General features: G+C 43.2%; 3 protein-coding genes and 2 long non-coding RNA genes across 5 annotated transcripts; 3 read left to right on the forward strand and 2 right to left on the reverse strand.

Moving 5' to 3' along the window:
* Positions 1-22,146: 22,146 nt before the first annotated feature.
* Positions 22,147-32,014, forward strand: LOC117002141. The gene is made up of 3 exons (XR_004419219.1): positions 22,147-22,194; positions 30,267-30,492; positions 31,699-32,014. It is a non-coding gene; the product is annotated as an uncharacterized LOC117002141 (long non-coding RNA).
* Positions 32,015-38,660: 6,646 nt separating this feature from the next.
* Positions 38,661-40,705, reverse strand: LOC117002140 (talin rod domain-containing protein 1-like). The gene has a single exon (XM_033070981.1). The coding sequence runs from the start codon at positions 40,497-40,499 to the stop codon at positions 39,432-39,434; it is 1,068 nt and encodes a 355-aa protein (XP_032926872.1). The 5' UTR covers positions 40,500-40,705; the 3' UTR covers positions 38,661-39,431.
* Positions 40,706-41,934: 1,229 nt separating this feature from the next.
* LOC117002217 lies at positions 41,935-48,454 on the forward strand. Its single transcript, XR_004419233.1, has 2 exons — positions 41,935-42,018; positions 43,434-48,454. It is a non-coding gene; the product is annotated as an uncharacterized LOC117002217 (long non-coding RNA).
* A 2,203-nt stretch (positions 48,455-50,657) lies between these two features.
* LOC117001892 (LRP chaperone MESD-like) lies at positions 50,658-57,538 on the forward strand. Its single transcript, XM_033070581.2, has 3 exons — positions 50,658-50,913; positions 55,551-55,783; positions 56,417-57,538. Exons 1-3 carry the CDS (start codon positions 50,749-50,751, stop codon positions 56,679-56,681), a joined length of 663 nt encoding a protein of 220 aa, XP_032926472.1. The 5' UTR covers positions 50,658-50,748; the 3' UTR covers positions 56,682-57,538.
* Positions 57,539-65,569: 8,031 nt separating this feature from the next.
* LOC117001893 (cell migration-inducing and hyaluronan-binding protein-like) lies at positions 65,570-120,034 on the reverse strand. The gene is made up of 29 exons (XM_033070582.1): positions 118,764-120,034; positions 113,472-113,579; positions 110,454-110,606; positions 109,716-109,854; positions 108,739-108,975; positions 108,075-108,254; positions 103,994-104,064; positions 103,196-103,291; positions 102,455-102,576; positions 100,209-100,350; positions 99,195-99,386; positions 91,304-91,479; positions 90,520-90,729; positions 85,053-85,258; positions 83,110-83,179; positions 82,202-82,330; positions 81,438-81,523; positions 78,623-78,754; positions 76,702-76,737; positions 76,356-76,511; positions 75,050-75,230; positions 73,605-73,820; positions 72,438-72,649; positions 71,799-71,984; positions 70,764-70,968; positions 69,953-70,039; positions 69,489-69,646; positions 67,966-68,066; positions 65,570-67,371 (listed from the first exon to the last, which is right to left on the reverse strand). Exons 2-29 carry the CDS (start codon positions 113,545-113,547, stop codon positions 67,244-67,246), a joined length of 4,083 nt encoding a protein of 1,360 aa, XP_032926473.1. The 5' UTR covers positions 113,548-113,579; positions 118,764-120,034; the 3' UTR covers positions 65,570-67,243.
* Between the last annotated feature and the right edge of the window lie 10,585 nt (positions 120,035-130,619).

Here is a 130,619-nt window from a genome sequence, read left to right on the forward strand (position 1 = left end):
ATATTATTTCTCCTAATATTTCTGAAAGATGGTGCATATCCACAGGACATGCATCCCATGGTCTGCTAAGCAGATGCAATGACAAAATAATACTAGAAAACTTCAAAACACTGCATAAATTCTTCCTTAAAAAAAAAAAAAGTGAATGTTCCTTTTGTACACCCCATCATTCTTTTGGAGAAAGTGAATCAGCAAAGCTTACAGACATGAATCTCTATCAGTAAAATAGTCAACCCTAGGAAATTCCTCCTAATATGCTTATTTGTTGTATTGCACAGTTTGAGGAGGCTCAGGTATTCACAGCACTTATTATTTCAGACTACCCCATACAAAGAGAAACACTATCTCACAGATAGCATAAACCGAGCTTACACTGAATCCAAAGGATATCTGCATACTTACAAAGGTACTGTAGAATTATGTAATACCATGATTCACTTCCAAAATCTTGTTGACATCACCTTATTTAAAAGTAAACTTCCACTTTTAAATTGCAGCCCACAGACCTTACAGCAAGCGATTCCTAGCTAGGAAAGGAGGGAGGATGTTCTACCTTACCTTTCCTTACATATTTTGCACCATAAAATATACTGAAATTAAGAATTTTCAGTTATGTTTATGTTTATGCTGTTTGCCTATAAATTTTAGAAAAGTAAGTCATCAATCCATTCACCTCCCCCCATCCCCAGACAGCAGTAGGGTGACATCATATAAAGGGAATGAACACAATGCTGAAAGTGTCCTGCTGGTTTGTATTAGCCTCCCTCATCAGGCACATCCTGTGTAGCACCAGTTCAGCCTTACCAGTTTTAAAACAGACAGATAGTCCCTGTGAACAAAGAGTGAACCAAGAGTTCACTGGGTAAGGAATCTTCCTTGCACCCAGCAAATAGAGAGCAAAGCTGTTGGGAACTTTTCAAAGGTCAATGCACAGTCATTCCTCTTCAGACACAGCACACTTTCTGTACAAACTTACCACGTCCTCCTCCTTTAAAATACTAACACAGGAATGTGCAGGATGAGGGATAAAAGAGGTTAAAATTATTATTACTTAAAATTATGAAGTAGTCTTTCTAAGTGACACCCTTCATCCTGTCAGATGTCTAAATGCTTGCTGAAACAGATGGAGCAATTAACCTGGAAACTAAGGAGAAAGTGGGTCTGTAGGCAGGGAAGGGAAAATGAAATCCTGTTGTTTAGAACAAATGGGGGACCATGTTCAGGCCCAAAAGCAGAAACTGTTCCCAGTTTGGTTTTGTGGGATTTTCATCAGGGTTTTCTGCAGCTCCTGTTACACATGTAAACAACAAACCCACCTATATCTCATTAATAGTAGTGAAAACTTCGTTCTGTGAGGATGGATTTGAAAACCTCTGTGCTAAGAAGGGAGGGTGGGGTGGCATTTCTTCCCTCAAATTCCCTCAAATTTGGACTCTGATACTGTTAATAACAGCTGTGTGTGTACCAGTGGAGCTGCAAAAGTTGAAGTGAAAGGCAACTTAAATATTTTTTCCTTCCTGAGTCCAACACCTATACAATTCCTTTTGTCTATCCATTCTGTGTCTGTGTGTGAAATATGTATATGTTCCATAGCAGCTGAGTTATTTTTAAATGCTGAGCACTGCCAAAAGAAATTTCTATTTTCCCTTATAGAATCCCTTCTTGAACCCTTTGATAAATTAACTGTGTGAAAGCATAATCTTCTCCTTAATTTATAATTTTTTTGTCAAAAGTTTGAGTAACACAGTGTTTATGTGTCTATGAGTGATGAAGGCAATAGCAATTTAATAGTAACTCATTTAGTGTGTGTGTTACTTATATCTCTACAATAATTAACTGAAATGGAGGTGATGTTCAGCTACTGGTGATAATAAAGGTACTTGTATCACTGTAGTTAACCAATGGATGCTTTGAAAATTAAGGTCCTAAGGAAGAGTAGAGAAAAGGAAGGAAAACAACAAAAAACCTTGTGTTTGAACTGGGTATTTGCTGAAAGATCTCAACCCACTGGCAGGAGGCATATGGAACAGGTGGGCTGGCAGAGATGTACAGACAACTGATTTTGTCTGGCATGCAGGTGATTAACTTGGCTGCCTGCAGGTTAGCTATGAGCTGCCAGATATTTTGAGGGGATCACCTTGTTTAGGAAGAAGCAGCTCTTGTCCATTCCCACAGTGAGTTCAGTGAACAAGGCTGTGTGGCTGTTTTCACCTCTTTGACAGCCCAAAAACCCCATTCACCTTCTGTTGGATTTAGGTGGGAGAGAAAACAGTCTTTGCAGGTATGGTGGGTTTACCTTTTCTTATATTAGAAACAAAAGATGTAACAAAACCAGATGTTCCTGTGATGTTTAATATTGAAACTAGTGTTAATGTTATGTCATTCTTCAGAGAATTCTTTTTGGTTTGATTTTGATGGACTAACAAACATTAGCTGAGCTCTGTGTGCTTTTATTTGAAATAATGTTTTTCAGTAGTTCCCAGATGAGCTACTATAGATTGTGAGTATTTGGGATTTGCTGCTGTGAAAGTTTTGGGGTCAATCCAAAAGTTAAACTGCAGAAATAGCTCTATAACATCAACAAAGGCAGTTTGCTCCTTTCCTAGTTGTAGTAAGCCATAAAGTAAATGTAATGCACTAGTAATAGATGCCAATTGAGAATCCTCATGAATGGTGTCAGATGCACATGATTAATATGCCATCTGTTAGAAGAGTGTCAAATACAGACTTGTATAAGAAGGTTAAATAAGTTTGCCCTCAGCATAATGTTGTCATCAGTGTACTTTTCCTCTGATGCTAATTGTAATTGCAGCCTGACTGATCTGGGACTGCCACTGAAGGCAAAGTTCTCCTGTTGCATTTTTGTTTTGTGACCTGACAGCCCTGTCAAGCAATCATTTGATTCCTCTTGCAACTTTTAGGTTTCTTGTATGGAATCAGATCTGTAAGAGTCCAGGCAACCTCTCTTAATGTCAGATGTTGAATGTTGATCTGACTTTGCACAAAATATAAATATATGCAGAGTAAAATATTTTGTTCTTGCTCCACAACAAAAGCTGCATTTCATTACTTTAACTTATAAACCCTCAAATGCTATGAAGAACCACTAATACTCTTCTTTATGAATGCAGGTTGTGCACTCAACCTCCCAAACAGTGCACTGGAAATGTAATTCCCATCATCAAGATGCACTTGGTCTGAAGAACTTGCTGCAACATTTGTATATTGTGCTAAGGAAAGCTGTGTGAATATTCTAAGCTTGTAAACTGAATTTTTTCACATTAATTCTTGTTGGCATGACACTGTTATATTCAGTTATATTCAGTTAACAAGTAGCTCCTAAATTATGCATGCATTTTTGTGTGGGTATGATTAAATAACTAAACTCAGGAATGACCATTCTGTATATACACAGCCAGGTAATTCTGTTGTCAAGTTTTCAGACATTACAATTTAAAATAATGCCAACAGAGACAGTCACTCTTAGGTACTCTATGGGTATGATTGTTTCTTTAAGGATTTTTTTTTTTTTTTTAGAAAAGAGGGAGGTATCAAATAACTGTAGAAAAAGGAATGTGTTTATGTTTGAGATGAACAATCCTGTTATGATATTTCCAAGCATCCTTCTAATGCAGCATGTTTTCATTAAATTGCAGAGAGATTAAAAGGAAAAAAAAAAATGAAAACAAAATAAAATCAATGAAAATGCAAGCAGAGCCAGGTAAGAGGGAAATAAAAAATGAATCTAGAGATGTCTCTGTGTAAAGAAGCAAAGTGGGAAAATGAAAATTTTAATGCAAGTAAGTATCTGTGCCAGCCTACTTTGAAGAGACGTCTCTGTTTCAATGGAAGTTTAGTTAGCAGAAATCCGGGATTATTGAAACTAAGAAAAGGGAGCCATTCTTTGAAAGTAATATGAATTTAACTGATGGAAGAAACAGGTCCATAAACTGTAGCAATCTTTATGAACAGTAAATATAATTTGAGAAGTTTGAATTGCTCTTTTAAATATCTTGGTTTCTATTGTATACTTGTAAATCATGACAGTTCTCCATTTATGAAACTTAGTGGATTTCTCCTAAAGCTGAAATGCTGATTTTTTTGAAGTGCTGTCCATATTCCTATTTATTCTCATGTGATATCATTGACTAAAGCCTTACACTTAATAATTTATCTCAAGAAGTGTTGTGGAATCTCTTGACCTATTATGCCACAGTCCAGCAGTGTTAGCTTATTTAGCCAGGATGTATCTGAGGTGTTCCAGCATCTGCCTTAGAACATGCATATAGCTGTAATTGAAATATGGTGTGTGGGTTGCATTTTAGACATCCACAGTGCTTTATCTTATCTAATCAGTCTGCTTCTGACATGCTTAGTTACAGCCATATTACAGTTTTTCTTAGGTGTGGTGGGTGCAAAGCTATTAAGACATGTCCTGCAAATCCAGATCAGCCACTGAGATACCATATGAAACCTGGATGGAGTACTAAAGGTATTAGACAAATGAACTGGGAATTTTTGGGGCAGATGTATTGATTTTTGTGGAGTGGGCAGCTATTAGGAGTGCTGTGGGTCTTAACAAATTACCTCCCAAATGAGCAGTGCTGTTCTTAGGGCAGCGACCTGTCCTCAACCTGAATGGGTGCAGGTGCCCAGGGCCAGCAAACCAGGGGCTCAGAAGAGTCAGAGAGTAGTTGTAATAGAGAAAGCAAATTGTGAAATGATTGGCACCTTCTTCTCATAGCTGGCACCACAGATTTACCACACTGAAGTTCCTCAGAAGAATGCCATGCTGGAAAATGTGCAGTTCTGGGAGAAGGTAAGGAGAACCAGCTTCTCACCACAGTCCAGAACCTCAGAGAAGTTTGCAAAAGTCAATCCCAGCTGGAGCTTGTACTCCCAGCCTGAGGTAACCCATGACATTTTGCTCCTGAACAGTCATTTTAATCAGTTTTTAATCAGTTTTTGCCTCTTAATCAGTTTTTGCAGCCATGCCAGAGAGCTAGCTGACAGTCAATCAGCTTAACTTAAAAAAGAGGGTGCGAGCTTTGCTGTCCTCAATCCTGTGAGGCTGTTCTAGAAGAGACAGTGCCTGCTTCAACCTTCTTCCCTGGGCTCCTGCAGCTCCCTGTAGATTCTAACTGGTGGCTGAGCAGCACAAGTTCCACGTCTGATTGTGTCATTACTGGTGTTTTACTGCAGTGACTGGTTTAGTATGCAAGTCTGTGGTTGCACTGTAATCAAAAATCCATATGGCTTGGGGAATACAGGATAGGGTAACAGTCATTAGTGTAAGGTCAGCTTGAACCCCTAGGTGTTGAGTTGTCACCAAGAATATTTGGTTTCCCTTTAATATACTACACAGCAAATTGCCTTCTTATTCTAAGCGAAAAACTGATATTGAATTAGAAGACCTTGTTCTATATGAAAGAAACTCAGAATACTTAAAAGAAGGGAACATAAGGGCAGTCATATAGAATGTGATATATGAAACAAGAGCCACGTTAAAAAATGATTAGCTATTTGCCAGCCAAAGAAAACAAGAGACTGTGAGACCTAACCTACCTACTCCTCTCTTGAGTCTCATATACCAACTCATGGGAGCTCTGCACTGGAAATGTACATTTAATTTTGATTTGTTTTACTTGGCAATTGCATTCCTTCAACCATACTAATTTCAGCATTCAATATTTTAATGATGCATCTCGATAAAAAATACCTAAGATCTTAGTCAATCAGTCCTGAAAAGCAATAAAAATATCACTTCCATTTAATGGCACATGGCATTATTCCCAGTGATTGACTCAGAAAAGCAACCAGAGCTGTACATAGTACTATAGGTGTAGGTACATAATATATTAACATGGTGGCAAAAAGATATTTCTTGGTTTGTTCTCTATTCATTCCTGATTATTCTTTCTTAGGCTTTTATGTATGAATTTATTCTCAGAGATGTTGAGTGATTTGGAAAGAAAAAGTTAAGAAAACTGGTCAGTATTTTGGGTTTACTTTAAAAACCTTTGAGCACAGTAAAACTTAGATGCCCTTGCTATCCATGTATTCTTCAGAAACCACACAGGTTTCACTTTGGACTATATAATTTGGAAATGTGGGTCCAGTTTTCAGACAGGCATCTCTGCTTCAATTCATTTTATTTCCAAGGACTGTGCATTGATACAAACGTTTCAACAAGATGCTCATCACTTTCAACTGAATGGATTTTTTCCTTAGAGGAATGCCATATACGTTTTAAACCTCTAGCTTAAAATAGAATGTAATGTAGACTATAGACTTAATGCTTAGAAAGTCTGTGTACTTAATATTGTCTTACATATGGCTTATGAAGCACTTTTAACTACTTCATGTAATGGGGGAAAAATAAGATGCATTTTTTTTCTTTTAGCATGTTCATTACATTACACAGGATGTTTTAGGAATAGAAAAATTATGTTCTAATGTAATCAATTCTATAGATTTTCTTCCATAATTGGTTTGCTGTTATTGAAGCCACTTGGTGAAATCATGTCTGCTACCATTTTCTGTGTCTTTTTATGATCTTTTTCTTGTCCCTGTTTCTCTCAGACAAACCTATTTTTTATCAAGTTGCATGCCTAAATTAGATTGTCTTCACTGCAATCATATATGCAGAGCATAAACAATCAAACTAGATTTACCTAGTTAGTGTATTTAAAAATAGTAATTTAGAAAACAATTTACTGAATTTCACCTGCAAATCACAGATTTGATGAGTCCTTGAACAATCTTTAGCACAAAAATGTAGGACTGGTGTGAGGTATGACTACATAAAGCTGTGACTATGTATTTGGATAGATTTTCCACAGCTCTTTGAAAGTCTGGCCTCTGGTTTATGAAGTTTGTGATTTTTTCAGTCGTGAGAACGAGAGAAAAGAAAATGGTTTGGTATTTACCTTGCTCCTTCACATGCCAAACATCTCAAATTGAAATATTTTCTGTATTGTAGTGACTCATTCAGTCAGAGAAACTTAATGCATGAGTATTTTCACCATCATAATACTTTTGTCAACTGGTTAAGTGTTATTAACCCCATTTTACAGCTAAAAACCACAGAGATAAGAGAGATGAAAAACTGTACTTTCAAAAATAATCTCTAAAAACCCTAAGTGTAAAAATTCAGGAGCCTCTTTTGAATGCAGATATCAATAATTTTGAAATTTAAGAAATTTAGCAATTTTGGCAAAATCGATCTTGTGATTCTTACTTTTATATTTTATTTGCACCTTCACCATATTTTTTCAAAATGAAAACAAATGTATACTTTATTCATCAGCCATCAGATCTACTAAGAATAAATAATACAATACTGACTTTATTGTGCTGGTGAGTGCTGTGCTTCAGCCATTTATTTAGTAGTGATGCTATTTATAGAAAGCTCCTTCACGTGATGGTGTTGCCAGTAACACAGATGTCCCTTGAATGCACTCTATTTTAAACAGAGGTGAAAGGCTAAGGAAAATATAAAAGAACCCACCTTTAATATTTCAATTTAACAATAACAAGCAGGGTGTGGCCACCCTGAAACTGCAGCTTGTCGAATGCTTGGGAGAAGGGAAGGGTGGGAAAGCTCTCTGCTTACCAGTTCCACAGTCTCGTTAGTAAAAACACATCTGACACCAGTGATTGTGGCCTGAGAGATACAGTGAGAATGGGTGGTGCTTTCAGTAATTGCTGTGAATAAACAGTCTTTCTAGTATGTGGAACGTAGCCATGGAATAAGCAGTTTGGGGAGTGTTAATGTACTTGTATTTTAGAAGCTGTGAATGAAAACTCAAGAATTCTTGGATGTTTAAAAAAATATATATATTTCTTTAAAATACTGGTTTTGCCCCCAAGGATACTGTGAGACTCTGAACATAAAGCTTATCCAGAAAGTTTCTTCCTCATGCTCAATTTGCTGTCTTTAAGCTGGACACTGTGGTATTTTCGGTGTTCAGAATAAGACTTACTGGCTGCAAGTTGCTGTTGCTCCTATGTGACAGTGGTTTAATAGTCAATTAAATTCACAGGAACATGGGAAGGTCCAAGACAGAAAAAAATGCACATTTAACGCATGCATAATCCTCCCTGGAATAACTTAGACTTCTTATTCATTTGGTTTTGGGGTGTTTTGTGTGTGTGTTGTTTGGGGGGAGTGTTGGGGTTTTTGTTGTGCATTTGTGGTTTTGTTTTGTTTTAATTAGAGAGTAACAATGTGAACTTCCGTGAACTGAAAATTTAAGGCTTAAATAATACGTATTTACCTGGAATCAGCTTAGTAGAAGCTAAGCTAACTTCATCCTAGCCCTGGAGAAAAAAAATCACATATATTTCCAGCAAGAATAGACTTCCAGTAACCCACAGTCACCCAGAACTTGCTCTCCAACATATGAGATCACCTGGAACAAACACTTGATTTTTTAAATTCTCCTTTTATTGGGATTTATTCATTTAGTTCTGATTCAAGATGAGTTAGAAATAAAGAAAAAACACGAGTGCTGTATAGAATCACAGCTAATGTGTTCTGCTATTCCAGAAGACTCTACCAAATAACTTCCACTCTGTTTTATCTAACTATGAAGGAATTTTATTCTGAGAAAAGGGAGTATTTTTTAGTGTGTAGCATGGTTGAGTGTCTGCCATAAAATAGGCTGTTCATTCCTCCAAAAATGCTACAAGCAGGTTGTAGTGAGTCTAGTATCTAGACAGATTTTGTCTGGGCTCATTCAACACATGGAAAAAATATTTCATCTCATTTCTTCCCAAACTGACACCACAAAGCCATTTCATTTATTTTTCCTGACATGTTGTGTTGTTCAGTACTGGATATAGTCTCCCCTGACTTTGGAACAAGCTGGTAGGATTGAGCAAAACTCTTTCCTTTTCCCAGTTAGAAGGAAAAATAAGATCGTAAAAGAGAAAGTTAACTGCAGAGTAATGACTGGGCTCCTTGCACAGAAATGTCAAGCACACCTGAAGGAAATTACTCTGGTAAGGCTTGCTAGCCACATACTATACAGCTATTCTTGTTGCTTTCTGTACCTTAAGGCTTCCTACAATAAATCCTCACCTAGTGAGAATCTAGTGGGCTGTCAGCTGGAACAAATTATAATGCTGCTGATGGCACAAAATACCTGTACCTTCCCATCTGAGTCATCTTCTAATCAAAGCAAGAAAATATCAAACCCCTTCCAGAGATTAGCAGCACTAAAAATCTTACAGGGAAACTAAATATTACAACTTTTTGCTCCTTCTGGCGGGGAGGGGGTGGGGGAGGAAGGAAGCCAGATCAGAGAAGGCTGCAGTGTTTCTGGAATGAATGGGAAGTGCAGGGGTGTAAAACTTGACTGTTGTCTTAGACAGGAGTCAGTCTTGGGAGATCTCTTTCAGAGTTCACCACTGATCTGTGGAGGCAAAAGGAGAACAAGGTGCATGACAAAGATGTTCGAAAAGTGCAAAAAGCTTGACTTACCACTATTCTTTTGTCTCTGTGACTCTCTTCAATCTCATACCCATGTCAGCAGCTAAGAAGAAAGAAAAGTCTGTTTTTACACTGATTCAGTTTGCTTAACGCCTTGCTCAAGTTGCTGGATAAGCAGCACCTGAGAGAAATAGTAGGGAATATGTGAACAAAAAAGTTAATCAGTGATGGGAAAATTCAGGAAATGCAATGATGGCAGAGGATCCTGATGACAGCAGAAAATCTGCAAGCAGAAGCAAGTCCATCATAAATGTGGGACCACCAGAGCTTCTTCCCCTCTCCAACAGAGTCTACTTTGAAGGAGTTAGCAAATAATCTATTCTAGGACCATAGCTTTTATTCTTGTCAAGGACTACTGCAAAGGGATCACAGTTTTCCCAAATTTATAGCTGACAAATCAAAGGTCTTTTCATATAAATCTTATCAGAACTGGGACTGCTGCTTGCTCACAGAGGCTCAGATGAGTGGCAGGGAATTATCGGTCTTCTCTCATGTCTTTTGTCATCTCTTGTGAACCAAAATATCTGCAGATGCTTCATTATCTGGGTCTCAAAAATAATTTCTGCAAAAAAGAGTGCCAGTAAAATGTGACCCCTTAAGCAGTCCTAGAAAATGTGAAGGGCAGAGGAGATGGGTGATCCCTCCTAATTGAAATCCCAATTATCATTAATCAACCATGAGTTCACTGTGAGTCACAGCACATCAGGGGTGCAGCCATGGGCCTCAGGAGATCTGAGCTTGTTTCCTGCTTTGTGGCAGATCTCAGTCTCTGAAGCTGGACAAGTAATTTAATCACTGTTGGCCATCTCCAGCAGGGGTGATCAGCTCCAGCCTTTTGCCTCTGTTGGCTCTGCAGACTAAAGGCTCCCAAAATGTGGCAGTCTGTCACTACAGTGCCTAAGCTCTGTACAGCCTGATTAGACATGGGGCCCCTTGCACAGTCATCTGGCAAACACCATAACACAGTTCATAAATAATAATGTTTTACAATAGCTCTTTTCTTCAGTTCCCAAGGAGAAGACATAACACATTGTGTTAAAGGAACAACTCTCATCTGGTAATATTAAAAATGTTCTCTGGTCACCTAAGAAGGCAGAAGAAGTTGGAAAATCCCTTTCAGCAAGTTGGTGTAATTTTAACCTGTCTTCAAGTCCGAGCTTGGAAATTCTTCCTTTGAAGAGAGTTCCTTAGAACAACTAAGGTATGAAATTAATTTCTCAAAATGTTCGTGGTCTTTCAGGGTTCCAGGTTTTGTTCTAATATTTATCAATGCCTTTCAGCTTGCCAGAGCCTTTCTGGCTTGAATTCATTTCAATTCATAATTTAAGAGGGGAGGACAAAGTCAGCTATTGCATGTGCCTTTAATGCAAGGTGAGTTATTGTATGTGCACTGCAAAATGACAGCAATGGCTGTCTGAACTGTCCAGGCACAGAAAGCTGTTTTTTTCAAATACTTATGGTGTGACTGAACACATGCTCAAAGTAAGATCTTTGTTTAGTAAATATTGAATATTCCCTAGTCCTTTATATCCTGTCGTCATTTCCTTTGTACAGCTTGCAGCTGTAGTTTCAAGCAAATGTACAAAAATAATTGGCTGGGCAGAGTTCAGAAGTGTATTTAAGTATGTAACAGAGATATTTTTGATATTTTTTCCTCTCAACAAAATTCTTGAAGTTCTGTATCCTTCATCCAAACTGGCCTACACCAACATCTTCTGTGTAGAAGCCAGTAGATCCATTCATTATTCATTTAGTGAATGTAAATATACTGTAATGCACATATAAATCTATGAATATAAATATAGACATATATACATAATTACATATTAAAAAATAGGGAACTTGGCTGCCATGTAGTCAGTTTGTGGTTTTGGAAAACCACAGGCTTTAGGGTGGAGATAGCCATTGTATTGCATTAGTTATTTCTCACAGTTTAAGATGCAGCAGCTCAGAACAGTTTGGTCCAGACAGTAAAACACCCAACAGGAAAGCAGTTCCTCCACGCAGACCCGTGTTTTCACCAGGCCTCTGAAAAGATGTGGGTGAAGGGGATGTTGGCTAATTCATAGGTGCTCACAGGTTCCTGTGAGTTGGGCAGGAATGGGAAGAGGGAGGCTGTGTAGAGGTGAAGGAACATGTGAAGGAACAAGCTGTGTGAGGAGGGTAAGGAGGGCTCTGCTCACCCTCAGCCATCACTTGCTCCACGGTAATGCCTCTGTGTGTGCTGGGTTTCAGAACAAACATGGAAACCACAATATTGCAGGGTGGTTTTGTCAGTTTTGAGTTGTGGGCAGAGCACACAGGTTTTGGATTGAAGCCTTTATTTTATTTTCTGCCCAATTAATATTGAAATGGGTTCATTTCCTTGTGATTTTTTTTCTGTTGTGTCCCACCCCTCCACATGTTTCCATTCTCTGAGTTGAACGTGCCAGTGACTAAAACTGACAAAGTTAATTAATTGAATAGTAAACATCTGTGTCAGAGCTGCTGCCTCTCAATTCTGTCTCTTTTTAAGCTCTGCCAGAGGACTCAGGCTGTGTAGGGCTAGACAGAAGAGGAGTTTGGATGTTGTTAACAACTCTAAGTTAGGAAATGTATTGAAGGTATAAGCACCACTCGAATATGCTGCTGAACAACACTTACAAGGCAGCATGATTCAGCTCAGTGGCCTACAGGTGCAAGGCAAACCATTATTTTCACTTTTTCTGCCTCGTAGAATTCATATGGGCTTCAAAATCAGGACACAAAACCTGAAAATTCTGAAAATATTTCAACTCATTACTTCCTGAGAGTTGTTCTACAAATGATACCAGAAAAGTCACAGAAAAAAAAGTAATTAAAAAAACCGCAATTGACCAACAACTTAGATGAGGTGGAATTCATGCTCAGTTCTCTGGAAAGACTCCCAGCCTATGCACGGCAATCCTGAACTGTAGTATTCAGCAGGCAGCATCCTATTTTCCACCCTTACCACCTCCAATTGTTGTGATTCATCAGAGATGGTTTTTTCCAGTGTTAAGATAATGGAACAGCAAAATCTTCCATGGAAATGAAAGTCAGAGCCTCTGACTGAAATTGAAATTATTCTTTTGATGGGGTAGCAAAAGAAAGATGATAAGTAACATTATCACACCAAGGGAAGCAATACATTTGTGGTGTCAAGAGTATCAAACCAATGATTAGCATAATCAGTTTCAAATTAACCTCATTATAAATTGTTACTATATAATCTCTTTTGAAAAATAACTTCAAAACTGAACCTTACTCCAGACAAATGGCTGGAATTTGACCTCTTTGTAATAGGTTTTTTTTTCCCATTTTAATTTAATTCATTATGATGTCACCAGTAAATACAATAATCTGTCTTCTGCCAAAATACTTCCCAAAATATTATCAGCCTTCCAGAGGGAGTGGAGAGAGGATTTTTGTTTGGGTTTTTTTTAAGTGAATTAAAAAATAAAATAAATATTATAGAACATGTATTTTATGAGTCAACAGTCTGAGACCATGTTAAGAATTAAGAATTGTTTTATTGGTGTTTCGGTGCCAATTCATTTACATTGCCAATTGTGTTACAGAAATAACTCTGCTTCAGGAAGGCTCAGGCCCTGGATCACAGCCCACAGCTCCACAGTCCTATTTCCTCATGGGAATTTTAACACAGTATTTTCCCCCAGGTGCTGCAATTGGGTCAGCAGCTCTCCTGGAGCTCGGGCAGAGATGGGGTTCTGTGGGAGTTGCACAGCTTCAGCACTGCTCACAGACACCAGCCAGACTGCAGGAAGGGAATATCCACCTATTTTCTTCAGGCAGAATACAGAGTAGGAGCAGATCTGTATAATGGCTTTTCTGCTGCACAGCTCCCCAAGGCTATTGCTCAGCTGGAAGCAAGGGTGGGTGAGTCAGCAGTCTGTCTGTGTCCTTAAGGTGTCCTTATCCTGTGCACTACTGAGGCAATCAAACTGTTGGATTTTTCATTCAGATCCATGATATGTGATGGTGAACATACTGCACTGCTATTTCCAGAATAAAAAGTTGTCTGTGTAGCAAGAAGGGTGGCTCTAGCAGCACAGATTTTGAGAACTAATTCTTTCTTTCTTTTCTTAAGACTCTGGATTAAGCTCTTTCAGTGTTATCTGGCTCTCTCACCTGTTCCAGCTGCACTAGCAGGGCTGTATTTAGTTTGCAAGGTTCAAGGTTACCTTGAGATTGGACTCAACCATGGTCAAGAAATGTAAACATGTGAAAGGCATGTGAACACGTTTGGGAAATGCCATATGGTGTTCCTCCTCCCCATCCTTGCTAGTGAAAGCCTGTTGACATTCTTGCATTGAATTCTCTAGGAAAGAACAGATAAACACCAAGACAAAACTGCAGCATAGCCAGGCTCAAGATCAGATGAGGCTTTATCCCTCCTCTGAAAAGCTTAGTCAGGCCAAGCTTAGTTGGGACTGGCGTTTGCTCACATTGTTTGTGCCTATCCCTTGTGAATCATGGAAAGAAAGGTATCCCAGTGCTGTCAGAGATGCATCCAGGCTGCTTTAACCTGTTTATAATGTTCTTGGGCTATGTCTGCACTGCACAGTAGAGACACCTGTTTTGGCTACAAGCAAGTTTCCTCCAGAGCCTGAACCAGTACTGCTGTGCCAGTGGGGCTTTGCATAAAGCTAATTGTCATGTGCTGCTACCTCTGTGTGGTCATGCTCTGGGCTCTGCAGTCCTGCTGCAGGAGAACAGAGGTAACTCTCACACAGTTCTGCCTTCTGGGACACAAAGCCTTGCTGTCTTCATACATGTTTAGGATTTCTTCTAATTTCAAACTTTTTAGTCTCTGTAAATGCTTCAGTTTATTTTTGCCTTTCATTTTGACAAACTCACAAACTCACAGAAACAAACTCACATCCTTCCCACCAGAGAAATCAGCCCTCACTGTTGCTAGCAGTGCTGAATTATGGTCATTAAATGGGAGGAGCTGGAGATCTCCCAATATCTTTGTTTCCAACAAAACAGACTGCCATCCAACAGTCAGGAATGCTGCAATGCTCCTGGTTTTGCTCTAGAGATCCTATTCTGATGATCAAAAAGCCCAGCATTGTGCAGAATTGCCCTGGAAGCCCCACTGCTTACCAGGAATGGCTGCTCTCAGCCCTTTTCTCCCCAGCTCCCCTGCTAGCCCAAAACCTTCCCCTTTCCACCTCACTGCTTTCCAGACAGCATCTGCTGCTCACCAAAAGTGTGTTGGATGGGCTCTGAAGAGAGGGCAAGAGATACATGTTCTAAATCTAATAGAAGTGCATCATTCACAGGGCTATTGCTTTGTACATCTCCAGGGAATTCAGAGTTGTGTTGCAGTGCCCAATTTCCATAGCTGATTGGCCAATTTAAGGGACTCAGCTCCACTCAGCTCCCCTGTGCAGCATGTCACTGGCTGGATGGTACCCCACATACCAATTTTACTTTGAAGAACTGAGCACTCTTCTGCAACTTCTAAAAGTTTAAATTTAGTTTGCTATTATTTGGTTCCTCTTGTCTGAAAATATGCCTGGTAAAAACATTGTGCTTGCTTTTATCTCCTTTCCTGCTTCCCCAGCTGCCTCCAGCCCATTTGAGCTGTACCTCTTGCCACCCTGGTTCATGTGAATAAGTCACAGAGGTGACCCAGAATCACCTAAATCAAGGTTAAAATTTCTAGTTGTAGCCACATTTTCTGAGGTAAAACTCATCTACTTCTTTTCCTTCATTCTTATCCTTGCTTCTTTTTTCACACGTTCAGGCTCTATGAAAGCTGGTTTCAGTGTTGATGTAAAACTTTAACAGTTGGCATTTGGTCTCACTCCCACTCAACATTTCTTTATTTCTTTAGCTGTGATCCTACAACTGTGTGTGGGCTTGTGTTAGAAACCAGATCACTGGAATGGTACAACATTTATCGAGGCAGGGAAGGAGGCAGGGAAGGAAGGAGGGAGGGAGGAAGAACAAGCTGCTTAAATTGACTTCACCAAGGTCTCTTAGAGGATACATCTTCCTTCTCTCCCTGCATGGCTTTCTCTCCCTCCTTCTCTATCTTTGCCCACCTGAGCAGTCCCACCTGCCACTTGTAGATCACATTTCCTGCAATCAGCTCCTCACACTCTGTGTTTACAGAAGTTAACAAAGTTAACATAATTTTAACTAAGTTTTCTGTCTTCGTCTTGTGCACCTTTTCACCAGTGCAGAGAAGAGTGTGCATTTACTGCTGGGGCATGTAGCACACAGAAAACAAGCAGCACAGCAGGTTAAACCAAAAGAGAATGTGTTAATGGGGCTTTTCAGGCAAGTCTGTTCCTTCTGAGTGCTCATGGGGGATGCTGGGTGGTATAATGATAGAATTTTCACATGACCAGAATTTCATTACATCATTTGTTAGCATATGGAATGCCACAAGGGAGTTTTACTTTGTTTAACATAGTAACAATGAACAGCTGGCTGCATTACAGTCCTCTGTGTCAGAGAGGATACAGTCAAAATATATTAGTCTAGTTTAAAACATTCAAATTACTTTTTGTAGGCTGCCCAGTATGCCCCATGAGTGAGCAAAAACAAGGAAAAGACAACTCAACAGTGGAAATAAAATGTCAAACATAATGAGAGCCTGAGCTCCAAGCAGAAGAAATGTTGCCATGAAAGGTGTTAGAAGGATTTAACCTATTTAAGGGACATGGATTTTAAAGGTATCTAGTTTCCAGGACTGCTCTGGTGTCTACCAGGACTTTTAAGCCAAGAGTTATATATGATACAATGTTGATATCACTATTCTGATAAAATTATGATTTTACTTGCCTGAAAATTCCAGTGTTAAAAATGTCAGCTATTAGCTCCTTTTGTAGCTCTGTGAGTTTAGCAGGGACATTTGATCATTCCCAGCTACTGGCACAGCCTTGTCTGCAGCACCTCTGTTCCCTTCCCCTCCAGCCATGTCAGATAGCATCACTGCAGCTGCAGTGAGGGCACTAGACAGCTCTGACAATTTGGATATGTATTATATAGGGAATTCCAGAACATTCTGCACATTAACACTGTGTGATGTGTCCCAAAAGCTGGCATGTGCAGTTGCAGTTAATGGCTAACAGACTGAGCTGCTTCTTTCTCTGTGCCTTAATTAAATTTCCTAGTTTTTCCAAGTCTCAGTTCACCAGCTAGAGAATTAGGATTAAACATAATTTTCTCATGTGTTTTGATAGATGGACAGAGTTCTGTGATTTATTCCACAGCAAAACAGAAATACTCTGCACAAACTCCCATTCATGTAGGATTTTTGGGGAAGTTTACTCGAGTACATACAGTATTATACAAGTTAATAATAGGAAGAAAGATGTCACTTCTTGACAGTTTGTGGTATTACCCACAGACCTTTTCAGAGTGCTTTGCAAATGTAGTTTTACAAGCTGAAAAGGACATTGTGTTCCCACAGTTGCTATAAAAGATCTTTTCGTAGTGTTAAAACGTGGGATTGACAGGAAGCTTTCTCTCACAATTGGCCTGATTTTTTTGTTGTTTTAAGTATGCATGGTTATACCTTGGCATTTGTATTTTTCTAATAGCCAATAGAATAACACTGCCATTAGCTTTTCTTGCCATTAAGCACAGCTAGGCACATTCAGCATGTCCAGCCTTACAGGAGCTGGTGTCTCTGGGCATTGGTGTTTGCAGTGCTTTTTCCAGCTCACCTGCTATTCTGCTTTGGAGGCAGATGGCCAGAACAAAAAGAGTTTCCAGATTTGACCTTACAAACTGAATGAACAACTACCTGAGGTTTTAGTACACAATTAAATGTAACTTAGTTTTACTTAAATAGCCAGATGAAAGGGGATTCAAAATTGGAAGGGAAAAGAAAGAAGAGCAAAACGCAGCAATAGTCTTGAGGTATCACCTTCAAAGGAGGTTTTCAACAAGATGTCCATGTTCAAAGTTTAACATTGGATAAAGGACTGAATGATATCTTACAGATTATTTTTTGCTTGAGAAACACTTTTCTGATCTGTCAAAGACATTGAGAAGGAAATGCTTTCCTCAGCCCCAAAGTAAAATGAAACAAAATTCATCTTTATAGTTCCTCTGAAACAAAGAGATTAACCCTGTCTCACATCTTATAGTCACTGATGGGGAAAGTGAGGACTGGAGGTGGTCAGGGTGGGTGAAATCTGCTCCTGGGTCCATAACTGACAAATGCACTTTTGGAAATGGACTGGAAAACACAAAATGCAAAGGTTCTGCCAGTCTGCAGCAAGAAAATTGCATTCCTGCCTTTCAAGCAAGAGATGTAGAAACACAAAGCTGCTGTCTTAAACACAGCTCCTTGTGCAGAGGTGTTAAATCAGTTTATTTAGCTAGCACAAACATGACTAGAATGTGTGAGGAGGAAGGTGCCTGCCTCCTGCAGCATCCCAGCTGAGCAGGCAGGCAGCAGGACATGCAGGCAGTGCTGGTGAAGGGAGGGATGAAAACAGCAACTGCACTCTGCTCTGTCTTCTGATGGGAACAAATGAATTAGAGTAAGAGATGTAGCATTTCATGTAGACTTGAACATTTCAAGTTACAGAGAGGCACAAATGTAATAAAAATTTTATTGTCTTCAGAATAATGGGGAGATTTATTATGGTTTTTGTGTGACAGAAAATGTTGTAATTAAGACTGCACTATAAAAACAAGTGTGGCAAGAGCTATTTTTAAGGTTCTCAGACTCTGAAAAATTCTCCTTTTAAGCTTTCTTGCTTCCCTCAACAGAGGAAAAAAAATCATATGATGTAAAGAAATCATAATTTCAAGCCCTTATAAAGCTTGTTTTTAAAAAGTCGAAAATAAAATAAAATATATATTCTGATTCCAGTTTGCATACTTTAACAAAAATAAGTTTAGAAGCAAAACATTAGGGCTCAATGGCAAAAAGTAGCTCCCATAAAGCATTTTGTATGCCTTCATTTTTAAAGAATAGCCTGACACAGTTGTTGCCTAAAATTATGCATCCTAAATATTTCAGCACTGAAGAGCTAACATGAAGAGCTTGATATTCCGTTTTTTTGCAATTTAGCATTGCTCTTATAATAAGGCTTTGATGTATTGTAGCACTTTAAAATGCCAGTCACTCTTCACTATTTAGTCAATGCCTGTTTTGCTATATAGGGACAAACTAAGGAGTGCTTAACTGATGATTCAGTTTATCAATCTGCAGTTTTTTTGTAAATGCTGTGCCACAATGGACACTTCAGCCTGGAACATTCTGGTGCTGAGCAAGAGCTGATCCCAGGTGGGCTCTCCTACCTGCTGGGAGGATACTCAGGAGTTAGAGTTGTAGTGCTAAATAGCCTGCAAGTAAAACATTTTATAAACCAGACTTTATTTATCCTCTGTGTTTTCATTATCACTATTTTCCAGACACCAACAGTTGAGTTTATTTTTTAAAAGAGACTCCACAAGTATAAACTAGAGCTTAACTTTTTATTATTTGTAAATGTTACATGTTTTATTCCTGAAGAGCTGTATCCAAACTTGACACAGGACATTGAGTTCAGTGCTGGTAAGGGAAAATGATCCATCCTCCCTATGTAGAAAGCATTACATCACGAAGGGAGGGAAACAAAGAGCTCTGAGGGGCTGGGATAAAACTTCCCTCCATTCACAGGAAATGGGTGAAGCCTTGCTTGAAATTAGTATTCTGACATTTTGTGCCTGTGAAGGAAATGTCTCCTGATAGCACAAGCTATTGGTTTCCTGTTGTGAACTAACAGCTTTGGCATAACCAAGAATGGACAGGAAGGGCAAATGATTGGGGGTCATTGGAAGAACTTATTTTAATGAAAAGACCAGACCAAGTAAGTGGGAAGAAATTTGGCCTGAAAAAAACCCTGAAATTGAAACGGGGGTGGGGGAAGGGGGAAGAAAAGGGCTCAGATGCTGATTGCTACAGTGGAAATAAATCTTTGTGGAAATAAATAATAACCAAAAAGTGTCCCCCATGAAATGTTCCCAGGGTTAGCAGGGGGAACACTGTCGTTGGGCAGGAAGTATTGCAGGGGGAGAAAGCCCTTTGTGTCCTACCTAATCAAGAGCCTGATTCAACAAATATATATCCGGCTTCTACCCTGAGGAAAGCAATTTTTGGAAGTTTTCACAGATGCGAAATTGTTTGGGGTTTTTTTTACAGCTAGGACTTTATACCAGAGGCACTCTCCAGTGTTCTTTTTCAAGCAGGGTGTATAAATAGCAGTGCCAGCAGGTCCCTGCACTGCCTGAAGTGAGTGAGACATGTTCCTTCCCAGCCTGCTGCGAGAGCAGAGAGGAGGAGGAGGAGGAGGAGGAGGAGGAGGAGGAGGCGGCGGCTTCCCTTGTCCCTCCTGAGCTCTTTGGGGATCTGTGCCACCTGCACAGGGCTGCTGATGCCGAGCCAGGACTGCCCTCCCAGGTGTGCTGTGTGTCACTCTGCCCTTCTCTCCAGGGCAGAGCTGGTGACAGCTCCAGAGGCTGGGACATGCCAGGGGCTGGGGGATGGCAGGGCATGGCAGGGAGCACTCACTGAGCTCTGCCCTGTCACTCACAGGGTTTCACTGTCAGCAGCAAAAAGTAAATCTAAAAATCTCTCCAGTGTCTCAGACTTCTTTCTAAGATTGTGGCCTAAGTTTCACTTCAATCATTCAAAATACCTAAAGACTATTTCTAAAAATCAATGAAATCTGCTTTTGTGTTATATACTTTCAGAGCAAGCATTTTCACCCTTGCTAAGATTATTTTGATTGTATGGAAATTCAGGTTGTAGAAAATGGCTGCCTGGTTCAGATAAAACATGAAAAGAATCAAAAGAGTCACTTTGTTTTTCCAGATTCTTAAAAGGCCATTCCTAAAGAGTGTTTTATGATGCCAAACCCAAAAGAGTTTGTAAAAATGTGTCTGAATTTGTTTTTGGATTTAATTTATATAGAACTTTGAAACCCAACTACAACATTTCTTCTTTCTACTCTTAGAAAAATACAAACTTCAGTCACATTGGAATCATGCTTTTTTTTTTAACATCTCCTTTTAAATATTTTTGTTTCCATTTAGGACTGCCAGCATTACCATGGAAACCCCCAAAAATAAAGACTTTCCCAGCCTTGTGAGAGTACACCTGCAAGAGCAAAAACTGCCTATCAGAAGTGACTTCTTCATTATGGGTGTCACCTAAGGACATTTTGTGTGGTCAGTACGACTTTTTCTCTCAAAATATATTTAAATTATATTCTTAGCATTGATACAATTTGGTATCTTGCCATGGACCAGTAACAACCAGTCTGTTGCTATCCAGCAGTGCTCTCTTTAATATACTACCTCAGTTTCAAGAGAAAAACCAGCTCTTGACAAACTGTAGAGTTGAGTTTGGAAGCTCTGAAATACCAAGATGACATAAGCACTCATCTCAGTGAGACAAACACGTAAAATGAAGATCTAATAAGCTGTTTTAATATAAATCATTCCACTGGCTTCAGAAGGACTTGGATCAGAGTTACAGAGAGAATTGCAAGAATTCATCTGCTGTTTCCTAGTAGAGAGGTGGAGCATATTTACTAGTGAGCAGTTGGCTACTATCAAAGTAGATCTGTTTAGACTTTTCAACACTGCTAATTTTATATATATTTTTTGTTACAGAATTAAACAGTTTGATGTGAATGTTTACAATTGCAATTAGCTCTGTGCAGTTTTCAAATTAACAACAAAAAATTTTTAGTTAATTACAATAGCTTAGCACATAGTTTTTTCCAAGAAGAAGGCGGCTATGGTGGTAGGGCTGAATTCAGCTAACTTGGCAGTATCTATGAATAATATTTCAAGACAATGTTCTTATAATAACAAGCCCTCAAACCAACAAGATATTTCCATTCTTTTGGTGCCTACTCTCTTTTCTCAACTATATGCATTTTATATTATGCTTGCCAAATTATTACGTTTTCAGTATGTGAAGGCTTTTGATTTGTGTACCTTTCTGCAGTGTAGTGGCAATTTGACAAGTCTGCATCTGTAATGAGCACCACTGGGAAAACAGAGATTTTGTTGTTTGTTTTTCTCTATTAAGGACATTCCAAAACCAATGAAAAACTGACCTCTAAATGATGCTTGAAATACACCTTTGTTTTATTACCAATAGCATAGGAAAATCACCTACATATTTTTCACTGTTAGTTAAGAATACTGGAAAACCTGATTTAAATGCACGCAGGTGTCACAAAGATTTGCTTTTCACTGCTATTTTAATGAGCAAAGTCCTTGGCAGAGCTGTTTTTCAGCATAGACAAACCTCAGAAATGCTATCTGTACCATCTCCATGGAATGTCTAATACCAAATGATCCTGTTCAAATCAATAGACACCTTGGGAAATTAGATTGCACATGAAGAGGAGCATCAGCCCTCAGCTCTCTGGGAGTATTGAAGCACTAAAAGAAAGAACAAATTCAGTCCTCAAACCAAATGTTTGCAGTGCAGAGCTGAGTCTAAAGAGGAAGGGATTCATTCAAGCAGAACATTTAGCTGTACATGACAAATTAGTGTAATGCCTATTGATTGCAGGGTCTCCAACTGTAATCTCATGAGAATATTATATTTTTGCAGGACTGGAGCCTCCTGTTGTATAAATGAAAAAAATTCCCAAAGAAGTCTGGTGTTTGTAAGAAGAAATCTTTCCAAAAGTGCACAGGTACTATCAACAAGATACTAGAGTACTGAAGGAATTTTTGCTGAATTTACCAGCTTTAGGTACTGCACTATGAATTTTCTGTGTGTTTGCAGTCAATAAGGTATCTGTGTCACAAGAGAAATGTTTCCTCAACAAATGCTGATTCAAATGTTATACATTCCCACTGCTTCAATTTTTTGCTCTAGGCTAAGTAGATGATTATTTAGTGTTGCTACAAGCTGTCATATTACTTATGCTGCTCACCAAAGAGGTGGTTGTGTTCAGCATTAGGCAGGGAGTGCTCCTCTGTGTGTGCATTTGGGCCCAAAAGGAACATTTCAAAAGGTTGTTGTCTGTGTTCGTTGATACCCTCTAAGGTTGATTGTTGTTGCAGATGGCAGCAGAAGATGAATTTCCCTGTGAAGATGGGCAGGAGTGGCAGTCAGATGGAACTGGGAAATGGTTATAAGTGTTTTAAATTCATCTGTGGCAAAAAGTGTGGAAACTGCAGATAGGTTAAAGAATGATAGGTTACCATGCAGGGTTAACTTTTCAGGAATGAAGGGGAGAAATTATAATGACATTAATTGTAGTGGAATTTGTAAACTGGCATAGAATTGAGGTCAGTCATTGTAAAATTATTCCTCTTCCTTTGGCTGGATGCTCTGCACAAGCTGCTATTCCCCCTCCTACAGTGTTAAAATCACTTCTTTTCATTTGTGTGTGCTTTCTGGAACTGATGAGATTAAAACAGCATAATACCACTTCAACTCAATAGGGAATGATTGCAATTGAAAAGCATTTATTTATTTGATGTGAATCATTCTGTAGCACATTTCAGTTCCATACTTGAGAGGAGGGTTTTTGTCTTTTAAATGTTTACTTCAATAGGAGAAGCAAGAAGATGTCCCTGTCCCTGGCACCTTTAGTTTGCTGATGGAGGTGACACACACTTCATAGTGCTGATGTATTGCAAGGGGACATCTAGGATAGTTTCAGTTATTCTAGTGTTTGCTTTTACCACATCAAGTCTTTGCAGTTGTATATGAGGATGGTGGTCAGTGTAAAAAAGAAATCATAATGTAATATAACAGAAAAGGTTACAAACAAAAAAAAAAGTGGGTTTTGTTGTAATGCCACTGGCTGTTGGCTCCACCTTGCAAGTAGTTTTTAAAATGAGCTAGACATTAAATAGCCACAGTTTTGTCTAAAAATAAAGTAGATGCTTTTTTATTTGTCCTAATTAAGAGGACAGGTGAATTGTGGGGAGAATGACTTAATATTATGGTAATCATAACATTTGACTTTTAATTGTATTGAAAACCACTGCCCCTTTAACGATAGCTTTCTTACACTAATGCATAGCTTTGCTTTTTTTTTTTTTTTTTTTAACTTAGTTAACAGTTCAGATCAGATCCTTTTATTCTAATTTACATACATGCCAATCATTCCAGGATGGAACTAACAATTGTATTCTAGCAAGAACAAAACAGAGTTTGTAGAAAAAGAACATAAACAAAAAAATCTTTTTTTAGGCCAGTTAATATAATTGGAAAGAACAGGCAGGCTTTGGGGCTCAGTCTTTTCTCTGGGTCTGAAAAGGAGTGGCAGAATCTGAGACAGAGACAAGATTAGGCCAAATTCCTCTTAGTTTAATCTAATTATGTTAGTTAGGACACTTGAGAGATAAGGGTACTTAGCATGTGTAGAGCAAAGCTCCCTTCCACGTTACAGCAATCATACTCTGCTGGGAAAAGCAGTGTTGCAAGGAGAGCTGCACAAGGCTGTACATCAGTTTGCAGAGACCTGCTGGTGTCCCTAATTGCTGGCATGCACCCAGCCCTCTGGCAGCACACACAGTTCTCAGGCACTGGAACACAGGGTCTGCAGGGGCTCTGTACCAGCCAAATTAACACCACGATCCCTCTGCACACAGAGCTCCCCTGGACCTGTGGCTTCCTCAGCCACTCTCTGACAGCTGAGGAGCCTGAGTCCTGCTCAGAGAGCAGCTCAGTGCCTGGGATCTTGGGAGCCCCTCTGGAGTGTCCCCCTGAGCTGGTGAGGACAAGATTCCACCCAGGGAAATGGATGGATTACCAATATTCCTTGGATTCCTTGGCCACCTGGACGTACTGCTACCACCAGGCTCACTTTTCAGCTTGATGAATGTAATGATTTTGGCAATGGTTGTGGCTGCTCCCAATCGTTCTTTTGACAATTTCCATTACCCTGGCCAGTTATTTTCAGGGTCTTGGCCTTTTCCTTCAGAGCTATGCATTTTTATGTTTCAAGATTTCTGAATAGCAACTTGTACAAGTCTGTCCCTTTGTGTCTACTCCTCATCTAGGAGCAGTTTACATACAGCAAATGCCTTTTAAATGGGTTTGTGACAAAGTGACTAGGCAATGCTGTTGTAAATGACCTTCCCAGAGACACTGAGTAAAAAGGAGACAAGTATCTCTCCATTTTGCTGGACAGGGCACACACACTGAGCTTACAGTCAGGTGGAAAGTAATGTGGGTTTCATAATGGTGTCAGACCCCAGCTGGTCCCTCTGATACAGCACACATAGGGACTCCCCAGACAGGGCTGGTTTCAGCTCCATTTTACTCTACAGTTCTGTCTATCTGCAAGTTTCTCAGCCCCAACAGGCATCTTCTTGTGTATTTGAAGCTGAAAGAAAGTCAGCAAACAAAAACTGAGTCTGCACAGGCACCCAGAAACAAAGCTGTCATTATGGATATGCAACTGCTTTTTCTGAAGCATTGCTAAGTCTTGTTCTCTCAGATCGTACACACTGTCCAGTTCACATCTCAGATCACTGGGGGAAAAGAAAGTTCCCAAACGTGCTTGATATAGTAAAGAAGTCCCAGGAGGAAAAACCTAAACAAACACTATTCCCCTCACTGAACACACCCAATCCTCCCCAGTCACTGACACTCTTATCACTTTCTGCCAGCAACTCTGACTGTTCTGTTCCTCACAAGGAAGGCTTACACTGCTTGTGCAGTTTTTTGTCACCCCTGTGCATTGTATGCCTCAGTAACTGAGCCAGCTGTTCTGCTGATTCTTAGAAGGGCTTTCACAGAATGGAATTCTGTAAGAAATGCTGCTGCCCTGAGACTAGGTGGTGACTAGTGGTGACTGGTCATTAGGTCACCCCCGGTGGCTTGTGGTGACTGGTGCCATTCGTGACAAAAGGGGCCAAACAGCAGACAGACATTTGGGCAGATTGGCTTCTGAGTGACAACTTTCCTAGTATCAATCTTTACCAGTGTATGTACATATCACAGTAAAGTAGACCATGCATCTCTAATTACCATTGCTAACTCACAAAAGTAGGGTTGGCTAGTCTTAGCCTCTTGACAGAAGAAGTTATCATAAAAATCAAAAGCTGCTCTTGGTAAAAATTATCAGTCACCACCCGAAATAGACATTTCAGATGCCATTTCCTTGAATATATGGTTAATAGTTCAAATCTTAGAAAGCACGTGCCAGCTCTTCCCTATCATACAGCTGCACCAACTCCACAGTCTTTGGATTCAGTTCAAATCTTTTTTTCAGTATGACAAGAACTTTTGCCAACACTGTAGTTAAGCAACAAGAATTATTCCAGTAATAAGACTGACAAACAAAAATATCTTAGCAAGCAGGTAAAGATCTAAAGCCTTGGGAAAGGCTGGGTAAGCTTTCAGCACAAGTAGAACCATAGCAAATTAAGCAGGTTTGCTTAAATTGTACCTGAGATGGCCACTCCTAGAAACAGGTCTTGAGCCATAACTTCTCTTTTCCAGGTGAACCTTGCAGACAACCTGAATCCAAATGGTCTAAAACTTGTTCTCACTTCACATCAGCCCTCATCAAAAAGGCCACAGAACATCTTGTCTGGCTGGACTCAAACTATGGTCTTGTCACAAGGACAGTGGGGAGGTGACAGGGACAGGTAATGCTCAGGGCTTGCCAGCACTGCAGGATAAGGGTCAGATTCTGGGAGTGAATTTTAGTTTTTCTCCAAGTGTACTGCTTAGTTCAGCAGTCCCAAATGTGATCCTGGGAAGTGATAAGGAGTTTAATTCAAAGCAGTAAATTTGTTCTTTAGGCTGCACTCAACTCACGGAGTTTCTTTATCCACTGGATCAAGGAAAGCCCAAAAATTACACATTAGGTAAGCACAATTTCATAGCAAATGCGAATACACATTTTAAATGTCATATGAATGCAATGGATTGCATCCACAGCATGCTGGTGGCCTACTTAAATACTAGTATTTTCTTCTCTTCAATGCATATGTAATTTATAATAACCAGCTAACATCAGGAAGCTCTTCATGCTCCAAGGCTGAAATACTTGTATATTATACTTGTATACTGTACCACCCCCAAAGACTAATAGTAAAAAAAATAGGGAAATTCACTCCCTAGAGAGAAGACTCCTCTAGGCTTTAAGGACACATAACTTGCAATTAAATTTTACAGAAGAGCTGATAGTTGCAGTGTGATTAAGGCTCAAGACTACCCCAATGTATGTCTGTCTGATGAGGTGCCTATGGCACTGCTGTGGCTTTACAAACTTGCACCAGTAAATCCACCTCTGAACACAGTTCATCTCTCTTGGGAATGAAGTTCATCTTTCACAATACAACATGGTCTTCTAAACAGAAGGAGAAAGGAAAAAACATTTATCATTCTTGTGCCAGGCAGAATTCAACTTGAAAGAAACCGGATGAAATGTGTATCATTCATCTAAGGAACAAATCCACAGCACAGATTTGTCTGAGAGACAAGTGAATGCGATCCAAAAAAGCTATCCATTTCAGAATGGGAGGCTTGAATTCAGTCCAACCAGAAAATGCAGGCTGAGTAGCATCCATTTATTCAGACTAGTAATGGTTTCTTCTAAGAGCACATTGCCTTGATCATTGCGTTAAACATAGTATATATAACCAACAAAAATTCCCATCTTTGCAAATGCAGGCTATCTGCCAATTCCACAAAGGGATTTTTTTTCTAAATAGCTACTGCATAAGGGCTGTTGCCTGCAGAGCAGGTTTTGTGTGCTCAGCCTAGTGCGATCATCAGGTCTGAGTGCACAGTAAATGGAATTCACGAGCCTTTCCAAGCCACCTCCTGTGTAAAGCCCTGAACAGACAGTCCCAGAAGTGAAGTAAGGAACAGCTTCCCTCCCCGCCCCTTTGGGCAGCTCACACACATGCTTTTAGCAGTACCTAAAACAAGAAAAACACCTACAGCCACTTCACTGGGACTGGCGGAAACAGAACGGAAATGAGAAGCTGATTAAGTGGAGAGCCAGCTTCACATGCAGAGAAACTTCCAACTTTCGTTCCTAACGACTTTTTTAAAAGTGCTTCAGTTTTGCTAGTATTCCCTTTGAAAAAAAATAAAAATCTTGGCCCGTGAGCTCTCAGTGCCTACACAGATGAAAGCTGAGAGAGGCCTTAAATGACTTCAGCAGGAAACTACTGGGAAGGGGAGGGGTCTGTTTTCTGACAGTCCCATTACACATTTCTAGGAAAAATCTTTTCAAGTTCTGTGGACAAAAACGAAACAGAATTACAGCACTGCCTCTCTTTTGGAGACAATCAAAACAACACTTTTCCTGCTCCCATGCTGGAGTGCTGCAAAGTAATTCCCTTCTTTTTTTTTTCTCTCTCCTTTCTTTCTCAGGATCTTGGGGACAGGAATAGCACTTCAGATTGAAGAAATTGTTAGAATCAATGCATTCCAATCTGCTCAAATAGGACCCACGTTTGTTTCAGCTAAACTTTGTTCTGCAGTTGCATTCATAAACCCTTCTGCCATTTCCCAAGCCCCTCACAAACTGTTTTGTGAGCTCAGGAGTTTTCTGTTTAATAGCAATGACAAAGCACTCGACTACTGCAAAACCACAGCAGGGAAGCTGAGCAATAACAGACGTCAGCCACCATCACCCCCAGATCACTGGGGTGGAAGGTCATCCTCAAACACTATTTCCATTTTTCCTCTCTTGGTAAATTGCTCTGGGAAAAATCCTCCTTTTTAGTGTAACATAGTTAAAAATCAGAAAGTCACCGCCACTTACACAAAGCTGGAATTCCTGGCCGTGTTGGGAATTTTAACTGATGTCTCCACCCAAGCAGCGTGTGGAACCAATGTAATGGCTAACACAATTCAGAGCTCAAAATGGAGTGATGTTGCAGCTCCAGCTGTTTTTTTAAATCAGTACAAGAGATCTTTGGAAGCATTAGAGAAGAAATAGAAACAGGGGTGAATTATGGCTTCTAGTCTGCTGTGCACTAAGGAATACGTGAGTGACAGTGTAAAAAGCAAGAAAAAAATAAAGCATCACTGGACAGTGTTACTTAGTGCCATGCTCAGGACCAAGACAGCCACAAAAAAGTGATGACTGTTGGATATATCTCATGGGAAACAGGTGCATTGTTTCTTATCTGTGCTTCTAGAAAAGGCACAGTCCTCAAAGGTGAAGATACATGACAGCCTGGGCTAGACAATGCAGCTTTTGTTCTGATGAAGAAGAAAGGTTCACTGTGAGCCCAACTGCCCTTAACAGTTCCTGTGACTCGATGTGCTCTGCAAACCCCTCAGCTATCAGCAAGCTGCAGCTCCCTATTTATCAGCTCATCCAAGCTAACTCTGCAAGGGCTTTTCTGTTCCCTGAGAACTGAGCTGTACTGTTTGACCAAACAAGTTTCCACCTTCTTTCCCAGCTGGAACATGCAGAGACCCAAAATCACTGCAAGGCACAATGATGACAACCACTTACCTTATTACCAAATGTATTTCCATATAGGTGCCTGCTTACAAGCAGAAGTCCTCAACTAGCTGCTAGTTTAATAATTACTAAATATTTAATGAGTATTTATTAGTAATTTGGTAGATCTGCTGTCTATCTGGAGATGGTAGAAATAAAGAATTTAACCAGTGAAGAGAATCATGGTATAAACCGTATCCCCACTGAAAACAGAAGCTGATTTGCTGCCAACATCACCACTTCATATTTGCACAGGGTACTGTGTTGTGTACTTTAAAAATAATTAAATAAATAGATAAGCAATGGAACTATTTGACAGGAACTCAAGAAGGGTGAGGTATTTAATAAAACACTTCTAGGGCTTTCATCTCAAAAAAAAAAAATCATTTAAAGGGTTGCTTATAAATAATAAAAGATTCTGTATTTCTTTGAAGTCAAAATACCCAAACCTCAGGTAATGCAGTTCTTCACTAACATTACAACAACCTCTCTAAGAACATGTTAAACCTGTACATCCCAATTTCATATCTGCAGGTAGGACTCACTCTGCAAACTAGACCTAACTAGGAACATTTTGCTAAGCACATTCTAAAGGGCTATAATTCCCCCCCTAAAAAAATAGTCTGAGAATTCTGTACTTGCTGGAGTGGTAAAATTAAGCAGTTTGAAAATAATATGCTTCAGGCTCACAGGAGTCCTCAAACTCTACTACAAATACAGCACCATTTAAAATTCCTAAGTTGAAATTATCATCAATCTGACTTCAGCTCAGTGCTAGCTTTTTCCCTTAGAAATAAATTTAATATCATTTCACTCTGTCACTAACCAGGATTATTTGATTCTGAGGACAAATTCATATAGTCGCTATCACTGAAGCACACAAACAAGCTGAGAACTTTTCTAAAATAAAACTCTAGGACGTCAATGCAAATCAACAGTAAAAATATATTTTAGAACCATGTAAGAAGTAGAATAACTTAGTTACAGAGCATCTTAATGAGTAAAAGAAATACTGTTTTGCAGCCCACTTCTGAAAACTAAAGCAGTTTGCTTTCCCCCCATTGATAGAAAAAAACTGCTATTTTTTGGCATAAACCCTCCAAACATTTAACCTGTTACACTTTGAAAAGAGCAAAATACGAAGGAAGGCTTTTGTGAATAATGTAGATCATACATTTTTTGGTAGTTGAAATTCTTTAAATTTTGGAATAAATAGTCCTGAGGTAGAGGGGCTAGTTCAGAGTTATTGAAAGAGAAGTGTCCATCTTACAGCATTTTCCTACAGCTGTACTGTGAACATTCTTTATGCTCTATTCTCTTGACAGGAGTGATTTTCCTTGGACATCAGAGATTCATGGAAACTCCAGATCACTTCAGTAAAATGCAGTCTCACAAGGAAGAACCTGCAACATCTCAGAGATCACAGTCTTAAAAAGGATTCAAACCCAGTGAGCAATTGCATCTTCCATAAGTGAAACCCATCAATCTTCTAAAATCATCTCATGGGGAGGAGATGTCCACAGTCAGTAAACGACTGTAACAGCAACCCAGGTAAAACTGTGGTTAAGGCAATGCCTTTGGGAAAAGCTTTTAAAAAGTACTTTGACTCTTTTTAATAATGTTTCTAATGTTTCTAGGTTTTAGAAGTCTGTTTTACTCAAGCTTCTTTCTGATCACCACTGAACATTTCCAAAAGTGTATTTATCATCCAGGGAAAGTCTTCTACAGACCACCATTATTTTCAAAGGAAAAGGGAAAAATACAGCAAAGGCTTCAAAGATGTGAGTGAATTATTTCATTCACAAATGCAGCATGTGCTCTCCCTTCTGTAATAACACAGTACAGAAAACAAGAGGTAATTAATTCAATTCCTTTGCCAAATGAGTGGGATCTTATAAAGAATTGGCACAAAATTCTGATTTGAGCTTTCTTGTTTTAAACAAGACCAAACCTAATACAGAACTGTATAATGTACTACCACGGTCCTTCACCATATTTTTCTTTTTCCCCCAAAACAAGTGCCTGCAAAGTGCTGGGCCTGTAATCAAAGGACACTCAGTGTCCAAACCAGCACTGTTGATGCAGCCAGACATTTCTGTGTGCTACAGTACAGTCAGGAAAGTGAAACAAGTAAGAACATTTGGTCTTTTGTTGTCTTACATACCAAGACAGAAAAGCATGGCTCTTCCTCTGTTCTATCCAATGAACAGATGTGGGTTTAATCACATACAAAAGAAAATGCTCACAAGTTTCAGACTGTGATATTTAGGAGTAAAATTACTTTCTCAAATAAAGTAATTTTCATCTAATTATCTTGAAACTGTCTATAAAAGGAAGATAGGTAAGGAATTTGATAAATACACCACATAGGGTTTCCTTTGGAGTTATTTTCTTCAGCTGGAGAGAAACCAAAGGTAATTTTCATAAACAAAATCTCATGGCAAGAAAAGAAGCCTCAGGGTCCAATATAGGAAAGTTATAGGAGATTCTTCAATAAATACATATAAGAGAGCAGTGGAAATTCAGATGCCTCCTCTGTCTTGCTGAACTCAAAGCTGCAGATCAACTCAATACACAAGGTTAGCAAACAGCAGAGTTAGGTAAAACAGAAGCAGAAAATGCCATACAAAAGCCCAAAAGGACACCTTAAGGGCTATAACTTTAAGCTGACCACTAACCTACTACCAAGCTGCTCTGCCTCCCCCCCAACTCAAATCACCTCATAAATACCTAAGGCAGATTACCCTTCCTTCTGAGGAGCATTACAGCTCTGACAAACCGTGAAATGCAGATCCAGGGAACACAGATCTGGGGCAGCTCTTCAAGACACATTTTGAGAGGATGTGCATGGCATGGAGGTGGTTGGAATTTGCACCCAGAGAGAACAGGTATGTTCCTAATGCCATGTGGCCCTTGGTTACCAGGATCTATCCTCATACACGTGGCCTCCACAGGGATAATGTGTGCAGAGTACAAAGGGATCTCTTTTCCACAGCTGGGTGCTGCACCAGGAGCAGAGGGTGGAGGGACAGAGATGAAATCTGTGATTCTGATGTGAAAATAAGATGCACAATGCTGGCATCTGGCAGCCATAAAAGACACATGAGCTAGAGCTGGGTCTCTGGCCTGCTGCCAGCCAGGGCAAGGATAACCAGAGCCTGGAGCCCCTGCAGAAGGGTCAGCATGGCAGGAGCACAGTTATGGCCCATGCTGGTACTTAACTGCAAATTCCCTGGCTTCCTAGAGTTTCTCTAAGAGTCCACCCAACATCCTAGATTCATTTTAAAACCACAGGCATTCAAAGTTCATCACAAAATATCCAGACATACACCTCCCACTGAAAATCAGTGGGAGCAAAGCCCCTAAATACCCCTACAGTTCTGACCAAATATTTTCCTTTTTTCCCCATTACAAACTCCAAATCGTGTCGTCCCTTTGAGCCTTTCTTGCTCAGCTTTTTTCAGCCCTGTATTTCACTGTAATTTCTTGAGTATCACAGCCTGCAGTGCCCAGCCAGCAGCACCTATCTGGAGTTTCAGACTGGTGCTGGTGTCTCTGGAGCATGTAGTGCTCACTTCAACAAGTGCTCTTCAGCCACTCACGTGTTACCAGCTCCATTTACAGGCTGCTGGACAAACTCCTCCAATGCCAGCCACAAGACAAGATTACAGATCCTGAATGAATCCATGTCTAAACTCAGTATTAAGGAAATTTAATGCAGGCAGTTTCACTTAGACTTTCTTGCAATGCTGAGGACCTATGTGAGTTTCTAAAAAGTGAGTTTTTAATTATGAGCAGAGAAACAATAGCTCACTTCAGCATGAAAAAGAATACACCCACTATTCTTCCATGCTCTGTAATTTAAAAATAGGTCAGCTCATTAGCTTTAAAACTTTCAAAAATACTAAAACTGAAATACAGGGCTCAATTTCTTTTTGTTTTTTAAGCCAGACTCAGAGACTAAAGAGTTTTAGACCAATGACTACTTTAAGATGATGAAAGAGGATAAAGTTTTTGAACTGTGAATCTAATATAGCCAGAACAGATTGATTTCATAGTAAATTTTTAAACAGAAAGTAAATTTTTAAACATTGACTAAATTTGAAGCATTTAAATAAGACCAGAGCATTAACTGCATGCCAATTCAGAAGTGCTGCAGGGCCTGTAATTTGTCACTCTGCACATACAGATCGAGATGACTTTTCTCACTTTTTTCCATCGTGTGCATGTCCAGAATGCAAACAGGGGCCAAAGTGCACCTGAACAGCCAATTGAGAGACTTCCTATATGTAACATGAACCACACAGGATCAATACATACTGCAAAAAATTGACTGGGAAAGGGCAATTTCTTACTCTGTACTTAAAAACATAACCCTGAGGGCCAGAATTGCTCTCTTGACATTTTCAAAGTTGACAACAACAGAATTATGATTAGTGGGACATTGACTCTCAGTGCCTCCCAAGCACCTTCTGCAGGACCTGGGGGAACACCTGGTGTGCATTCAGTATGAAGCAAGTTCATCAATGCCAGTGCCCAACAGGCTTCAGGGCTGTGTTCTCTATCCCCAGACTAAAGTTCAGGTTCCTGCTGCCCAAACAAAACTGGAGAAAAACTGCTGGTTTAAGATCTTAGTAGGCAAGTCAAACCAAAACCCAACTACTCTGAGCCATCTCATACTTCCAGTCACTTCACCTGAAAATAATTTGATTTTAAAATTGAATTTAAGCAAGTTGTTAGTAATCACTTTTCAAGTATTTATTTTATTGAGGGAGGGAGGAGAGGAAAATCAAGCTATTTAGCTTTCCAAGCATTTAACATAAAACCCAAAAGAGCTCCATCTGGCAACCAGCAGGATTTCTAAATAATCTAAATAGTATCTACATAAGAACCAGGCTGTCTATGGAGTGAGACAACTTCAATTTTTACAGCCACAAGAAGTCTTTATTAACATAAAAGGAAATTATAAAGAATTACGTTAGAACAGGAACAAGAGCCTGGCAAGCTGACAAAAGACCCCAGGAACCTCTGCATTAATCTTGAAATGCTGCTTTTGACTTGTTGGAATATAGCATCATACTCTGCGTGGTTTTAAAAAAACAAAATAAAAAACCCTCTAAGGTTCAAAGGACTCCAGTACAACAAAACCAACTCTAGGAAAATATTCAGATTAATGAAAATCAATATGTAATTCCTTACTTTGCCACACAAAAAACAACCCTTAACATTTGAACATAGTTTGGAAAACATTAGTATTTAATTAAAGTCATGGACAAGGCTCTTTATGTTTATAGAATGTCTGTCTTCATTAAGAAGATGGTTCTGAGTACTGCTGCTAATTATGTAAATTAAATATACTTTTGAACTAGTCTTACATATAAAAAATATGATAATTCTAATTCCCAAGTAAGTAAACACCTGATTATACAGCATTTCATTTTCTGAGTTATTCATATGAAGGATCTGGCCCTGCACTTCATACCTAGCCCATGTACTTTTTGGATCATTTGTGAGCAATCCAAACCTGGTGGTGGTTTGGTGTCATATGGGAAATATTTAACTGGTCCTCAATGCCCCTGTCAAGTTGCTATTGGGATTTTCTGTCAGGTTCTTGGCAAAAAATCAAAGAGTGAAACAGTGGGCCCAAAAAAACATGTTATGGTGATTCTGTGAGGATAGGGCAGCCTTGAAGCTCTGTGTTTTCCGCTATCCCTGGGCTACAGGAAGAGAATTTCTATCTTTATCATTGCCCATCTGGCACCTTTCACAGGCAGCAAGAACAAAGAAGTAAAATGTACTGGCCCCTACCATCTGCTTCTGCTTGTGAAGTCTGCAAAGAGCCCGATAGGGAAGAAAGCAAAGAGAGATAAAACTGCAGCCCTTCATTTCCCACCAAACTGTTCTGGCAGGTACACGTTGTGCCTGTACTTCTTGCATATCTTAGGGCCACCCTAGAGACCTCTGGCTCCCTAGAGCAGCCCAGCTGCTGAGCACAGAGCATCCCCAACACTCCCAGCCCCACGTCCTCGCCCAGAGCTTCTGCCGGCCCCAAAAGAAACCCCGTGCTGTCTGAGCTCTGCTTTATTGGATCAGCCACTGTTTTATCTAGAATAGGAAAATTCCTGTGGGTTTAATAAGAGGTATTACCCTACAGATTTTCTCTGGTCCCACCTCCTTTCCCATCAGCCACATCCCCCGTCACTGCAAGGCTGCCTACACCATGTGTTGGCTGAGCCCCTTCTGTCTCTGACAGAAGTTTGGCCAAAAAGAGCAGATTTTCTGCTACTTTGATCATTTCCTGTGGTAAAAAGTGAAGGGAATTATCTGACCCAGGGTCTTTTTTTTTCTTTCTTAGTTTTGAAAAATAACATGGCTTTACATTTGCAAGTTCCCTTAAATAGTGTACTTGCTTTCCAATAGCATTTTGCTGTTGGTTTACTGGTTGCCTTACAGAACTTACTCTTTTTTAGACTCAGAAAACACATTGCTCTGATCTCAAACTCGAACCCAACTGCTGTATTGCATCAATAATGACCTCCCTATGCTGAAGCAGCAACCACAAGATAGTATCAAATTTACAGACAATACAGAGGTGGCAGCTTCTTCCCTGTTAAAAAATTATTACATTTAAAAATCAAGCTTACTTCTCTTGTGTGGGGACAGCGGTTTTTTTGGCTACAAATGTGCATTGCATAATGTTTTTAGAAATAAGTTAACCATTTTATTAAATGCACTATTACAGTAGTCTTTGACATATGTGATATAAGCACCCTAAAACTTTTTTCCCCCTCAAGACTCCACATCAGAAAACATCTCATGCTTGTGCAAGCCCATGTTGAAATAGTCACAGCATCTGCTGACTTAAATGGTGTGGAAGCATTTGGGAACAGGGGGCCAAGTGACAATCACTGACCTCTCACCTGCAAGTGCACCCTGAAAACTCATCCATTTTGTATTTTTTTCTGGCCCAAAGAGTAAACAAGCAGCATGAATCCACCTACTGAGATAATGTCTTGTGTCAGAATTAATATTCTATAGGAATAAATTCCAAATAAATTGTCAAAATATACATTGTCTATAAATGTGGCACTACAGCATTTAAAATAGATACATATATTCACACTTAGTAGTGGGACTCCACCTTTTTCAGCTCAGAAAAATGCCACACTTTGCAAGTTGTGATTGTTGGCATCAAAACTTTTCGACTTTGCTGTGCTAATTACATGAGTAGCAGAGATTTTGACAGCTACACAGTTGAGCTGAGGCCAGGGTGCAGTGTGTGCCTCCTTTTGTGTGAGTTGTACTTTCAAAAGAAATGATTGAACATTTTGAACTGTTAAAATTACAATTATTTTAAAATGCTACAGGAAGTTGCTTTGGTGAATTTACTGTTTGTGTATATGTTTGGTTTTTTTTTAAATCATACTGTTAAAAAATCATGGCCTGGCTATATTTCCCACTTTATTTATAAAACTGAATCCTTCCAGAACTCACACAGGTCAAAACCAGAGGGAGATCTAGGGCAATCTGGTTTCTTTCAGTATTAAAAAAGAAGATACGTACTTATTTATATATGTATGCATGTACCTCACTTAAAAATATAATAAGAAAGGCGATGAAGAATCCATAGTAACCTTGTTAAAACAAAAATTGCACTAAACCACTTCAAACAAGATCTTACCACAACAAAAATCAGCATTATCATCGTTAATAACACAGTGCCTTTCATATGCAGAGGTAATAAGCAGGCTGTGCTGTGATCCATATAACCTCAATAATGTATAAATGAATCAAAAAGGATCTAATTAGTTCAGCAGCACCAAAAACTATTAAGTAGAAACATCAAAAGAGCCAGTGGGACATTATTTTTTTTTGTCAGAGCTGCCCTTCAGAATTGTCTGGTTTGCATGTGGAAGGAGGAGGCCTGAGCAATGCAGGTGCCAGAAGAGAGCTGGAGCTGAAGGATGCTCCCCAGAGCTGTGCCTGCAGCATCCCTGCACGTCGCACACGAAGCCTGCCCCACGCAGGAGCTGTGCAGAGGAAGGGTGGAGGGTTCCTCTCCTCCTGTCCGCACAGAGACTGCACATCCTGCACGCCTCGCTCCTGCCCCTTCTCCTTCAGCAGGAAAAGGAGGAACCTGCCTTGGGAGGTGCCTCAGCTCCCAGGGAGACACCCGCCAGGGAGGGAGATACAAAGGACAGCAGAGCAGACACTCCACCAGCACCTCCCTGCAATGGCCTTGGTCTCCTCCGGGTCCCTCCGATCCTACAGCTGCTCCTGCCATACACACGGGAAAAGGCTTGTGTGCTCATGTGAGAGCCTCTTGGGAAATACCTGTGGAGGCATCTCAAAGTTAGAACACCGAGTGCTTGTATTTATTTATTACAAAACAGTGAGAGGAGTTCTACATTTCACCATAGCTGTGGGTACCCGTGCCTCTGCAGCACATGGTGAGAACATCACACCCCGCAGGAGGGCAGCCTGGGCTGATTACAGCAAAGAAAAGTCTTCATGCAATTCTCTAAAGTCAGAAAAGTTCCATTTAAATATAAACAAAACCTAAGACAAAGTCCACTGTAGATAAGGAATTATTTTTCTCTAACCCTGAAGATGCAGATATTGCTTGTATCTCCTCCAACAGATGTATCTGTCCACTACCCAGTAACGTCTTGCTCCACTTAAGTAAAAGCATCATATGCAAGAGAAACAATAATGCTATAAAACAAAGACCTTTCACTACCCCAGCTCCATTCCATACCCAAAGGTTTCCTTCTTCAAAGGAATAAATAGTATTTGTTAAGGTTTAAGCCACAGTAACAACATTTTTAAGGTGCTTCCTCCAATAGCTCTAAACATAGTTCAATCTGCAGACCTATAAAAAAATCCCATAATTATGCAATGGAGCGGGACAGAGAAACAAAACCTTTCCAGAAGACTTGCTCTTCTATTTATCTTTAACAGAACACAGAGAAGACAACAGATCTCACAGGGCCACAAAGACCAGGCTGACAACATTCATCATTGTAACTCTGGGAACTCTGCAGTGTGCACTGAGCTCCACTCACACCTCCCAAGGAATTCAACTGGAGATCAGCTGCACCTCAAAAGTTAGCCATGGTCTCCTGTAACCTACAACATCCAACTGCTTTGACAGAAATCTCTGCTGAGGAGCTCCAACACAAACCTCTGAGGAACTAAAGCACCCACTCCAACAAACCTTCACAATCCCAAGAAGACACACGGCACACACCACGCTAAACAGCGGAGCTAAGTTTTTCAATAAATAGTACTGAAACTCATAGATTGAGCCTACAGATGGCCCCCAATTTCTGCAAGAATTAAAATACAAAACCTTCTCAAAAGGTAACACAGAATGCTGATAAAGACAAACAAAGCCAGGCTGTGCCCTGCTGCAGTAACCAGCAGCGCTCTGCAGAGCAGCCCCAATGCCAGTGCACAGCAATGCCAGTGTGTGCAGCACTGCCCAGCTGTCCACAGCTACAACTGCAACAGCTCTGTCAGAGCCTCCTGACGAGGAGGGGTAGTACTGGGAGAGGGACAGTATTTATGAAAATAAAAGAACTGAATCGAAGCCTGTATGCTGCTGTCTAGAACTTACAGTTACGTTTGTACCACCCATTCCCGGGGGGAAATGACATACAATACAAACAGGCCTAGTTGTTCAATTATTCAAGGATTAAGAGATTCACAGAAAGGCATCTGAGAAACATAACATTTTAATAGATGAAATAAATACTCCAGTACATGCAAGATAAAAACTGACATTGGAAAAAAATTAAAAATCACTTTTGTTATAGTGTAATTTTGTTTGTTTGTTTAAACACTCACAGTAGCTTTTCCCCCAGTTTGGAAATCAACACATGGAAAACATAATCACAACCTCCAGTCCTTCCACTCCTACACACCAAATGCACTTCTAACCTAACACTTGATGCAAAATAAAAAAAGTCATACAAAACAAAAACAAACAAAATAGTAGCTACATCCATCATCTATGTGTTGTTGGGTTTTTTTCATTTCTTTAAATGAGTAAGAACTGAGGTAACCTTTTTCCTGCACAACCGAACAGCAAAATTTAGAAGGGAAATTTCGGAAGACAAGACAAGACAAACTTTAGAAACCGCACCCAGCGCGATTAAAGCTCTTTTTTTTCTCCTTTTTCTAAGATACCCCCACCTCCCCAGATATAAAAAAACTTTGAAACAGTTTTACCACTTGTGTGAAGACCTTGTTGAATAAAGGAAAATTTATCTGCAGATACGTGCTTAACTTTAAAGTAAAATAAAAAGAAGCCAAAACTGGCTACTTTTATTAGTACATATAGTTTGAGTATGTTCTGCTTCTTCACCACATGAAATCAAAGGATTGGGCTCATCCAAGCAAATTCTTTGGTATACAAAAAAGGGGTGAGGAGGTGGGATATTATTTTCCTTTAGCAATGACTGGGATCTAAACAGAAGATGTGGGGGTTAATTCACAGAATTGGAGTTCACTGGCGGTAAAGTCCTGGGTGAAGATCTTTCTCTTAGTGCCTGAGATAGCAGGTTGCAACCATCCGAGACGGCGCAAGCCGAGTTCCTCAACCTTTCCCTGTAATCGCTCATTTTGGTGCTACTTTCGGGGTGTTGGGCTATATCCCTGAGGCATTGGGTCAGGAGCACACAAGCAGATACCACACTCATGGCTCCTCCTAGGATGGCAGTTTGCACAGCTTTGCCCTCTGGATTAATGGTGGCAGCTTTACCCAAAAACTGGGGCTCAGTGGCAAAGCCCACCAGAGCATAGACGGACTGCACCAAAGGTCCACTGAACAAGACGCACCGGTTCCTGGTCAGCTCGCTGGGTGAGGTCTTGACCTCCTTGACACACGCCAAGAGGGCAGAGGCGCTGGTGCTCATACATTTGACACTGAGTTTGAACTGCTCCTTAGCAAATTTATCCTTGGATTTCTCACTGGCCAGCACGCAGGCGTCTGTCAGGAATTTCAAGTTCTTGGACATGTTCTGAGAAACCTCCAGCAGGAGCTGAGGGCTCATATCTGCCAAAGGGGTGGTCTTCAAGACCCCGCAGCCGTGCTCCACCTCGTGCCTACATCGGGTCACCTTGTAGCGATCCACCAAGCCAGGCATGGCAGGCTGGGCGCCCGGAGTCTCCACGGCGGCCAGGTAGGCAGCGTGGGCAGAGCACTCGGTCAGGGACACCACCAGCTCCCCCATCTCCATCAGGCTTTCTCCCACCTCCCCGAAGCGTCCCATGTTGAGCTGGCTCTGGACGTCATGGGTCAAGATGGAGAGTCCTTTGGTCCTGGCAATGATCGTGTCCCTGCACTTCTCAAAGGACTCACCGAAGACAGACAGACTCTCGGTGTTCACCGGCCTGGTCTCGCTCGACAGCAAAAGCAGATCGGCCACCAGTTGCATCTTGATCTTGCAGTGGTCGCAGATAGAGATGAGCTTCTTCCTCTGCACGGAGCTGCTGCTGGGGATGCCGCCGCCGGAGACCTCGCTGCTGGACTTGCCGGAGCCACCGCTAGCCATAGCGCCGGGGGGGCACTCGCATGCCGCTCGCTACCCCGCTGCCGCCGCCTCCGCCGCCGCCCGAGCAGTCCCGACTGAGCCCGGCAGGATCGCTCTGCCTTTTCCGCAACATCATTCCATTAATCGCCGGGAGGCAAGAAAAGGCTCTGGGCGCCGGGGCTGCCGCTGCTGCGGGGAGCGAGCTCGGCCGGGGCGCCCGCCCCGCTCCGGCGCCAGCCTCCGCTCCTACGGCGCTCCCGCGGCGGGGCGGCGCTCGCCGGGCGCCCCCGGGCCCCGGTCTGGCATCCTTCAGCTAAAAATACGTAATGATTTTTTTCCTTTCCTTTTCGCACACTGGCTCCTCTTCCTTCCACCGCCTCGTCCGGCTCTGTCCCCGGCTGCGGGATCCTGCGCGAAGTTCCCTTTAGCAGCCGCAATACCTCGGGGACGCGCCGCCGCCGCGCGGAGTTGGGGCAGGGGCGCAGCCCTTCAAGTTGCTACCGCGGCCCCGGCGCCTCCGGTCGGGGAGCGCCCGCCGGGCGCAGCTCGCAGGGGCCGGAGGGGCGGCGGCTGCGCACCATGTGCCGCCCCCGGCGCCCGGCGCGGCCCCGGCTCGCAGGAAGCGCCGCGGAGGGTGTGGCCCGCCCGCCCCGCACGGCCCCGCCGCGCACCCGCGGGGAGCCGGCCCGGGAGGGGACAGGGGCACGGCGGGGAGCCGGGACGCGGGGGACAGCGGGGGGAAGGGAAAAAAAAAAAAAACGGAGAAAGAGAGGAGGGAGAGGAAAAAAAAAAAGCTCCACCGGATCCGGGTGCTGGGGCGGGCGGGCGGATCCGTTCCCCTTCCTTTGCCGCTGCCTCACTCCTTCCTGCCGCGATCATTCACGCGGCCGCTGCGCGCTCGCTCCCCGCCGCCGCGGTCCATGCCCCGCGCCCGGGCCCGCCTCGCCGGCTCCGCTGCCGCCGCTCCAACTTAGGCTCTGCCCGCAAACAAGGGTGGTGGCCGCGGGCTGCAGCCGCGGATGCTGCGACCCGCCCGGCCTTGCGCTGCTCCTGCCATCTTCCCTGGCTGAGCCGCCAACTCCCAGGGAAAAAAAGAATTAAAAAAAAAAAAAGAAAGAAAAAAGGAGAGGAAATCTTCGTTTAAATTCCCTTTCTCAGGCTTTCAGACAAACTACTGGGAAGCGGCGGCTGCGACGGCGCTGCCAGCCAGACGCCGCACGGCTCTGGGGGAGCTCCCCCGCCCCGCTGCCTTTGCTGTAACCTCACTTGAGCCTATCGAAATCTTTTGTGCGGTGTCACCGCCCTTCGTTTAAATCCTGCCCTCCCCCCGCCGCCGCTCCGCGCCCGCCGCCGCTCGCTCCTCCCAGGCGGAGGGGGCAGCAGAGCCGGCACCGCCCGCGGCCCCGCTGCCCCGGGGCTCGCACTGAGCGATCCGCGGGCTGCGCAGGGAAGGCGACAGCACAGCCAGGAGCCGCCCCGGCAGGGACACAGCGGGCCCGGGTCCCGCTCCCGGCCCGGCACGGCCCGGGCAGCCCGCCAGGTGAGTGCGGCGTTCCACTCGGGCTCCCGTGCCGTGCCGTGCCGGGCCGTGCCGTGCCGTGCCGTGCCGTGCCGGGCTGTCCCGCTCCGCTGGCAGAGCCGGGTCAGAGCCGGGCTGTCCGCGGGCAGCGCTGAGAGCGCGGGATGGGGGATGGCTGCGGCTCTCTTTGCACACAAATACTGCTCTCAGCACCGGCCTTGACCCACATTTTAAACCAATGAAGACAATTCGGTCTGTTGCTTTCCCGTTTCTGTCGCTGTTTTTGAACGCTGGTTACTGTTTATTAGACTTTAGCAGGAAAATGTAAACCTACTGACGCTGCTGTGTAATGAAATCCCTACGAAGACTTTCTCTGATCTGTTTCCATTCTGCAGCACACCGAGAACTTTTTCAGAGGATTCTTGTCTAGAGCAAGTAAACCTGAGGCACACATCAGATTCTGTCCTGTTGCACAGTCTCTGCTTCAATATAATATATATTCAAAGCCCATGTTGAAACCATATCTTACATATTTGTTACATATTTTGGTGTAGCTTAAGCTGCAGCTAAATAATATTATTTTGCTCCTTTCAATCAGAATTCTCTTTTTAAGTCAGCAATCTAATTCTAGGCATTTACAATGCATCTAGCAGGGTACAAAACTCCAGAAGTACATTTGTCCAAATTCACAGTTAACATCCTGCTACATTCCTACTACTGCAGGGGTATAAACCACCTTGAAATGAATGAAAATTGGACCAGATTCCTCACATCCAATGATGTCCTGGCACAAATAGAGTCCACCTAATGGATTCCATACATTTAAAGGGCTTCAGACAAGTTTATTTGCACATTAGCCGGAAGAACCTTTGACCTTCTACTTGTAGAGCAGGATGAACATAGATGTGAAAGTGAGGGGTTAACAGGGTGCCTGTATTGGGGGGCAGGGGAAGCCCTTGCCATAAAGCCAGCCTTGAGGAAAGGGGTAGATACTGATCAATGGGTGTGTCAAAAATAGGGCAGTTCTCCACCCATCCCTCCTCACAAAAACAGCACGAGGGAAATTCTGTTTACTTGAGTCAGATTATAGCAGTTTCAAGGAAGGTCATGATTTGGGCCTAAACAATTTTGGCTTACTGCCAGCAAATTATTTTCAAAAGTATAAATAGGAATGATTTCAGAGTACTCTGAAAAATAAAAATCAATGGGCAGAAGAAGCCAGCTGAACTGTATTTCAAAGTATTTCCAGATATGTCCTTACATGAGGTGATAGTATGCAGCACGAGGAATGTCTCTCATAAATATTAACCTAGTTTATCTTTAATGAGGATTGACTACATTTAATTAGGGTTTGAAAGATTTCATTTTAGAAGATGTAGGTCTCATCCTTGGCTAGAAGAGGTGTTACATGACCTAATAATCTTTTCCACTTTTAGATGCTGCTGCCTGCCATGATGCTCTGTGTGATTTGTGCCATTCCCCAAGGACAAAGCAGAGAGATCCTTGGTTTGGACAGGTCCTGCAGAGCCTCCTCCACCAGTCTCCCTCCACAGAAACCCAGCTGGCCCTTAACTGTGGCAGCTCCTACAAGCCGACAGGGCCACTAAAGCTCTTACTAACTGCTACAATATCAAGCAAATATTTTTCTAGCTCTTTTAACCCATCCACAGGACTTATCTGCCTCGGTATTAGCAAGGGGGAAATCTGGTAATTTTTGTCCTTTAGTTGGTGTTGCATGTGGAGAGTGCCCAGGGAAGTCTTGCCAAATGCCATTCTCCTCCCATAGTAGCCCTGGGTGTTTAGCTTTTCGGCTTGTTAAATGTTTGGGGAAGTGTGACTTGGCTTTTGCTTTTTGAAAAAACAATGTAGAAAATACCACTTTCATTAGTAATTTTTACCATTTCCTGGAGCAGCTCCCCTTGGAACCATCCTGCAGACTGCAGGGCTGCTGCCTAGGCACCCCTGGCCTGGCTGGATTCCCTGAACATACAGTCCCATTCTAAAAGGCAGCCTTGGAGGTGGATTTGGGTTGGTAATGTGAGCAGAGCTGAGAGTCAGCAAGGTACATGCTTTAAAGTGCCAGTGCATGTGATTGAGGAGGAAACTTGCACCCAGTGGTGTTTGGGGTGAGTATTTCCTTTGTAAGTCTTCTGCACATCTCTTCCAAGGAGAACGTGTCCATACCTATTTATTTCGTGGCTGCTGAGTGCAAAGGTGATCCACAGGACTTGGGCAGCTCACTGAATTCGTATGAAAACTTGGAAGAAAATCAGGTGGCCATGCTTGGCTTTAAAAAGATTTCACTGACAGAGTCGGAATGAATTAACTCTGGGGTTCAAACCAGCAGGCATTGTCAGATACAAGGGATTAAAAGGCTTTTTAATGTGGCTTAGTAGTGTACAGAAGATTGGCTTACTTGTATGAGCTCTTCTTTTGTCACATTGATCTTTATTTTGCATTGTGCTTAGTACAACAGAAACTGGAGGCTGAAGTCTTCTTTCCTGAATCATCTGACAGGACTTGGCCCTTTTATTGCTTAGTAAAATATTTTTTGTGAAGGAGGAATTGATTTTTGCTAGTGTAGCCACTGTTGAGTAATAGCTGAAGAATACCAAGTTGTAATAATTTCATGAGCACTGTATGTGGCCAGGTCAGTGAGAGGAAGTTACTGTATGGTGGGTTGTACTTCTCGATATTACTTTGCTGTATAGATGTATTGATCTAACCTAATAGGGAGCTAGCTGATGAAGGAATAAAAGGCAATTCAGTGGTTCCCCTGTGTCAGCTCTATGTGACTAAACCCGTGAGGTGGTAATTATGGGAATGATAGCTCCAGATCTGAGGGATGCAGCTGGTTGTCAGGCTGTAAACTAAAAATCATAGGAGGATAAAGTTGGCAGGAACTGATGGAGGAAATGCTTTAAGACAAAGGCTTTGCAGAAGAGGGTGGATGAAGATGGCCCTTCCTCTCTGCAGCATTGAAAGTCACACAGAAGGAAAGGCAAGTGTGTTGACCAGCTTATTGCCCTTAAGATCTATTTTGTCTTAAATGTTTTGGTGCTGAGTAAGTGTTCTGTGGTCAGTACTTACAGCCATTACTTCATGGGAGACTAAAGCTGTGAGGTCTGGGTCTGTCTCGGGTCTGCAGAGGTAGCCGTGGTTGATGCACTGGGGATGGAACCTGAGAACTGGTCTGCTTGTAGCCAGAAACACATATCTGGAGAAACAGTTAGCCAGGCACTTGAGACAGCAAAGTGGAAATTCAGTCACAAGTTTTGTTTCTTCTTTTGTCTATAAATAAATAGGTTTTAGAATAGTGGGTGTGTTTTCACATACAGGTTTAATTAACCTTGATGTTCTGATGTCGTGGTTTGTGTTTGTTCTTTTTTTAATATGGCATAGGCAAAAACACAGTATCAAAGGTAAGAACAAATTTATTACATAGACACCATTAATGTAAATATCCTAGTAGTGGGATGCTGGTCAGTTCCTGTTTCTCAGCTGAAAGGTAATACAGCAAAAGAGGTTTTTCTGTTGTTGTCCTTTTATTCACCATTTATTGCACTGTTTTCACCACTTGCCATATATAATCGATTGGTTGTCCCCTGCTGTTACCATGGATATTTAGTACATCAACATGGGAAAGAGACACATTTTTATGGAAAGGAAAATGCAGCTACAAAACTCCTCTTGCACTGAATGGACAGCTGTGCCATATTTTATGTGAATACAGCCAATAATGGCTTTTTGCTTCTTGTTCTTGCTTGTATCTACACACACATCCCTCCTGCACCTCGTGTGTCGTGAGGCTGGTGCCCAGGAGGTGCCTGTAGCTCCTGTGTCCATTCTGCCTCCCTGGAGCAGGTGAGAAGGGCCAGAGGAAGGTTTGTAGCCTTTGAACTCAGGAGCACTCCATGGAAGAATGGCCATTGCTGCTGGTTAGAGTGGTCCAGCATAAACAGGAATCCAAGACCCTCCCTTAGACTCTTGCCACTGGGTTTTTTTGAGATCAAAGGAGAACACGGTATTTTGAACAAAATGTGCAAGGGCCCACCCTTCCTGAATTGCACTTTTGGTGGTATGTTCTGTCCTGCAGCTGCAATACTCTACAGAGGGGTTTGGGTTTTTCCCCTCCCTGCCCTCTTTTAATATGCATCATGAGAGAAATTTAATAGATGTTTTCACAGGAGCCTCTGATCCTACACTGCTCTCATTGTGCCTGTGTTCTGTGAGCAGGGCTGCTGATCATTAACAATATAACCCTGGCACCTCTAATTCATCTGAAGTTCATGTTATGTATTACTTACATTAGATCTAGGTGCCAAAACTGACCTGTAAACCTAAAATGAAATTGGGACTACAACATTAATTTCATTTAGATTGTGAAAAGTAGACTATAAATAGAATTCCTGTGGGAACTGTGTAAATCTTCTTTGACATTGATTTGATGTAATTCTTTTCCTAATAGGGTAACTTTAAATTGTGTAATCAGTACATAGTTTAAACCAGCACAGATTTGTAGCAAATTTTGCAGTGAGATGAGTACTAAGAAGCACATTTGTGGTGTTTCTGAATTTAAGGATAACACTGTACAGCTTTAATGCAGTTGACTAGACAGTCAGGCATCATACCCTCCCCAGCCCTGAGCAGACATGTAATGACACAAAGCTGTGATGTCATTTGTCAAACATCCCCATCCCATCAATAAATTTTAATTTATAAAATGCATGTGCACAGGATAACGCAAATTCAGGACGAAGATTTATTTTATGTTCAAAACTCAAGTCAGAGTCTGAATTTCAGGGTTAGTAACTGAATCAGAATTTCATGTCTAAATCACAATAATTAATCCTTCATCTGGGAAAATTTTGAATTAAAGACTTAGGTTTTCAAATTGGATCCAGGAGTTCAAGATCTGACTAGCTCTGGAACAAAAATTTGTGTTCTCTTAATAGATGGCAAGTAAGTGTGCTTGTCTGATGCATTAAATTAAACCAAGGACTGAAATTATTCTGAATATTCAAATGTTCATGCTCTAGATGACAGCATATTCTGCTTGCTGTGCTGCTTTTTTTCTTAGGCATGTTCTTGTTTTTAAAGATAACATGTTCAGGTCTGATTGTTCAAGTTTAATTCTGCCTGTGAGTAAATTCAGAGGGTTGGATTAACACATGCACTGTCTGTGCATGAGAGCTCGGGCATTAGATTCTCTGCAGGGGAACATTTAAGGTACTTGAGATAATTTGATCTATGAAAACAATAATTTTGAATGTTTTACTGCAAATAACTCATAATATCCTGACATTCTGTAAAATGTATGATAGTGCTTTTAAACAGGGAAGATTATGCTGAATGTTGGGACATCTCAAAACTTGCTTGAAGTTTTCTGGGTCTCTTACTCAGCAAGTTTTCTGTATTGTTTAAAACAATATTGTCCTGGTCCTGCTCTAAGTCAGTAGGTGCAAAAGCCTGTTAGGTTGTGTAAGTCAGATCTCAATCAATTTTGGTATTCAAAATTACCACTGCAAAGCTGCCTTGCACAACACTTAATTCATCTGGGCCTCTGTTAAACTTCCTTTTGTGTCAGTAGAGTTCTTGAAATGAATTGATTCTTCCAGACACAGCAGGTGCTGATAGCAGGCAGCCCTTGCATGTCCATTCTCCCTTCTGCATGCTTAGGGCTGATCTTCTGTCTTAATTGTCTAGATGTCCCTCCAAGAAGGCAGGCACTGCTTTTTCCTTAATGAAGTCAAGTTCCTTGTTCTTTCTAAGGTTTCATTCCAAGGAATGTCAAGGAACAAGCTTTAAGATTCTGCTATACTGTATTTGCAAAGAAAAGTAAAATGTGACAAATAGGAATCCACTTTAAAACAGAAAATTGCATATAAACTCCACCAGCAGCAAAGACTTGAGAGAGTTTCGGCAGTTAAAAATTCACATTCTTCTCCCAACTACTAAGAAAGAATGATAAGGAAAATACGTTTTTTGCACAAATATAGTTCCAAAAATGGGGGAAAAAAATCTCAAACTTCACTGACAGAAATTTAGAACATTCTGAATCCTCTCATATTATAGCTTGACCCAGCCCTGCTCAATAATAAAAAAGTTTACAAGGGAAGGTAGATTTGCCTTTCTGATAAGGTATAATTAAAGGTACTGCTAATAAAACTTGAGTGTTGCAGAGGCAGAAATGACAGTCACAGCTTGAGACCTTCCCTGGCATGACTAGATGGGACTTTCAGCTACAAGGTAAAGCATTTACCACCTTACTCTTGCAATCTACAGTGAAAGCAGCCATATATTGTCCAATCCATTCTGTACTGCAATCCTAATAGTGTTGGTTGCTAGGACTATAAAAACTGTTAAGAAATGTGAAAACGCTTAAGCTATAAAAAGCATATTGGCATGACTCTGATCATTACACAGTGTGCTTCAATAAAAAGCAAATGCAATTTAATTTGCTCCTGTCTGTGGTGTGTGCGTTTGTTTCCTGCAAAGAGGAACAGCAGAGAACAGGGCTGAACAGGTGTTTGTCCTGCAGCTGACCCCACAAGCAGCAGACTTGAACCAGTCTAGCCAGACACAGAATTTTGCCTGAACAGAGGTAGTTGTGAAGTCAAAGCCAAGCATGAAAACCGCCTCCTTTTCAAATTAAAGCTTTTATTGGCATGACAAGGAAATGTATAGTGTTGTTTGGTGCAGTCCTGGGTACAGTGAATGACTTGTTCACCTACCAAAGGGAATCAGGTTACTTTTGAGATCTGTATCTGAATGTAGTATCAGACATTAGAGTAAGTTGGTTTGGTTTATTCTAACAAGAAAAAACAGAATTGAAAATATTTCCTAGTAGAATTTCAATGAAAATATTTTATGCTGCAAGTCCAGCATTCCAAGATAGAATTTTTTTTTCAGTGAATGTATGCACAATCCAGTAATAACAAAAGTTAGCAGAAAGCTATTTTAGTAAAACCTCATTAATCATGGCAATCTGATATAGTATACCTGATGTTCATTATATTTAATGAGAAATCACCAAGCAAATGTGCTCGTTAGTGGCTCTGGTATTGGACAGCTCTGTGAGAAGTACTTGTCTAAACCCTGTTTCAGTTATGTACATTTAACAAGCTCCACGAATAGCTCTGGGCTGCTTCCTGTTCTCAGGCACTGGCAGTGTGTCTGAAATGTTATAAACCATGGAGGCTGCAGCCCAGGCTGGTTGTTTATGGGGGTGCTGAAATCTTGGATCCCACATCCTCCTCTGCTGTTTCTCGTGGTGCGTGTGCTTGGCAAGCTGCTGCTTCATGTGCTGTGTGTGTGACTTCAAGAGTCACTTCAAGAGTTAGTCCAGGCTTTGGAGAGCCTCCCCAAACCCACGCCCCAGCATCCTGACTGCTTTTATTTTATGTTTGCACACCTTGCCCATAAAGGCACTGGGTTCCTGCTTCATTACGTGGCCAGAACTGGATCATCTGGGGTTGAACTTAATGATCTTTAAAGCCCCTTCCAACCCAAACTGTTCTATGATTACAGGATTCTATGATACAGTAACAGAATAGGGGTTGGAGAGTTCTCCCAACAGAATTAGTTCTCTGCTCTGAACCTGGTCTGTCTTCAGTGCTGGAATGGAAAAGCAGCCTGTTCGTAGTCAGCCTGAGTGCAATTAGTATCTACCACTAGCAGTAACAGTGCTGCTTCCTTGAATTCCCAAGTTTTAACTTCCTGAAATCCAAAGTGAAAGGTAGAAGAGAAGATTGTGTTGCTTGTAATTAAAAAATGCTACCATGAGGAAAAAATGAAGACTGGAGTGAAATAAGGCTGTGCAGACATCCATGCATGTAATTTGGATTAGATAATGGAAAAACAGCCTGTACAAAGAAAAAAGCCCATACCTCGCTCTTTTTTTTTTTTTTTTTTTTGGTGGTGGTCAGATGTTCTGGAGTTGTATTTTAGTAGCAAACAGCATTAATTTTAATACTTTTCTTTTAGAAACCTAGTATTGCTGAGAGAGTAGTCAACATCAGAAGACCCATGCAATGGGCCCAGTTCCCATCACACAGATCAGCAAACCCGGATACTTTCCATCCTGTTTTTACAAAAAAGCAACGAGAAGCAACCACATAGCTTAGATCCCAGGCGCTGGGCCCATCATTTATTTACTCGTTTTAACCTCCCAGTGCCCAGCGTTCTGTCCCTGCCCGGGCCCTGCAGGACCGCGCCGGGGGCTGGAGCGGGGCTTCGTGCGGGGACAGGGGGACAGCGGCACCGGGAGTCGGCAGAGCCCGGCAGAGCCCGGCAGAGCCCGGCAGAGCACGGCAGAGCCCGGCAGCTCGAAGACCGGCCCGGGGACCGTCCAGCTCCTCCCAGTCCGATCCATCCTCTGTCCGTTCTGCCCGATCCATCCCCGTGTCCTTCCAGCTCCTCCCTGCCCGATCCATCCGCTGCCCGTCCAGCTCCTCCTCCCAGTCCGATCCATCCCCATGTCCTTCCAGCTCCTCCCTGCCCGATTCATCCCCGGCCCGTCCAGCTCCTCCTCCCAGTCCGATCCATCCCCGGCCCGTCCAGCTGCTCCTCCCAGCCCGATCCATCCCCATGTCCGTCCAGCTGCTCCTCCCAGCCCGATCCATCCCCATGTCCGTCCAGCTGCTCCTCCCAGTCCGATCCATCCCCATGTCCTTCCAGCTCCTCCTCCCGGCCCGGCCGCGCTGCCCCCGCCCATGAGGGCCCGGGCCGCCTTCCCGACAGCGGCAGAAGATGGCGGCGGCCGCGGGCTGGGCGCTGCTGGCCCTGGCGCTGTGTGTGAGCGCGGCGGCCGCGACCGGCGGCTCCGAGGGGAAGCGGCGGGACGGGCCGCCCAAGAAGAAGGACATTCGGGACTACAACGACGCGGACATGGCGCGGCTGCTGGAGCAGTGGGAGGTGCGGGAGGCGCCGGGGCCGGCGGGTCCGCCCGCAGCACGCGGAGGGAGCGCCGCGGCTGCCGGGGGCGGCGGGGCCGGGCCGGGGCCGCTCCGCGGGACAGCGGCCGCTCTGCCCGGCCCCGGCAAGGCGGGGGATCCCCGGGCCCGGGCGGGAGGCATCCCCGAGCGCCGTGTTCCTTCCTTCCTCCGAGGCTCTGGGTCCGTGTGGGGGGGTTTCAGAGTCGGGGCGAGGGCCCGCAGCCTGCCCTGCCCGCTGGCCCTGGCCCGCCTTCCCAGAGCCCAGCACCCAGCTCGGTGCCTGCCAGCAGCCTCGTCTGCCTGAAAAGTCTGGTTTTTTCGAAGTATTGAGCGATACACATTATGTGACCGAGGGGTGGATACCAGGAGGAATGTTCATTTCACGTTTACAGGGTAGATACGTCGTTGTTTTGGTTTGGTGTTTCTTTCCTATCTTTCCTCATAGTAACAACTTCTAATTCCAGCTCTCTCTCATCGCCTTCATCCTTCTCAGCCCTCTGCCTTAACTTTCCTTGGCGGTTTCCCATCACTCCCTTCTCCATGTGCCTGTCATGCCACTGTTAGGTTCTTTTCATTGTGTTATGGTCCATCATCTTCTGCTGAATGCCAGAGCACTCCTCTCTGTCATTTATTCTTTCCCGTGAGGTTTTTCCCTGGAATAGTTTGCAAAAAACCCTGAAGGAAATAATAGAGAGAAGACTTCTGTTTTTTGTAACACCAGTTGCAGCTGTAAGTTAAGGTGGAGAAGTGAATTTTAGATGAAGTAACAGTATGGATGCCTGCCTTGGTCCTGGTTGGCAGGTTATGGACTTGTTCATCCTATGGATTGTTACTGCATACATCCTTTTAGGAAGGGAGGTTCTTAGAAAATTATTTAAAATTTTAAATAAAATTATTAAAAGGCTAAAAAGTTCACTTTTCTATTAGTGATATCAGCCAAGGACCGAGCAGGCCCAGCTGCTAAAAAAATCAAGGCTTAATATTGCCCAACTTGAACCAAATTTGGCCTTGTAAGGAAAAAAATCTTAAAAGATGAGCAGCTCTTCTAAATGAGCTGGCTGAAAGGGAGGCTCAAGTTAATTCTGTTGTGACTCTTGACTGTATATTCTGCTCCCAGCCCTAGTGGGCAGGTCAGGAGGCTGTTGAGGATTTTCCTTTTCAGCTGGAGCAGGTCGTGGTGTGCTGCACAAATGCAGATGTGGCAGAAGAGCTGGGGAGTCACGGCTGGGGCTGGGGTGTCCTGAGGAAAGGCACACGGAGCAGAGCAGGGACTGAGGCAGGGCTCAACAACTGGGGGTTGTTTGGTCTCCTGGGCTGGTCAGCTGCAGGGCATTTTGCCTGGTGGCAGTCAGGACACTCAGGGAACATGAAAGCTTGAGGGGGTGGTGGCTGGAGGAGAGGAAGAGGCATGAGTGCACTTGTTGGAGTGGGATGAGAAACAAAGGAGCCACTGTGAATTGGGAAAGAGCAGGAACTACTCTGGGGAATGGGGTACAGGGCATAGATCTGTACAGAATCTAATGTCATTACTTTCAACTGAATGGAATTACTTCAGATATTTTTTATCTCCCTGGCAATTAGCCTAAAACTGTTGGAGGATGGTGGTCGTGACATGCTTGTGTTTGCCACAAGCCTGAGCCTGTGGCTCCAGCAGCTTTCCCAGCAGGAGCAGCCACCTCTGCACATCTCATGCTGCCCCTTGCACCATGTGCATGACTGCACAGGAGAGTGAGCTGTGGAAAACAAGGATAGGCAGCAGGGCAAAGAGGCAGAGGTGCTCCAGTAGCTCAGTTGCACAGCTAGAGCTTGGAGGAACCACCAAGGGATTTTCCTGATGGAAGGGGACTCTCCTAAAGCCCAGAGTCCTGGGCAGCTGGACACAGAACTGAGAATGTTACTGAAATGTCAGGTGCTTTAAATAGTTCAGTACTGTTACAAGCCCAGGGTTTCTCAGGCTTGACTCTGGTCATTGAATAGGCAAAGCAATTTAGTGGCATATGTTAGTCATGTTTTTAAAAATCAAAATGCAGGGCATTTATGAGAAATTTCTGAGAATGGGAGCTGAGGGGAGGACCAAGTGAAGGAATATGCAGTTTTTCCTGTGTCTATGTAATGCTTTCCCTCTGGAACTTCATGTTACTGTTTAAGTGAGTGAGTCTGTGTCCTGGGGTGAAATGTATCCCCATTCCTCTGTTCAGTCCAGAAATAAGCTTTGCACTTTTAAAACTAGATCTGGGAGTGAAGGCAGGGAGAAGGAGAAGCAGTGGAATGTCTGAGGCGGCTGTTTTCAAAACACAGAGATAAGAGCTTCAGCTTTTCCTTCTCCTGACTGTGTGTGCAGCACGGACAGACACAGAGAGCTCTCCTTTGCTTTTTAGTCAGTTTTTAGCTAGCTGGGGCAGAGAAGTTCCCCAGACTGTGGCTTTTCTTTTTCTCAGAACTGTTCAAACCTGCTTTGGACTGAAAACCCAGAACACACCTGTGGCCCACCAGGGCTGGGACGTGGCATTTTCCAGCAGGAGGGACTGACAGAGACTGAGCACCTGAGCTACAGCCCACGACAAGGACTTTCTGAATTTGCCAGCTCTTCAGAACAACAAGAGCTTTTATTGTTTAATATTATTCAATTTTTTATGTTTGTGAATGCTTTGCCTGTTAAATAAACAGGTTTTTTTCCCGCTTTTCTCCAAGGAAGTCTTTTCCTGAACCGGTTGGGAGAGTGGCCAATTGAATCTGCTTTCTAGAGGGACCCCTTTGGAAGTTTCCTCCCTAATTTGCCCTAAGCCAGGAGAGTCTGCTAGACTTTTCAAAGCAAAAGCTTACACTTTTCCTTCACATTTTACCTTTTAGATGGCTTTAAGCACACCTCCGTGATATTTTGTACAGAAAATAAGAAAATAAATGTCATCTAGGGGAGCTCTGATAATACTCCCATTCAAACTGTAAGGATGCAATTTCAGGAACATTTAGTTGAACAGTGGAGGAAAAAAAACAGGTAATACATATTAGTGGCTCATGTCACTAAATCCAAAGTCAGTTTCTCTATTTCACACAGAGTATTTGGAAATATTTCTTTCTGCCTTTTTCTTTCAAAACTGGCTTTGCTCTAGCCAAACCAGACTTAAGCTGCAATTTGCTTTTAGTTGTGGAGAATGTTTTTCAGTGATTCACATGAGATTTTGTATTTTCACTTACCAGTTTGACCATTCTTCAGCTTCCTCTAAGTGATGTTCCCACTTAGTGACAGCAGGGTTTTTCCATGGCCTTTCCTTGCCTCGCAGGTCACTCATTTCAGAAATTTCAAGGCATGTGAACTACTGGAAAATGTGTTTCAGACTTGTAAAATTGAAACAAAGACATAATTAGTAAGGAAAGAAAGGATAAAATCTAAGGCTCCTACAGCTTCTATTCTGTGGTTCCTAAATTTTAAACTCTTGTCAGAAAGACAAGAAACTGTAGCAAAGAGCTGGGGGAAGAACATGGGTCACTTTGTATGAAACCTTAGCCCTTGAGGAGTGTGGGATGCTCCATGGGTGTGTAGGAGGATGCTGCTGGGTTTGTGTACAAGCATGTGCAGAGATGTGAAGGTGATGCATTCTGAGGTCTGGAAATCAAGCTCAGCTTTGAGGCCTCTGAAGGAGAGTGTCTTTATCTGCTGCTGCACGACCACCCCTAAAATATCTGCCTTAATTCCTGCTCATTTAGTGCTGCTTGGGTGGATGCCAGCATAAGACTTCCGGGGGGGTTTTGTTTTTTGGGGTTTTTTTTGTTTGTTTTGTTTTGTTTTGTTTTTAATTCTATGATACAAACACTGTTACAGAAGTCAGGTTCTGGCTTAATGTAAGTAGTCCCCATGTTCAGCTCACAGTTGTGAGCTGTTTTAAGGGGCAGCAGTCTGATTGTATCTTTCCAAATATTTAAATGGCTGTCAGCCTCAGCAGAGGCGTAAAGAGGTTAATATTTTTCTTTTTTTGTGAGAGTGATTTACTCTGGGTGATTATGTTGTCAGGCTGCGCACCTGTGCATTAGAAAAGTCATGAAACCTTTAATCAAAGTCTTTCTGTGGCATAACTACACAGAAAATCTGAATTCTTGTGGGTTTAATTGTTTAAAAACACAAAGTAAGGAAACTTAAATTCTCAAGCAGTCACATGATTCCCAGAAGTGAATTTTGACCTCTGAAAGCAATATCAGATGAATGTTCATATATGTGTGTATGAGGCTTTTTATTGCAACTTTCCCATTTCATCTTGCATGCATAATAAATATTTGTGAAACTGTGACAAAAAAAGAAACTATTTTATGAGTTTCGTAGGTGGAATTGAATTAGCCTTAAGGCTGAAGTGTTTCTCAGTATGTGATAAAATGAGATTCCACCTGTCAGTATGAAAATGTGCATCATTTTCAGGGGAGAGTTATAAATGAAAAGGAAACTCTTGGTGAAGTATCTTGAAACAACAATCACTATTTCTTTTGGCTTCACAATCTCCATCATTCAGCTAAAAATATTTTATCAAAGCACAGTTATTTTCTAAAGAGAAATTAGCAAAAAAAAAAGACCCGAAATATATTTGTGGAACAATTGAGTTTAAAACTTCCTTGTCATTTTCAAAACAGAAAGATGATGACATTGAAGAGGGAGATCTCCCTGAGCACAAGAGGCCTCCAGCACCAATAGATTTCTCCAAAATAGATCCAGGCAAGCCTGAAAGCATCCTGAAGCTGACAAAGAAGGGGAAGACTTTGATGATGTTTGTCACAGTGTCGGGAGATCCCACAGAAAAGGAGACAGAAGAAATCACCAGCTTGTGGCAGGGCAGCCTCTTCAACGCAAACTACGACGTGCAAAGGTGAGCTGTGCACAGGGATAAAGCTCTTGCCTCTGCAGAACCCTTTCTTTCTTCCTGAAAACCTTTTTAACTGTTCATCCTTTGCTGTTCACCTCCATCATCCATTACTATTTCTGTGTTTCTTTTTCAGTTGTGACAAAGCTTGTGGTGTGTATATAGCCCAGATTATTTTTATCTCAGCTATTTATCAGTTTGCCTCTATGTGCTTGATGGGAAACATCCCACTCTGAAGACCTGTCACCACAAAAGGCTTTTTGTTCCCCTGCTGAAAAATGGGACTCTTTGAGAGCATCATTTTGAAACAGAAGAATGTTGTGCTCTTTTATGGAGGCTGAGAAGGGTTGCACTAAGTGTATAAAGCAAGTGTAGTGCTCATTGGTGGATTTTACATAGTGCCAAATTAGTTCTTAGTTTGTTTTCTTATTCTTGCTTTCTTGGTTACTTATTGATATACTTCATACATTTCTTTCTTAAATGTCCTAGAAGATTGTTCTCCTGTCCTCATCCCCAGGCAACAGCTAGAGCAGCTTCTTGCTCTTAGACACGTGCCTCAGTCATGGAGGCTCTTTGAACAAAAGCTGAAGTGTTTGAAAAGCAGAGAGTTAACTGAAAAAATATGGGTTTTTCCTCTAGGTTTATTGTTGGCTCCAATCGGGCCATCTTCATGCTGCGGGATGGTGGCTACGCCTGGGAGATCAAAGACTTCCTGATAAATCAGGAAAGGTGTGCAGATGTTACTCTGGAAGGTCAGGTTTATCCTGGCAAAGGAGCAGATGGAAATGACAAAGTGAAAAACAAAACAAAACCTGAGAAAGCAAAGAAGAAAAAAGACACAGAGAAGAAATCTAACGGCATCAAAGAGGACAACCGAGCAACCAACCAGAGAGAGGAGCTATGACAGCCACGGTACCAGACTGAGTCCTGCTCTGCTGCTCCTTGAAGGGAATCTGCTGAGGAGTCCTGGGCTTTGGGGAGGAAGGAAGCAGAGACTAATGAAGCTTAAATTTGTGTCAAAATTCACCAGTTTACTCATTGCTGTTGGCCATTTGTTTAGTTACAGGAAATGCTTCATGTCCACAATTGACTGCTTTGGTTTGTAATTTTTTTATGCTTTTGTTGTTTAAAACTAGCATACAAATCTGTGTGTCTAACATTGCAAATTTAATTTAAGTGGAAAAGAAGAATTATGGTTTCAGAATACAATGATGTTCATCTGTAGTAGCTGTGTCCATCTTGGGTGTATAAATCACGGATTCACAGCTGCTGCCAGAGAGCCAGGTGCAGTGTGAAAAGATTCTCTTGGAAGATGGTTTGATAGACACAGTTGGCACAAAACTGCCCAAAGTTGCAAAGAATAGTGGCCAGAGATGCCTGAAATTACAGGCCTATTTCTTTAAATTAAATTCAACCCATTGTGTCCCAGTAAATCTGTGGCAGTGCTTAGGAGTGTGATGGACTCCCGGTAGGAACTCTGCTAATGCACTCCAGATCTGTACAGGAGGGACACTGTGCCCTTCAGAAGTGAAGGGAATTGCAGCGCCTGCCTGAGCAGTGTCAGGGTGAAAACTGAGGATGAATCCAGGGCATTCAGGTTGTTCCTGCTGCTAAAGGACTGTGCCTGTGGAAGCAGCTGTTCTGTGTGCCCTGTTACTCATGCAGTGAGCTGGAAGAAAAAGCTTTAACTCTGAAGTTAATTTGGTTTACTGATTGAACGGTTTGTTTAAATATTTGAAAAAGCGCTAGTTACAACACAGAGTCTGAGTTAGACATATCACTTACTGATGCTGATCTGGTCAGATCTTGGTGGGCTTTTTTTCTTGGCACAGATTCCTGACTGATGTGGTTGATTGTAAATGACCATTTGATTTGAATACTATGAAGCTGGACATATGGGAGCCAATACTTTGTATAATTGGGGGAGGTTTTGTTATTGCTCAGATTGTTTTCAAATGCTTTGCTTAGAATTGTTTCCCTTCTGCCTTACTACCAGTTAGGGACTAAAGGCACCTAGTAGTGTGGTCCACATCATTTTGCAGAGGATGAGCACAGTATCAACTGTCTTCATTCAATCCTGGGATGGTGTTACTTTTTCTTTAAGGTGCTAAAATCCAAGTGTTTTGGATAAAAGGTCCTAATTGAACCATAATGGTTGATCTGTGGAATACTTCAGTATCAAAAGTATGAAACTGTGACTGAGTCCATGTTCTAAAATAAAAAGATGTCACTAAACTTACTGTTTTGAAGAGTAGTAAAACCTTTTAAATAGATCTGCATTTGGTTATGTATTCAAGAGGCAGACTATTGGTTTCTGTATGTAAGGAGTAAGTGATGTTGATGAAGGTTCCAGTTGATTCATTTAATTTAATTTTAATTATATTTGTATGAATTTAGATTAAAGAAACCTTTGTAGCTACACTTCATTAAACAGGCCTGTACCTGTTTGAGTGGAAAATTAAAATTTGTTTCTTCAGGATTAACTATTACCTCTTATATTCTACTACTAATGCAGATGTGCAGCGGAGTTGAGAAGAGTCTCAGTAGATATTTGGATAGTTGGGATGTGCAGTCCAATTCTTGTGCATAACTAATTTATCATTGGGTCACATATTCTGGCTTAGCACCACCCTTTGTGAGCAACACTGCTTCTCATCTCAAGGGAAGAACAGGTCAGATGAAACTATAAAAATGAAATATAAATGAGTTTTTACTTTTCAGAGTTTTAGTATAGAGGTGGTAATTCAGATTTTGATGAGAAAGACATGGAAGTGCAGTTTTGTATTTGTCCTAATGTTATTTCCTTTCTGATCAGGTTGAGTTTGAGACTGTTGGAGAAACAATTGCTGCACTATAGCTATAGCCCAGCTTTTGAGTATAGATACTTCAGTCTCATAAATCTACATTTACAGGAGATTGGGTCTTTCCCCTTTGCAGTTAAAAGGAGCTTTTTTGAAATTGAACCAGCCAGTTGACCTTTTTATTTTAGTTGACTGGTTGGTTGTTTCTGAGTCAGTTGCCAAATGCAGGTGTGTCTTGTGTCACATAGCTTAATCAAATTTCAAAGTGTTAGGGTTTGTTTGGTTTGGTTTGATTTTTTTTTAGGTTTTAATCTGTGTGATGGCTTGGCAGTTACTTTCTGATATAAAACACAAAATGTTGCCTTCACAAAATAAGTTTCTTTTGCTCTTCTGTTTTTCTTCTCCCTTTTCCATGCTTTACACTGAACAAATACTGGAATGTACCAGTAAGTGTAGTATGGCAGTCAGGCAGGAGCTGCTTTACCTCAGCCAGTCTTTCTCTGCTATCACAGTTCACTACTCAAGAATAACTTGAATTGCCTTTTAAAACTGGTAAAGACAGTTGCATTGTCCTGGGACAGTGTTACATAACCAATGTTTGGTGATGGTTTAAGAATCCCAAACCCTATTGCACACATGAATATATATCTGTATATGTATATAAATAAATATCCTCCAAATAAGACCAGGAATGTTCTATGAGTACCTCAGAAGATGGAGTCTCCCTTGGAGGCTTATCAGGCTTTCAATAACAGATTTTTTGGTTCCACATACAGGACATTCAGATACCTCCTTTAAAACTAATTTCAACCAGTAGGATGGTAATTATAGCTCTTACTATTTCTTTTTTTTTTTTTTTTAGTTTTATACAGAGGTACATGGAGAATCATCTGTTTTCATGACAGTGAAACATCTGCTGCCTTTCTCCTCCCAGCATAGTGGTTTCTCTGTTCTAGTGCTATAACTAACTTTTCTGAGCTACTGTTAAATTTTTAACCCAGCTGTCCTACTCAGAAAAAAGAGTTTGTCAGTGATGCTACACGGGATATGGTTGCACTTTGTGAAGAATTTCCAATGGACAATCAACTTTTTATGTAATAAAATACTGGGAAAATATTCTGGGTTTTGTTGATTTGGGGTTTTTCTTTAAACTGTTCTGACACGAACTACAACAGGATTTCTGCTCTTAACTTAGAGTGCTCTAAGCATTTCTCTGAACAGTCAAGTCAGCTTTTACTTCCAAGAGAATCTACTTTTCTGTCACTGTTCCTGAACTCTTTCAATTTTGTCCCAAAAAGGAAATCATAAATTAAAACACCATTTTGTAAAGATACAGAACAACCTACTTTTATCTGATATTTGGCCACTGTTCTCGACGGGTTTCTGGTAAGGCTTATGAAGTCTTTCCATTCTTTTATCTCATTTCCTTTTTTAATCAGGGAGTAACACTGCCTTTTTCCAGGGGATTTTTAATTGCACTGGATATTTATAGAAATTCAGAGAACCTGTGCCTGAATAGAGAGGGATGCCTCTGGTTTTAAAACGCCTAATTTGTTGGTACTGTCATGTTTTTCTTTATTAAGATTGCCATCCTACTAGGTCCATTGATACCCTGCTATTTGATAATTCTTACTCTGGGATAAAATGAACTATTTTTGAATATCACTGTTTTTTATCTTTTATACTGTGCCCTTTCAGCAGTACAGATCCCACTGAATTCAGATAGCATCAAATTGCCAGGAAGGAAAAGAAGGAGGAAAACATTCCACTGGGATTTCTGGGTGATGGGATTTTCTCCTGCTGCAGTGAGGTGGAGGGGGTTGGACACCGTGGCTCCAGAGCAGGGAGCTCTGTGCAGAGCAGTTTTTGATTAGCATTTAAAAAGCTGCTGTACCACACAACAATCAGGCATTGCACAGGGCCAGGCTGTAGGACAGATGGGAAATGCTTTGTTCCTTTCCTGTGTGACACTTAACAGACCAGTGTTGATACTGGCTGGGTTGTAAGTGCCATTATATCCATTGTTTCTGTGATAGGAATCTGTTAACCATCATTTAACTTAACAGTAATCATGGTAATAATTATTTTTAAATTGGTGTTCTATGTGTTTATTATTATTATTAATATTATTATTACACAGACATTGATATTTTGGGAGGGGAAAATGGGACAGTTAAAGGAACTTATGGGCAAAGGCTGCTCCTCAGAAGCAGAACCTTTTTCCTTTCTTACTGCAGAATTGTTGTGTCTTTGTTGCAGAGGGACAGAAGACTCTACCTTTGTTTTTTACAGAAGAGCAACTGGAATGCTCTAATTCATGGAGTTTATTCTCTTAGATAATTTACTGATACCTCCAAAAACCTGTGGACCCATCTTTACTGCCTGTAACATCTGCTTTTAAAGGTAATTATCAGTTGTGTCTGATCAGAGGCTGGACTTCTGTGCTGGCACCCTGCCCACTAATTCTGTGGGAAACACTGACCAGAGCAGTCATTAAATCATTAATATTTAAATCAGCTCGGCTGCCTTAATTGGTGGCAGAATTACATGTCATCAGGGCTCTGTGTGCATTGGAAAGAGGTGAACAGCAAAGCCCTGGAATTTGCTTGCAAGGTGCAAGGATTGAAGTGACCTGGATCTTGCTGTAGCTTATATAAAGTTATCTCTGTAGGGAGGAAGGCTGAATTATACAGAAATAATTTTAGTGCAAGGGTGTGTTGAAAACAAGATCATCATTGAACACTTGCTGAGTGAATACAAAAATAAGCAAAAAGGTTTAATAGGTGTATTTATGTGACCATTGCTATTATTTTGAGATTAGGTGTATTTATGTGACCATTGCTATTATTTTGAGATTCATGTCTGCAGGTCATCTTGTCTATTTGGGATTTTTCTAACTTGTCCTTCCTGCAACTCTATTTAATTCAACTTCTTTTTGCAAAAAAGTTAGAAAGGAGTCAGTTTGCATCCCCCCATCTAAGGTGATATTTCAGAAGTGTCCACAGTAGTGCACATTTGAAATAATGTAAGACTTTTATATGAGTATTTTAATATTCATCCCACCAGTTGTATCCACAGCCATACCCTGTGCCTTGCCAACCCTTGATAGTCAGCTGCTGTCTTTCAGGTGCTGTGCAGCATGTTAATCACTGTGTGGACTTCAGATAATTGCACTTACAATAGGATGGAGTTGCCAGGAGCTTAATGGAAGCACAGACATGCAAATGCTTTGGCATTTAAGACAGCAGTTGAGCACAAGATCTTGAAAAAACAACTGTCTTTCCTTTAGTGTGGGTACCAGGTAGTTTGTTGTGAACTAATGAGCTGTGTAACCTAATGAGGGTAGGACCACTTTCCTTTTTATCAGCACTGCTCTCAGCCTCTGTTCCCACACAGCATCACCATTTAAACCATAGTGCTCGGTTCTCAGATAGCCCAGCTAAGGCTGTAATGTATTTCAGCCACGTTGCTATTTCTGGCAGTAGTGATAAACCAGGACAGCCTCACTTTCTGGGATGAGAAAATCAAGTTTAGATTTGTAATCAGAGCAGACTGTGTTCAAGAGATGTAGCTGTAGCACTTGAATACTGGAGCTGGTCTGCAGGAAGGCAGAAATAAATGAGCTGCATTCATTTCTTAGGTGTTGCTATCGACTGACAGGCCCTTTGCTTTCAGAGGAGGTATCTGTGCTCTAAGAAACATTATCCTGTACTACTCACCCACCCTCCACTGACACAGCAGGAGAGGCGATGGGGTTGTGGTGGGGCTGCTGATTTCATTGTCATCTCACATTGCACCCTCTGGCAAAGGAAAAGACATTTGTAGGGGATTTCCTCCCCAGGAATCCTGTCACTGCTCCCTTATCACAGCCTGGGACACTCCAGCTGAGCCTCGCACTCTAAATTCCAAATAGCTGGGTCTGCAGAATGCTGGGGCTCAAGTTAGTGCTGGGCTCAGGTGCAGTGCCGGGCTCAGCTCCAGGGCTGGTATCCCCCCAGCAGCAGCTCCTGAAGGTGTTTGCAGAAGAAGCCACGCAAGAAGGAAGGGTGTGGCTGCAGCCGGGGTTTGAGTCCTTCCCCACCCTTTGGTCAGAGCGGGGTGGCACAGGAGCCCCTGATAGAGCGGTGCCATGGCCCTTCCAGCCTGGGAAAGCCGGGACACCGCAGCGAGGTGAGGGACTGGTGCTCTGCAATCCGCAGGGGCTGCAGGAAATGCATTGCACTTAACGCTGGGACACGGACAGACAGAGCTCCCTGCGCTTCCCGGGCCTGGGAGAGTCAGAGCTGTGGGGAGCAGCGGAGGAGCATCCCTGCCCCAGCTGCGAGCAGGAGCTGTGACGGCTCGGCTCGGCTCGGCTCGGCTCGGCTCGGTTCGGTTCGGCTCTGTTCGGTTCGGCGCTCCATGCCTGGGAGAGACTCGCGGGAATGTCCCAGGAGCGGCCACCAGAGGGCGCGCGCGGACAGGGAACGGCCTGGGACCGCTTAAAAAATTATAATGTATAATTATAATATAATATAATATAATATAATATAATATAATATAATATAATATAATATAATATAATATAATATAATATAATATAATATAATATAATATAATATAATATAATATAATATAATATAATTAATATAATATAATATAATTAATATAATTAATATAAAATTTCTGGACATGGTTTAGCAGTGGACTTTGGAATGCTGTTGGACTCAATGACCTCAGAGGTGTTTCCCAAGGTAAATGATTCTGTTCTCCTCTAGTCTATAATAATATTTTAATAATTTGTATTATCTTCATAATATATAATCTAAATATTAAAATAAGTTATATTTTATTAAACATATTAAGTTATGTTTTTTTACTTTTCAGTCTTAGGTACCATATCGACTCAACCATCCACCCCTAGTCCCAAATACACATACATACACACACAGAGCAGCAATAGCACAGCAGTGGCGTCTGCCTGCATGCTGGCAGGAGTTGAGGTGGGTGGGAACCCTCTTCCCATCTCCCTTTGAGTCCCTTGTGTGCATTTCCAGTTTCCTGGGCTGTCACCCAGGAGTGCCCCACCTGCCCCAAATACAGGCCTTTCCCATGGCTGTAATATCCCCATTTCCCTTCCCTTCCCTTCCCTTCCCTTCCCTTCCCTTCCCTTCCCTTCCCTTCCCTTCCCTTCCCTTCCCTTCCCTTCCCTTCCCTTCCCTTCCCTTCCCTTCCCTTCCCTTCCCTTCCCTTCCCTTCCCTTCCCTTCCCTTCCCTTCCCTTCCCTTCCCCTGCAGCTGTGACCAGGCAGTGAAAGGTGCTGTGGTCTGTCTGGACCAGCCAAAAAATGCAGCCAGGGGCTGCTTGGCCCCTTGGGTTTTGCCTTTTGAAATAAGTAGGGAGACAAAAATAAAATAAGAAATTTGCACTGAATATTTATTTTGATAAACACTGTGTACTCCAAACAACTACGTGTTATTTCAGTTGTAAGCCACAATCTTTTGGAAACAACGTCCCAAGAGCTCTTGTCATCATAAACCAGACAGTCAATGCACCACCACGGTCTGTGGACATAGAGAGCTTTCAAGTGCAAAGCAGATTATCAGAAAAGACACATTGCCAACCTCCTTAACAAACTGGACAATGCTCAACTGCAGTGAAAATGCTTCATATGTCTGCAATTTAGTTGTCTTAGTGCCATTGTAATAAATTAATAGAAAATATATCTTTTTTTTTTTCCCCTTGGAAAGTCTATAAGAAAATGTACAAACATCTAACTCCGAAAAAGGACCAGCTGTTTCGGCAACAGGTAAAACAAGCAATTGAACAGAGGCAATAAAACCCAAACATCCGAACAAACAAACAGACAAACAAACAAAATGCAATCAAAAAAACCTCACTCCACCAATGGCAACTGTGCAGGCAAACATGGAAACATCTGCAGATACAGAACCTTACACTGCTGCTGGTGCAGGGACTGTGTGGGGTGGGCAGGGGGTGAGCACTGGGAATTCACTGCTCAGGGTGTGCACATGCAGTGTCTGCAACAGCCAGAGACCAGGCAGGAATGATTTATCACCAATGGCCATGGCACCAGCTCCATTCTGTCTCCAGAGGACACAGGGCTGGCTCCTGGGCATTTCCCTGTGCCTGTCCCTGCACACCCTGCTCTCCCTCAGGCTGGCAGCCTGCAGTGATTCCCTGCACAGCACAGACCCTCCCCAGCTCCAAAACAAGCCCCATGTGACAAACTCGGCATCACAGGACGAGCTGCTCAAGTTTGCTCTCTTAATAAGGTGAGCTGTTTTAGGAAAGGAAAAGAAAAAGGTTTTTCCTGGAGCCAAGTCTTGTATTTTCACCCTGAGAATTCCCAAAACAGTAAAATCAGAAGCTACACTTGAGCACAAAGGCAGCATGCTGCTAGAAGCTGAACAAAGCAGTCCAGAGGACAGACCCAGCTGCTGGGATGCTCCTGGGGGTTTGCACACTTAGAGGGAAATGGCTGTGCCCAGTGGAGCTCTGCAGAGGGCAGCCCCAGCACTGGGGCTTGTACAAAGCCAATTCCCACAGCCCAAGGCTGCCTTTCCTGCCCCCCACCTGCTAAGTGCTGGTGAAGGAAGTGCTCCTGCTCTGGTCCATCTCCTGGGAGCAATGTGTTCCACCAGCACTGGCTCAGGGCAGGGAAAAGGTTTAGACAACCCAAACTGACAGACAAGGGAATTCCTGCTAGCCTCTTCCCTTGACTCCATGGATCTGGCACTCTTTTGGCCATCACAGGACATCAGATAAAAGTTTTGAATGATCATGGTTGAAACACCAGTGAGACTGACTCTTTCATGGAATGATTTGTGAAATTCCCAAACTATCATAATTTTGGGGAATAAACAACCCAACTTATTTCCCTCTTACAAATGTTGCCCATTCAGTCTGTAAATGGCACAAATGCCTGAGGAGCATCCATTACCAGACTCTTGTTGGGAAGCTGGGAGGAAACACTTGGCTCTTTTTTTTAAAATAAAATACACATGACATTCAATGAATTCAAAACAATTTTGTAGTAAGTCTGAAAAGAACATTTCCAGTTTCAAAACCCAGGAAAGGCTTGAGGGGAATGTAACCTACAGTACTATCTAAATTTTGTTCATGCTTGCTTTGACATTCAGAGCAATTGATTTAAACCAGCATCTGCCCAGCCTTTGGAATGACACACAAAATCCTTGCTTTTTAGTCTAACTTCAAGGTAGCATTTTTGATACTGTGGTGGGGAAAAAACCAACTTAATTACATAAACAAAGTCACCATCAGCAATTGGAATAATTTATGTGGCAGTGGGGACAGGCAGAGATAAAGTGGGAAAAAAAGTCCAAATCTTACTGGCAAGACTGACATTCTTTGGAAAGCTTGTCACAGTGTCTTTCACACTTCCCCCCTGCCCTTAGATTTCTTAGAACAGTCACAGCCTCCAGAAACGCCTTTGTGGTATTTCTGGGCAACTGACAGAAATATCACTGAGCACCAGAAATGCTTTCAGTGTTTTACAAGATAATGTTTAATTTCCCAGTTTCAAGAATTGTCCCTGTGAAGTCCTGATTCAGTCTGATCTGCCTTCAGTGTCCAGGTATTGCTCTGAGCAGGGGGAAAGGAGGTACAACTAGTGCATTGGGCTTCCCACTTTAGTTCTTCAGCCACCTGGAACGATCTCATCCATGTAACTCTTACAGGAGGACCAAGACATGATATCATGAGCCTGAGGACAGGATCAGAAAGCAGCACAGCAGAGCAGTCTGATCCTGTTCCCTCTGATGTCCTGGGAAAGGTGAGGGCAGCTCACCCTATTTGATGTGAATAAGGTAAGTCCCAGTATTCCTGGTCAAAAATTGGGATGGCTTTAGCTGGCAACCATAAACTGATCCTGAATATTGTTATACAGAGGGAAAGGCTGAATGGGAAAGGCTGAGAAAATACATGTGCTAATTGACATTGCTCTCCTTCTAGCCTGCAGCTGCTTGGTGATGGAAAATTTTCTGTTTGCATAACCACTACTAAAACTCCTTGATCCATAGGAAAAACGCAGCTTTCTGAGGAAGCAGAAATAGGTGGTTCCATCAGTCTCTGCTGGCATGTTTTGTCCACTCCTGTCATTTCTTCCCCAACTATGTGCCGTGGGCTGCATGTACAACACACACCCCAAAGAGCTTGATCAAACCTCACAGAAGCTTCAGGAGAAATGCTTACTGTCCCAGCATCCAGGAAATCACTCAGATCCACTCCTTCTACCCCAGACTGCCAACCAGTCTTTGAACTGGCATCCGTGTCAGCTAGTTACACTATGGAAAAGAAAAAGTCTTCAGACAACGTAGAGGCTGGTAGAAGCAACAATCCTTGATGGTCTTCAGACCAAGAACTCCCCTTGAGAGGCAGCAGTGACGTCAGTCTGTCCAGGAGCGCTGATCCAAGCCCCTGCAGGAGCAGCTCAGCCCCTGCTCAGCCCCAGAGAGCAGGGCCAGCCTGGGCACTCCTGGCACGGGTGGCCACTCTAGCTACTTACAGTGAGATTTCTGTTTGAACAGCAACAACAACATCAAAATGCTACACCGGCAGCACGGAGCGGGCGGCAGTCCGTCCGTCTGTCCGTCTGTCCGTCCCAGGGGCAGTGCTGGCGGCCAGCAGGCACAGCAGGGTGTCCTCACAGCTTCATTTTCTTCACCACAGGGACTGGCAGTGCTTGGTAGATCTTAGCTGAGTCCTCGCTGGTGACCAGCCTCACCCAGACGGGGCGGAAGCTGCCCTTGAAGCCGACAAAAGCCATTTTCTCTGCAAAGCAGAGCAGAAGTGTTTGGAGTGTGCCAGAAACCCACCTGTGTGCAAGGCCACAGCTCATGGCTGGAGGGGTGCAGGTGCACAGGAGCCACGTGTAAAACACACACACACACAGATGGAATCCTGCCAGAAGCTGATGGAGCTGATTGCAGCAATGTGCTCATGGAGCTGCGTTCTAATGCAATGTGAAATCAATATGCTTTGTGCTACCAAGTCAGGAGCAAGAGAAAAACAGCTACAAACAAGTTCAGACAAGTAAAACATCCTGGTTTGGGGCATTTAGTGGGTGAAAAGGCTCAATAGTTCCATTATTAAAAGGTCTTTTTATCTAAAATTAATCTGGAAAATCAACCTCCCTGAATTATTTACTTCTAAGAAAAACTGGATGTTTTTTCTATTTACAGTTTTAAACTGACCATGTTACCCAAAGCTGCAGTGGATACAACCTTTCTGAATAAATAAATTACTGGTTCCAGGATGTTTGAGCACATGCTGATAGAAGCAAGCAAGGCAAAGTTTAGAAGCAGAGAAAAGGTCCCTTTACTGGAATAATGGGAGGTTAAAGATGAGTTTTTAAAAACTGGTTACCTTTTAACCTGAAACCCTCTCCTGCTCCAAGTTTCTCCAGTACTTTAGTCCATGGTCCTCTTGAGATGAATCTTCCTTTAGATGTCACCAGCACTATGGAGCTGAAGGAAACAAAGAAATGTGTAAATGGATGAAGAGTCAGAACACATTCCTCTCCTGTTTGTCCTGAGCACTGGTAACTCCTGCCTGTGCTCACACACCCATGAACTACAGTGGCTCCAGCTTTAATGCTTTTCAATGCTCTCCAACAGTTTGGTCACAAATTATTTTTCCAGTCATGCAAAATCCATTAGAAAGCAGAGAAATCACATTTTTTTATTTTTGAACATGGTTTTCTAGGAAGATTTTAAATGTTTCCAACCTGTAGCTCCATCCTGCTTTGCTCAGAGAGATCCATCTTCTCTCTGGGATGCCCTTACAAAGTCTCAAGTAATTCCTTGTTCTTTCATTAGCAGAGAAAAAAAACAGAATGAATTCACTTCTCTGAGACTTTTGTTGGCCTGATGCTTTTCCTTTCAGTGTCCTTCTGTTTAAAAAGTGTGATAATATTATTGCTGCTATTTCTGATCAGGAACTGGATTTAGCCAGGATTGAGATTTTTGTAAAGCAGGATGATGGCTTCTCTGAAAAAACTTCTTATTTTTTATATGGAAGAAAAGTGAGATATTACACACTTCCCCAAAGTAACTATGTGATGTGGTTTTTGAAACCACTAGAATTATTTAAGACCATAGAAACACATCTGACTGCACCTGCATGGCACCCAGCTCAAGCTTCCCCAAGCCTCTGGAGTAAATGCCAGAACAACATCCTGTCAATCTGCCCACAGCTATTCCAGATGATTTGTCAACAAAGCACTCATATTTGTATTAAATGTTCCACATCAGCTTTCAAATCCAAACAGATTAAATGACAATTAAATATATCCACTTCCCACGAGCTCTCCACAAGCTGATGTGGGAACAGCCCCTTTGGTTAATGGGTTTCTGATGTGGTTCCAGTTCTCCCTCCAGCAGACACAGGAACATCTTTGGGCCATTTACCACCTATTTCCACAACTCTGCATTCCTGGCTGCCCAAACTGAAAACACAAAATAATCCAGCCTTTAGGTCTGGGCAGGGGAACATGCAAAGGGGAATGTATTTTATTAGTGGAATTATCTGCAATTTGAGAAAACACACATGCAGTAAAAAGATGCAAGCTGTGCACATCTGTACAGATCAGTGCTTTGTGAATTTAAGTCTGCAGTTTGTCTATAACCACAACATAAATGTAGCTCTATAGTTTATTAATCACATGCAGCCCTGCAAATTATCTGGGGCTCAATCAGTGCCTGAATCAGAGTGTGCATCCTGCTGCTGCCTGCATGGCCTGCACACATTTGGGCTCTTTTGGAGCCATCAGGCACAGAAATACATTGAGTGTATTGCTCTGCATGTTGGGTGATAAAATCCAAGAAAAAGATGAGTGTTATGCAGCATTCTTGTACACTGCACTTAGTGAGAACAGATTATTTACTCACTGATCTTTGATGTTGTTGACATAGTTCTCTATCTGTGCTGGGATTCCTTGTAGAATGGAGTTTTTGAACGTTACTCGATCAACAACTTTTCCATGGTGTCCATCAACCACAACCAGCTGGATTCCCTCTTCAGTGAGGAAAAACCTGACACCCTCGACCTGGGCAGGGGGAAAAATATTCTTGATCTCTCACAGTAACACAATTGCAAACAACCAGCTGTAAGAAGCACTGATAGCCTTGAGTCACAGGACTGCTGTTCTCTTCAAAGGGCAGAATTCCAGGTCTCTGAAGTCCTGCTATCCTGCCTAGCAGGAGAAGACACAGCCTTTTTTTCCCCCCAAATCCAAAGCAGAAATGACCTGAATTTAATTCTCCATGGTATCTTTGTAAGCAAGTTCCCCATGAAGATAAAGCAAGTGGTGGAGAATTGCACCCCATTAAGTTTGTTGAGAGGATTTGCTCACCTCAATGTATGCAAAGTCATCCCTCAGGTGGAAGTACTGCTTCTTATAAGTTTCTATTTTCACTTCAATTAGGTGGTCCTTGCTCTTCTGTTTGCAAAACGAAATAAACAAGTTTTTAGTGAGAATGTCCATTATCTGAATGCTGCATTTTCAATGAAAACATTTCAAACCTTGAAATTCAATCAACAAGGAAGCTACATAATAAGCACTGACTTGCCAAATTAACTTGCTAATGAAACTGGGCACAGTGGTGACCTCCCTGCTCATCCTGCCACCAGGTAAATTGTTTCACTGAATGGCAGAGTGGTTCTTACTTTGCAGACCTGACACATAATTCTCTGATGTGTATTCCTGGTTCAAGGGTGATGAGTGAAAAAACCCAAATAACAGATAAATACCCCACTTCCTCCCCCAGAACCAGACTGGGCACGGGAGATTGTGTTATGCATTATATAAATGAGAATAATTCAATTCCACTGTTCAGTCCCCTGTCTGTCACTGCTGTTCTTACAGCTTGAGGAGCTGGAGGCTCCAAAATCACATTCACTGGACCAACCTGTCTTCCAGCTCATCAGTTTTCACCCTGTGCTTTCCAGAGCAGCATGTCACATCAGAGCTCCAAAACACCAAGTATACAGCTTGCAAAGGCTCCCTGCACGTTGCAAGAATCTGTTTCATATTATTTCACCTGCCTGAAAATCAGGCACAGCTTCTTCTGACCCTGGCACAAAGTTTTTCTAATGTCTGTGGGCACAATATGTGCCAGATTTACATGAGCAATGATTCTGTGATAAGAAATCAGCTGCTTTACCAGTTGTGCAGCAGAGAGCTTCTTTGGCATTGGCACTTCCACTATTGGAGTCTCGATGTACTTGGGATAAGCTGTGGCTTCACAGTCACTGACACCAGCTGTCTTTGGGATCACAGCTTTGATTCTTATTCGTTCACAGCCCTTTACAGAGCAGAAAGCAAATTTCTCCTTCTCATTTTGAGCTTTGAGTTTCAGGAACAGCAGCCTGCAGGCAGGAGAAGAAAAACCAAACAGGAGCCTTCAAATTTTTTGTGCAAAAACATACTGAGTTTTGGTGGGTGCCTTCCTATGCTTTGCAATAGTTTTCATTGCAGCCCTTGGCACCATGTTTTACAGTGCCCAACATCCCACATGTAAATAAAAGGGAATACTCATCTCAGAAATGGTTTAGGGAGCTCATGGAAAGTAAAACAGAGAAATCAGATAGCACCTGAATGCCTTCTGAGCTCTATTCTGTAGTGATACATGTATGTAGAAATACATGCTTTGTATTTTAGATATTTCTTTTCCTTCCTTCCTTCCTTCCTTCCTTCCTTCCTTCCTTCCTTCCTTCCTTCCTTCCTTCCTTCCTTCCTTCCTTCCTTCCTTCCTTCCTTCCTTCCTTCCTTCCTTCCTTCCTTCCTTCCTTCCTTCCTTCCTTCCTTCCCTCCTTCCTTCCCATTACTTTAATCCTTTAAAATAACAGGCTTTACACTTAGTTCCTGTGCATCCCTGTCATGGTGTTTATAAATAGTTGTTGTTCAAAACAATAAGGGCTGTGGATGTCTTCAGTTAAGTTTCATGGTCTTCACTTTGTCTTTTATTTTATTTTTTTTCTGATTTTTATTTACTTGGAAAAGCATAGAGTAATTGGCAGTGCAACAGAGGCTGTGAATGACTGGCAGGCCTGGGAGTCCCAGCAAAATTAAACACTGGTCACATTCCCAGAAAACCTTCCTGGTTTTGTTGTGATCCCCTCTAGTGGCATTGGCCAAACTGCTCACAATTCCAGCAGCATTCCCAAAGCAATTCCCAAAGCAAGGCCTGCTATCTTACCCAGTGTCCTCATCCCAGTAGTAGTATCCTTTGGTAGGATATCTGTGCTCCAGTTTCTCCATTTGGGAGGTTCTGTAGAAGGTTCCAGTTTTGTATGTTTTCTTCAAGAGACGGTTGTGGATGTCTGAGAGAATGGAAAACGTCGTCCCTTTAGGATAGCAAAACCCTACTTGGATCCAGTCATTCCTAAAAATAGCAAAGACCCACATTGTAACAAGTTATAACATAACTATTATTTTCCTCGGCATGCTAGAAGCCAAACTAAATAATTTACAATGTGTTTTCCTGTCCAGTTAAAATTTTCATGGTTTAGAAGGAATAAATGCAACATAAATTAGACTTAACAACCATGGGTGAGTTAAGCAATGTGGGGCAGATCTGCTCCTGACTTCTACACCTGTGACTTCCATGCACCAGGAATGAATTAACTCTGAACTTCCAAAACTGGGCTGTGTTATCTGACTGGGCTTCCTGGGGGAGGAAACAGGAACCCGAGATGGCTCATGAAAAGATGGTGAACTCAGTGGACTTCCTGTAGCAGGCATGTTCATTCTGGAAGAGCTCGCAAGGTGGTGACCTCACCCAGCAAAAATGTGCAGCTACATGACTGTACTGGAATGCTGGATGCAGTTCACTCACTTGTTGAAGTTGATGAGCCATATGGCCAGCTCTTCAGGGGCTGTCTTGTCCCAGTGGATGGTGTAGCCTTTCCTCAGAGTTATAACTGGCTGATACTGCTGGTAATGAGTGCTTTTGCTCAAAGCCCCTTCCAAGTAGAGTGGGTGATTGTGGTAGTCATTTTTTATTATTTTCATTTTCAGGTTGGCTGGCTTGTAGGCTTGGATGTATATCTAGGGAAAAAAAAAAAAAAAACAACAAATAAAAAATCACCAAGGGTTTATTGAACTACAGTGAAAGGTTCAGATACTCAATAGATGTGAGCTAGTGCAAGTCCTGTGTGCTGGCTGGGCAGGGACCTGTGGGCTGTGCACTTATGTTCAATTCCTTAGGCTTCCATTCCAACAAAGCAAACTGTTTCCCAAAAAAAAAAAAAAAAAAAAAAAAAAAAAAAAAAAAAAAAAAAAAAAAAAAGTGATTTCCTCATCCACTGAGTTCAAGCACAAGTGCCAGAGGCTGCAGCAGGGCTGAGATACTCCACAGCATCCTGCACCCCTCAGCAGCAGGACAGTATCTACCTCAGACATCTGACTGGTGCTGAACAAGGATCCTTCTGTCTGCATTTCAGAAGCCTGAAACCCAGCTCCGTGGTTAGAAACTGGCTGTAGTGGCACTGCACACAAAAACCCCCAACTGTTGCAACACCCAAAACAAAACCAGGCACTCTGAGCAGAGGAAAGTGAGGACTCTGGTGGCAGCAGCACTCAGGGCTCCTGTGGTGGGAAGAGTGGTTTGGTGGTCACACACAGGATGAGAGACCATGAAAGCTGAAGTCTAATTTCGACTCATCAGCACATTTCCCATAACACTGTGGGCAACACTTCCCTCCATAAATCAGGGAAAAATAACTAGCTGACAGCCCACGGATTTATGAATATTAATCTGTGAATGCCCATGGAGCTCTCAGGAGGCTTCAGGCAGAATTTGCTGGAGCTGTCAGCACCAGGGCCAAGGTTTCAGAAAATGCACCACAGTATTTCTCATGTTCAAAGCCACCTGTGCAGACGTGCTGATAAATAAACACTGAGCACTCTGAAGAAAGTCCATTTCTACAGGTCAAGCTTTAAAGCGCCAGGAAATTTAAAATAAACCCAAGTGCTAATGGTACTGCAAGGCCAGCAGCCTTACCTGTGCAAAGTGCCCGCTGCAGATGGAGCCTCTCCAGTCGGGCACGTCAATGCACTCAGGGTGTTTGATCAACCAGTTATCCTCCTTGATCAGGTATGAGCCCGGGTATTCTGACACAGAACCATCCACATCATGAAAAACTGATGTTTTGTCACCATCCATATCCAGATCATTGAACCACGGGCCAGGTTCTCCAAAGAAGACTCTCGAAGTAATCTAAACAGTGGAATAAATTTACATCTCCAGAAAGGAATTCATCACTTAGAGTACAAGAAAAGAATGCCCTTGGTCACCACAGTGGCTCAAATTACCAATTTTCTGACTTAAAAGATGTGTTTGACTTGTCAGGCAGAGCAGACACCCATTTCCCTGCTGACCCTGGGGGAAAGGCTAAAAAACCACAATTTCAGCCTCACCAGTGGGAAGGTTTGTTTTAAAATTGTGGAGGAAGGTTCAGGAGACGATTTCATGAGAGCCATTTGCTCATTGTTTGCTAACACACTTTTAAAGTTCCAAGCCACATGAAGTCATACCATTGTGGGAAATAGTCAGCCCTGGGAAATGGCTGCTAAGGCAGCTTCTGACTGGTATTTTTATCCAGCATAAATAAATGCCATGTCACCAGCCTGCCTCGTGCAATGTGAGAGTGACCAGCCAACACTTCCAGGGGAATTTTGCCTTTCCCATCATATTTGGCACTGATCAGCACTTTTCCTGACCTGTGAGCAAGCCTGCTAATTTTTTGAAAATTAGGCAACACAAATCATTTCAGCCTAACCACTTTATTTATTTGTTTGTTTGTAATGTTTGGCAGCTGGATTTAACAACTGCTAAAGGTGAACCTCAGTGAAACAGTTAGGACGTGTTTGTGCAGGCAAATCCAAAAATAACTCAAAAGAACAGGCCCCAGGACAGGTTCAGACCAGCACCCAGAGGTTCATACTGTAATTCAAAATTTGGCAAACCCCTTTTGGCTGGACTCTGTTCTCATTTATGTCTGCAGAACTGGAGTGTGGAATTACCCTGGTGTGCAGGGCTGCAGAATTATCCTGCATCAGCTCAGTTTCACTGGCTGCTCCCCAAAATCAGTATTTTCTGCTTCTAGGTCAGTCAGGCCTTTCAGAACAGACTTCCTTCTGTTGCTTTAATATTATACCACTGTTGAAAATAAAGGGGGGGCTGATTCTTCAGTTTCTGAGTCGTACAGAAATGGAAATTATTTTCACTTCAATATTGCTATTTTTTTTTTATTTTAACTGATGCCTTCACCTGTTTTGCTGCAAACCTCCAGACAATCTCCTTGTTATTGCCCCATCATATTTCCTCTTTCTACTTTGCTGTTAGATTTCTGGCAAAGACAATCGGCACGATCTCACATTTTCCCCTTTTTGCCCCCACCCCCATTTCCAAGGCACTCAGCAGGGCTCTGTGGGAAGGTGACTCACGGGGACATCCTGGAAGTGGATGCTGGTGACGTTGTTGTTGGGGCAGCTCTGCCAGGCGTTGTTGAGGCGGAAGGCGAGCGCGCTCGTGTGCCGCCCGTCCAGCGCCGCGAACTTGCGGAACGTGCAGTTCTGGACGTTGATGGGCCCGTCGTAGAACTGGATCCCTCGGATGGGAAAATCCCTGAAACACATCCAGAGGAGGCAGAGAGACTTGGTCATGGCACATTAGCATCGGCAGGAGATGTATTCTAGACACGCACAGCCCCACAGCGCTTGTTTCGTGGCTGCTTTCATTTCTTGCAGCCCATGGGATGACTCCTAAGTTCCTGCTTTGGAAGAGAAGGGATTTCCCTTCTTTCCAGCTCTGTAAAGTTCTCTTATCCTTGCAAGTTCAGCTCAAGTTCTCTCGTGCTGAACAGATCATCTTTATTTAGCCTGTACTTCTCCAGGGAAGGAAGTAACAGCAATGCCAAAGGATTGACCTAAAGATGAATAAATTCGTGTTTGCCATCAGAAATGAGTTCTGCAGCAGTGAAATGTGAAACTCAGCAGAGCTGTGCAGACTCCTTGGGCTGAGTAATGGCAAGACTAAAAGAAGTCCCACCACATCTTTCAAAGGGATTTGGAGAGAAGCATTGCAAATCAACTGCAATAAAAGAGATGTTTTTGAAAACAAGGAAAGGTCCTACAATCTATAGAGCTAAGAAGAGTTGAAGGGGCAGATTAATTAATCTTTATCAGCCTTTTCTGATATCACCTGCAAGGTAAAGAGGACACCATTTTCACACCAATTACACGAACAAGATGCTTAAGGTCTTTAAGAGGCTAAGATAAGAAATTTCATATTTCACTTATGATACATAAATTTGATCTCTTGTATGATCCCTTAGAGAATTCCTGCCTGCTGCAGTGCATTTGTTCTACATATACATAAATATATATATATATGTGTGTGTGTGTAAAGGATATTAGGACAGTCATAGCAGAATGGGTTTTCATTATTGGTGTAGTTTATAATAAACCTCCAGCATGACTGCTGACATCAAAATTGAGGTCTGCAATATGGCAGAAAAGCATCAGTTGAGCTGTTTGCTCACTATGGGGCTACTGTTAGGATAACTGTGCTTTTAGGAAAAAAAACATTGCACTTGTAAACCAGTCTCTAAGACTGAGGTCTAGAAAGAGGCCCCACGTGAAGTTCACTGGCCATTTCAAAACTGCTGGGAGCAGGAGCAGTGAGTGCTGTGATGTGCTGGGGTGTGCTGTGATGTGCTGGGGTGTGCAGTGATGTGCTGAGCTCACTTACGGGCCGATGGGCAGGGTCCTTCCCCTGTGGTCCAGACCTCCAGGCCCCCAGATCTCATTGTCCATGGTCTCGGTGCCCAGGTTCCCACTCTCACCAACAAACAGGCTGTTCTTGATTTCCTGCTTCGAGCCATCATCGTGAGGGAAGGTCCCACCGCTGGAAAAAAGGGCTGGAGGTGAAAGGGCTGCTATACCCAGACACAGCCCCCTGCCCAGGCTGTACCACACATCTGTACCACACATCTGTACACACACCTGTACCACACAGCTGTACCACACATCTGTACCACACATCTGTACACACATCTGTACCACACAGCTGTACCACGCAGCTGTACCACACTCACCTTGCCAAAGTCAGCCCAATGCCATTGTCAGCAAACCTGCCAAGAGAAGAGAGATGCTTCAGAAGAGATCTGGGATGCTTTGGTTTGTCATGTCAAACTGTAACAAGCAAACTGGTTTAGGACAGCGGGGATTAATTACTGCACAGTGCTCAGGGGGAGCTGGGGATTTTCCAGACTTGTTCCCTGTCCAGGTTTAGAAGATCTCTTTTGGCACATCTTGCAGAATATGCAGATCACATGAAGCAGCAGACACACACCTGATTGCTGGGGTTAAGATGATGATTACTAGCCATAGTTTACTTGCCTGATAAAGCTTTATCTCTTTGTCTAATGATCACACTTTTCTCTGGTAGATAAAAAATCGTGCTCATCTCCCACTCCAACCAGCTGTTATTATTTAATGGTGCTTTGCCTTACAGACTGTGCTTCCCTGTCTTCATGTTTCCTGTTTCCATAAAAGAGCTTTTCAAGGGGATAAAAAAAGAGCAGCTTGGGTTCTCTTTCCTCAACAGGAATATGGAGATCAGAACTTCCATATTAAAAATAAAAACAAAAATTAAAATATATTTCTATTTCGCTGAAACCTCAAGATAAGATAAAACAGAGATGTTGGTCCTTGACTCCTGCCTAGAAAAATCCCACAATGGATTGACAGTTTGAGTCAGTCTTGATGGTGTCTTCACACCGGCATCATTCCCACATCCGTCACTGGTCCTGGCAGCGGTTTGGGAGCAGATCCCCTCCCGTGCTGCTGTCTGTAGGTGGCAGCCTTTCCCTCCCTATCGCCTCCCTGCTTCCCTGCAGGCCACATTAACGCTGGCCTGTTAATGGGATACATAAGTCTTTCTGTAGCAATAGAAATGGAAATGGCTCTGGCTATAAAGACAATTACAGCTTGATGGCTGCCTCCTCCAATTCACACACACTCAGAGATCTGCTGCTGGAAACTCATAAAGCACTTGGTGTTTGAGCACCCTCTGCCCTGCCTCTGCTCCATCAGCACTGAAAATATCCCAGTGACCTGAGTGGGATCTGTGAGGAAACACTTGCTGCCCGTGGACGGGGTGGATTCTCGTGGGTCATAAGAAACACAAACTCTGTTGCTCAATATGACATTTCTGAGTTTTGATACAGCCCCATTCTCACCAGGTCACTCTTGGCAGCTTATCCCACTGGGTGCTTTGAGAGGTTTGGGTCACTCGAAGGTAAGGCAGCTCTGGCTGGGAATTGGACACCAGATATCAGCGTGGCAGCCATTCCCAGCAGGGTTATCACAATATGCCTTGGAAAGGAGCTTTTTCCTTTTTCTCCTCTTCGCTAGGATTGATATCAGCCTGGCTCAGAAACAGAAACTGCAGCAGATCATCTGTTTTCAAGTGCAAAACAAATATCTGCTCTGGCCAGGGCAGGAAATGGCCTTCAAAGAGCACAACATGCACTTGCCCAGACTCTCTCCCTTGCTGCTGTGATGCATAGTTTTATGTCTGCTTCATCAGTACCTGCTTATTCAGCATTACACTGAACCACATAAAACTGATCTGTGACCAGGCTGAGCCAGCAAAGGTGGTGCATTTCACTGTTTTCTTTTCAAAGCACCTCATTTTTCACGTAAAAAAAAAAAAATAAAATTAAAATTAGGTTTTATTTTTAGTTATTTGCATCTGCCTGTCTCTGTGTGTGTATTGTGTGACCATAATGAATGCTGGTCAGCATCACACAGAGAAACAACCTGAGGGATCCTCAGCTCAGACAAAGCAGGTTTTGTTTGTGTAAAATAATGCCTGTGGTGGCTTAACATTTCATCTTCATTTCCATCTTGGCCATATGAAAGGTGCAAAGTGATATAAATAGTCTGAACCACAGCTATGCTTGCCATAAACACCAGGCTGAACTCTGAGAGTTGAAATAAGGCAAAACTCACTGGCAGTTGTCCAGCCACACATCTCCACCTCGCAGCCAGGCCCCGTGATCCTGATTCTTGAAGGCAATAAAGCGCTCGATTATTGCAGGTTCCCTGGGCTTCAAAGGATCAGCATCCTTGTGTGGGCTGTACCTGCAAGCAGGAGAGAGGAAAGGCTGGTGAGGGAAGGTGGCCTGGCTGCCTGCATGGCCCTGCTCAACATCTGGTTCATGGTAACTCAGGAACAGCCCTGGGACCACAGTCCCTCCACGTAGCGTGTCTGCTCGGGCTGGGATGGCCAGACCCAGCTGCCAAGGCAAGGAAGGTCCAGGCTCAGCTCTTGTAAAGACCTGCTCCAAGTTTCCTTTCACCTTTCCGGTATTGTGTTGCTGATATATTGCTGAAAGCATGGAAAGTTTATTATTGCTCCCAAAAGTTCCAGAGATTTTTTAAAATCCCTTACTGCTATCCTTTAGCATGTTCCTGTTATTTAGATAAATATCCTTTTGTTTTCCCTTTTGAGCATTCTTATCTCTTCACTCTGGCTATACTGTGGCCATGAGTACCACTGCCAAATTCTTCTTGCTGTGGAAAGGAATTAAAAAATCTTGGAGAGGGGCTGAGAGTATGTCCTTCACTACTCCCACTACACAGGACACACGTACAAGATTTATTAACCCTGAAGTTCTCAGTATGATTAAATACTGATTTGGTGAAAAAACAAAGCAGGCAGAAGCAGAAACTGCAGCAATGTGTGCCCTCAGCTGCTCCCTGCTTGGGCCACAGGATCTGGGCGAGGTGATGCTGAGCTTGGCTGTCATTTACCCCGTCCTGAGGCACCACGCTCCTTTCTGCTGGTGGAGGAGCATCCTCCATCACACTGCACAGCTTAGAAAACCTGACAGATGAGTATCCAGCTCAGTGCCAGCAACGGATGGTCCAGAGATTAAAATTCATTCCTCACCATGGATAGCGAGGCCAAGCTGTCAAATTGTTAACAGATATTCAATAGCACTTTGCTTTGCTTAATAAGCCATCATATCAATCTAAAACTGAGCATCAGGCTGATAGGGTTCCAATAAATGAATATTGCTTTGGCAGCTTCATCACTGTGAATTTACTTCAGAGACAGATTTAGTATCAGCTCTTGTGAATCCCCCAGGCATTATTAAGTACAGATATTTTGAGAAGGATTCCAATTTCATTCACATCCATGATAACTGCAGGAACACTACAGGGTCCAGAACTTGACTTGGACATTTAATGCTGTAACAGAATGCAGAATAAACTCTCCAACGCTGTCACTGTCCAGCCTAGCTCACAGTTTGCTCCAGCCAGCCCAACTTCAGCCATTTATTCAGTTCAGTCTTGACACATGAAAAGTGGAAAATGGAATAAATAATCTGAGCTGCAGTTTATGCTGGTGGGCAATCCCCGAGCACAACCATGAGTGCATTATGAATTGTTTGGCTTCCAAGGGCCATTCCTGCCCTTGTATGGCAAGGGAGAAATTGCCTTTTGTAACCACTGACTGTGCCTGTGGCAGCAGGCAGCTCCCCAAGGCACGAGTTCAGCTGCATGGAAAAGCAGCATCAGGCTCCCAAAAGCAGGCTGCTCTTGAGTTATTTTTTCAGCAGCTACTTTTAGATTTGCACTAATCTCTTCAATTAACTAAGCATGAAAATAATGTAAATAACATTCACTTTTGAACATTTTTTAGCATCAGCTGCTAGCCAGGGCTCTGGGGTGATGTGCACTGATATCTGAGCGCCTGGCTGGGCTCTCCTGGGGAGGATGATGGATCCCTGTAATGCTTGCCCAGTGCATGACTACTGTAGTCTGGGTAACCCACACCCCCAGAGACCAGAAGGAGATAAAGTTGTCATTCTCCCCTGCTGAGCAGAGGCTTTCAGCACGTTTCTCTTCCTTACAAAGTTTCTTCTGTCAAGAAATGCAATTGTGGGGCAATGTAGGTTAGGGTGCAACTGGAGGCAATTTGTCTGTTAGGAAAGGAACGATAAAATTTGAGAGTAATTAAGTCCTCTTACGTGTCTGGGGGTTGGCAACTAAGAGCCAGACTGAACCTGTAATGAGATACAAGGGTGCAAGTGCAGCCCTTTCATCAGCCTCCTCTGGGGATATCTCTGGGGAAAGAGTGGGTTCTCAGAATCCACCAGACCACAGCAGGTCTGCTGATACGGTACAGCCTATAGAGAGGTTTCCACTATTTCTAAATTACTCCATTACACCACAGAGAGGTGTGCACAGCATCAGAAATGAAGAATCACTCTATGTATTTAATTGTGATTGTTACTGCAGTGTCAGATTTGGAACGAGACTGAAATCTGAAATCAAAGCATGAGCTCCATGGCCTAAGCACTCCCTGTTCAAGCAGGTTCTAAAAGAATGAACAAAATCAATAGCATTCCCAAGAAATACTTAAGTTTCTTATTCCAAAGAAACTCTTGCAATAGGTTCTGCCCAGAGGGACTGTTGACCAGGCAGTGAATTTTCTTCCTTATCTAAAAAATTCAAAAATAAATGGAACACCCTGGACAGATGTAATATACATGCCAGCTCAGCTCAGAGCTAAAGAATGAGGATGAAATCAGAAGAGTGTGGGTGTTGAGGGTCCCTTATAAAGGAGAATGGAGAGATGAAGCCAGAAATGGCAAGGTGTATCCTGGAAAGGAAGGAAAGCGAAGACTTCTCCTCAAAAAGAGCCACCCCAAAGGCATTGCAATGATTCTTGTGAACCTCCTTGGGGCAATTTCATAGCTTCCAGTCAGTGTTTTAGAGACGTCCTTTCCAAATCAAACTGTGCAAAACACTTTACCTCCCAGAAATCAGTGTCAGGATAGGTCTTTTGTCCTTGGCAGAGGCTGGGGTGGTTTTAACGCCATTATCAATGATCATTCCAGCCTAAAGGAAAACAGAAATGCAATTATCACAGTATATTTACAAATTGTACAGCTCTTTCCATGTTCAGACTCTGCCTCCAGTTGTTCTAAGCCCAGGTCAGCTACATGATGCTGGGAACATCCTCCGTTAACAGCACGTGAAACAGAGGGCTGCTAGACCTGCACATATCCCCAAAATTGCTGCAAATCTCCAAATCTGCCCTTTTCTCTAATTGCATGTATTCCCATGCAGCTAATCCTTCTGCTTCAGCCTAAAGCCCCCAGTAACACACAGCCCCACAGCACAGCAGGTTTAGGAGTAAATAAGCAGAGAGGGCGAGTAGACACCGTGTCCGTATTTATCCCTCTAGAAGCTGTTCAGTGGATTGCCAGCACTGGCAGGTGAGGTGTATAATCAGACACGCTGCCAGCAGGTGCTCCTGGAGGCAGAGTTTGAGGAGCACAGAGGCAGGCAGCAGCCTGAGCAGAGCAGAGCAGAGCAGAGAGCTGCTCTGGCTGCCCAGAAGCTGAGCAGGTGCCGGCTGGCTCCGAGCGCTCCCGCCGTGTCTGCAGACACAACAAGCGTGCAGGGCTGAGTGGAACACAAGGCACAGGCAGTGCTGGCCTGCAGGCCCGGGGAGCTGGAGCCAGGGGATGGTGCTGGCTCCAAGGGCAGCGTTCCCATCGCGTGCAGACTCACCCGGTAGTTGGAATGCGCGCGGTTGTTGGAGAATTTCCCCATCGGCATGTGCTCGGAGTAGCCAGGGGAGTACATGCCTGCCGAGGGGCCTGTCGGCACGTGGTGCAGCACAAACCAGAATCCTGTTTCCTGAGAGAGACAAGGGACATCTGAGGCTTTGCTAGCCCCAGGAGAGCTCAGCAAAGCTCAAGACACACACCAGAGTTCAGGACAAATCACAGCCGTTGACCCGCGTAACGCAGAGAAGTTTAACAAAGTTAAACACACCAGAGTTTAACGCACATGAACACTGACATTCACCCTTCTGATCTTCAGCGTGCCTTAGGTTACGTTTTGGCATCAATACTGCAGCATAAGTGAGACTTTCCAAAGTTAAAAATCAAATATTTTTTATTTAGTTGCTTAAAAATTTATCAAGGAGTCCCAATATAGGTATTCAAGATTTGGAGGCTTTGGAAAGACCACATCTCTCTGTTTTAGGATTGATTTTCTTGTTTTTATGTCTTTTCAGGACAATAAGGGCTCCTGATGTGACCAAAAATGCCTGTGGAATTAGCATTAGGGCTGACTGAAACTTCAGAGCACCACTACTGTACTGCAATCAACGATATCATTGCCAAAAGCTTCTCTGTGACTCCAAAGTCACATTTATTTAATTTATTCAGGCTACACACTGTGGAATTTTGTTAAATCCAGCTCTAGAAACAGCAAATGACAAGAACTGTGGAACAAAAGTAAGACCATTATTTTTATTGGTGGCACCAGCCACATTAATATGTGTCTCAGTCAAGCAGCTTCCAAAATGTCTGTGTCACAAAAACAGGTTTTATTCCAGTGAGAGCCTCCCTCAGCCCTGCAGGGCTGTCACTGGCCTGAGCTGTTACCAAATAAGAAACTTGTGCACTCACTTCAGATCCAGCAGCTGCACAGTTTATGAGGTTGTTGTGTGGGTTGGCTATCCAGAAGGTTGATACAGCACTGCAGGTTAGGAAAACAAAGAATAACACAAAAAGGACACTTGAGCACACAGCAGAGTCACCCACAAACTCCCCCAGCTCAGGCAGAGCTGATACCTCCCAGATAAGGGGTCCTGCCCAGGGGCAAGAGGAATGTGTTTTTTCTTTCTCTTCTCATACCTCGTGTCCTCTGTGGTTTGACAGAGAACATGGCCTTATCTTTTAAACCACTATGTATTAAATGAGGAATTTTGACTGCAATTCCAAGCCTGCTATGAAGCTGTCAGATGTCAATCATGTTTTATGATAAGGTAAATATGTTGTTGCACAAGTCACAGAAAAGAACTTTGCCCCCACATAAGCCCTTGGGTTCATTAGAGACTTGTTTAATCAAGGAACCCAATGAATTGCCTATTCAGGGCTTTCCAAGTGCACCCCTGTACCTGCCTTCTCCAAGAGCTGCTGTGATTGACCAACTTTATTTGCTCCCACCCTCCTACACATTTCTTTTGGGACAACAGCATTCCATTTATCTAATGCACATAAAAGACTCTTAATTGAAAGATTTCCAGCAAGGAGGACAGATCAACTCATCCATCACTGTCCATCCTGTGACATACAGAATTCATTAACCAACAGGCACAGGAAACATCCAGCACATCCAGCCAGGTTGGCCTCTACATTTCCTGGGTGAGATTTGCCCTCCTGCAGAATAGGAACCTATGGAATCCTTATGTCTATTTTAGTTTTGCCATAAGGGACTTCAGAGGGGCTTTAGGCGAACTGATTTTGCTGATGCATTTCCATTTCTCTGACTTTATCATGAAAACATAGCAAAATTTTTCTATTTGGGGCGTGGGACTGGCCAAGAAATAAACAAATTTGGATTATTTATAGACCACCTCCTGCTGCATAGGCAAGGGCAAGGACAGTGTATTTCCACAGTGACCTGTCTTTCATCCTAATCCCCTTCTTCAGAGCCACACAGATTGGGCAGGTTATGGTGTCATTTGGCACAACCACAGTGTTTTAATTCCTAGCAGCAGCTCCCTGCCTGCCTCTCCCAGGCTGATGGAGCCACAGCTGGTGCTCATCCCCTGTCCCTGCACTGGAATTAGTGTTTGTATACTCATTCCAGGCTGGATGAGCCCAGTGCAAAACAAGCTGAGCTGTTTTCCTGATCAGACCTTGAATTCTTTTGTGAAGGAAGACAGGGCAGATCAAAGTACCATAACACTGTTCCATTAGAAAGTGCTCGTTCATGTAACAGTCTTCAAAATGACGCACAAAATACGTCCCTATGACTATTAATGAATTACCAGTGGAAACTGAGCACAATAGCTAATTAACCCTTATTTTAAGAATGGGGACATGAGGTGTATTTTATAAACAAACATAGATGGAAAAAGAGCATTGCATGAATTCCTCTGTCTCTCTTCCCAAACAAAAAAGTTAGAAACACCTTCGCCTGGACAAAGCCTATGTTTGTTTTGAGGACAAAATGGATGATACTGAATTTTTTTCAAAATCAGCTGCCATCTGAGATGAGCACACCAATGTCAGAACGTGGCCCATTCTGAACTCAGCAACTTTTTGCAGAACCATCAGGTTCAAGACTCCACAAGGCACAAGGCAGGGCTGTGCACTTTGAAAGATTTGCAGTGTTTTAGGTGGGAATCATCTCAATGGACTTCATGCAAAAAGTTAAAAGCACACCCTAATTCTGTAGGCACCTGAACAGCACAAGGATAAAGACCCCAAGGAAATGCTCTCCCAAATTTGGGGCAAACAGCCCAGACCCCTACAGATGTCCACATCAGCACATACAGAGGATGCTGTCTGTCATGGCTGAGTCCTGCAAGGAGAAGGAAGAGAAAAGGAAGGCTCCCACTCACCTGCAGTCCTGCCTGGGCTTAGGGATGTAGCCTGGGTAAGCTCCCTCTGTGATCAGCTTGCACATCCTGCTGTCACGGTCGGAGGGCAGCAGGGTGCTGGGCTTCACCAGCAGCCCAAGGCAGTGGTCAAACGTGTTGCGCTCTTCTGGTCCATCCTCCGTGAAAAAACAATGGCCCAGAGCATCATAACCCACCACATCCTTCACCTGTGTGCACAAAACAAAGGTCAGGGCTGAGGCTTTATGCTTCAGCCACTGCACAAATTAGAACAAATGTTAGTGTGGTGGCACAAAGGAGCCTCAGTGCCCTTTTGAACTCAGGGTCTGTAACCAAAACCAAAAGCCCTTAAGAGCTTATAGTCTAAGCAATAACTCTAACACTTAATTAGAATTTGTCATCACCTAGAAAATGCTCATTCCATTCTTTTGTTTGCCTGTGAAATCAGAGACTGTCTTAGCATGGGGCTGGAAAAAAACACAGGGTGGGGGGTGAGGAGAGGAATTAGACATTCAAATCACATCTGGGCTCATTCATCTTCATGTGGAGTTACATGAGCAGCTACGTAAAATGCAACTCAAAAATGCAGCTGAGATGAAAAAATATTTTTCCAGGCTATCAGAGAGGCAGAAAGTTGTTTTCCAGACAGGCTGGCTTGTTTTAGGTTTGACCTGATCTTTTTTTTCAAGTTGTTGACAGAAGGTTTTCTTGACCCTGAGACAAATCAGCTGGTGTTAATCAATGCTGTTCTGGTTTTGGTTTGGATGTTGCTAACACTGGGACACCGTTGGCCAGACAAAACAGCACCCTCCACACCACTGGGAGATCTGAGAGCAGGAATGTGAGTTTGAAACCTAAGGATAGGACAAGATGGGAAGCAACAGCCCTTGGACATGCAGCAAGCGTGTCCAGCAAGTCAGTTGTCTGTGACTATATCTGGGATATAGAAAATTAATTTCAAGTCTCCATTGACCAGGGGAAGGTCTGGATCTCCTGGGCTCTTTCCTTGCTGCTCCCATCAGGCACCATCCATCAATCACCTTGGACTCAGGAAACCTCCCTAGAGAAGGTTAACCTGCCACAAATGTGTTCCTGTACCTGCTTCTGATGAAACAGTAATTGTCAGGGGACCAAGGGCAGTATTAACCTGGATAGAAAACCTGTTCATCACTGAGAGACCAAGTGGTTGGGCATTCAAGTGCTTGAACTGCTTTTGTAAACAAGCTTGAGACTTCTTTGTCACCTTCATTCACTAGGGAAAGGAGCACCAATTTCAAATAAAATCCCAGGATTAGTGTTGAAATGATTACAAATATGTTTTCACATGAGAAGAAACACTTTGCTCACCAAATTTATTACTGGCTTGCAACCACACAGAATTCTATTATGTGGCATCCATGCTCCAGTGTAAACACTCAAATCTCAGAGCACAAGTCATCATAGTAAATTAAACACTGCTAAAATGACCTGCAAAATGGTACATTCCATTAAGCTACCTCACTGAAATTCACTGCTAACTTCTCTGGTCAAAAAATGACAGATTTTGCAAGGTTTAGCCTTCTTTATTCAGGTGTAAAACATGTGCTAAACTGTACACCCTTGGAAGAATGAACTATCCCAGCCTTGTTTTGATAAAGGTTTACAGCACAGAACATTTCAGGAGAGTGAGCAACATTCAGAAGAAGTTTTCCAAGAGGTAGAGGAAGCCTTTTAACCACAGAGATGTCAGAATTCCACAGAAACTGCCACCAAATCCTATTAGCTTTCTCTCACAGGACAGTAATACCAAACAGACACATAAGCAATGGTGTTGGGACATTTAGATGATGGAAGCAGCTTCCCTAGAGAAATGTTTGCTACTTCAGCCATTTATCTTTCCAGCCAGCACAGCCCTGCACCAGGATAGGGACATGGAAACCTGCTCAGGCTCAGCTGGGGCAAAGCAGGGCAGTGCTTTCCCAGAGGATCCCTTCTCCCAGAACAGGGGGAGAACAGGCAGGGCTGTGCACTGGCAGAGAGGCTCAGAGCAGCAAACTCCTGTTGTTCTCCTAACTCATCCCTGAAAGCCCACAGAACAACAGGGAATTATCAGCCAGGAATCTGGCCCTTTAGGCATTAGTCACCTTCTCTTTGATTAATTATTTCCTGATAAGCCATCTCTCAGTCACCTCTGACTTGTCTCCTGTGCCTGTTTTCATGCACAAGCCCACTACTGAAATACCTGGATAGCAAACAAGATGCTTGTTCCAAAATCACTCTTCTAATGTATTTAATTTTTTCTTTGATTAAAACCTTGCTAATAGCCCATAATCTTACATTAACCATGAGTATTTTGAGCCAGATAATTCCCTTCCTGGCAAAACAATTGCTGTGAAGTATAGCTGGATTAGTAAAAGCAGATACCACTGGAGCTGCTAGATAGCACAGCCTCTTATTCCATGAAGTACAGGTCTCCCCTGGATCCTACCAGACTATTTACTGACCCCCATTTAATTTCCTTCCCCAGTGGCTGCTTCTATTTTAGCTTGCACACTGGGATGCAATGGAGGGAGTTGGAATAAGAGCAAAGTTTCATCCCTGGCACTGCAGTGGTGTAACTAGGTGGTTTTTTGGTCAATATATTGCAGAAAACATTGGGTAACTATTGCATTTTAAAACAATAATTATGTAAGGAACTAATTTCTACAGATTTGTTTCCAGAAGGCCCCTCTGTGCCTCTCAGCTAATATGAATTTACAGACAAGTGTGGAATAACCATCAATGAGGTGAGCTAACCTTGAGACAGCTGCTTCTAACAGACTGTGCAGACCCAAAGAAAAATACCTGTCAGCAGAAATAACTGGATACTCTTTTCTCCTAGATCCTTCAGTATCTATGGGTAACTCTGAAGTGACATGAGAAAAGTGAAAGCAGAGCAAGCAGGAGAGCCTGTATGTAAATTACCTGCCTGCTTTAATGACAGCAAAAAAGCAACTGATGCAACTCTCCCATTTATTAAAACATTTGCACAGGTACTCTACAACACTCCTGCAAGAAGCACCTCTGAAATGAGTAGCTTAATGTTAAGGACATCATTAAGTGCTGTGCTATGCTGAGGTCCAATAGTCCAGCTGGAATTTTTACGGCTATTTCCAAAGTGTGGTTTGTGCACATCATTAAGGCAAAATTTCCCTCAGCAAAGTTCACTTTGGATCTACCTGACCTCAGAGGGAATGAATGTTAGCTGGGCAAAGACAGAGCTGATCTCTGTTTGTATGAAAGGTGTTCTTGCATGCAGAAAAGGTGGTGCTGCCCAACTGAAAAGATAAAAGGTAACTAGGAAATGTATATAATAACTACTGTAGTCATCAGAGACACATGTGGGTGTCTTTGAATCTATCTGGGGGAGAAGGAAGAGGAAAGGAAGGAAATTAGAGTCAGAAAGCAGATGATGAGATTGTGGTGGGATCACCTGATGAATCAAAGGTGTGGAGCTGCTGACTGCAGATGGGTATCAGAGCCATGAAACAAAACCTAAGTGATGCAACATTTGGAGCACATATTCTGTGATGCAACTGAACAACTTTATCAGATTGCTTTAGTTCACTGGGGCTTTCTTTTCAGCCATCAGCAATAATGATGAGTTTTTAAAAAGCAAAGCAAAACAAGTATAGGTGGAGCTTCATATTCACACATTTTGATAAACTAAAATCAAGAGGGATTATATTGACTAATTAAATTATAAGATTTCTCTCAGGTGCCTTGTAACAAAGGCAGAGTATGGTAATTTAGGAAATTGTGGTTGTTCAATAACAGCAAGAGAATTGAGTTGCTCTCATCAGCTACATCAGCCTGTCTAAATTTCACTCTGCCATCCTGGCTGGAAAAGCCTGAGCACATGGATTCCTACACCACAGATCCCCCACAGCACAGTGGTTGCCCAGAGAAAGCACAAGAGACAAAACTGTTTCCAAATTCTCTGCATGAGCCCATCCATCTGCCTGGTAAGACAAATGCCAGGCTCTGGGTTTTTGGTTTGGCAACAAGGAATGAAGATCTCACAGGAGATCCAGAAGCAGCTGCAGCTCGTCAGCAGCTGTGCAGCCAGAGGATGTGTTTGTGGTGCCACTGGTGACAGTGTGACCCAGTGTGACAAATGAAACCTGCAATGCTGCCCTGCCACTCTGCACACTAATTGTGCCCCTTTACTGGCAGCTTCAGATTGGGCAAATGCCATATGACCCTGAATGACTCACACAATTTATACAGTAAAATGTCTCTAATTCAGAAGCCATGTTCATTTGGTAGGTTTTCAAGATCATGCTACAAACTTAGAAGGACAGAGGTCAAACCCAAAACCTCAGATTCATAAATAGAAGATAAAAGCTGCTCTGCTTCTGGAACTGCAATTTAAGTGCCCTTTGTTCAACTTCTATACATTTTAATTATGCCTGGGACTCTCCCTTCCAATGTTGGCACTTCTAGAGGTATGAACTCCTAATGCACAGTGACCATTCCAGGTTACAACTGCCAATGATATGTTTCCACTTAAAATTCTGTTATATATAGCAGCAGGGCTCTTAACAGTACAAATTCTCCTCTTCAGGGCTCAGATACACATTTTCCTTTAGGAACACACTGCCAATGCCACTGAATGGGTGAGAGTCCTTTGTCTAGAGAAATCCTGCACCTTTAAGATTTCCTTCCTGAAGATCATCCAGTCCCCCTGGACTCTTCTGCTCTTCAGGACCTGCCTCTCAAGGGATTCTGTCAGCCAGGTTCCCAAACTCTGCCCTCTGAAAATCCAAGGGCAGCTGTTCTGCTGACCCCCCTCTTTACTTCTCCAAGAACAGAAAACTGCTATAATTTTGTGATCACTGTGCCCAAGACAGCCTCTAACCATAACATCACCCACAAGTCCTTCTGTGTTCACAAGGAATAGGTCCAGCATCCTTACCCCAAAAACAAAGGTACCCCAAGATCTGGGGAGGATCTGAACATGTTCTTGACATCTTTGGTGCTGTAACTTGTCTGGTAACCATCAGTCATTCTAGAGATTTATCCTAAAGGATTTCTTGTTGTGGAGTGCAACCCTAGCAAATCACAGCTCTGTGAGTGCTTAATGTTATGGCTGGCGTTGCAAACCCAAACCTTTATTACAGGAAAGATGAGGCACATCTTAAAGCTTCTGATTATCCTCTTTAAATAGCAAACTCTGTGTCTACAGAAAGATCCAACCCCTCATTAGAGGTGGGCTGGTCTGCAGACACTGCAGTACCCAGACAAATGCTCTGTCCCCCCTGAGCCACACACAGCCCCCAGCGCCACACCGGCACTTTGAGGTACTCCTTGTCCATCCAGGGTGGGGAGAGTCAGGCATTGGTTTTAACAATAAAACACATAATCCTGCAATAATTAAACTCTATTCATGCTATGAGGAAGTGTTTTTGCTGCTGTCTTTATCTCTGAGGCAGACACTGGAACTTCTTACCAGTAAACCATTGGATCCATGGACTGTGACGCAGCGGGAGAAGGTGTTGTGGATGGAGGTTTCCTTCACATACGTTGGAGGGTTGTAGCCTCCTTTCTCATCCACGTCTCCAGCCATATGGAAATGAATTGGGTAATGCCCCATTGTCTGCTGGCCCATGTGTTTCAGTTCTAGACCTTCAATGTGGGTAGCCTTAAAATCAAGACCAATCTGGAGGACAAGAGAACAGCAGTCAAGAAACACAGGAGTCTGTTGAGGGTGAGGAGAGGGAACACAGGCATAGGAAGGGTTGCACTGTATCTGCTGGAAAGATTTACTGTGTGGAGGGGAGTGTTGGCTGCAGGGGGAGGGACAGAGGGGCATGGTGGCTAAGGAGACCAGAGCTGCTCTTTGATTTCCCCACTCCTGCCAGAGACACATCTAACTTAATTGTAGAAGGAAAGCAATTTATATTTATCATTTTCCATGGATTTCAGCCAGCTGGGTTCAAATTGAACTTCCTGGGCTAAGCACCATCAAAATCTAGGAAAAACTGGGATTGGGGTGTGGAGACTATCTCAGGTGTGTTGATCACCAGCCTCACTGGTTGAGCAATGTCTGCAGGAGCAGGACATGCACTTCAAAGCCAAAGGACAGGCAGCAGCCAGAGGATCTGCTGTGCTGTGGGCAGAGGTTGCTTGCTCAATGGCTGGTGAGGAATTCTTCCCTTCAGCATATTTCCTTCTTTGGTACGTGAAGGTGTGGCTGGAAGGAGGAAAGGACAAGCCAAGGGCTCCAGCCTTACCTTGATGTGTCCCCCAAAGGTGTCGAAGTCGAAGAAGGAGCACAGCTTGCTGCTGTACTCGTAGCACTGCTGCTCCATCTCGCCCATCACCAGCACGTTGCGGCTCAGCAGCCCCACTTCTGCCCGCATGTCCACGCCATCCACCACCTCACCCATGTGCAGGTAGCTGGCTTTCCCTAAAGGAACCAGATCCAGGGTCAGCAGTGCTCTGCCAGTGCCTACTGTGGGTTTCCTGTGCTGGGGCTGGTGTGCTGATGGAAGGAGCAACCGAGTCAGCACAAACTGCTGGCTGACACCTCAGAGCAGGGAAGGCTGGAGCACAGGTGACACCCAAGGTCTTGGTGGGATGTTTGCAATGGAGGAAGTGGGATTTTTGGTCTTAGGTTGCTTCATTTAACCAGGGAGTTAAACCAACAGTCTGTTAGACAAAACACATTTCCTACCTTGAGAAGGAACTGCGGACTTTGGATTACAACCAGCTGTGTGTGAACATCCAATGCAAAAACCCTGATGATGCAGCTGGTGAAAATGCAATTCACCAAGGTTAGCACAGCATTTCCCACAGTAAGATGTGGGGAGCTGCTCGAACCCCACAGCACTACTCTAGGGCAAGCATCAGTCAGATCCTGCTAACACCACGGCTGCTGATGTAAACAAGGAGCAGCGTGGGCAGAAAGCCTCGCAGGAATTGTGGGACAATCACAGCCCCTCACCAAGTTTGTGGGCTGCAAAACCTCTGACTCCCTGTTCTCCCAAACCTCTCCATTTTAGATCTAGCCTCACATCTCCAGCTTGCTCCCAAGGCTTCCTCCTGCCCTGGTGTAGTTGGAGTCAATGGGATCTTCCATCTACCCCATGCCACACCTCCCTTTGCCAAGCCAAGTTGCTCATAACATCTTCCACATACAGCCTCCTCCATGGAGGGGTTAAAAGCACAGAAAACTTTCCCTGGCCTGACCAGAAAGAGGGGAAGTCCAGGCAGTGGGGATGTCTAGAAAGCAAAACATCTCCTTGTTGTAATTTCATTCAAACATATTCCTACTACCTCCTTCCTTCCGCAGGTTTTTGCAGAGAAAACTCAGTTGGGAAAAGGTTCACCTTACTGACTCCATTCTGCATTATTCCAGTAAAAATAAGTAATAAACTCTTTAAGTAAACACTGAACTTTAAGGAATGCTACACTTGCATGTATTTAATTTCCATGGAATCGTTCAAATCCTTAATTAGAAACAAATGGCAAGCCTGAAGCCTGGCTATCCCTGCAAAGCACTTTATGCCTAAGCAGAAGTGCCAAGTCAAGGGGAGGATTTTGAACACTGAAACAATATTATTTTTAACCAAAACATGATGCTTTGAGTGTATAAAGAAGATAAGCAAACACCATTCACTCCCTCTTCCCCTGAAGCTGGAAGCAGTGTGGTTTGATGGCAGTACTGGGATTTGGGAAGGGCGAGTGCTCCGCCCTGCCCTGAGCCTGCTGTGCTGTGGGACAGGGTCACACCCCAACATGTGCCTTCTGCTTGGCACCTCTGCCTTCAAAAACAGCTGATCCTGTGAAAATCACTGTCTGTTGGCTAGAGATGCTGATGGCCAAAGAGCTGCAGGCTCACCTCAGGAATGAAGGGCTGCAAGGGACCCTGGATTTGCACCCCACTATTCCAAATGTCTCCCTAGAAAGTCCTGGGCTTACCCCTGCCCGTGTTGTGCCCTGCAGCCTCATCAGGTGTGAGGCCAAAACCAGACTCCACCCATCCAAAAAGCAGCAGCTTTGCTTCCTTTATTCATACAATGAAAAAAGCCACTGCAGTGAGCACCCTCCACATGAGGATACTCCATGCTGGAGCCTTGAGTGAGTCTGTAAAGGAGCACAGCTTCTCCTCATGGAGAGCATTTTTAAGCTGTTATTTTTCAGTTTTCCCTAGAGCTGACCTCTCCTTGATTTACTGAAATGCAGGAAGAATTTTAGATAATCATAAGAACATACTATTTGAAGCCACATCTCCAGGATTTGTGGCAGTGAAATTAGATAGGCAGTTTTGTTATTCCAGTGCTGAGCTCTAGAATAATAAATGTCATGCTTGCATGTATTTAATTTAATTTAACACCAGTCCAGACATGCAAAACAGGGTAAGCACTGACAGGAATGTTAAATACGGACTAACCAGTTTCTAAATATAACTTCTTGGGTGCATGTTTTTCACTCTATGCTTTTGCTGATTTGACATGTTTGGAGATAAAAGGAGAGACGGAAAGCAATCCCCTTCCAAAGTAAAAGCGGATTTTGAATAATAGCTCCTTTAATAGAGTTTTGAAAAACAAACCACTTCTCAAGGCTGACAGAAATTCAAGCTCCCAGCAGCAAAGAAAGAAGCTTGTGGGAGACAGAGCCTGGCATGGGAGCCCTTGTGTGCTGTAAATGACTGCTGGGAACCAGCACTGGGCATTCCCCATGGGACAGGAGCACTGTGAGGGGCATTCACAGACACCTGGAGTACCAGGGAGCTGCCTGGGGCAGGTTTGAGGGTGGGCAGGAAAAAAAAAACAAAACAAAAAAGAGTCTGCTCTGTGGTAGGTTCAGGGAGTTCACACGAGCATGGCAGGTCTCACTGCAGAGCTGCAAGTTTGGAGTTTGGCTGCTGCTCACAGCTGGCACAGGGAGCCTCCCCAGAGCCCAGCCAGGGTATCTGAGTGAGACCCAGGGCACTGCCCAGGGCAAACCCCAGCCAGGGTATCTGAGTGAGACCAGGGCACTGCCCAGGGCAAACCCCAGCCAGGGTATCTGAGTGAGACCCAGGGCAAACCCCAGCCAGGGCTTTGCAAATGGGCACTGAGGTGGTTTGATACTAAAAAGGCAACCCTGTGCTTTGAAAGTGGGAGGAATGTGTTGTGCTTCAGCATCAAAGCCAGTGCTGTGATTTCCCAACCGCTGACAAGCCCTGAGGTCACTGATTCACCTTCTCCTCCTCTGGGCTGGGGATTGCTGCATCCCTCCTGGATAGAGACTGCCCTGCCAGGCTTGTGCCATGCTGTAATCCAAACCAAACCCAGCCTTGCAGTGACACAGATCACATCTCCCCACAACAGACCTCTGTGAAGGACTGGGAAAAACTCCCTGGCTTTGCTGCTGCTGTGTCACAGCAGTGCCTCCAGTCAGCAAATGTAAATTTACAGGGAAAACTTCCTCAGTATGTGGGCTTGCCTGGTGGAAGTCTTGATCAGCAAAATATGAGCACATTTCCATGGTTATTACTCAAGACAGTGACTATTGAAGTCAGTTGTTGGTAAGGATAAGGTAATTATTTAAAGGAAATATGTAGATTAAAATAAACATAGATGATCCACTCATCAAGGGCATGCTTATGTCAACAAAGCAATTCAAAGCAGAGTTTCTCCAAATGGTACAAAGGAAAACCTGCCACATGTGAACCCAGCCATAAAACCTGGGCCTTATCAGACCTGGGAAGGGTGGGATTTTAAAACTATTTCAACTGCTGCAAGTGTGAAGAGCGCTCAGATCTGGTGAGTTAGATCTCTCAGAAAACCCTCCCAGGTACACTCATGCATTCCTAAATCCCTTGGCTCTAAAAGGCCCAAACTGCTCAATCTCCCTTTGAGAAGTGAAACCAGCACTTGAAGGTCTGGATTTGCTGAAGATAAAGTAAAGCTGAGATTCTCCTTTGGGCTCCCTAGGGATAAGACCCAGTGTCTTGTGGTCTTTTGATGTTCCCTAATCAAGTTTTTAAGGGAAAAAACACATTAAGTACAATTTGTCATGTTGTTCAATCCACATGATCCAGGGACAGTGGATCCTTCATGGCATCTTTAAAGTCAGTTCAACTCACTGCAGATGCCAGCCCAGATCTGACAGATTTATCATTTTTGCCAAGCACTTGTCATCACTGGTGGTAATGCCCCTATTGCTTGTATTTAATAACAAACAAATGTTCACACTGGCATCTTTCAAATCCTCATTATTCTGAATTATCTTCATGGGGTTTGCTGTTGCATCCCTAAGGCACAGCATGGTTTGGGTGAGCTGGCTGGCTCCCTGAGTCCCACAGTACAACCTGATGTCCTAATCAACAGATATTCCTCCAATCCATCACTTTTACATGGAAAATTTAATTTTCAGCAAATAGACATGGAGCAATCAGGCACAAACTCTACCCTTATGAACTGCTACGTAAACCTGGATGAGATTCTGTCAGCTCAGCTCCCAGGCAATGCCCAAAGGTAGAAGGAGCTCTGAAAGGCTGTTAGAAAGAGCCATTTCACAAGATTTCCTGCCCTGCCCTCAAGCACCAGGGTTGCCTTAAAAAAAGAGCTTTTGGCAAGTTCCAGCCAAAATGATGCCAACTTCTTAACAGAACACCCTAAATCTCTAAAAATATCTGAATTTTGATAGTGGAGTAAATTCTCCTATCCTTACAGCTCCAGATGAATGCTGACACAGGCTGTGAATTTGTGAGACAACTACGTATTTATACTTTTAATTCGAAGTTCTCTGTATGAACAAGATCACAGTAAACTCCTTATCTCTCTAATATTTGCAACCCAATAAACAGGATTTAAGAGATGTGTGCTTGGATTCATAGATTCACCAGTATGTGGGATAACTGGAGCAATTATGCCAGGCACCAATCCTTTTTTCATCCTTTATCAAGAGCATATAGGAGCACAAAAGAGCATTTCATCATTTCTGTTCCATGGTGAAACTTATCAGCATTAGTAGAAACTTCATACAGAGCAACCAAGATGAAGATAAGACTTGTTTCCCAGGGAAACTAGACAAAATACTTGATCTTTCCTACTATCCAGTTCTATCATAACAACACAACCCTTCCTTCCTTCCTCCCTCCTCCCTTTGCCCTGCACTGCTGTCCCTCCCCAAACCTTGTGAAGTTGGAAGATCAAACAGTTTTAATCTGTTCCCACAGTGAAAATAATCTAGGCACAAAAAAAGACAAGCAAAGAAAAAATTTAAACAAAGAAAGCAAGTGTAGGGAAAAGTTCCATGTAAGTGAGTGACCATTTGAGTGGGAGCAGGACCTGCAGATCTGGGTCCTCATGCAAACCACACTTACCCATGGGAGCCACAGATTTTACTTTAGGGCCAGTAAAACAGTGCAAAAGATCAGAGCCTGTGTGCCCCCCCTCACTTTCTGCACTGAGATTTGCAGATGTCCATAGTTAAACTGCAAAATCCTCCTAGAACCTGATGGCATTTGAGTATTAACTCCCTTAAGTTCTTTTGACAAGCTTTAATCAATCCATTTCTAGCCAGTAAAAAAGTATGAGTTTCAGCAGGAAATATCAAATTTAAATAGGACATGAGCTAACTAATGAGTTTGACTTATTTGGCATAATGTGCTAAACCATGTCTATTAAAACACTATTAAACTATGAGAGCATAAATTATATTAAACTTGGTATGCCAAGTGGCTGCCACACCATACTGGCTGTCCACAAAACAGAGGTTTTCTGCCTTTTTTATAACAGAGAGACTCTTAAGTAGCTCAGATCTGACATTTAGGTTTCATTTTAAAAATAAATAGAAAGGAAAAAAATAAAGATTTAAAGGGAAATAAATCATCGTGGGTAGGAATGGTTTTATCATTTATCTTTCAAAGAGCAAACTTTTGGAGTTCTCAGCTGCTAGACTAAACCTCTTAGGAAAATTAAGCCTTTTCACTTATTACAAATGACATCCCTCTGAGACCCTGTATATAAATATATGTGTGGTAGGCTTTTCTCAGAAGGAGCAAAGCAATCTTGCCTATCTCCATAGCAAAAGGCAGGCAGACATTTATGATGAATGTTCTTCTATACCCAATTACAAGCCAGGCTGTGCCAGGGCTGCTCACCTGTGCTCATTAATGATCTTTATTCTGGCTAATTACCTGTCATGGCACAGGGCAGCTCAGGGAGCTCCTGGCTCCCAAAGACAGGGGACATCTCAGCCTTGCCAGGTTTTATTTCATCTACACTGAATTTAGATTCAGGCAGATTATTTTGTTTTCTAGTGTGAGTGTGTTTTTGTCACAAGAAAGTTGGAAGTGATTTTTATAACTGGACTAGATTTTGCCTTGATTTATATAATCAGTGAAATCCCATTGACGTCAATGGAGTTGCCTGGATATAAGAAAGGAGAGACTTTGGCCCTGGTGTTCATGTCGTTTGTGGTAATAAAAGGAATGTCCTAAATCTCCTAAAGAGCAATTGGAGACCAAGAGCACAATTGCTTTAACAAGTGTTTCCACTGCTTCTTTGCTTGAAATTCACATGAAATTTTTTGTTGTTTTTAACCCATTATTTGTTTCCTTAAACTAACCTAGCTGTCACTGCTGCAGAAGATGAATGTAACTACAGGAATTCCACAGATCCATCAGATTATGGGAAGCCCAAGACTCCTACACCATCTTTATTTTTACTGGCAATCTTCCAGGACCATCTTCATGATGTGACTTGTATCATACCAGCCTGAGTCCAACAGCTCAACAGTTGCTCAAGAAAAATATTCAGCTTGGAAATGTGTCTTCTTTGAAAGCACTAGACATTTAAAGTCATAAGACTATGATACATTCAGACTGTGAATAACATTTTTCTTGGCCTAATGCACATCTCCAACAATGAATGGCCAAAGCTCTGTGGGGAGGCAGCTGCCAAAGGAAGTGCATTGGTACCTTCCAGCAGGAGTTGCATCAGAGATAGTGTTGGAGTGGTTCATTTCAGAGAACTCAGTGAACTCCCTGGTGCATTGGATGTTCCAAGTGCCCTCATGGTTTCTCAGAAAGGTCTTACTGTAAATGCAGACAAGACCTCTGCCTAGAGCAACAGCCAGTGTGGAAGCAAAGATAAAGTCACAGGAGTGATTTACCACCAGGCAGATGCTGCCTCTGAAAGGCAGCCTCATCTACTACAGACTTTTACACTGTAAAATAAGGTTTGCTTTTGTAAATTATAGAAGCAAAAAAAATCCTCATCTATTCAGATAAGGGGCAGTTTATGTGCTATTTCCATGCTCGGCTTATCAGTGTGCCAAAACAAGGTTCTGGAAGGGAAAGACAACTTCACAGACTCAAGTGAAGATTAAATCTCCCACTCTGGATTTCAGTTTTATGCTCGTGCTGGTAATAGTCTGTGCTTCATCATGCTTATGCTTCTTAATTGGATTTGGTGTCCAGAGGCCATTCTACAATCATTGGACTACAAAATCTATTCATCAAAAGCAATTTGTTTTGCATTTGAGCTGGTCACCTACAAAGAAAAATGCTGGGGCTCTACAAAGGCTCCCACTCCTCCTTCTGAGGCTCGTTCTGGCAGCACCCAGTGCAGAGACTCAGGACAACTCACTGCTGCCAGAAATGTTTGGTTACTACATCACCTCCAAGCAGTACTCTCTGGAGACACACTAAACGGGAAACAGTAGCTTCAGCAGTACAAAAAAGTATTTCTAAAATGTAAGATTACAGTTCTCGTTAAATAAAACTTAGGAAAGCAGCCAGCTGGAAATTACTTCATAGCCCTAGAGTCTCCCCCAGTGTGTTCCTGCCCTAGCTCACTCTTCACATCAGCTGTGCTCATCTGCTTTCTAGCAAGAGGTATTTCAAATGCAGGTATTGAAAATCTCAAATACATAACCTTATCTGTTCCTCTTAAGTAAATTCACCACTCAATAGTGTGCTTGGGGACAAAAATGGAGCCAGCTATGAAAAGAGAAGGCAGAAAGGAACCAAAATCAAGTCAGATGGTTTTCAAGCATGAAAGTTAAATATGCCAAAAGCATCTAACAACCAGTCATCAAATTCAGGTGTCTGTCAACATTTTCAACTTCAGTGCAAGCGACAGGATTTGTGAACTGCAATGCCAGTAATAAGATGAAGTTCCTCACCTGCTACCTTGACCTGGGTGGGCCTGCAGGTTCTGCAGGGCAGCACCTGGAACTCTTCTGCCTGGTACATGGAGTAGTCAGTGCTGGCCACCACCAGCCTGTCTCCAGGCTCCCAGGAGCTCACATCATCCACCAGATTCAGGATCGTGCTGTTCACGTTGGTGTCAACAGTTACCGTGAGCTTGGGCTTCACTGAAAACCCAAAATGCAAGGGTGGAGAATTCAGTCAATCTTATCAGAAAAAGCCTGCTCCATCTTTTCTCGTCTCCCCATCCCCCCTTCTTGGAGTGCCACCAAAAATTATGATTTTCTCATGCTAAAAAGGAAAAAAAAATTTAACTCCTCCAAATATGTTTTTTCACTGGCTTTGGCTTGGCAAGCAAGAAAACAGGAAATCATTTTTCTTTAGTTGCAGGCAGGTGGATTTTCCACTAACCCCAGGATAAATTTAAATGTAGCTCTTAGTGGCTCATTCTCACCACACCCACTTAGCAGCAGCTCTTGTGGGCGCTGGGTGCTGCTGTTATTGGTCTTTAACCTAATGATGGTTTTTTCCAGCAAAACAACAGTCTGCCACCTTTCTTTTCCTGCCAGCACCAAAAATCCTAATGACCTGTCTAATGACCAGGTTAAGGACAACGGTGTTGGATTGATTAACTACAAAATGAAGTTTAAGTTTCAAACCCTGTTGTCTTCACACGTTCTGATTGACTAATCCTACGTCATCCCAAAATGTTTTTGCAAAAGACAAGGAATTTACAGGAAAGAACATGCCAAATATTTCCCACAGCCTTGCTGGGTATTTGAAAAGCCACCCTGCTGCTTCTGTTAGTGCTCAGGAATTTTTCCTGAGATAAATCTTTGCCCATTTTATCTGAGTTCGTGTCCATAGCCCAGCCAAAGCTTTAGCTTGGAAAAATTACAGAAGTTGTTCTGACACCAAGAAGGAGCCAGTCATGGGAGGACAGGATTTCTGCTGTTCTCTGTCCTGGCTTTCAGAGATGGGGCACGTACCAGATTTGCCACACAGGAACCTCACTCTGTAGTTGTGGCAGCCCTCTCCTGTCTGCCCCTTGCCGTGGCACAGGAATTGGTAATCGTGGCCGCCCTTGTAGAAAACCTCGGTGGTTAAATCTGCTCCATCAAGTGTCACTGCCTGGAACAGGATGGAAATACAGCTCAGGTGTTGCTGTGAGGTGAAGGGGTTTCACCAAAACACCACCAGAAGAGGCTTTGCTTTGTTTTGGTGGTGGCACAGCCATGGCCTGACAAACCCGCGACTGTGCTCTCCAGCCAGCATTTCCAGCTGCCTGGGTGCCTTTCTCCTGTGCCTGACTGACACCACAGGCTGTTTGGGGAGGAGTTTGTGAGCTTCACAAGCAGCTGCCTCGGTGCCCTAGATTTTCTCTTGACATTGGTTTGAGGGCAGATGGAAATTTTGCACACGGATGCTCGCGCCCAGATGAACTCACTGTTTCAAGCCTCTGCACTGCTCTCATTCCAGTGCTTGTGGCCAGGCTCTGTCTGAACCATGCAGAGGAAAGGGGTAGGGGTTTTATTTCACCATTGCATGGATCAGTCTCTCAAAAAAATCCCGAGGGTGCTGCAATACTGCTGCCTGTTCCAAAAGAAACAAGGAGAAGGTACTTGCCTTTCCTCACAGGCAAGTACCAGCCTGTAGAGCTGCCTTGAGAAAAAAGGCTGTATCATGCCAGGAGGCAGTGAGATATGTAACCTCTCTGCTGTTCCTGCTGGGGCGGCGTCTCAGGGTCATGTCAGATTTCACATTCTGTCTCTAGAGCTTGTATTTCTCTTGACCCTTTCACAAAAATGTGGTGCATTGCATCGAGGAATCCAAATACCACCTGCATTTTGGCAAGGCACCAGGAGAAAAGGCATCTTTCAATGAAGGGTCTGATCCTGATTCTCTCACTCATGCAGGCTTTCCTCATTAATGCATCCACCCTGCTGCTGTGTGTGGGATTAGCACTGTCAGCTGGAGGAATGTGCCTCTGGCTGTGCTGTGCTTCTGTTATTACCATCATATCTTCAATTTTCTCCCATGTTCCAGAGCTGGGGCAGGCCAGCTGCTGTAAATCAGTGTAGCTTTATAAAAGCAATGAGCAGCACCAGATTACACTACCTGAGGATTTGCCCTAAGATCTGCAGGATAAACTAAAAAATTTCTCACATGGGGAAAAAAAAAAGTAACTTATTTCACAGAAAAGGAAAAAAAGAGCAGAATAATATCTAGAGCTTCTTTCTGTTTTAACACATTCTAGAAGGGGATGTATCATAAGAAACATCTGACCCCTGTTTTGAACTAAGTTGTCACTTCTAGAACACATATATGGAAGCAGAAATGAATGTGGGTTTGGTAAGACCTGGCAGAAAATTATAGGGCGGTTTTTTCCTTTCTGTTCAAGAGAGATTCTTTATAACATCTAGCCCTGGAAACTTTCACTCATGGAGTCAGCATTCCCATTTACTTCAATAGCCACATTCTTGTGAATAAGAACAACTCCACTGGCTCAGCCTCATACAGATGTGAAGGATTTTATTGTTTTTTCCTAGGCAATGCTTCTGCTATAGTATTTTCACCAGGTAGACATAAAAAGGATATGGTGAACATATAAAGAAAATACCCTCATTTCTTGTTGTTTTTTTTTTTTTTTTGTCCTTAAAGAGGTTTTTTGCAGTGTCAGAAAAGGCATCTGAGTGCTCCTCAGCATGCTGGCCTGCTGATATAATTATAATGCTTAGCTTCAAACAGAATTCAATTTTCTTTCCACAGAGATAAAAAAATTGATTCCAAGAAATGGCTGAAAGCTCACCAATATTTTTGACAACCTGCTACAGCTGGTAGTTGCACTATCTTGCTACATTTTGTGATTATTTTTTTAGGTAGGACCCATTCCAGGACCATTAAAACCTTTGAAATTTTCATGTGTTTGCTCCTTTTAATCTTCCAGCAGGGAACCACATATTTCATGATAGCATCTGTGCTGTCCATGACCCCATCTGTACACCTTTTCATGCCAGGAGCCAGAATTTACTGAAAGGAGTTCAATTCTATCACATTTGTCTCAGAACAACACGAGACTGTAGGCAGGATGTTGCTGGTTATGTATCAGAGTGGTAAAATAATTGGTGTATTTTATTTAGAAACAAAAATTTCTGAAAATAACAATTATTTTGGGGGTTCAGTGTCAGTCCCAAGGGGACTTACCCCCTCTGAAGTGAGTGGTTAGCCTGCCTACCTGGATGTCAATGGGCTGCCTGCAGATTTTGTCAGGATGAGCAGCTTTGAAGTCAGACAGCTTCTCCATGTCCTTAGATCTGGCTTTGTCAGGCTTCTCAAACCATTCTGTCCATTCTACATCTGGAGACAAGTGCAAACAAGTCTAGTCATTTGAAAGTCAAGCTTAATGAGTGCAGCAAAAATGCAGGAAGCATAATGTGATCTCAGATATCATTCACAAGTTTCTTCACTGATGATCTGATTTGTGCCTCCTCCTGCCAGTCTGTCAGCCACTTCTAATGATGCTGTGAAGTGCAACCAGCCAAGGGAGAGCAGAGTTATTAAAAGCTTCATAACTGGCATGTGCACTGTAAGCATTATTAATAGATACAGATTTTGGATCTGTGTCCACCTTAGCTGCCTTCTGATCTCCAGATCAAGTTGCAGCAGCGATGTGTGTTGTCTGAAACGTGGACATGATGACTGTGCAGTGAAAAGAAGAGGTTGTGTGTGACTCTGAGCCCATAGGAGATGGAATTTCATACCCAGTGCAGAAAAAGAAAAAGGATCCCAGTTATTCAGAGCGTCCTAGCGAACTGGGGAAGTAATCTGTGAGTGTTCATTAATTGGGTTAATGATGACATAAATAGCAGCTAGCACGTCCACTCTTCCCAAATGGAAAGTGATTGCAGGAAAAAGGATGATTCACCCTATTTGTCAGCTGTCTACCACCAGGTGAAATAGCCCACAGACCCCTTACCTTGAACCCACTCGCTCGTTGAAGAGACATTAAAATATTCTCCATTCTCAGCTTTGAATAGTTTGAATACTTTGGCCACAGCTGACCCTTTGTGACCTGTTTAAAAACCAAAATATTGGTAAAATCATTGAAACCAATTGGCAGAGTTATTGAATGCAATTGATAAGAGTAAGAACTGAAAGTAAGAAAATGCAATTGTCTCTGTGCATATTTGCATATTTTGACTACATTATTCAAAATCAACCTTGCACAACTTCCAGAAAAATTTACTAATCTTGCAATGAGGCTTCAGACACTTTTGTAACTGCATGGATAATGAGGAAGAAAAAGTCTTCAAAAATCAAGAGAGGATAAAGCCCACAATTAATGAGAAGACAGAGACTCTACAGTGTTCAGCTTGCAAGAAAATGTTTCACAGGAGGATTTGAGGATACTAATTCAGGAGACACTGATGAAATTTTCAGCTGCTGTGAACTGGGTCTGCTCCAGAGATTTGTGTCTTTAGAGAGGCAAAGTCTGAGCTCAGTGAAGTTACAGATTTACCTTGGTGCAGGACCTCACCTTTTATCTAAAGGTTTGGAAAACCTAAGCTGTCCCTCACTCAGCTGCTTCAGGTGCATTAGTGGGAAGAAGCAATATATAAAGAGAGCATTCAATTAAATATGTCAAACCATCAATTGCTCACAGCTTCAGTGTAATGCAGTGGGAAGTAAAAACACTATTGACCAAATTAATCTCAGCTATAACTCCAGTTACTTCCACAGATCCTGTCAAGACAGCATTTTGTGCATTAAATACCTTGATATTCAATGTGGTCTTCAACAGAAGAGGAGGGATTTCCTTTAATGGTAATGAAACTCCATGGGTGCCTGAAAAATGAAAATGAGAAATTATCAAGTTATGCCAAGTATGAGATGCATATTTCTTATAGCTCAATGTTCCTAAATTTCTCAGAGGCACCACATTCAAAACAGTCTGATTAGTGTCACAGGCAGCATAATTAACATTATCTTAACACTCTATATTTCTTCAGTAAATATATCAGAAGAGAAGCAAATTTGAAGACAAATATCCACTTAAAACATGCCTGTAACAAGTATGTTTGCTTTTTAAATGAATGTTTAAAGAAACTTGTGTATTACAGACCCAAAAGACACTGGCAACTTCTTGGGGAGCCTGCAAATAAATCTTGTATATGTGTGTGTGTACATGTGTATACACTGAAGAATATGAAAAGAAACCACTTCTGCTTAAATAAATTTAGCTCATGCTGAAACCTTCTGTATGACAATTGTCTCTGGAATGACCCATGAGAATTTCTAATAGACAAAGTAGCTGGCACTGGACAATAAAAATGCTTAGATAGTCTCTGCATGTCTAGTTTCCTTCTTTGAACATTGAACATTGAACAAGGATAAAGGTTTATGGCTCTGAATTGCCTGTTCAAATCTGATCCCATGTCAGAATTCAGTTAATTACCATCTGATGGTCATTGATTCAGGTGCAATAGCTGTCAGCCACCCTGGAGAGTGACCAGAGTGACCACATGGATGAGAAAGCAATGGACACAGGGACTGAAGGGCCTCCCAACCTTGGGGGTGACACAATTAGTAGGGATCTGGGGGGATTTTTATCTTCAAAGTAGAAGTAGTTCAGGCATATCTGCTCTTAATGACTAAGAGAATAAAAAACATGCTTTTAGGGTGGGATGGAGACTATCCTGATTTCAGCAAAAACTCCCATGGATGAGGTCATGTCTCTATAGTTGTAAATATCTGATCATTTCAATTGCATCAGGAGTCTTGCAGGTCACCTTACATTGCTTCAAGTGACATTCCAAACCACTCTGGTTTGGAGCTCCAGAATAAAACACACAGACATTGACAGAGAGCCACTAAAACACGCCCAAACCACGAGCTGGGCTTTGCTGGGGTTTGCTGCTCTGGGGTTTGCTGGGGTTTGCTGCTCTGGGGGCACAGGGCAGGCTCAGGGTGAGCGCTGTGAGCCCAGGGGACAGGGCTGCTCAAGGGACACTGTCCCAGCAGCGTGTCCTCAGCCCCAGCACTGGCCAGGCTCAGTGGAAGCTGCCAACAGCACTGCCTCGGGAGCCTGCCAGCCAGCCAGATGCTCCTGCTGGAAAATCTGCCTGCCTGCCAATTGCCAAAGGCACTGACAGGCTGTGATCTCCATCCAGGGAGAGAAGGGGGATGGGAGCAGGAAGGACACTTTATCACTCAGCAGTCAACATTTTTTTGGGGCATTTTTGTTATTATTATTATTTTGGTAAAACAAATTTGAAACAAATGACAAAAAATTATGATGCCTCAAACATAATCTCAGAAATGATTTAAACAATAAGGAGCTATTCACTTCTGCAACTCAAGGTTTGGCCCTGTTAAAATACTGTGTTAAAATACTTGTTTCTCCCAGTTATTTTACCACTAAAAATAGTTTTAAAGTCATTCAACCCTGACACATAAGGACACATGCAATCTGTTTGGGCTGTATGAAATGAAGCGACCAGGAAGCCCAGAGCCAAACAGGAGATATTTGTGTGGAATTCCAAAGAGAACAACTATGTCACCAAGTGCAGAAAGGCTTTCTCTTCATTTATTAGTAAAAGGGAAAAAAAATAGCTCACACTGAAAGAGCAAACACACTTTTCAGAAGGAAAACAATGGGAGAGGAATGCAAGATTTTCCTTTCATTCCTGATGTTCTGGACTCAGCTAACAGGCAATTAAAAGAGATTCCAGGAGCACAGAAACATTTCTGAATAAATCAGCACTGTGCATCGGCTCTGCTACAGCAAGGGGGAGTAGCACAACTTTACAATTTGCATATGGAGCAACTGGAGATGGACAGGAATTTGCCCATTAACCCCAGCCAGAAGCCAGCACAATCTATGACTGCATAGCTTGAGTCCAGTGGCACCTCACAAAATTGCAAGAAATTTCCTGAGCCTGGGGTTTCCACTCTTATTCTCTCAGTGATGCCCCCTGGCCAGCCCAGCCATCATCAGCTGAGATTTGACAGCCAGGATTCAGCAGGAGCAGCCAGCAAACCCCAGTGCTGGGCAGTGAGTGGTGACAGCAGTGTTAGAAAGAAAAACCCATCTGCTCTCCTGAGCCAGAGCCTGCCTTGGCCAGGAGGGGAAAATGTGTACACGTGTGTGTAATTTTCTCATTCCAAACATTTTTTTCTAAGATCCTCAAAAAAAATTTCAAAAAGCACCTGTCAAGTGCATACATCCTTATTCATAGTTATAGATGTGTCTGAAACATAAACCACTATGTGTAAATCTTGTTACACTGAAGTGGAAGTTCAATTTGCTTCAGAGGAAAAGCTTGGATACCTAAAGCTGCCTGCATTCCACTGTGCCATCAAATTGCCTTTCTAGGCCTGGCTCCAGCTGCCATCCAGACACTGTAGCTTTTGAGAATTGATGAACTTAAACTCTGAGAACACTCCTAAAAATATGTTATTTTAAATAATGCCCCAGATATTTTTCCACACAACAGTATGCTGGTGGAAGACAGTGTTGACCAATTACTAGCTCATTATTTATCCACATGTCTCTATCATTCATGGAATGCAATTTTGTGGTATTGCAGATAACAGCATGGCAAGGATTAGCCTCTTGACTGCAAACAATAGCAATGCTGAAAGCCACACTTGCATGGATGAATTTCTGTGGTTTTCATTTATAAACATTGATGGCAAAATGATGAGAAGTTCGCATTAGAGCACCACAGCAGCCACAGATAAAAAAATCAAGTGCAATTTACTTTTACGAACATATGCAAAAATGATCAATTCCTTCCTGTAGCACAACTGGGGAAAAAAGGTATAATGTTCAAAAATCATGTCCTGTTCCCCTAATTTCAGCATTAAAAAAAAATAAAAAATATCCCAAAACAAAAACCACCAAAAAACCAAACCCAGCAGGCTACAGGGCTCTAACATGGGGTCTAGATTTGAGAGTAAGAATTGCACTGATGGAGATAGCCTGGTTTTGGAGACCATTTCTGCCCTCCTTGTTGATTCTTTGAAATGTGTTGTCTGGTGCCCATGAGCCCCTGTAACATTTGACACAACCTCTTCATCAGCCACCCCAGATCTTGCTCCATCTGTGTGTGCCCAGCTGACAGATGTCTCTTTCCACAAACTGCTGTACTGAAGAACTTCTCCCTACAAGGCAGATTTTGTGTGTGTGTGTGTGTGTGTGTGTGTGTTCCACAGACAGCCTCTTAGTGCCTCATAAAAAAAAGCCTACATAAATTCAGATAAACACAAAAAATATAATGGCTACAGTTGGGTAAATAGCAAGTATTCTCAACAGTGTGTATGCCAACACAGACACTGTTTTGGCCACAGAAGTATTTACAGTCCACACCATAAATCCATGTTTGCTAAATTTCTGTGCTGCACAAGTCCCCAGACCTGTACTGGACTAGCTGAGGAATGTGCTCTAAGTGTGTCTGTGTGCCAGGGCTGCACAGCAATTATTGTACCCTCCTTAATTCTCAGCCCATCTAATCCTCTGTGTGTGTATAAATATGCTTCTTCAATCTTTGGGATGGCTTGAAAATAAATTAGAATAAGCAACCTGTGGGAACAATGTCTTGGAAAACCATCTTTTTAAATGTGAATCATATGCTATTCCTCAATCTGCTAATAAAAATACCCAATATAGACTCAGAGTGCATCTGAAACTATCTAATTAACTGCTAGAACTCCACATTGAGAAGCTTCCCTCTTTTTAAATTTTTTTTCCCATGTGAAAGAACTTTGTGACTTTGAAAGAGTGGAACTATTTGGACATCTCAGGAACATAATAAAGCCTCTGTGCTGGGAGAACTGGCAGGGCTGGTACATACCTAAACCCAAGGTGGAGGAAATGCTTGCTGCCCAGTTTGGTCATTGCTTTCCTGGCCAAGTCATCCAAGTTTCTGGATCCTTCATCATTCACTGCGACCGACAGGATCATGCCATTTGCAACTCTACCCAAATACTGAGCCAGGCGGATACTTTCCTCTTTTGCTCTGTAGGTATCAAACCTGAAATGATGAAAAACACCCATAAACATTTACTGCAGTGATCACCACATCTTTATGTAGTGAGAAGCAAGTACTGTAAAGAAAGTATATTTGCATTTTTTTGTATTTTTCAGTGTATTACCCTGCTGCAAAAACACTTGTCTAGCAGGGTGTGTCAGGGGGTTCTGTTAAGCCAAATGGATGCAATTCTATTTAACAAACTGCATTTAAACATTTTACTCTATTTAAAGCACTGCTCACTCTGTGGTTTTGGAGCTTACTGGTCTAGGAGAAATCATACACATATGCAATAACACCCACTTGAACAAGATGCTAAAAGGTGTGTGTTTGAGCTTGCTGAGATGCTGTCCCCAGCCTGTTCCCCAGGATCCTCACACCAAGGCAGCAGAAGGTCACTCAAAAAGTGTGTGTTTGAGCTTGCTGAGATGCTGTCCCCAGCCTGTTCCCCAGGATCCTCACACCAAGGCAGCAGAAGGTCACTCACCGGTCCGAGTGGACAACTGCCCCCGTCTTCGGGTCAATGACGTGGACAATGACACCCCGGTGGCCCCAGCTCCTTTCAAAGTAATATCCACCTTCTTCCATGCCACCAGGATGAAGAGTCTTGTTTAGGAAAGTCCAGGACAGCTTTTTCTTCCCGTGGATCTCCAGAGTGCCACCTTTGCTGACCCCAAGGTACTTCTGTCCAAAGTAAGGGTTTGGCTGGCTGCCATCATCCGCTCTGAAGCAGGGAGGGAGGAAAGGACCAGGTTTGGGTTTGTGTCTGAGTCAAGGAGCCTCTCTCCTTGTGCTGCTGGGACCCAAGGTGAGAACTCCCATGATTTACAGTCCATTTCTTTCAGGTACTCCAAGAATAAGGAGCTGCCCACATTGTACAGAAAATAAATTATTAAAAAAAAATAGTAGCAGCTACCAAAGACCAAAAGCAATCTGGAACACAGCTTATGTATGCTATATTCATTATATCCAGGCCAGAGGAGGCCTGGAGCCCAGACTGAATGCCACATCTGTGTTTTTGAGCTCTGGAGGCAGGCAAGACCATAACCAGGAGTTAAGTCCAATGGTTGTTAAATATGAATTTAGCATGCTTGAAATTTTAAAAGATCCTGTACCAATCTGCAAGACATAAATGTGCTATCCTTCAGCTCACAACTCCCATACAGAAAGAAAGGATGATTAGAGAGGAGAACTTTCAGACAATCCTCAGATTTGAAGCCTATTCTGGAAAATCAGTTTGAGTTGGGGGAAGGTGCATGCTGATTCTCTGGCCCAGTGTTCATATCCCAGTAGAAAAAAACCCAAACCTGCGCCAATTTTTGTGAGCTATTTAAATTATTTTAAAACTTGCTGAACTTTCCACAGAGCACAGAGAACATGCAATTTTAAGGAACATTTTAATTCCCTGATGTGGAGGGGAGATGCCAGAAGGTTCTAAGGTGGCATTTTATCATGCATACGTACCTCCCATATAGGATGATAACCACATTGCCTTGGTAAGGGCACAGCTCACTGCCAATGTGTAACTCTCCATCATTTTCAATGAGTATGTGCCTTGTACGCAGGATGATGGGCTGCACATCATCTTTGATGACCAGTTTCCCTAAGTGGAGAAGGTTATGACATTTGCTTTATCACACAGCAGGTGAGGTTGTGGTGTCATTGTGCTAAACTCAGTGCTGGGCTGTCATGTCAGTCTTTCAAAAATTCTGTTCATACACCTGAGTATATATCCTGAAACCACTGGTTTTTATTCAGTCCAGTTCTTGAAGTGTGCAATTAAGATTGACATGGAAGAGGACCCATTCAAAACTGAGACAGAAATTTTGAGTTAAGATGAATAAAAGCTATTCATTCCAGCAACACTATGGCTCTGTCCTTGGAGACAGAGGGACATAAGCATTGCCCTGTCCTGAGGCCCTGATAACACAGCTACTGCAGTGTGATGCTATCAGGCCAGTGATTTGCTAAAAAAACTGATCATTACACTGAGGTACTTGTGCAAATTCTCCAGGCAGGACAGAAAACAGGCTGGTTACAATGGATGGAGAATCTCAGCACCTCAGCTGCCCCCCAGCCTTGCACTGAGTGAAGCTGTGTTTGCCCAGCAGCCACCCACTCCTCAGCAAGAATTCTCCCAACATGATTTAAAGAGCCCAGTGGGGAGCAGACTGCAGCCAGCCTTGCAGCAGCACGTTTTACCTCCATCAGTGATGTGGATAGAGTGGACAGTCGCAGAAGAAGAGAGGAGCAGCTTCCTGCCACTGCGGATCTCCACGCGGTTTTCTTCATTGTGACCTGGGTTCCAGATTTCTAACTCGGGATCTCTGTCAGGACAGGTGACAGCTGCTGCTGCTGGGCAGAGATGGAGAGGGAGGACAGTCAGTGTTTGTCTGGTGTGAGACAGGAAGCTGTGCCCCTGGGCATCTCCACAGCATCACTCAGCATCTCGCTCTTGGCTGGCTCCCAGGGGCACAGCAATACTCAGTGCAGCAGGGCACACGTGGGTCACCACCAAAAGAAAACAAACAACAACTTCAGCTGTATGGCTTTCTGTTTGCTGGAAGAATGGAAAAACCCAATGCAAAGGAGCCTTGCAAGGGATGCAGTTTCTTGAAAACTACTGAAAAGGGACTTTAACTGAGCCCTTCCTGCAGTGACATTTCATGGTCATACCACCATGGTCAGACACAAAGCCCAGGGAAGGCATTGATAAAAGGATAACACAACTACTACCTTTAAAAATGCCCCCAAATTACCTGCTTTGTTTAATATAAAGGTGTTAAAATATGTTTGCATTATATATTTTCATTAGAAATAGAAAGAAAAAAGATCAAACTAACGTGGAAACACCAAGCACCAAACGTTTGCCAGTACATCCAGTAACAGAGAGCAGCAGGAACCTCACAAGTGTGGCTGGGTCTGTGAGCTTTTCCAGGCAGAAGCAAGAAGGATCCACTCACTTTGGGATCACATCTCCAGTCTCCACACACAAATCTGATGAGCAGCTGCCATGACGTGTTGGTCTGAACAGCTCTCATGCCACATCCAAGAGTCTCATGCTTCAACCATTTATTTAAGATAAAATATTTCCCTGATACAGCCTCAGCTGATATGTGAACCTCATGTCTCACTCTAATCAACAAAACTGTGAGTGAGAGTCTCACGTGTGATGCATATTTTCTGAGGTTAGAGTCCTTTCTAATCCTAGGAAGCTGAGGTCAGTGGAAGTTTGAACAATGAGCCCTTTGCCTTCAGAAAGGGCTGGGACTTCTCACCAGCTTTCCCATTTTTATCCCTTAAAACAAAAATACCATGGAGAAAACTGCAGGATCAAAAATCAATGATGATGAGCATGGGACAAACGCCTTGATCTCAGTAGGGTCTGTGGAATTGGTACAGTAAAGTTGGGTGGGTTTTGCCCCACAAGTACTAAAGCCTCCAGGTGATGGAAAGGACAGTGATGTGAGTCCAAGCAAGGAAACATTTCCTGGTACTGGTGCAGCTGATGGGCAGTTGTTTTGTGCTGCCACTGGGGAACTTGAAGGACATCTGTAATTCCACTGAGCAGAAACAAAATCTGTTCATCTGCATTCAGTTTCCCCTCACATTCCTTCACCAGCTTCATATCTTAAGAAAACAATAGAATTGGACTAATCATGGCTTTAAAGTCTCCAGAGCCACAATAAATACCAATTTCCACGGTGAGCAAGGGAAGTTTCATATGGGCTGGATAGACCTTGTCTCTCTGCAAACTTTTCTCATACATGTGAAGTAAATCAGAGAGGTCCAATAATCTACCAGGCAGCAAGTCAGATACAGATAAACATCCAGGAGCTGATTTTGGTACCACTGTGCCAGCTGGAAGCTGGAATTGTATTAGTACTGTCAGAGGCACTCTCTCCAATTTACAGTAATTGAGAAAAATAAGGAGGTGTGTCTGGGTTCCTACCAGAGGCCAGACAGAATTAATAAAAGTTAGAAAAGATAAATATTTCAAACAGAGAATGGGGCTTGCATTCCAAATAGATGTTCAAATATAACTGCAATATACACTGACAACAATTTTTTTAAAGAGATGTTATTTCCCTGAGAATAAGGATAATAGAAAAATTTACTCATGATGAGAACTGATACAAAACCAAAAGAGCCAATTCAAATGTAAAGGCATAATTTATCAATTAAATTACAGCTTAATTAATCAATTTAAATGTAAAGGATGAAAATCTTGTTCATTTTTCCATTTACTTGAATATGTTACTACACAAGGAGCTTCCTGCAGTCTCAAAAGATGACTTGTACCCCCAAATTCATTACTTTGAAACAGAGAGGCACACAGGGAATCCTAAAGGGAAATCAAGAGGAATTTAGGCTGGTGTTTGGGATGAATAACAGCAAAAGCCAACAAACCAGAAGCAGAGGACCCAAATTCCCATTTTCATTAAACAATTTGTACCAGGAACTTTGCACACCACCAGCATCTGCTGTGCCAGTGACACCATCAGGCTGAGCATCTTCTGCCAGCTGGTCCAGTTACCTTGACAGCTTGATTATTACTTCCATTGTCATTTTCTAAATAAAAGTGCAAATTCTACCCAGCACAAGGAATTAACTGAATGTTTGCTTCTTGACCAAAAGGGCCTGAGCATGACAATGAGAGGTTGCTTCATGCAGCTGCAGTGTTTGGGGCAGCACATATGGTCTCTTTGTTTCAAACAAATCCAAACCTCCAAATTAGCTGGGTAAAGAACATGTAAATCAAGCTCCCCTTTCCCCCTTCCCTAAACTGCTTGGTAAAAGAGCTGCTTGGAAGAGACAAAACCCAAGGGACAGGGATGTCCCAGGCCAGAGCTCTTTGCTCTCCACATCTGGGCTTGAGAAATGCAGGAAAATGCTCACCTTCACCTCCCTCAGCCACAGCTGCTGGGACCTGAGGTTTCTTTTGCTATTTCTTTCTGGCAGTTTGTTGGGTTTGTGTTTGGTTTAAGAACGTGTGGCAGAGTCTGAGGGATTGCTGAGGGTGCTTTCACCTGCTCAGAAATTTCAGTCTTTGCCACTCCAGCTGCCTTTGACTGGGAATATTGGCACACCAGAAAACTGCTATTCTCCTGAGTTTTTTCACTCTGTCCTTGACTCTTTTTATACAAAGAGTGAACAGCTGGTAATATTAAAAATAGCATGACAAACCATACCCTTTTTCCCCATGGCAAGAAAACTTACCTGTGCTTACTGAAGAGACTACAAACAGGAAAAACCCCAAACTTCCAGCCAGATACTTGAAGGTAGGAAGAGCCATTCTTCAGGATTTTCAATTCTCTGTATGGATAGCTGTGAAAAAAGAATATCAAGAAAATATAACTTTTTTTTTTTTTTTTTTTAAATCCCAGCTCATTCGCTGCACAAAAAAAAACCCCAAAAAACCCAAAAAAAGAGGTTAAATCCAGCTTTATGCCAGACCACATCCACTCCCGTTCAGCTGAAGGGCTGAAAACACCTTTGCACTGATTCAGGACCAGCCTGCACAGAGCAAGGAGCCATGGGCAGCTCCTCACCCTTTGTTTGGTTTGGGATAAACCCACTCGGGAATCCAAATAGACACTCAGAAAGCAGCCACCAGCTGCAACCAAAAACGCCTTAGGAATGTGGCATAAACACATCCAGTGTCAGGACTCTCTAGGGCTGCATATTCACATGTGCTAAAAAGTAATGAAACACAACAGAGGAGGCGTTTGCAGAGTGACAGATTTTCACAGAGTAACCTTGCCTGGCACCTCTCTCCCCCCGAAATACCCACACGTTTTTAGCAATGGTGTTTTGTGTAGCCCCCAGATAAACTGTACTCACACTTCCAACCTGAAGCATACAGTTTCTTAGATTTCAGATCTAAGAAAATATTGTCTATTTAGTGTGCCAGCTCAGAATTTTCTTGCAAAACCAAAAGCTGCTTTTGAAACCAGTCCACCTAATGTTGTTTTCATTTCTTCCATAGCCAACCCCCAGCAAAAACAAACAAGCAGTGTCATGAAAGTCAAAGTTAGAATTAATGGGATTCTCTCTGGTCTCCAGTGATTGATTCTGCAGCTCTGCCCCGGGCTCATGACAATTTATTGACATGTGTATTCACAGGGAGACAAGGACACCACTTCTGTATTCATAAAGCACTGTTTGAAATTCATATGTAGTCCTTGGAGTCTTTAGGTTTTATCATATAAGCCAATGTCTGGGGAATATCAAAGACATTTATTTGTAGCTGTCATGTCACATCCCACTGATGAAACAAGATAAATGTATGCATCACACAGTTTAGTTCAACACAAAGAAAAAAAAAAAGCACTGAAAAACAATTCCCAATTTTTAGGGCAAAAACACGCGTTATTTTTTGTGTCCCTTGTTAATATAAGCTCAACAACAACAACAAAAACACAAGAAAAAGAATAGAAGAAGCCAGGATTTATTCTGGAGCAAATTTTGTAGTGTATATGTGAAACACATTTGTACTGCTCGTTAAGGTGACACAGCTCAAAGTACAATGATAGGTTCAAAACACATGTAATCCAATGATTGCATTAAAAATAGCATTAGGCCCACATTTTGCAGGAAATATTTTGCCAGGGAAATGTTTGTTTGCTTTGGTATAGTGCATTTGACAGCCCTGAGCTCTGGAAACAGCATAGACTCAGGGCTTGGTGGAGTCTATCAGGTGCTGAAATGCTGTTAGAGAGCAGTGGAAGAGAGGAATGCACTTAGCAATGCTATAACTTTGAATGATATACATTATCAGAGAGCAGGGCTGTCACCATGGAATTTGTGCCAGAGCCAGGCTGCACGTGTCTGACATTTTAACAGCGTTAACCATCAACTTTGGATAAGCCAGAGCTCTTTCAAAGAAACATTATGAGAGGTATGCCCAAAGTACAGCAGTCACCATTAAAATGCCAAGATTTATTAGTGATTATTACACAGTCTGATCTGCAGAGCCAGGCATTAGGCTCTGCTGTAATGATTGAGGAAGAACTAAACAAGAGGTAATACCACAGGATGGTCATTGCAGATAAACAGCATTTCTCAGAGTGTGGACACAACTGGGTGTTAGTGCTCCATAAAGCCAGATTCCAAACAGTGAGGCTTTGGTCATAAAATACATTTAGATGATATAAGAGTTCACAGCAATAAAAAGAAGGGACTGGTTTTTGACAGTGGCATGCATTTGCTCTCCTATTGCTGCGTAGGTAGCAAAGAAATGTCTTTGTTCTGGCCCATTAAAAGCTCAGAGGAGCATTTCTGTTCTGTCCAGCTCATGACTTACCTCTGACACAACCCTGTAGGAAACTACATCAAGAAATTTCTCAGTCTTTGCTTTCTTTAGAGCCAAGAACTGCACAGTACTCACCATCAGGTTGTGCAAAATGGTTTCTGGTTTTATATCCCCTGCTGCTCACCAGGGACTGCTTCCCTGATTGCATCCATCTTCATCAGCAGAGATCAAAACAAGCAATCAGACACTGGGAAGACATGTCATTTCCAGAGGCATCAGCTGTGTGCCAGGGCTCCAGTGTTTTCACAGTGTCTGATCTGCCACAGTCCAAAGAATATCCTGCTTATTTTGTGGCTGAGGTAGGGTGTTGGATTCGGCTCACACCGAGCCCGAGTTCATGGCAGTGTTATGTTAACTGGCACTTGGGTTGGAAAGGCTGGGAGCCAAGAGAGCCAAGAGGATCCGACTCCTCTGATTCAGCTCTGACTAACACCGGGCTGGAAAAATGCTGCTCGGAGGATAATCTCAGGAATTTTCCTTCAAAACCTCTCAATTAAGCATCTTTCCAAAATAGCGGGCGCAAGCAGCGGCCTGTCTGGTTTGATTGTTCAGTGTAAGAGGAAGAGATAGTGGCTCTCCTGATGGCTGTGTGGTGCTGGAGCAGGCTCAGGAGCAGTTCTCTCCTGCCAGGCAGCGTTTCCTCGGCTCAGCCCGGGAGCCGCGTGGGGATACAGCGCACGCCGCATCCTTGAACGGGCGCCACGTGGCTGACTCCAGCTCTGATGTAACCACCAGTGTCAACAAATCTCCCTGCAGATTCCAGCACAAGGGCCATGCAAGTGGCTGCCTAAGCCTATCATCTCCAGCCTTTCTCTAATACCATCTGGGACTTCTCTCTTGGGTGAGAAAAGCTTTTATATCTAGCCATTAAAACTGCCTGGCAATGGCAAGTGCGACTCATATCCTTGGATCTGGCAAGGCAGACTCTCTGAAATTATTTCCAGCTGCTGAACCTTTCCAAAAAGTGAACAATAGCAGCAGACAATGCTAAAAGTAGAGGCAGGAAACCATTATGCTCAGCTGGTTGCTCCCACAGGTGTCAGCAGTGGTGCTGTACTAGAAAGCCCTGCAGAGAGGAATCCCTACCCACCACCCTTGCCACGGGTCTAATGCTGGAGGCAACACACTGAGGACAATTCTGAGAACAAAACGACAAAAAAATGCTCTGAGGGAGCTGAATTGTCACAGGTGTCAAGGTGGGGTCACACAGACACCCAGAATCTGAAGGGTCAGGGAGGAGGCACCACCTGAACCTGAATGTTTCGTTCAGAAATGACGCTGTGACTCGCCCCCTTGCACAACTCAGGACCAGCCACACACACCTGGCAACAAAATTTTTAAAAGTTACTCCCAATACTGGGTGTTTAGAAGTGCTTTTAAAGGCTTGACACTCTTTGGAGGAAGTACCTTCAGCATCTGCTGGAGACAGCTTCTTTCAGTGTCAGGCAGGGCATAATGGGATCATTCACTACCCATTAGAAATGAGGCAAGGAAAAAACACATTAAAAATTAGGCAAGGGAAAAAGCAGCAGCTACCTGATCTCTCCTGAAAAAGATGTCAAACAGGGGCAGCAATCCATGTGGCTTCTGCTGCTGCTACTGCCCAGTGAAAGAGACCACCAGCCTGCATGTGGGCAAAGCATGGATCCAGCATCATCCCCAGAGAACAGGGAAATCTCACAGGGAAAAGGCCCCTTTTAGCCTGATGGGGAGTGAACTCTCAGCAGACACTGAATTGCCCAGGTGCTGGGGATGACCTGTGAGTAAAACCTCTGTTCCCCAGGGCCCCTCTGGAAGGGAGATGCTCTCAGACCCTGATGGGTCAGTGGGGCACCAAGCCCAGCCTCTCCCACAGCCAGCGCTGATGCTGAGGCTGCAGCAGCTCGAAGCCTTGCTGCATCTTTACTTTGCATATGCAGGGAGGCCAACATCGATTTGGAAGCTGACCCTGGGAAAGGGAGGAGCTGTTTAATTAACGCCTCTGCTCCCTTCTTGCTGACACTGCAGGGCAGCAGGTCCCCTCGCCCTGCTCATGGAATTTTGCATTTTAGCCCCGGCTGGGAAGATGGATTTGAGGTGCACGTTTGCTTTTCTGCCCTGAGAACATGCCAGCCCTTGCTACAGGGACATACAGAGAGGATTTTCACACACCCAGCCGCAGGCACAGCTAAAGCCTTCAGAAAATAAACAGACGAATTTCTGGGGATTGCTAATGGAAATGCTGTTCAGTCCCAGCGCATGGCAGCAGCGTAGCTGCCTCTGCTCCACATCTTTTTCTTGTGCTTGCCACCCACACATCAGCTGCTCGTTTTTACTAGCAAGAGGAGGAGGATTAAACTCAGGAACAGACTTTAATTCTCAATGAATCAATACTGGAGTCAAAAGCAACATTCTGACTGTTTTCCCAGTGAACCTTGGTTTCTTATAAATTTATCTAATAACTTTCCCAACAAGAAGGTTCTGCTCACATATTCTGTGTAAACATCACTGCAAGTTCCTTGGTCCCTGATGTCCACAAAAATAGATTCTCAACGAGGAGCAGGAGTTAGAGGCAATTTTTGCAATGAATAAATTAAAGAAAACTAAGGTGTTTGCTAATTCATTGTAATATTGGCAAACTATTTTGAGACAGAAATAAAAGAGGGTAAGTTGGAGATTTAAAGCTGCACTTTTTTGAAGAGTTTTCTTCTTTTTTTCACCTTTTTTTTTTCCCCAGAGGCTTACAGACTTTAAAGAGGAAAGGAAGCAATTTTTGGCTCTATTTGAGCAAAATCATATGCAGTTCCCATCACTCCACCCATCCGAGGCTGACTGATTCCCAATCTCACATAATCTCACATGCTTTCTGAGTGCTCAGCATTTCACTGAATTAAACCCTCCTCCACCACACAAAGTTCTCAAAGCACCAGAGCAGTGGGAAGCTGAGCCTGTGTGCTGAGGCTCAGGGTGCACTGACTCTGCTGTGCCTGCTGCCAGCCAAGCTCGTGCTTCCAGGGGATGCCAGAGATGCTCTGGAGATGACCAGAATGGCAACACACCCTGAATGCATGGGATGTGCTGGACAGACCTGGATTAACTGCAGGTCCACGAGGACATGTGCAGTCCCTGTGCACTCCAGCATGGGGTGGATATCCTCAGGAAATGCCCAGGAGGAGCAGGGCAGCTTCCTCCAAACACAACAGCCACGCAGCACTTACCCCACAGCTTCATGCACACAGGCTCCTGGTGCATGCCAGGTTAGCAGCAGCCTTTGAAAACATCCCTTGGATGTCCCAGCAGTCCCTGGAGGAACTGTTCCCTCTGCAGTGTCCCTGGTCAGAGGGCTCTTTTCCCTCCCAAGGTAAGGAAAGTGAGAGCTGTGGCTGAGGAGGATCACAGCATCCTGAATCCTCTTCAAACTGCTGCTTTTAACTACCCAAATAACTGCATCAGGATGTAAATATTTTTCTTTTTGCTTTTGTGGTACTTCACTGTTTGCATCTGGCTCGCCACGACTCCACGCCTTCCTCTCCAGGACATTTGCCATTTGCTCTCCTTCTGGAGAGGGAGGAGGAATAGAGATTTTTCAGAGGTTTAGGCACATTCCTCTCCTTCCTTCACCAGGCTCTTCCTTTGCCAATTGTTTAGTCTCAGCCTGGGGTTAGAGCTCTGCAAAGTTTTATTGGGATCCAGGGTCTGGACATGTCACAGATTATCAAATAAATCTCCAAGAAGCTAAAAGCTTGCTCTGTAAGTACTTGTTCCAGTGCTGGGCTTATGCTTACGAGCCAAAAACATCTTGCTTTTTTCCCCCTGTGCAGCATCAGAAATCATAACAATTAGGTATTAATAGGAGTTCAGGGATCTCCCTAGAGGGTCTTTTCCAGCTGCTCAGGCTATTGTACCAATTCTCATCCCCATGATGTCCTGGGCACCATGATTTATCTTACCTTTACTGAGCAGCATCACTGATTTCTTCACTTGCTGGCAAGCCAGGACCTCTTCCCCAGCCAAACCCAGCTCTCACCTCTCCTGCCTGGTGTGGGGATGGAGCCTCCTTTTCTGCCTGCAAACCTTCTGGGTGTCTCTGACACCCCATCCAAGGACCAGGGGCAGGATGGGGCTGGTGGAGGCAGGTGTCCCATCCAAGGCATCCAGTCCCCAGGCAGAGCCAATGTCAGCTGGCCAGAGCCTGGATGCCAGAGAAACTCGCTCAGCAGGGAGCAAAAGTCTGGCCAACAGAACACTAACCTTTCCCTGGAGCAACTTGTTTGGCCATTTCTGAGAATTCCAAAGAAACAACAGGACATCATTTGCAAAACCTTCACCTACTTGTTTGAACAGCCCATGTTATTCAATGATCTGAAATCACCTGTCCCTTCAGTGTTGTCACCAAGTAGCATCACCTTCAAACCCAAGTGATTCTTTCATCATCTCAGGGTCACTTTGTGCTTAATTGCAGTCAGTTAAGGGTTTTTTATCACTCAGTTTTTTCTCACTTTGCATATAAATCTCTATTTTTGTCTTTACTTCAAACAGCTGCAGCATAAACACAAAGCAAAGATAATTAGCCACTAATACTGACAATATTTTAGTCCTCAGTGGGAGCTGAAAGTTGATACAAGCATTGCCTGAAAGGAACACAAGACTTTACCCTAAGCAGCACATACTTTATCCTGGGTTTTATTCCTGTCACTCTTTAATTAAATGTTCACATCAGTTAGACAAACATCATTTGACTAGTCATTAGCTTCAGACAGAAACACATTTAGAATTCCTTGTTGTGTTCTGTGCTCAGATCCATTAGAAGACACTGTCACAAGATCACTGCACACTGACCAAGCAGATGTTGCTGACTTCACCTAAGATGCCACAGCAGATGGACACTTTTTTTAAAAAAGAAGACATTAATGGATAAAAGCAGGAATGAAGGGAGAATTCCCTACCTTTGCTTGAGTTCACATTTCCCTGAAATTGCTAAATTTCCATGCCAAATTTCATTTGTAGTCCCACAGTTACCACAGAGCAGCTCTTGCCTTTAAAACTTACCTTTGACAGCAAATCACAGATATGCTGAAACACTTCCCCCAGGGAAGGGCAGCCTGCTCCTGCTCTGCTCTGTGAGGCACTGGTTGAAAAATAAAGCTCTACCAAGAGGGAAAGGTGAGAATAGATTTATTGGTTATAAAATATACAAGTGTACACCATGGGTTTGGTACAATCAGCAGGTTTTGGTGGTGGTGCTGGCTCTGCCTGGCTGGAGCTCCCCAGCAGTGTTAACCCCGGGGCACCCCAGCCTTGGCAGGCAGGTCTGAGAAAAAACAAATTCCAACAGTATTATCAGGATATTTTTTCAGCTTCAAGGAAACATAATGCTGTAGAGAAGCAGCTTTCTGATAACTAGCATTATTAAAGGCTTTAATCCAGGCTGTTTGGCTTGTCCTTTATAGCCAAGCATGGCAAAACTCCCTGAAAAACAGACACAAGGAGAGAAGTCACCCTCTGGGTGTGGCAGCTCACTTACCAACAGCACAGCTTGGGAATCTTCCTCACATCATGGAAATTCCTTAGCCCTTCTTTTATTTCTTGAATTAAAATAATAGAATATATAGAAGAGAGAAAGGGGGATGGAAGCAGGAATGAGCCTCACTGAAGCTGTAAACTTGCTGCATCATGGATCTGCTGGTATTTCAACAAGCTAAGCCAGGTACCAATATCAGTTAGCAGAAATATTGTTTTACTCTTTATTTTTAAATAATACTGGTACTTTTTCTTGTTTGACTACCTGAAAATGGTTAGACACTTTGAATCCTTCTTTTATTAGTTTACATCTGTTTCATCCTGTTGTGCTTTAACTATCCCTCATGTCGACTCTGCTCTGGTCCTCTGCTGTCCCAAAGTACAAAGGCATTATGTATTCTTCCATTTTAATAATAATGTCTTGTGTTTATATTATGCTTTTCATTGCAAAGACTCCCAAGGCTATTTGCAGCTGGCTGGATCCAGACTATTCCTGTAAACAGTTTTAATTTAAATAAGGTTTTGCAAAACCAGGAAACAAGACCCTAAATCCTGATCCCACTGGGGTCAAGAGGATTGGGTTTTTTCTGCATTATCCCTGGCAGAGCAATGTGTGCTTGGGAGAAATGCTCCAGCCTGCCCTGAAATCAGCCCCCCCAGCACGGAGCAGTCCTGGAGCTGTGAAGTCAAATAGTCCAAATACCTGAACCAGCAGGAGGAAGCTCGTGGAGCAAACATAATTCCCCAGACTGGAAATCAGGGCAGGCACACGGGTGACCACCCCTGCCCTTAGGAAAGGCAAAACAGGAGCAGTTTGTGATCAGGCAGCAGCAGCTCAGCCCCACTGCCAGGACCAGCATCCCACCAACGTGGCAGGGCGAGGACCAGACCCCAGCCAGACTGCCCAGGATGGGGCTGACCCTGCCTGGCTGCTTTTTATGTCTGGAGCAGTCAGGGCAGGAGGCTGAACTGAGCTGCCAAAACAGCCAAGAGGATGGCACAGGTGGTTCAGGGAACGAAGTTTGGCAAAACAAACAAAAAATATAGTCCTTTTTAATCAAAAAATTCCTTTCAAAAGTATTCAGGGCTTTGATGAAAGAATGAAAGAATAAAGTTTCGGGACAAAAATAGAAAACCTCAAACTTTTGCTTTTCAAAAGATGAAAGAAGAAACAGCTTCTCAGGAATCAAACATGCACCAAAATGAAATTGCTGCCTCTGCTATAAAGACTGTGCTGTCCTCCCCTAGAATGGTCATAGCACTGGGTTTTGAAACTTTGACCAGAAATTGATATGAATTTCAGTAAAGCAGGGGGGGAAAAGTCCCCAAGCCCCTGTAACCCGCCCCCCCCACCCCAATTCCAAAAATTAAGAAGCTGGAAATACAGCCAATTTTCCATCTGATCTCTGCATGAGGGCTTGAAATCTGCATCAAGTAGGTGGCTGTTGTCTTGATTTCCTTATCACTCACATTATTCATCCAAATCTGGACTCAATAGCCTCTAGTTTTCCAGAAGGAAACCCAGCATGGATTTCCTGGACCAATGGTGCCAATGGATTTCTTGCAAGAGTACAAGGTGAAATTGTAATAAGGACTCTCCCAAACTGTTGATTTCACTGCCCTTCTATCCAAAACAATAAATAGCTCTCATTTCACTGCAGACTGTTCTTTTTCATCAGCTTTTCAGGTTATGATTGTTTCTCCTCACAAAGCAGTGGAACTTTAGAGATGGAATCCCTATCAAATGATTCTCCTTTTCCCCCCTTTTGTTTTGGTAGAAAAACAAGCTCCCTTTAGAATGAAAAAATTTGCAGCGTGCAACTTCTCACTGGAAAAGTGGGGTCAAACTCCTAAAATAACTCTCCTGTTTCTCCCCATCCCTGAGACAAGAGGTTTTCACTGGGTTACACTGGAATATTGTGGTGGGAAATATATTGATAAGCACTGTATAACTGCTTTGGGTTTGGATGGGACACACACCATCCCTGATGTGTTTTCCAGCCTGATTAAAAGCCAAAGAAACATGAAAAGCAATAAAAAAGCCAAATAAACATGACAGAATAAATATATTTACCTCCCTTGTGTAAGATAATAGGCTTTGCTGAACCTAACCTGACAAAAACAGACATTTCAGAGCTGCCCAGCATGTCTGGGATATTTCTAGAGCACACAAGGACAAGTGATCTGAAAAGAAGAACAGTAATTACTGCATGGCTGCAAAATATTGCTTCATTAAGAATCCTCAAGATCTTTAAGCTCCAATTCAGAAATGTAGGAGCATGCTTGACATTAAGAACATCTAAATCCCCTTAATTTCAATCTCATATAAGCTTTCCCAAGTTTACACCTCCATTTCAGTGGTCCTAGATTACACCTGTGCTCCACATGGAATAAAACAAGCCCAAATGGCTCTGAGTGCATCCCCCCCTGATGGGAGAGGGACACTCATTGCTGTGCAGTGCTGAGACTCAAACCATCTACATCCTGGCCCTGATTTTCAATCAACCTTCAATCTGCCTTTGAGTTGTACCTGCAGTGAATTGCAGGCACAAGTGGTCACATTCAGCAGAATGCCTCACTGCAAAATCTTACCAGGAAAGCAAACTGAGTGTGCAGACATTGCATGGGTGTATGTCACCTCATGCACATCTGATGCATGTACACTCTCATGTGCAGAAATGCAGATGTAACAACTCAGGAGTGTTCAAATCCTTGGTCATGAACTGCTCACAAATGCCTTGGACTGAAAGTCTGTTTTCTGGTTACTTGACCTGCTTCTACCAGCAGCCAAGAATATATCTATCCATCTCTGTTGTTCCATGTTTATGTGGCAACACATAAAACCACAGGGAATGTGGGACAGACACAAACAGAGATGGTCCAGACCACTGCCAGGACCCACACGAGGCAGGAGGGCCAGCAGGCAGGCAGGACTGGTCATTGAAAAGGCCCACTGGAAAATCTGGCACACCTGGGATTTTCATCTCTCACAAGAGGCAAAAACAATCATTAAGAATAAACAGAAATGGATTTGTTTCCAAAATGGAACACTGAATCACTGGCTGCCAGGAAGTGTCTGGACATGGGGATGGGTGCGAGTGTCATTGCAAGGACTTTATCTACTCCCTGCTGGAAAATGACTGGCTTATTTAGAAGAAATTACAGTTTTCTGTCTGCTCTAATCTGTACAATCCTGACAGAGAAATGCTGCTCCTCTTATCTGGCTGATGTTTGGGATTTGTACATGTTTAATTTGTGTCAGCACAGGTTTGGTTATGAAATGACATCATTTTCCTTTCTTTGTCTATCAGCCGCAGGTTGCTACACGAAGTGGAGTCTCAGCAGTTTTCTTACCTCTCTTTTAAGGATGTTTGAAGGCATTCAGTTATTGCACAGGCAGCATTTCCCCTGGTAACTGTGCCAAAGTGCTGCCTGCCCACGACTGCTCCTGAACAGGCATCCAGCCCCACACAGAACATCCCAGTGCTGGTGAACAGCTCTGTGCCATTTATCTGCAACGAAAAAAGCAGAGTAGGTTATGTGGAGGCAGGCTGAGGAGCCTTGGACTATGATCCTGTTCCCCCACAAGGGAGTTACAAGCAAGGAAAATATCTACATTTTTAAAATACCTATAATTTTAAATGTATCGTTGGTACAGATGAAGTGACATCATTGATTGTTGGTCAGAGGAAGGAGGAAGCAAAAACCCTTCTCAAAGGGTACAAAACCAAGAACAATGAGGTCATCAGCATCTTCTGTGGATTGGTAAGACACATATAGGAAGCCAACAGTCCTGAGAGCAAAATGCTTAGCTCAGCCTTAATAGAGTTTCCTTTCATGTGGGGGAAATTACTGTCACTGGGCAAAGCAGATTTGCCCATGGAGCAAGGGAGAGGTGCTGAGACAGCAGACAAGGGAATAGAAATGACACATGCATTTATTTTTTTTTTTTGTTTTCCCTGAAAATAAAAATATCCAACCAAATGATTCCTTCTTGGAAGGCCTGTCCCAGTCCCTCTAAGTTGTAGCAGAAGTAGCTCTTGCTCTTCTCCTTTCCTACAGCAAGAACTCCTTCCCCAGGTTACACATCATAAGATGTGCTATGGTATTTACTTTTAGAAGGCCAAAAGCTGTCTGAGCAGCCTGGCACTGGTGTCTCCTCCCAGCACCTTGGGGACAGCCCATCCTGAGAGAACAGAACCTCCACCAAGGAGAAAACAGCACAGCCAGGTCAGGCTGTCAGAACACCGACCCCAGATACACAAAACTGCAATGCACACTCTTCCAAAGCCTGCAGGCACCAGGAAGTTCACATCCCATCACTCTGAAACGTGTGTGTCTCCAGGAAATATAAGGCCAGACTAAATGTGGGAGCCAAGTGTTAAAAAGTGACTTTTGCAAGAGGTCAGAGGATGCTGAATGCAATATAGGGTCAAGGGTAAGGGAAACACGAATGTCCAGGCTATGGGTGGGCAAAGGGAAGTGAGAGGGAGCAAACACAGACAAAACCTTCTGCCTGCCCTGGCTAAGTGTGGGAAGTGTGTGAGAGTCTGGATGCAAGCACAGCAGAAGCAACACCCCAGCAAACAGACCTACACGTGAGCCACTGCCCAGGAGGCGGCTGTGGTGTGTCCTGTCCTGTCCTGTCCTGTCCCATCTGCACCCTCAGACCCCTGGAGGAGCCAGTACAGTGGGACCTGGGGCAGGGCACACCACAGCAGCTCACCCAGCCTTTGGGGAAGCTTGGTTCAGAAATCTAAAACATCTCTGACTTTTGCATTTTGTTCAGCAAAACATAATTTTCCAAATTTTCTGTGCCTTTCAAGATTTAGGGTAAGAATCCCCCTTTAGGCATTAACCTTTACCATTTACCTACAGCAGCTTTTACTGCCAAGCTTTTACTGTAGCTAGGACTACATGTGTTGAAATTTAAACTTCCTTAGAAAAGACAGAAAAAAGAAAAATCCTTAGAAAAGACAAAGAAGCTCTGAGGATACCCCACCTGTGCCACGAGTGCTGCACACACAGGTGTCTGTGCTTCACCATGGGGAGGATGCTGCCTCCACTAACTCCTGCTTGCTAATGGCTTTGAATGAATTTTTGACCATGCAGCCAGCAAGAAATCTTGGCTGCTCATATTCCTTAAGGATGCTGTACCAGCTTTGCTTGGCATTTCTTAGCGTTAATTATAATTCAGTAGCACACAGGCATGTAAGCCTGTGTCCTTGCAAGAATTTTTTCTGCTACCCTTCTCTGCCTAGACAGATATTAAGGAATGTGCAGGGACAATCTGACAGTTTAAACCTCTTTAGTAGTGAAATACTGTTATTTTTATCTTTTAGTGCAATGCCAGTTGAGAAAATCAGAAAAACAAACTTGTTTTTCCCTCACATCCTTTGTAAACAATGGCTTCTAGCTTGCTTTTTCCTGCCCTTCCTCTGCATTACAGCAATGGTGTTAATTCTTCTGCTGAGGTGATAAAAGACCTTTTTTTTCCCCTAAGAGCTCAAATCCTCATCTGAATAGAATACAAACTCCCAGTGACTTTAATTGAGTTAATTGTAAGGGAGAACAATGTACTTGCCTCTTCCAAGGGAACTTCCCATTTCCTTCTGCCAAGGCTCAGCAAGATCCTGCAGTAACTTTCCTTGGAGATAAAATTTCCCCTATTGAACCACTACTTCAAATGCAGTAAAACACAAAATATCTTAATGAATGCAGATATAAAGTGGTTTTGTATGTCTGCCCTGCCAAGAGACTGGATCTGGATCTTTATATCCTCGACTCAGGGTGTGCTGGTGATAGCAACCTGCAATTGCACCAGAGACAACCTTAAAACTTGGCTTTGCTAACTGGCTGTCACCAGCAAAATGACACTGGGTATCACTGCCAATAGTGATCCCCAAAGTAAGAGTCCTTCACTCAAATTGTGATCCTGATTCACATTTCAGTGTTCATTATTAGTATTTATAAAAGGGTTGTTGCAATGCAGTTTGAAGGATCCTCTGATAAATGCCCTGGATTGAAGTAATTTGAGTATGGTTTTCATATATTTTGCCTGGTTATAAAATCAAGAGCAGATCTGTGCTAGCCTGAAACAGTTCTGCAGGATTTAGAGTGGGGTGAATTTACAGTAAACGAGGGGAAAAGCTGGCTCTAGATTTTCAGTTATTCCTGTTAACCAGAATTACTTCCTGGTTTGAAACACAGCAGCAATGTTGTCCTTTGGAATTTAAAGATAATCCAAAATAAACCCTCACAAGAGTCCTTTTGTTCTGCTTTAAGAGAAAGAAAAGAGGGGGGAGAGGTGCCATGAATGTGCACCCACGTTTCTAGCTGAGCATTACCTTTGAGGCAATATTTGAAGAACAGCACAAAAGTCTGCAGAAAATGAGAGCAAAACCCTTCTCTCTACACAGTTTATGTGATGCTGGGCAGAGTCGTGTGGGAATTCCCTACAGTTCATGGCTGCAGTGACATTGTGTAACACAGAGGCTGCTTCACCCATCAGATGGCACCTGCAGAGCCCCATATGCCTGGCAGTGGGACATGGGGTACTGGGACATGGACCTGGGGTGCTGGGACATGGAAACGGTGCTGGGATATGGACATGGGGCGATGGGACATGGATGCAAGAAGCTGGGACATGGACACAGGGTGATGGGATATGGATACAGGGTGCTGGGACATGGAAACAGGGTGATGGGACATGGAAATAGGGGGCTGGGACATGGACAGGGCGTGCTGGAATATGGAAACAGGGGATGTTGAGATATGGAAACAGGTGCTGGGATATGGACACAGGGGCTGGGACATGGATTGGACATGGACACGGGGTACTGGGACATGGAAATAAGGTGCTGGGACATGGAAACAGGTGCTGGGATATGGATACTAGGTTCTGGGACATGGACACAGGATGCTGGGACATGGATAAAAGGTGCTGGGACATGAACACAAGGTGCTGGCACATGGACACAGGGTGTTGGGACATGGACAAGGGGTGCTGGGACATGGACACAGGGTGCTGGGCAGCCACTGGCCTCTCTAGGAAGGGGTTGGGGCCACAGCTCCAGGGGTGCCCTGGCCACATGTGTGCCATGATTTTAATCCCTTCACAGCCTTGCTGGCAGCAGTAACTGTGTCCTCTCCAAGCCCCACAGGCTCTCAGGTGAACAAACAGGTGCCTACAAAAGGGAGCAAACAGAGGGATCAGGGCCCCCTGTGCTTAGAGGTACAGGCTGGAGCTGCACTTTCTAAAGTGCACTACCCCTCACATTTCCCAGCATCACAAACCAGCTCTAGCAGTTAAACATGGCACATCCACTGCCAAATCCTGCAAGATTACAGGCTGAGCTCCCCTGTCCTCCTGCAGCACCTGCAGCCCATGTCCCCAAGCGAGCAGGGTGAGGGGCACACCCCAAGCAGCCCTGCTGCCCCAGGCATGCTGACCTCCCCCCAGAGAAGGAGCAGCAGCTCTGCTTAGGCTTGGAGTTACCAGCATCACTTCTCTGCAGAGCTCAGCCCAAAGCATGCATGATAGAAGCTCCAAGGCAGCCAGGTCTTCTGGCCTTTGGAGCTCGTTTTTATTTCTAACTGTTCCAAGTATGTTTTCAATCCTGTCCATTCTGCAATTCAGGCTGAGGAAATTATATAAACAGCTCAGTTCAGCTCTGGGATCAAAAAGATACATGAGCTTTACAGGGATTCTTCATTCTATTTCTTTTAAAACTAAATATTTGTTTCTATTTGTCTGGAAGAAAGAATGAGTAAACTTGGTTCCTTTCCAAGGATCCAGCATGTGGGGTTAAAAAAAGAAGGGGAAACATCCCACTCATCATGAAATAGTCTAAAAAACAACAACAGGAAAAGAAAAACAGCCAATCCCATAACTTCTGGACTCTGAAAGGCTAAAAAAATAACTGCTGAACTAAACAGAGAACCAAAATGCTGATACTGCCAGAATTCAGTCAGGTTAGACCCATCAGTCTGCATGTGCCAGGTCCAGATGGCTGCTGGCAGCTCACGGCCCTTCCCCCACAGACCCACACGTGTGACCATTTTCCCTGCTATTTAGTAGTAAACAACCTGTTTACTACTAGAATTTTGAGCAACCTTTGGAGAAAAAAAAAAAAAAAAAAAAGGGAGAATTAATTACCAATTTGGTGTTTCACAATTCCTGTGATGAGAGAGACCTGGCCATCATCAAGGAGCCTGGTGAGCAGGGAAGGCATTCCGGGATTTGATTGCTCATGTGTTATGGTTGAATGAATAAATATATCCCATCTTATTTTCAAATCTGGCATTTGTGGATTGATTCCTGCAGTAGCTGCTTAGTCAGGTGAAGCATCATGGGACTCATGGTTAAACCACAAAACACTTTTTTCCTGCCTAACTATTTTAGCTGAGAAACACAGTTTCGTAATATGTTTTTTTTAACCAAAGGTGTCCTCAAGTCTCACAAAGACAGTGCAAGAGTTTCAGGAGTCTTCATGCCTCCAAAATAAGAGATGTGCTTTGGTGCAAACCTTTTTTCACAAAATCTGATTTTTAGAATGGGATTATTTTAGAAATCTCTTCATGGGCACATGAGGAGGTTGAAGCTTCACAAACTGTCTCAGTGTTGGTCACAAGAGGGGTCTTTCTCATGGCTCTTTGGGGTACAATGGGTTTAAACAAATATTGACACTATGCCCACAGCTGCAGCGATCTCAGCAGCAGGGATGGAGCCCAGCCTCGAAATCAGCCCTTTTCTGAGCAGCACTGCAAACCTCTGCTCAGGTACAGATGCACACCCACCCCAGGTACCCCAGCCCAGAAACCCATTTTGGCCTGAAATCACTGAAGAGAGCATGACCTGGATTTTGACTGTGAGAAAGAGAAAGGATCTGCTGGGGTAAGACACAGACCCTGAGGGCTTGCTGCCCACCAGGGCTCACCCTGGAGCTCTGTCAGAGTGGAAGAGCTCTCACCCCAGAGGGAATGTGTGCTGGACACTGTGCCCTGTCCCTGTCCTCACTGGGATATCTGCCACACCTGGAAAAAGCTTCCCTGGGATTGCAGAGGGTGACACACAGCCCATCTCCTCTGTTGGCAAAAAGGGCAGGCAGGGGCAAAGGGAAAAATGCACTTAAGGGCTTGAGCACAAGAGAGATGGTCTGCAGCCAAGAGTACAGTCTTCAGGGGAAAACAAAGAAATGTCCTTTGAGTTCTCTTTCTGCTCTAAAAAAACACTAACAAATCCTCAAAGCCAAAGAAAATCAGATTTTTTTTGCTTTGTCTGGAAAGAACAGCTGCTTATTACCCAGGTCTGATCCAGGGACCCCGGCTGACCTCCGAGGACTTTGAGCCAGGTGCCAGGATGGCTCAAAACCAGGGATTTTCTCTTCCTTGCCCCACAAGGCTGGGGTACAGCCAGTCACATACCCACTCGTGTCTCCTGAGGCAGCCAGTTCATCCAGGAGCTGCTGCTGCACAGGAACCAGCATCCAGCAGACATTTCACCAGGGGCACAGATTCAGGAATTAGAAACTAATCTCTGACTTGAACCAGAG

The sequence above is a fragment of the Catharus ustulatus genome, chromosome 12 (assembly GCF_009819885.2).
Source record: "Catharus ustulatus isolate bCatUst1 chromosome 12, bCatUst1.pri.v2, whole genome shotgun sequence".
Classification (NCBI taxonomy): Eukaryota; Metazoa; Chordata; class Aves; order Passeriformes; family Turdidae; genus Catharus; species Catharus ustulatus.

Coding starts and splice junctions, on each gene's coding strand:
- LOC117001893 (XM_033070582.1), bottom strand. CDS start 113,547: ATGGCTCTTCCTACCTTCAAGTATCTGGCTGGAAGTTTGGGGTTTTTC. Junction 110,607..113,471: donor AGTCTCTTCAGTAAGCACAG/GTAAGTTTTCTT, acceptor ATCTCTGCCCAG/CAGCAGCAGCTGTCACCTGT. Junction 68,067..69,488: donor GTCAACAACATCAAAGATCA/GTGAGTAAATAA, acceptor TGTTTCCTTCAG/CTCCATAGTGCTGGTGACAT.
- LOC117002140 (XM_033070981.1), bottom strand. CDS start 40,499: ATGGCTAGCGGTGGCTCCGGCAAGTCCAGCAGCGAGGTCTCCGGCGGC.
- LOC117001892 (XM_033070581.2), top strand. CDS start 50,749: ATGGCGGCGGCCGCGGGCTGGGCGCTGCTGGCCCTGGCGCTGTGTGTG. Junction 50,914..55,550: donor GGCTGCTGGAGCAGTGGGAG/GTGCGGGAGGCG, acceptor TTTTCAAAACAG/AAAGATGATGACATTGAAGA. Junction 55,784..56,416: donor GCAAACTACGACGTGCAAAG/GTGAGCTGTGCA, acceptor TTTTTCCTCTAG/GTTTATTGTTGGCTCCAATC.